Raw genomic sequence first — 144179 nt, forward strand, 5'->3', positions numbered from 1 at the left:
TAATTGCATAGGAAAAGTTTATATGAGCAGGACCAAGTTTGATTCCCAAAAGACTCGAGTTGTGGAGTTCACTAACCTTGGTCTGTAGAATTTATGAAGTTTCTAGAAATTAGTTCCAGAAACTCAGTCTTCAAACGCTATGAGAGAATTATGGCAAGTTATTTATTTGCTTAGGAATTGCTTATGACTTGACATATTGAATTGATATGTATTAAAACTTATAATACAGACATTCGAAGGCTCAAAAATGTTTTTTTTTTAATAAGATTTGTGATCATGGTCATTCTTATTTTAATTTATAACCAGGGGCTTAATAGCCCCCGATTAAATGATTTTTTATGGAATTATCCGGTAAACAAGCAGACGGATCACCTAATGGTAAACAATCGCCGCCATCCATTGACCATCTGCAAACACCAGAGGCGTTACAAGTGCGTTGCCGGCCGGCCGATTGTCTTTCTTTCTTTCTAGGCTTAATAGTCTCCGATTATGCCAAGTTGTCACATATCAGGACAATGGTGTTCTCCTAGTAGTTTATCTTATTTTCAGTTCCTAATTGAATTCGCAATTATAAATACGCGATCAATAACGTAAATCCAATGTTTTACAGTTCACACATCTAATTCTTCTGTCATTTTCATTTCAAATATTCCCGGACATCTCAGATTTACTGGCGTCCGACCCAAAGATCCACGTGGACATGACTAAGGAAAAATAAGTATGACTCATAAATACTTAAAGAACACAAAGTGCATTATCTTGAAATATCATAAAAAATCCATCGAAAGAATTCAGTTTTTCCTTGATCTAAATTGGTATATTTGGTGTTTCTATTTATAATTCGTGATAATATGATAAATTGATATTGAATAATGTGATCAACATTACGAAAATAAACGATGAGTGACGTATTGTTCGACTGCTTTGAAGAAAAGAGATTCTATGTTAGACTGTAGGTAAATACGTTCATTGACTGATTTGGATTCTTGTTATTAAAGATAATTTGTTGGAAGTTTTCAAAATTACATAAAAGAGAAAGTTTAGTTGTCACTGATGCCTTTGAATTTGTATGTTAATTAAGAATGCCACAAAGCATTCCCTACCGCACTCAAAGAAATTTAATGATCACTTAAACTATTTCTTTAGTAACGATTTTGTTCCAAAAAACAATTGTTAAGGGCCGGGTTAGTAACTATTAAAGTACACTGAGCACAGCGGTCAGCATTGTTAAAATGTACAAAAAGTGAATAAAGTAAAAAAAAAATTGTTACACGTGCCATGAGCTGTCAGTATGAATCTAAGACTGAAAAGGAAAATCAATCATAGCCTAGATCCAATATGAATTATTGCTAACAACAAACAGGACTGTTATTATAGGTAGTCCGTGTGTAGGTGTATCGTTACAAATTGTATTTACGAAAATGGCTCTGGCTACCATCCAGGCTTAATAACGACATATTCAAGCCTTCCAAAGCAAAAGATGAATGTATTCTACATATATTTTACACAAGTTTCTAGACTCCAGACTTATATGGTATTAATGTTTTCGTGGGCCAAGAAAATCGTTTTCTAATATTCACTTCTATTCGGAATTTGGATGGAAGTTTAGCGGTTAGTTCGCTAAGTGCCCATTTAGTTGGGTAGTAGTATCATAATTCGTTTATTGTGCTCAGATTCCTCTAATAAATCCAATTGATCTGATGGTGAAGTAATACACACTTTGGAAGTTAGGTTTGATTATTTATTAATACTCGTAAGTGATCATTTTATTGTATTGCGATATTATTTAGCTTCCAAAATACGCAGTACCAGTACTTGTAAGTTTTGACCTTGGAGCTGCAGACAACCTAGCGAGTTTATGAGGTTCCGACTCAAAAGCAGGTGTAGAAATAGGGTTTTAAGTTTAAAAATAGCTATGTGTTATGGGGATTTTATATTTTATAAGTTTCATAATCTACGTATAGAGTTTAGTATTTTATCGGTAACTGGTTGAATTGTAATCGCTATTAAAGCGAGATTAAAATTAATATAACTGGCAAAATGTATATCTCGGTGCTGTAAATAAACCTTTGTTTCTCTTTACGATAAACAACCATGTCGAACAATGATTTCATGTTCCATGGCAACACGAAAAAGATTAATAACAAACAAATTAGTTTCTCTTGTTTAAGTTACCAGAATTCGAGTAAGATACATACGAGTAATATCACATAAGTCTTCGTTGCGGGAACGTCGATGCGAACAAAACACGTCGTGCTGTCAAAGTTTCGCTAACGATCGTATGTAAGTAAACGACACACATTGAGTTCACAAGTACCTACAAGCACCTAACTGTTGTTTAACAAGGTGCTTGCGTTTGTTTTGGAAATATTATTGTGATTTTATACAGGGTGTCCCTGAAGTCGACGTCCAACAGGCACCAGATGATCGGCTAGGTTCCAATTGTTATCAGAAAAATATAAAAAATTCTAAGTCCTACAGTTTTTAAATTACAGTGACTTATGTGTTATCCACGAAAAAGTACACCCTGTGCCAGTCTTTTGACTCTTGTTGCTACAAATCTTTATTTTTTCGTCTGCAGTCTTCCTTACATTATCCTGAATAGTGCTCCAGTAATATGGAATCATAAATTCTTAGCCAACTGCTTTAGATTAGAAAACATTGTTAGTTTTAGAGGAACCAAATACTCTGAATAAAATTTTCACCTTACTTTAAGTGGCTGTACTGAATAAATTATGTATGGCGCTAGTAGTGGCAAATTTCACCAAAGTTGGCGCATTTAATAAGGATTATAAAATGGTATAGCACTTTGCACATTATTTCTTAAATTCGACACAAAAAAAGATTTTTCAACGAAACTCCGTTTCGATGAATTTATTTGAACTTACTAAAAATTCTTCTAGTGAACTCAAATCATACGTTATAACCTCGTATGCACTAGACATCACTTTGCACGCTATTTGTTATCATCGTGTTAAAAATCAGCGAGGATCTCTTGTCAAACAACATTGTCTGTTTACCCGTGATTTCGCTTGCAGCATTCGTCGGCAATATTATCGCTAGACGAAATGGTGTTGTGCATCTCGAACCATCATACCCGGGCTTCGGCATTTTAGTTGAGCACTGGCTTTTTTGCGCCGTGTTGATTATTTATTTTTTAAATTATTTTTTGCTTTACCTGCAATTCCTTGTAACGGTGCAAATAACTCTTTCTCGACAGCATGAACACGTAACTTAATCGGAGGATTCACATATTTCTTTTTTTTTTTTTTGATGGGAATATGACGAGTAATTGTGCGTAAGGGCTCATGTACACCATACCACTACCGCGTCGATATGCTGTGTACATGAATCTGCCGCGTCCGTTCCTTTTGATTTTACTACACATTTGACAATGTGTTAGATGCACTATGAACATCATATTGCAATCATTCAATATTATTTAGTGAAACATGATACACAACATCAGTTCCTCTAGTAAATCTAGTAATATTGCCGACGAAAGCTGCAAGCGAAATCATGAGTAGACAGACAATGTTGTTTGACAAGAGATCCTCGCTGATTGTCAACATGATGATAACAAATCGCGTGCAAAGTGTTGTCTAGTGCATACGAGGTTGTAACGTATGATTTGAGTACACTAGAAGAATTTTTAGTAAGTTCAAATAAATTCATCGAAACGGAGTTTCGTTGAAAAATCTTTTTTTGTGTCGAATTTAAGAAATAATGTGCAAAGTGCTATACCATTTTATAATCCTTATTAAATGCGCCAACTTTGGTGAAATTTGCCACTACTAGCGCCATACATAATTTATTCAGTACAGCCACTTAAAGTAAGGTGAAAATTTTATTCAGAGTATTTGGTTCCTCTAAAACTAACAATGTTTTCCAATCTAAAGCAGTTGGCTAAGAATTTATGATTCCATATTACTGGAGCACTATTCAGGATAATGTAAGAAAGACTGCAGACGAAAAAATAAAGATTTGTAGCAACAAGAGTCAAAAGACTGGCACAGGGTGTACTTTTTCGTGGATAACACATAAGTCACTGTAATTTAAAAACTGTAGGACTTAGAATTTTTTTATATTTTTCTGATAACAGTTGGAACCTTGCTGATCATCTAGTGCCCGTTGGACGTCGATTTCAGGGACATCCTGTATAATTGTGTTTTCGTTGTATAGGAGTAAAATATAATTATAGATAGGTATATTCGTTCTGTTAAGTTCTTCGTCAGCCTTTTTGGTCAGGTCGATTGCTTATAATATGACAAGGATGACAATAACAAGATAAGTGCTAAGTAAAGGGCGCGGCGACGTCACGCAGCCTTTTTTTTTGAGGGGTGAAAATCATCCTATGATTTTCCCGCCTTGGGCGAGGCGGGAGGGAGTGTCAGACTCTTACTGACTAAAGACCCGCAGCCTTCTACCTGTGCGCGTCTGAACACGTTGCTCACGTCAAGATGAAGAGTCCCTCTGTGACTCGAAACTACTGGAGCTTTTCTCTATAAATTCTTATATTTCTGTCTGTAAATACTTAGTAAAAAATCAAAATCTATTATTCACTACCTACCTAACTTTATTTTACTAATTATCTACTTAAGTACCTAATCAGATACTTGGCAAAAGATTCAATTCATTATTAATTTACTTCACAAAGATGAATAGAAAAATACAATATAAGTAATTTTGGACTGAATAAACGAAAATTAGAAAAGTTAGAGATAGGAATTAGGATGAATAACTATAGTTCCTAATCTCATCCACTTACGAAACTTCTGATTTAAGTGGGATGCTCTATAATAACATTATCCCAAGTAATACTGGACGCTGAGTATCCAGCCTTCAATTTTCAAGTAAAGTTACCGTTAGCCTCAAATTTAAATGGTCCGTTGTGTACAAAGTTATTAAGAGAACTGCGATTACTTAGTGAAAATGGATTTCACTAGGGAATGGGTTCACCCTTTATTACGTAAAACTGGTAAAAAGAGAGTACCTAATCATTGGAGTTTTTTTTTTTCGTTCTTATTTCATAAAAAATCTCTAACATTTTGAAATTAATAATAATTTGTATGTGGCCTTTACTTAGTTGGAAATGGGTGTTTCATTTCTATAGCACTTACACATCGCTCATATTTTCATTTGTTTTATATTTCCATATTTCACATTGCACATATCCCGACCAGAACCAGACCCATTTCATATTGCATATGGCATCAAGCCACAGATGGGGCACAGTAGGGCTGATGCCTCCTCCATCTTACTGATGGTCTACCGGGGCTCCGGCTCAAAAAGCACGTGAAAAACGGGGTAATTTTTAGTCAGGAAGAGTCTGTCTGATACTCCTCTCGCCTCGCCTATTGCGAGAGAAATCATTGGATGATTTTCCACCTTAAAAAAAGCACATACCCCGTCCTCCATTAGATTATTGTGTAAGCTATCACTAACCAATTAACAAAAATCTTGCAAGTACCTAAAAAACTTTTCCATGTCAAAAGAAATTTCAAAGCTCACGATGAAATATTCCACATATTGTTACCAAACAATTGAAGTACTCTAGAATTCCTGAGATCTGGCAAACATCCAAACATATAGTATAAACAATGGTATTGTGTTGTTCAGTACAAAGTACGAAGAAACATAAAATGAGGATGACAATTTTCTCTTACATTCGTTCTCCGAGATGAACTATAAAAATAATTTCTGTGACTGATTGCAGTCTCATAAAAAAACTAATTAAGTCAATGCTGAAGACTTAGTTAAGTAAGTCGGATTACTCTTCTGATTGGCTGTTGATAAAATTGAGTACATTGTATTGATAATAGAGCCTGGCTGTTGTGGTGGGGAAGTGTCATCTTGCCATAAAATGTTGGTGATAGAGTGATGACGTGATGTTGCCATTTTTTGAGTGAGACTTCAGGACTACCAGTTTTTATTGTGCCGTGCTATTGGTTACCATCATTCTCGGGAACGATTATTGTAATAAAGCAGTTTCATATGTATAATACGTACCTAAAAGTGACATCACGCGATTTTCAGATCAAATATATCATTGAATGTAGGCATTGGTTTTTCGTTAGAAAGAAAAAAAAATACGAGTCTAATGTTTTAAAACAATCTACAAGATGGACATCAAAATGAAAATTAGTCATCTAAAAAATTCGCAGTTTTATGGCGGACAGCAATTTTAATTTCTTTTATGATTTTGTAATCATTATTTTTGCCAACATCGCACCTTCTTAGTGATTCCCATAATGAAATGGAGATAACGAACCAAAAATGATAATGACCTCGCATATGGAAATTTTATTGCAAATTACATTCATGTATCAGGTATTTTCTAATTAAAGCCTGACCCGAAACTGTTGTTTGAAATCGCGAGTTCAATTTGTCGGACGCTGTTCTCGCTTGTATTATGTCAAACTGAATTGGGTCGTGTACATGGTTTTTGTTATGGAATAAGAGTTTAAAGATTTTGTAATACATCTTAAACTATTATAGTACAGTGATCCACGTGGTAATGTTTCTATTTTAGGGAACAGAGAGTAAAGTTCCCTAAGAAAAGGAGGATCCTCCGACCAGGCGAGGTGATCATGCCTGGCAGGCTTTCTGCCCAACTGTTGTTCGTTGACAACATGTAAACTTCACATGTGCCATGTAGGATTCTAATGACGTCATCCGTTGATTTACTCGTCGATAGTCTGTGCGACTTCTGTCATCTGTCACGTGTCGCCACACTATCAAAACATTTGGTCGATATAATAAAGTATCTCCCCACAGTTTACAATATCATTTGAGTTTGTGAGTGGTGTTCTTTTGGGATGTAGTTATTAAACACTGTTATACCGCCATCTTTTAAAATAAAGTGTGCATAAAATGAGTTTACTCCTCCATGTCGGCAACTCGTTAAAAGTCTGAACACAACTTTTATCCTGTGAGCTCGTGACAGTGAACCAGATTATAGATCACATAGGTAAACTATACCTAAACTATAGCATTACCTTGTTAAAGAAAAATAGGCTATATTGTTTAGTTAATAAAGTTAAGATTTGAGTGAAAGCTGTTAATCTCTAACCACGAAGTCCGAATACTCGTATAAAGGGTGCGTCACGTCACGAGTGTTGATGTGTTCTGTTATTTGAGATGGAAGTGGATTCCATATTACGGTCGTTTCAGGTTTCATCTTTGTTTAAAGATGTGCCTACACTATAGTATGGACCTTTTAGGGTAACTGACCCTATCCATGTTTATTTTCGGTTTAGATATTATTTTATCTGTAAGATGAGAAAAGGCTAAAACTATGGCTTGCGCAGTATGGGTGTATTTACCAACCATGAGCAATATTTTCTATACTTAGATTGTGAATACTTTTAATCCCAGAAGCCAAATAATGTCTAATCCTGATAGCAACCATATTTGATTTGACCATGCACTTTTTATTTGCAATCTCATTAAGAAATGAGGCAGTATGGTAACTTGTCAGTAATCAACTACTTTAAGATCTAGTTTTTATGGACTACGAGGTAAATAAATCACCTGATGGTAAGCGATTAGCGCCGCTCATGGACACCTGTAACACCAGAAAGGCTATAAGTGCGTTGCCGGCCTGTAAAAAAATACTAGTTAGAAAAAGATCATAAGACGAAAGTGGTTATAAGTTTTCTCCACCATTAGCAAGTTACCTACTAAGATAGGTGTATAATGCATTTATCGTCAATTTCATTCTAAGATTTAATTTCCTCACTTACTTCACTTTAACCAAAGGGAAGTTTTCAATAATTTTGTTGTTTCTTGTGCACGTTAAGCAATTTCTACCATTCACTATAGTGTATTGGTTTTTGTGAGGCATTCCTATAACGATACAAAATATGCGGTGTATGTGAAAGCGCAATAAACGACATTCAGTTCGACTAACAAAAAATCTTTTGACGTGTCCTTTCAAATATAGTGATGTAAAGCGACGACGAATAGCTTTGAATATTTGAAAAATTGAAAAATATGTACATATTCATACTATACGGATTTTTTTCTTTTTTATTTTTATTAATATTTCCGAGTGAAATGTAATTGATCTACTATATAATATATTGAAATGACAATGCCAGATCCTGCCCCACTTAATTTCATCAATGTACAAGAAATGTAAATTAATCAAAATTATGCAATGAAAATAAGACCCTTGGTTACTTAATTATTATACCGAAAAATAAAGTTGCGGATAAAAATTAGGAAATAAAAAGAATTTAAAAAACCTAAGGCCTATTTCCTGTTTTTATCGCGACCATCTGCGTTTCTTAGTACGCTTGCACAAGGAACACAAAGAGTCATTCAATAAAAAAAAAGATTGATTAATGTATGGATTTTAATATGAATTTGGTATAAATATATACTGTTAGTTAATTTATTTATTTTTATAATATAGGTATATTATAATGAATGCATATTCTAATTTTATTATTATTTCGTGTTTGAACGTTAGTGATTAGATGTAACGAAACGTCATTGGCGTGCGTGTGTCAGTTATGTCCAAAAAGTCATTATTTGACATTCGCTCTGTCTGTTCTGTTTACATTGTTGTTTCGTTATGACTATGAATTAAAAGTAGGATTACTAAAGGTGATATTGGTGATGACATTCCTTTCTTTCATAGCTAAACACCCTATGATAGCATTGTAATAATATAAAGCTCTAATTTAATTATTTCTACCATTATAACTGCAATTAATCTAAACTGGAACCTAACCTAAATATAATATTTTGTTCTTAGATTTACATAGAAACCGCAACCTCTAAAGGTTTTTAATCATGTTTTTAGTAATCACTAATAGAGCAGCAATAGAATGCTACATTTGGCATGCCTGTACAATATATTTTTTGTGTGGGGCAAAGCTCTATAGAGATTCTGGCATTGTCATTTAGCATATATTTTTTTTGTTATACAAATAAATTAATATTAAAAAATGTGTTCTATGACAAGCATTTAAGGGTTTTCAATGAGATATTTTCTAAAAAAAAAAACATGGCCTAAATGCTAACACTAGAAGTGATACAATAACTTTTTTTTCTGTCTGATTAAGATCGTGGCGGACTCTTTGAGAAATTAGCTCTTGTCCTCCGCCTTCCCTCTACTCTCCTTGTTCACTGTTATTGCGTGGCGCTATTAAAAAATAGTGCTCCGACTATCCTTACGTAATTATCTTGTTGCAATATTCCCTTATTACATAAACAACGGACAATAGGAGACATTATGTTTTCATAATAATTTTCGTGAGACGTCAACGTCAACGTCATCAACGTCACGCCTTTTATCCCCGAAGGGTAGGCAGAGGTGCATCTGCACATTACGACACGTAATGCCACTGTATATTGTACACCCACTTTTCACCATTTGTGTTATAAGTCCCATGTAATAGGGGGTGAGCCTATTGCCATATACTGGGCACAATTCCAGATTCCGTGCGAGTGACTGAGAAATTTTCGAAAAACCGAAAAAAGCCCAGCAATACTTTTGCCCGACCCGGGAATCGAACCCGAAACCCCTTGTCCGGCAGTCACACTCACGACCACTGGACCAACGAGGCATTTTCGTGAGACATACGTTAATATACTGAGAAAAGCTCTACTAGTTTCGATTCACAGAGGGACTTTTGTGAGCAGCCTACTGACAGTTCCGCGTTCGCCAATTTTCAGTTAACCCGATTAGTTTTCCGCAGCTCAAGATCTCAGACCCCATAAATGAAAATGGCAACAAGAGCTGCTTTCAGTCAATAAACCGCTAACAGTATTTAATTCTATAAACTCCGAAGAAACTGTTGAAACAACCAGAAGATTTCCCGTCGATGACAGTGACGCTTTTGTCTTAATTAAATACGATGCTTAATCCCTTCCGGAACAATTTTGTCAAGAACCATTTTACCTTACGCCTGGTATTAAGGATTTTCGCTGTTCCTTTGAAGGTTATAAGATCATGAGATGCGTATATAACCCTCCAATTTTTAATAACATTATCTAAAGCTAATCGTGTTTACGTTCTGACGTATGAGATAATTCATCTACGATATTATATAGGTATCTAATTATTATAACTAGTGGTCGCCTAGTGGTTGAAATTCAACCATATACGATTTAATTTACAATACCACTTAACATACGTTCAAGGATAATTTTTATTTAACTCAAACTCAAACTCAATGTCTATCGATTTTGACGTTTTGTCAAATACGATCAGATACTATGCATGTGTGTGTAATGTTTTATTTATTAATTTAATGTACTTTATAAGCATTATTTTTGAAAAATATTAGCGTTCTGTACTTCTCCTACACATAAACTATAAGTGTACCAAATTTTATGCTCCTACGTCCGCGCAATTTTCGTAAAAAGCGGTCCAAAGTTTTTGCATCACGTATTAATATATAGATATGCAATGGGACAATATATCATTAGAAGTGGCACCCTAGTACCTATATGAGACTGCTCATAAAGCTATCGAAATTATGTTCAATTATTTAAACTACATGGAAATTTCGTTGCATACAAAATTTTAGTAAATAAAGTGTAGGAGAAACTACCAACATTTTGAAACGAAAATACTTTTTACTACGTCATATCAAGACAAACTACGTATTTTTAGCAAATTGTTTTCATTGGTTAATGAAATGCAATCAGTTTTAACGTAAATATTTGACAATAATTGTATACGCATGTGAAAGTTTAGATCGTATGTATTAAAGCTTAGATCAAAACATCGAGCAACATAATAAGCAGCTCTAATAACACATAAAAGATTCTACGTAACTATAAATAAATATGTAACATTATGTTGATGAAGAAGGAAGCAATTTCCTTGATGACATTGTGTTAATCATGCATTATTACAGGCTTTGACCTATCTTTTTTCCTACCTTTGACCCAGAAAATTTATCGCCGTTCTCATATTAGGAGGAAAATAGTTGGCCACTCACTGCAGGAAATGGGCATTTGGGTAAACCTCAACAAAGATTGGGAAGACTGATTGTCGTATCGTAAGTAAGTAGTGTTGCGCAGGTACCCTGTTCCACCTTTTCATTTGTTTCGCGATCCACGATCAAAGCGTGTTGTTGTTAGCCCGGGCTCATTTCAGCTATTTTGTGTAATTTTTCATTCCAACGACTGTGGTGCCTTTTTTGAGAATGACATTACTAATTTGTGCTGTTTCTTAAGGAGAGAGTTTTTTCATTGGTATCAATGTGGAAATGGTGTTTTGTAGATAATAAAAAAAAACGTTATGAAAAGTCCTAAATAGAAGAAGAGAAGAGAGATCTAAAAGTCCCCATTTAGTGTTATAATAAAGAATTTGTGTCAGAAGAGAAAAAAGAAGTCTCAAGTTGTTATAAAAAAAATGTATAGGCAAAAAAACTTACTTATAAATCAAAAGAAATAGAAAAAAATTTTAAAAAATCCCAAATTCTCGGTATTTTTTGTTTTGTAACAAAAATAATGAAATCAATGGAACTTCCTAATAACCCGTATTCATCATCAAATTCTATCAATAGGCTCTAATTCAATCTAATTCATAATTTTACGAAAATTAATAAATGAAATAACGTTCTGAGAAGTAATTCTAAATGAAGACGTAATAAACCGGCCTTAACTGACTAAATCCACAGCGGAATATAACAACTGTGTTATTATGATTTATACCGTTGATAAAACCAATTAGAAAAGCCAGCTTCGTTGAATTTATAGCCGCTATGATTCCTAATAATTCAATATTGCGCACGTTGCCACAAATCTTGATAAGCCCAATCATGCGAAAGCACGACAAAAGGCAATTTAAATCTCATTTGAACAAAATGTCCTATAATCGCCGCAGCGGAAATTAAAGTATGAATCTCAGATATTATTCATAAGAATAATTAGTATTTGGATGAGTTTGGATAAATGAGAAATTTGCATTGTTAATACAGGTAAAAAAAAATGGCGTCCATTCGTTAGCAAATATACCAATGACAGTTTAATTCCAAGTTTTAAAATCCAATTTTATTGGTTCTTTGTTTGGGAGCGTTATCTTGTATTTCCAATTTCATGTTGCAAAACTTCGTAATTCGCATTTATGCGATAAGCTTAGCACAGTATTGTATTCTTACTCAATAAATCTATATATCACACCTACGTATTGTACAACTTTAGTAGTTTCTGTCATTGGTTTCAAGCCACGGATTTTATCAACGTCCTTGAACACAACTAGAATACAACATTATTTAATACCTTCGGTACTCAAGTAAAAAGTCTTCTAGCTGAACTGTAATAAAACCTCTGAAGTATTAATTACATTCTTCTTCTTAATTCAACGGACATCTGACATCTGTTCTATCTGACACACAGAATACTTTTTTACATTGGGGTGACAAAAACGTAAAGCAATAAATTGCGACGATTTCTATTTGATTTTTGTGAATTATTTACCATATCTTCTCGTTATATAATATCTATCTAGTACTATATTAAAAACAATTTGTGATGGACAACAGCTCTCACAATATGAGCTATACGTCTAAAAAACGAACCATGAAAGAAGATTACAATCCCGACTTCCAGCAAAATTTTAAACAGCAGTTCAAGCAAGAGTTTGAGCAGAATTTCAAACAAGATTTTAAGCAAGATTTCAAGCAGGATTTCAAGCAAGACTTCAAGCAAGACTTCGAGCAGGACTTCAAACAAGACTTCAAAAAAGACTTTTGATTTGTAAATTGTCAATGGGTGTATTAAATTATTTTCACTTATAAGTATCTTTTCATTGTATTTACATAGTAACTCGATTAATTTTGAAATCATAGACGAGTAACAAAGATTAATTAGTAAATCCTCTCGAAACTTCCACATTTGTAAATATAAGCAGGATCTCACAAAGTCAATGTATTACAATTATTATACAATAACAAGCAGACTGGTCATTGAACGATAGTATGGCAGGGGGAGGCTGCGGGGAGGGACGCCCCTCACCTCCCTACATTCGACCGGCTGAATGCCAGTCACTCGGGGTAAGTGAGCTACGACTCGCGTGCATTGATAGCAGTGCAATTTTTCAATCTATAAGCTATAAAACCTTTATAATGACGTACATAACATGTTCAGTGCCGACTTGTCCATCATCTTCACTTATGAATAAAGAATTGAAATTCCACCAGTTTCCTTATAGTGAAGAAAGGTAATTATTATGAAAACTTTCATTAACTTTGTATTGGAATATAAACCCTTTCTAGATGTAGGGTTACCTGGACATTAGTCATCGCGCATGCGTGTTTCTAGAACGTACTGACCCACGTGGGCAAGACCAAAATAAATTCTAAATAGGCTAAGCAATTGCAGCTAAGCATATTATAGTGTAGATTAGAAGTATATCGATTGTATTACTGTTCTGTAGTATTTATTTGAACCATGTGCGCTTCAATCTTTTTGACTAGGCTGAAGTTAGGCGCGAGGTAATACACAAATATGATGAATTATCCTTATGATATTTGTTATGTGCATGACTTAAGGATGGTTCGTGGAGTGGGTACTAAGGGTGGATATTGGGATTCCTTTATTTAAAATGTGTTGGAATTTGGTAATTGAATGGTATTTTTAGTGCTTTGTCTGCGCCTGACCTTACTTAAGTCATCTGGTATTGTCGTCCCATCATAAAGAGTGAGTGCTCAGTTATATTAATTATGGTGTCTCGGTTGAAATTAGGTGTCGATACCAGTGTAGGCATTATTACTAGCTACTTACAACGATTAAAAATGCAAGTTAGCAGTTAAGCTAATTTCTGAACGGCTATTAATTTGAACATGTGTTAGTTTGTACATTTCTCAATACAGTAGATATTTTGGAAATGTTTACTTATAACGTATTTTAATTTCTTTTCAGACGGCAAGAATGGATATTGGCTTGTAATGAATTACATACCATTCATGAAGACTGGAACTTTTTCAGAAATAAGTACGTGTGCAGTCTTCACTTCGACAGATATTCGTATAACAAGAAGGGATTCCTTAGCATATTCGCTGTACCAACTTTATATTTGGATAAACCCGTGCCATTCAACCAAATGAACTTAACAAGCGCAGAAACACAAACCGAACCTGTTATTGAATCAACAGCGGATAAGGCAGAACATTGCAAAAGCATAACGCAAAAAGAAAATGTAGGTTTGCAGTCTACCACTGGAACTTTGCAGTGTAATAATGTTTGTCTTAATAGTAACAATATACAGTGTAAAAATTCTGTTTACAACAATAAGATAAAAAAGACAAAAACTGATAAAATCAAAAGGCGAAAAGAAGATGTAGTGTTGCAGTCTAAAGGAAACTTAGAGTCCAATAATTCTGGTGATCTCTTTATACAAGTTAAAAAAATTGGTAATGATGACTTTGTAGTATCATCATCTCCAAATGTTAAAGTAGCTGTGAAAATAGGTGAAGCTGAGAAAAGTATTGTTTGTGGTGATGTTAATGATACCTCTAATAATATTGATCTGAATTTAAATAATGGTCCCAGACATAAGAAAAGAAGGATAGACAATGATATTATAAATATCGAAGAAGATGGTGACAGTATCACTCTGTCGCAATTTTTAAACGCTTGTGATGACTATTTGCCTGAACATTTACGGGATATTGTGAAGACTAATGCCAGGTTATACACGAATCAAGTCTCATTTTAAGACCACCACAAACACAGACGATTCAAGTTCTATTAATTTAAGATAAATAATATTATTGCGTTATGTACCTATTGAAGAATTTCAGACCTTGAAACAAAACTATTTTATTGAAGTAATAGTTACTGTGATTTTGAATCTAGTCCTTTGTTTTTAATGTCTTTTAATTAGATATTGAATGTGAATCAATCAAGTATTTCACGATTAGCGTGAAACAATTCTGTGAATTTATTTGATCAATGGATATTGAATATAATTAAATAGTTATAAGTAAAGATGTTGTTTTATTAAAAGAGTATTAATGTACTATGCTATCCTTTCCATGACACACGAGTGCTAAAAGAATAGTAGGAGTTATGCCAGATGTATTCTGCTCTACTGTCTCTACTCGACTCCGGTAAGTATTAAGAGTTTTTATACCATCATTGTCATAATCAGCTAGAATAAGACTACCGTCCAAAAAGATCTTCCTTTTAGTTCTAATCGCGACGTCCCATTACTTACAACTAATGACTCCCTTTACCCAGAAACTCTAATAATGTCTTGAAGTTCACCTAGTGGGAGGTGAATACACCAAGTTAGACTCAGAAATTAGAAAAAGGTCTTGCTCTTAGTTGATGGATCCTACAGATAATTTTTACTACTAGATATTAGTCTGTCTGCTTCAAAAGAAGTTTCATAGCAGCTGTAACGAAGATTGATGATACGAAGTAAACTGTGTTCGGATTATGGTAGATAACAAAATATTATCTGGAGCTAAACTAGCAGACTGAATCAGGATTTAGTTTTGAGGAACGGTTTTAAAGAGATCAATGAACCGTTACGTATCATACACTTTGCGTAGACTATTGTATTACTTTTATTTTTTTCAAACACTTAGGTACTAACATATTGGAAAGGTTTGAACATATTAGTAAAAATGATTTGTAATCCTTTTAAAATTTATGGTTTCGAATTGTTTTTCATTAATTCCCTTCATCAATCTACGTACTTGGTACAAAAGTTCAGTTTGTAGTTTGAAATATTCCCAACAGATGGCGGGAGATGTATGTTTAATTGAAAATGTTACCTCGTAACTGTCCCTGGGTAATACAAGATCCTTAATGATTATAAATGAAAGTTATATTATTATATTTGTAAATGTAATACAGCAGAAAATTTTAGAGTGGTATAAGGCCATATAAAGACATTAAACTTTGACGAATAAAGAAGAAGTCGTAATCACTGTACACTGTACCCTTAGTACTAGTTTGTTTTACGTTAAACAAAAATGAAACGAGAGCGCGTTTGGCGCTCTGATTGGCCGGCGCGAATGAACCAACCAATCAGAGAGCTGAACGTGCTCTCGTTTCGCAAACTCATACTAAGAATACTGGTAATAATATTGGAAGAACATGCAATACGAAAGTTTAGACTAAAATTGTAGCAGTTTTCTACAGTTTCAGAATACGTATAGCATAGTTATACGTTACGAGTGGAGCAAACGAATAGAGAGGAGGAAGGTAATAGTCTCGAACGAGACGCCGACGTAAAATTGGTATCCATCCATTCAGTTTCTGTTCTTAACATTTTTCGTTTCTCTTCAAGCGTTGTGTTTATGAAAGACTTGGAAATGTGTCATTTTGCTTACGGAGCTTTTCAGCAGTTGTGTTATGAGTTCTATGTAGTAATAACGTTGTTAGCACACAACAAGCAGGATTTTAGTCTTCTTTATATTACTGATTTATCTTCACACCTTTTATCCGAAGGGTAGGCAGCGGTGCACATTATGGCACGTAATGCTGCTATGGAATGTTCGCCCATTTTTCACCGTTTGTGTTATAAATATCATGTAATAGGGGGTGAGCCTATTGCTGTAAAGTGAGAACTGATTGATCTTAATATCGCTTTTACTCTATATCGAATCGTATCTATATATCGGTTTAGAATATCGGATATCGCATCTATATATTTCGATATCTATATATTGGCCGAATCAGTGTGGAACTCTAAAACGAAAGTAGTACCGTACTGTAATTTTAGGTTTCGGTTTTGTTCGATTTATGTACATCATTGTATTTTAATTATAGGACTGTTTACTCGAAATCATTGAATGTATTGTTTGGTTTGGTAGTGTTCCTGTTCCCGAATCAGTTTGTACTGGATATCATAGACCATGCGATTCGCATGCGATACGATAGAGGTCCGCGTTACACTACGGTATAGTGTGTTGTTCTGTGGCACATCGCGCTATATTCGCTAGATACGCGGATACCTGATATATAGATTCCGTGCCGTCCGATATATAAATATTGGATATCGTGCCGATATATAGATATCGTATCTGTATACGATTTATATTGCCCACCACTACTGTAAAGTGAGAACTGATTGATCTTGAACCTCCAGTTTGTTTGTAATTTCTAGACTCAAATTATGGACCGATGGTGATCATTTTACAAAGTGTTAGTTACTCAGCATCTTTAATTTTGGAAAAGATTAATATCATACAAAGTTCTAAAACCATAAAACTATTATGAATGCGATTTGTATGTTTGCTTGTTACGCCTTCTAGTGAAAACAGCTGAAGGCATCGAGATGAAAGGAACATGGGCCACTTTTTATTTCACGACAACGCAGGCGATGCCATTGACAGAAGCTAGTCATCTATAATTGTATTATAACTTTCGTCAGACATGCTAAATTATTATGACTTTCTGCTTACTCACGTAAGTGATTGACGAGGAACTCGACTAGCTTCAAGAAATTCCAGAGTCAGATTACAAGCTCATATTCATGAACAGCATTCCGCAATACACGACGCGGTGACTGTCGCGCTACTACTGGCTACTCGATTTTGCGCGTCCATCTCACCTATCATCTAGTTGGTAATTGGCGAGAAACTGTTTAGAATTGCGAGAAAATGGAGAAGTCTTGTATTGGAGCCTAGTATTCGGTTTGAATCGCTGAGCCAACTGAGTAAGTAAGTGAGAACTAAACCTACTATCTTGTACTTAGCACTTACTACCGTAAAACAACACAATGAGTTGTTGATTAAGAATACTTTTTTTTTATTTGCATTTTCAAAACAGCAAAATCCAGTTTCTTCCAGTTAAATTTTTCTAATAAACAATTAGTTTTTTGCTAAGTCACAATAAACAGTAAAGTTCAGTAGGTTTTCTCTGTTAAGAACGTCATCCGTAGCTTAACGCATGCGCGTTGTGAGCACCCTTTTACTAGAGCCAGTTTATTCTGAAACGTGCCTGAAAACGGACTGTGGCGTACCTAGCCGAGAGATTTTCCGCGCGTAACTTCGAAACGAAATGAATTCTTGTTTTAACAATACGAAATAGTAGTGATGTAAAATTAACTAAAAATAATGTGTTAAATTACTTTAAATTGGATTCTTTTATTCTATTGCAAGTTTTGAAACATTGTTAAAGTGATTTTTGTGTGACTTTGATATTAAAAGTGGCGTAAAGTGTGTCGGTTAAAAGTATTGTGTTTAGCGTTTTATGTGGTGGGCCTAAAAGTTTACTAAACTGGTAAGTGATAGTTTTATATGAGTGTGAGATGTATTTTCAAAGTCTTTTTAGATAGAACTGGAACAGTTTGAAACTTTTTTATGCTTTTGCAAAATACAGTGGCAGAATTTTTCAATGTTCACTTTTTTGACAGTTCGCTAGATGTTTCGAATTTTCTGAACAATAAAACTCTGTATTGTAAATATAGGGAGTAACCTAGTCATTGTATTCTGGTGGTCAATAATACTATAACTTATATGTAATGCGAAGCAATTAGTTTCATTGACACCATATAAAATATCTGTTATAAAAAATATTTCAATTTCTGGATCAATTAAAGTACCTATTATAGATTTCTTTTTGGTGCGTTTATTTGACGATTCGTTTCACATTCTCTGGATAACTATGGCTAATATCATCTACCAGATTTAACATAGAATTGTTTGTACGAAATATTATCAGTTAAAATCAAGTACCTACTTCTCGTATAAACGAGAGTGGTGAAAGTGGGCTTTAGTACTCGAAATATTTTGGTGAAACTAATGGGTTGAATAAGTTTGATGATACTAAAATATTTCGGCTCAGTAATTAGTTTTGAACACAATTGGTTGTAAATTAATTTAGCGTATAAACTAATTTTAATGGATTCAAATTGTTTAAGTACTAGTACTAGGTAATAATATAAATGTTAAGCGTAATAAATAATTATGGTCATCGAGAACCAGCTTTATTTATTCTTGTTATTAGATTCAAAATTGATTATTTATTTACGTGAAAATATTGACTATTTACTTATTTTTATTCCTTAAAGATATTTTTTATTGAACAGGTACTAAGCTTTGATATTTTAATACGTGGAAAATAAGGTGTGTTTTTATTTCAACCTATTGATAACTATTAACTTTTTAGGGGTTTTGATTAATTTGGTAAAGTCTCATCGGTGAAGTCAAGTGATAGCAGGTGGAAAGTACCGGTCAAGGGATCTCGGGCTATCTAAATAATCCTATAAAGCATATAACCCGGAAAAAGTCACATTCGTACTTGCTCGGTTTTGAACCCGAGCCCTCGTGCAAAATTATTCTAATCATAATTTGTGATCATCATAAATTAGATATAATTAATACACCTATTAATTAACTAATTGTTTTCCTGTTTAAGAAATAAGTGTTGAATTTTAGTGTTAATTTTATACCTATCGATATTAAGTTTTCAATTCACTAGATTAGACATTTGGCAGCCTCTTGGCTTGTGGCGCAGGGATGCGCCAATTCTTAAGGCTGCACCATTGATAAATTAAGATTAAAATAAGTCTCACGTTCCAATTTTCATTCCAAAATAGAACAAAAATTTGCTAAAGTCTTCCCCACTCTTAAAAGGTACTAAAATAAAATACGATTAAAAAAGAAGGCTCCTTTGTACCCGCTGTCAATCTATCTAGTGACCATGAACGAAGTTAAGCTCATCCTTTTGTTACGTCTAATCGAGAGGATCGATTAGGTTCCGCATAATCGATCATGTGGCGAGTTGACTCGAGTCGATACTCGATACCTATTTATAGGTTACTGATGTATTCACACTCAATTTTGTACCAGCCTCGTACATTTTTGATGAAAATGTGAAAATTTTGTTCGTGTATTTATTTTGCAAGCGTGAAATAGGTGCTTAGGCGTTCATGTTTAAGAGATTTGTAGTCAGTAATATTTTCTAAATAAATAAAGATGTTGATGTAATTTTTGGTTGCGGTGACAGAAGCAAAATTTGCTACGATGGCATACTTAGAGAATGTAGAAGACCTAGGGTATCAGAAATTAAAGCTGGTATTTGGCAAAGGCAAAGTCAGCTAAAATGATGACATTGTTTTGAATTACCTATGAGAATGGCAGTTGGTTATCAACTCATGACAATATCTAAGGTTTAGTTAATAAATTATGTTATCGGCTCATTCACGTAACTCTTTGACGAGAGTCAGAAAAAGTCAGTAGCAGAGTGACAGTCGCCGCGGAATGCTGCTCATGAATATGAGCCTCTAGCATGGCTTGAAACTAGTCAAGTTCCTCGTCAAATAGTTGCGTAAGAAAGCCGATAACATAATAAGTAATTTGGTATGTCTCACGTTACGTCAAATTATACTGTATAGTATGTAGGTATAGTTGTTGAAAAGTACGTGTATTGTGAATACAATTCTACTTATCCCTCGTTAAAAAATTACGCGAGTTGCTTTATTATACGTTTCGTAAGTTTTTGCTTCAAGGATCTCATTTTTAAAACGTGACAGTTACATTTATATATGTTAGAAAAAGATACGCGATACGAATGAAGAGTCCCTGAACCCGTATTTTGCATAGAAAAACAAAAGAATCTACATACCAGACTTGTATGTAAGGACGAGATATAATTTGGAAAGATAATGTAGTAAGATAAATATATGTAGAATAATTCTAATTCTTGCGTTTCTTTTACAAGAACGAATGAAATGGTTATTTTTGTTTTCTTTTTAATGTTTCTTGTACAGATGAACTTATATTATGTCTTGTACGAGTTACAAAACGTGTATTGTCGCGAGTGAGGTCTATTAAATGTTATTATGCAACACTAGCTTCCGCCAGCGGCTTCGCTCGAAGAAAAAGTGCCTATTTTAACACCCAAGTCAACTCATACCCTGTCTGTATACTGAATTTTATCAAAATCCGTTCAGTAATTTCAACATAATTGACGGACAAAGATTCAAACTTTAAAATAATCAATCTTTCACATTTATTATAATCATATAGTGGGAAAACGACATGATTGATAATCTTTAAACAAAAAATTAGAGGTAAACTTTTTCTTATCCTTAAAGGTTTTTATAGTTATAAAACCCCTGTAAAATAAAGTTATCGTACTATTTCGTTTCAGGCTCCGTGCTAGAAAATTCTGATAAAAGGTGGAGACTTGGGAAATGTACCAACTGTATTAATGGTTCATAATTTAACGTTCTTACTGAAAAATAACATAAAAATGTTTGAACATTAATTTTATTACAAGTAGGTAGGTTACAAAGTAAATGTCATATCTTTACAAATTGTATGACATTTGGAACAAAACCAAACGATGAAAGGAAACGTTGAAATTCTTTTCATTTCCTTTTGCATTAATTTCAAATGTATAACGTAAGTTAACGAATGAATTTGCAAATATAACAAAAATTGTAAGGAAGATTTTAATATCATTACAACTTTTAACTAAGTACTTTATAAATATATTGATCTAAATACTATCTGTACAAGGAGATTTCATGTCAAAATCTCTATTCTAGTTAAAAAATAATAAACAAATATTTAATTTTTCGACGTCAAAATTTACCTCTATTAATTTGCACTTTTGTGATAATAATTATCAGGAGTTGGCAATAACGCAATCAGTCATTAACATAGCGTTTATTCCCAAGGTCTTAAACACATTTTACATTACAAGAATAAATATGTACTGAAATATAAATAAATAATATAAGGTACATATGTACAGTGTAGGATATATTGCTCTGCGTAAAATGCTAACGAAAATAGTAAAAATTCAATGTCGACCTCAATCTAGTTTCTTTTATATTCAAATACGTTAGCACTTTATTGCTAGCACTCTTCTAGCTTTTACCCATGACATTGCTTACATTACTTATTTTCATTTCAAGATTCTAGAATTTCATCAATTTCTGTGTTATTCAAATTCGATTCGAAGGTTAAATTAAAAAATCTTTCATATTTTATTTTCTCACCGAAGATTTTTTACCTCATGTTATCTAAAAATAACACAACATCTCTTCTGTACAAATAATTTAAAAGATCCTTAATGTATCCTCTTCAGCCGGTCAATATTGACTGGACGGCTAGTGCGGTGACTGTTGCCTGCTGCACAACGAGTAACTCTTTGTGTGATCCATAAATTGTTGTTTCGGGAATGGGTATCATATGTACGTGAACGCACAGGAGGAAATCCTGGTGTGGGACGTTTTAAAAACAAAAAGGTCCATGTTGGATGACCCCCAGAGAATCATCGCATTCATTACTCAAGAAGACAATACTATTAGCCTTTCCTTTTCTATAAGTAAGTTCGTAGGCGTTGTTCCTAAAGTCTCTTGCAGACAAACATATAATCTAAAGCCACTCACGTACTTGGAAGACCGCTTATAAATGAAGCTGGCAGTTTCGTAATTATCCTAATAACAGTAGGAACCACAACTCTGGTGACCGACTGGCAGCAGTAACTTCTAATTAAACGCCGTCTTCCTACAAATTTAGGTCAATCTAAATCCTTCGTAAACAATATTTTGATGAAATCTAGTTTGATTTCTCTTTTCGGGCCCATAGCTTGTTGTTATTCTTCTTTTATGACAAGCAAAATCATCTGATGAATGCTAGTTAACTAACATATTGATTTCGGTCAATGTCGGGTTAATGTTTCTTTTACAGTTAAGTGTTAAAATTCTACACTAATACCTATTGACAAAATCTTCTTCCTGTCTCTATCTCAAGTTACTTGCTTGCGGGAATGGCACAACTTGATTTCCCTAATCCTTTGCATCATCGAAACACAAAACAATCGGCGAAACGCCACCGTTTCATGGTAGATATCCCAACTACTCGCATGAAGCGCTTCGTTTCAAGCTTCTTTGTGGGAACTGCTAAGGAATTCTTTGCCGGATTCTCGATGGGTATAACCTGGGTGTCTTCAAAGCCCGAGTGAATAGGTTGCTTATGGGCAGACGTGCTCCATCGTAGGCCGCATCATCACTTACCATCAGGCGAGATAGCGGCCAAACGTCGATCCATCAAATGTATAAAAACAAAATAGGGTTGGCACAATAAGTCTTTACAAATCCAGTTGAACGTTTACCATCAGGTGATCCATGTGCTTATTTGCTATTCAATTCCATAAAAAATACCAGATATCCACGTAATATATGCCTTAAGTAGTCCAAATTAAAGAACTGCTATTCCATAATACGTTTTAAGTAAACGCAATTCGGTTTCAAATTGCTATTCGGTTCAACAATTATTTTGACCATGTTTATTCAGGCTCTGTAGTTGTTGTGGTCGTTTTGAAATTGGAATTATTAATAAATTATAATATTTATTAGTTTCATAAACTATTTATTGAATGTCAACACAATGTTGTGCCAATTTTGTGGGTTGTTTACCGTTAATCAATCATTTGTCAAAACGTTATTTACATATTTTGTTACATTGTTTTGGAGCAAATTGACTGTATTGTATGATTTGGGGTCTATACTAGGAATGGCTAATTTTGTTGTGACACGAAACAATATTATTTGAAACTTATTTATTTATTTGCAAGAATTGTAGTACATTACATGTGGTCAATTAATTATTGTGTTTTCTCTGCGTCTTTGTATGAGATCAATTTTCCATGGGAGAAGAAAATCTATTGCTTTTTGAAATACAAACTCTTCAATCCTGGACAACGAACTAGAGATTTCGACCTTGGTAACAGAAACTACGATCATAAGTTTTTATTAAAGTTTAAAGTTACACTTATTACGTTTACATCACAACGCGCGGTTTCCAAGAAATAACTTTTACAAACATTTTATCATTCCATCGCTGTTTACTCTCAGGTGACATTTATTTTTATGATCCTCTATCTTAACCTTTACCTTCGTATCTAAAGTAGCTTTTAAGACTGTCTTTATAAGTCTCTTAGGCGAGTTAGTAAATAGTTTTAGTGCTTACGTTATTTTTGTAGTAACGTAAAAGAAGGATTAATTTTAATACAAACCTCAAAGTCTTTCTATTTCCTGCTTAATTTTATTCAGCATGTTTCTTTAGTTTCTAGGGCAGGTAAGAAACTATTTGGTTATTCATACAGTACTACAACTTACCTTACCTTGGTACCTCCAAGAAGGTTAATGAAATCTTCTGAAGAACGATTTCATTACGCGAACTAAAACTGTATCTTCGTATTGCGACACACCTAGCTTGTGTGTTTCAGTGCTCCAGTCCTGTGGTAGCTTGGCATCGTACTCTTGGCTTAGTATTTAGACCGAATGTAATTGAACCTTTGGTTTTTTTCGTTCATTTACTTTTGGGTTGCCCCACGTTAAAGATAATGCTATTCCTAATAATATACTTATCACATCGATAATTAGAAATTCTATTATAACTTTAGTCAGACGTGTTATTATTTATTATTTAACGGCGACATTCACCTTGTGTCATATGTCACGCAATGCTGCTCATGTATGAATCCTAAAGTATCTTGAAACTACTCAAGTTACCTCGTCAAACTTGGTAATCATAATTCATATTAGGTATTTAGTTGTCCATACACAGAAAATGTAGTTTTATGAATAGCAAAGTAATTTAAAACTTATAATCCTCCAATATTTTGTCATGGACAATACCTAGGGAAGTTAGAATACTACTTAAAATGCTCAAAGTAGGTGTACATTGTATAGCGGCATTATGTGCCGTAATGTGCACCTCTGTCTACCCCTTCAGGGATAAAAGGCGTGACGTTGTTTCTTCTTTCAAATGCTCTAAAGAAACGTTCCATATGCCGTTTTAGTTTTATTTTTCTTTGTGATGCTACGACAAGAACTTTATTTGTTCTCAATTAAAAATGTATTGCTGCATACATATCTCTAATCCTATGAGACTTGCCCCACATATTGTGGAATAAATATCGTCGTTTCTAGGTCCTTCTGTGTTTTTATTGTTTGTATTGTTTAGCGTGTTTGAGGAGCTTATGTCATACATCATGTTTTATTTTTATTCGTTGAAGCAGTGCTTTTACTGTTGTTGGATAAATTGTTTCTTGAGATTTATTATATTATCTACAATCTTTACGATTTCTTCCTACATTATACCCGTATTATTTCATTAACCTGAAAAGAGTTAAACTGGGGACTTAAAGCTTTATGTCTTTTTTTTTTTAGGGAGGAAAATCATCCAATTTCTTCTCTCGTCTTGGGCGACAAGTGTCAGACTCTTACTGACTAAAAAACCCCGTTCCTATGCTTTTCGAACCCCCGGTAAACCCGTTAGGTAAAGTGTCTTAGTAAGTCGACTAAATCTCAATACAATTTTCAAAAGTAATTCAAAATAATTTTAGTACAAAAATATTGTCTACATCCAGATCTTGTATCAACAACCAAACCAAAGTATATATACGATATCTGGATCTTATGAACTATATCCATCGTAGCTAAAACCACTGTTTTCCGTATCAAGGCTTTGATCCGATCATCTAACAAGAGTTTTCTTACATGTTGGCCGAAGTCCTTGGCTATATTGGCTATCGGCACAATACTAGCCGTGTCAATATTCTAAACTCTACCTAAGATCCTTAGATCAACCATATTACAAAACAAATGAAGACATTTGACCTCTGTTTTCCTTTATAACACTGTTATATTTGAATTTCTTTCTAGTTATTATTTTTTTTATTTCTCTAGCTATATTATTTACTCTAGGTATATGTGTTAAACTAAATTCGTCATAAATATATTGCTGTGGAAAAAAACCTTCCCCAGACTTTAATTTTGCCAGTGCAATTAGTCGTTACCCAATATCTGAGCTTCTGTCTCCAAGAGCAAAGACGGAGTTTAATTTATCACCACTAAATCTTGCTTTATTGGCTACAACTGTTCTGTCACCGCTGATATATTATATTATATCATTATGATATATATTAGCTTTTTCTCTTCCTCAAAGTATTCTCGGTTTACCCGAAAAAACGTGCATTCTGCCAAGATATAAAGTAGCCTACGTCACGTTCCGGCCCATAAATTATTTCGATGCAGAGTCGGTCCGTTTTTCGGTCGCTGCCTGCAAGAGGGACAATCTGAAAACCCCACATTCCCATTATTGGAGTGAGAATGTTAAATGTCACGTAATACAATAAACATAAAGGTCAGTTACATTTTTTTTACCCTTTTTATCTTCTTACTATGTTGAGGTAGGTAGGTGCTGTTTATAATAGATTTATAGGAATATTCAATATGTTGGGGTGCCTTTAACTCTTGATGTTTAATATGTAAAAATCTAGTATCAATATTAACAGTAATGAAGAAGGAAATCTAAAGAATTAATTTAAAACATTAAGCTTGTGCACCATTCACCAGAAGACCGGATAACCAAAGCAAGCATTGCTTAATTAATAAGCGTTTGATTCGCAATACTACGGGGTCTCGTATCGTAAGCATATAAATGGTTTATTACCCCGAATTCATCTCATTCGAGAATATTGTAACTAATATCTCTTCGATTGGATTCATCCTACGCTACAATTGCAAGGAACTGTGCCAATTTAATTATAGGACGTTCATCCGTATCTTCAAAGACGGAGACCTTTTTTCGATTGAATACCTTTTGATATTTTAGCGAAAAGATAACACGTTTTTGTGTGAATCCTTTTTTCTTTTATAAGTGGATCAAGGGAATTCATCATCCGTTTATTATAAGTCATTGTTAGTAACAATTTGGTACTATATAGAGCCTTTGTAGTAAGCCCTTTGTTAAAGAAGTATTAGCGTGACTATTTCGTAATGATGACTGACAGCTGAAGTTTGTGTCGTTGACATTAAAAGGACATGTCATTTATATATCAAAAGGTTAGACTGAGGTTGTTTAGTTAATTAATAATTTGGGAATTAAGTTTCAGACACATCGTTAAAAATACAAAAGGTTGGTTGACAATGTAGATTGTAGATGCATACGTATCTTTTATTTTGAACCTTATATCTGTAATAATAATGATATCTTCTTAAGATAATAAAGTCTTAACGAAACTAATAACTATTTAATTAAATGTTGATGGCGTGGTGGCTGGACAACTGGCTGTCGTGCAACGTATAGCGGGTTCGATTCCCGCACAAACAAATTGTTGTTTCGGGCCTGGGTGTTATGTACATGTGAACTTGTATTTTTGTAAACGCACCCGCGATACATGAGAAAATTCGAGTGAAGGACGTTTTTTAAAAAAAAAACATGTAAAAAAACGAATTAGGTGATAGATACACCTATATCTTTTTGGTAAAGATATAACCATATTATTTTTACATTATAGTACTTAAAACCTGCCTTTGAAAATCAAAGGTAACAATCAAATCCCTTGACTATTTACTAATAAGTGCTACCCTATTGATACTGTAACTTTGGACAGCTATTTCCATTGAACTGACAGGCCCTTTGTTGCCAGTGCTGCCAACTGGCGGGTAGTCATAGAATCACAGTACAAAGTTCCTACATATGCCATTGCATTGAGTATTTAATAATGTGATTTTGCCACGCTAAAATAAACTCTATGACGCGTAGGAAATCCAAATGATTTTGACTTGCAATTCGTATATTCAGGCCGGTGATTATACAGTTTGTTTCTGTTTGTTAGCAGTCATATTGCTAGTATGTTTCAAGTAATGACTTTTTGGCACGAAATGGATTACCAATGTAGATGGAAATCGTTTTGACATTTTTATAATAACCACGGATCAATCAACTACACAGAAAAGAGAAATTCATAACTCCGATCGTATCAGTTATTATCACGCCATGTACTGTAATCGAAAAATTAAGTAGGTATTACAAGTATTTGAAAATAAATCCGATCTCATTCATCAATTCGCTTTGGTGTTTATTTTCACAAGACTATATCGGGCTTCTATAAGAATTTTCTAAGCGTGTATTAGAATAGCCCCGTCATTTGTCAACCGACTGACTTGTTTCTTTCAAGTTTTGACATCTAATTCCATCACATGTCACAATGGCTCGGGTTTGTTTCAATACGAAAGGTTTTTGAGAGAATTTTTTTTTTCTTTAACACTTGTCACCACATATTTCATGTATTGTAAAAATGAAATGGCCCATATAGTTTTATAGCAGCGTCAAGCAAGGGTCAGTTCTGTTTAAATAGATATAATAGGTTCATGACATGCCCAGTGGTCTGTCAAACGATTTCCTGTGGAGAAAATTAATGGGGGAAATTCTGCGCGCTGCTTTGGTGTTGGCAACGCAAAAACTTTCCCTCGTTTACTGTGTTTTTGCTCAGTGTCCCACACAGACGATTATCGTGAGGACTAATGTACATTTCGCTCTCTCCTAAGCAGTATTGCGTAGGATAAATTGTTATGCCTTTATTTTACCGTCAACCCGCTAAGAAAGTACACATTTTGTGTCACGAGTTGTGGCAGTTTTAGTACGTCGTTTAACTTATGTTTGTTTTCTGCGCTAGTTTATAACAATTTGCTAGGAACTGTAAGTACTAGGTATAGGTTTTATGTACTTCATTGAAATCAAAAAGCAGTCTAAGTAAAAGTTGTAACAATGAATTTCAGAAACTGTCACGATTTCGCGAAAACAATTTAAGCCTCAAGTGCATCGTAACATTACAAATAATATCCTTACATAATTTCGTTTATTTCCCCCTCTTCAATCTGCGAACGACCATCTTTGCGATTACTTCCTTCCCATTGATGTTATGACAAAGAAAATTTCGCGTCGCACTGTGGTTGTGCTTGGGAATCGTTTGTGGCCAAATGCCTGGCATCTTGACGATCTAAACAATTGTTACGTAGCCCCCGGGGTGTGTAGCCAAAATTTTCATGAAAAAGATAAGCAGAGAGTTGTAAATGTAAAGTAGTACGGTTGACTACAATCTGGGGACAAATAAATATAATTGGTAAAAGGAACTTTCTTAGACATCGATTTATGTAGACCTTTGCGGACTTTGAGAGTTTTAGTTACAGATCAAGCCGAGATGTGTTTCAATGTGCGTTATTGTATTTCATTTCAATGAAACATATATACCGTATTGACTTTGATATCTACCTATGAATTTTGTTTTTGTTAACAATTTAACCAGTACGTAAAATATTAATAATGCCTACCCGCCTCATTGTAACCAAACATTTCCCATACCTATACTGAGCGATAAACGAGGAAAAGTTACATATCACAAATTGATTCTTATTCCAAGGAACGAAAGACTATAATTAAATGCATATCACTCGTATGAACTGGTGCTGAACGATAATGATATTTTAATACATTTCCAATTTATTGAATAAGAGATAATCGTTTTGTTTGACATTTCATATTAGCAGTGCATTTCATTAAATGGTATATAAACTTACGTGGTATGTTATTTTTTATTTGGTAATCAGAATACTATATCTTATTGATCATTGACTGGTGTAAAGACAGTATAGAGTAGAGAACATTTTGTCACCAACCCTATTCTTTCCCTGGGTGTACTAAGAGGATATACATATCTTCTTGCATAGAAGAGGCTCATAGTGTCAACAGTGGACTGTCAGAAGCTGTTGATGATGTTTCAAGTTATATGTTTATGTTTAATCTCGGTTTAATAGCAGGTGAGTCTATAGCTAATATAGTCAAATGATTCCAAGACCATTTATTCAGTATTCGTGTTTACGATCACTCAATTCATGAACCAGTTAACAGTATCATATTATATTAAGAGTTAATTAAAATCATCTCATTATGATGAGATAATGTTGAAAGCCGTCAGTTTTAATGAGCCTCCAAATATATATTTCCAAGTTTTGACTGGCGTATCCGTTGTAAGGTAACTGGGTTTTTCATTTATTAACATGTTAAGCCTTCTAATTCCTAAAGAATTGCATTCAAGTGTTTGAGAGCCATGCTTCAGCACGAATAGACCGAAGTGATCCACGGTCTCGTAGAAAACCGACGTCAAAGAACGCTTACGTTGTGTTTCGCTGTGTAAGTGAGGTTACGGGAGGTCTAATTACCCCTTCCCTACCCCGAGTCTCCAATAATCCTTAAATTCCAAAAGACAAAAGACTAACCTCCAAAAGACCGGCAACGCACTTGTAACGCTTTTGGTCTTTCAGGTGTCCATGGGCGGCGGCGATTGCTTACTATCGGGAGATCTGTCTGCTCGTTTACCGGCTTAAACGGTTATGGTGTACTTATTCGATGTATCTAATGTAATACGTATTTTCCCCCCAATAAGAAGAAAGCCATATAGCATCTCCTAATACGATCCTTATTTTGCTACTTCTTTAGTTTCCTTCCTAATTGATTACCGTAATTACATCAACTTACATATTTTATTACAAACTACCACTTAAACTAATTACGAATCATAAGTAATTTCTAGTCCAGATTTTGATATCTAAGCAATTATTCTGCAAATGGCATATTAATTACTGAAGCAATTAATATCTACCGCAATTTTGATTTTCAATAAATTAATTATATCTCGGCATTGTGTAATAGTGTTTTTATTATACGTATTCGCTTTTGCTATCGACTGCATCCGTATGGACTAATAACTTTAGGCATTCTTTTATTATTAGACTATACGTGATCTACGTATCAGAAGAAACAAACGCACTTAACGTTTGGGCTTCAACGTGCCTCTAAGCCTTTTATATACATTATGAAGACTAGTAAAATTGCATTGGTAAAGCAGTATGTCAGTATGTTATTGACTAGAAACCCTATAGAAGTACGCACTAAAGTCAAGGAGGCGTACATATAAATAATTTATAGTTTACTTATTTGTGGTTCCAGTTGGCCCTGATCCTGAAACAAATATAGTTTAATCAGTAAGTATGCCAAATTCAATCACAACTAGTCTTAATTAGTAACATTATTAACATATTTAAATTATACGTATAATTACAAAACGGTATCTGCCTGTGTTTACTTAGTGAATGACAGAATGAAAACTGCAGTACATAAATAAAATTCGTTTCGTTTAGTGACTTTTTGACGCATTTATTACATTGTTGACCTATGTGTGTGTTAAATAATGCATTTTCGACGTTTGGCTCCTAAGATGGACTAACGTACCCAGTGGCTGTATTCAGGCATCGTGGGAACTATAGCCTTGTTGCGTTGCCCCGAATTTGAGGCAGCGATCCAAACATTATCGAAATCATTGACATTATCAAAACTTTTACCCTCATTAGCTGTTCTAAACGATTTCTTCAAACACAAGTTGTTTTTTATTGAAATTGTTTAAGTTTCAGAACTCTCCATTAATAAGTCTGTAATCGCTAGGGATCTAAGCTAATGTAGCTATTTGACCGTTTTATTTGGCTGTAAATTACACGGCCGATGGGCAATGACGAAACGGGACGTTTTAAATGGCGCAAAGCAACGGCCTTCACTGGAATTACTGTAGCCTAAACGTAAAACTGTCATTTGTTAGCAATAAAATGGCGTAGTGTATATAAATGAACGTTATATATTTGTATTTCCGAAACTTCCTCCCATTTTGTTTTTGGATAGGATGAGTAGGGTATTATAGACCAGAACCAGACCCGTGCAGCTGTACAGCGTTCAGAGAGCGCGCGCGCTTCAAAGAGTGATTAACCCACCACAGATGAGGCTCAGTAGGGCTAGGACTATCTAGCGGATTAACTGGGGCTGCATCTCAAAGGTCAGGAGTAGGAAAGTGGTTTGAAATGAGTAAGAGTCTGACACACACTTTTCGCTTCGGCTAAGGCGAGAGAAGTAATTGGATGATGTCCCTTCCCCCTAAAAATGGTTTTTATTTATAAATACCTTTTTTTGTTTCTTCAGTCATTGGACCTTATAGGTGTCCGAGGTCATAATTCATCATCAACAGCTAGTGACAATCCACTGGTAGAGTATAAGCTTCTTCGCTTGTCGCTGCTAGCTGCAGCAACAGCTGATTCGAAATAAGGATAAACAGAAAACGAATCACATCCAGTAGCTACTTCCATTTGTAACTAAATAAACAATGCACTATCAAATAGGCGAGTATTTTCACAGCGTCAAATTCAATTTAAGTTTATAGTCAACATTTCCCACAGTGGATGTTTTAATAAACCACAGGCGCTTCTGGTGTTAAAATTATTAACAGTTAAGAGTAACTTCGTCAAGGTAGGAAGGGAAGTTCTGTGCAAATTATTCTCGAAAACAGTTAGTGAGTTATTTATGGGACGTCTTTGTAAGGAGTTGGATATGAATATGTTATAATATAATACTTTCTTCTTCTTCTTTATAAAAGTTTTAAAACGTGGTTTGTCATTATTCATGTCCGGATGTAGATATTTCTTTCATTTTTTATACAAAACCTTCCTGTGCCATGTTTGCGCTTACAAACATACAAGTTCACATACACATGACACCCAGACTCGAAACAACAATTTGTGTATTACACAAAGAGTTGCTCCGTTCGGGAATCGAACCCGCTACACGTTGCACGGCAGGCGATGGCCCGGCCACCGCACCAACCGTCCAGTTGATTTTTGTATATTGCATGTCTTATTCATGTTTTGTACATATATGTGACCCTTTAGAAATGCTTTAAAGAAGCAAGTAATACACGAACGAGATAACATATGGTCCATGTTTGAAACGAGACATGAAGAGATTTAACTTGCAAAGTTAATCCTACTTTTGTACAACAATCAAACTCTTTTACAGCTAGAACCGAGCTCTCTACTGTAGATAGATTCTCTTTGGCATGATTGCCACTTGTCTAGGCGCTCGATAAAGAAACTTCATTTGGAAACAAATAACGGAAGCCAGTTCCATTCTTTAAGGTCTTGCTTGAGATTGTGTGCAACTAGGTATTTTATTTTACTTCATTTGTTTTCGTTGTACGTCCCTATGAAATGTATCTATTTTTGTTAAGGGGGGAAAATCATCCAATGTCTTCTCCCGCCTTGGGCAAGGCGAGAGGGAGTGTGAGACTCTTACTGACTAAAAACCATTCCGTTCCTACTCCTTCTATTTGAGCCGGAGCCCCAGTAACACACTAGGCAGTCCGCAGGACTATTAGACTCTTACTGACTATAAACCACCCTGTTCCTGATTCTGATTTTCGAGCCGGAGTAATACCTACGCTAGGCGCTCTGAAGCTCACAGAATTCCTTGTCTTGCGGTCCAGTTGTTGTCAATCACCAGATGTTACTACCTAGTATAATAATGAACTCTAAATACTATGTGCTCAGCAACAGGATTGACCCTTTTACGATGACCCTTTGAAAACTATAACTGGCCATAAATGTGATTGTACTATGACCCCTTAGGGCAAATTATAATATCTGATAATAACTGGTGACGTCAAGTTATATAGAATGTCCATTGAGAATAGGACTCGTTATTCAACCGACAAACAATTGAGAATTTCGTAATATATCAAATATGTATAATCTGTTATGAGAATTAGTATTATAGCGTATTAGTTTATTTATTCTATTCTCATTTCAGTCCTCAATTGATACTTGTAAGCAACAAAAGTCGAAGGTAAAACTTACAAAGACATCGCTTACAAAAGCAAGTCGTTGAAAGCGGACATAGTAATTTCAACTTTAGCAAAGACAAAAGAAAAGCCATATTCCAACGTAACAAACTAAAACAATAATACTTCGACAAAAGGTATCCTTTGATTACGTTTGTTATAGACGAAATTATTGTTTCACATTACATTCAATGACAAATAACACACATAGTTTCAATAAAACGACTTTGAAGTAACAAATTGGAATTTATTGAATAAGTCTTAAAGTTCAAATTAGTTTTTTGGGGCAGTTTGCCAATCAGTAATCGAAACTAATAAATCTTGGGAACTAAATAGGTAAAGGTCGTCGTTGCTGCCCTAGCCATACATTAAAATTATAGTATAGTAGATTATTAAGTAAGAACTAGAATAGTAATGTAGGTAACTTAATTTTGTTTAGACTATAATGTAGAATTATCCTAGTTGTCTTAAAAAATGGTTTTAGTAAATAATGTTGTGATTATGTATCTGATAATCATAATCGAGGCAATTTTAGAAATTAATAAATACAATATCTAGCGTTTAACACATAAAAATCATATTTCTAACCAATAAATACCATATTCATCAAACGGTATCCTAACACCCAGCACCGAATGTATAGCTGTGTCCTGCAAGATCGATCTCATGTCACCAACAATGCGTCAAAGTTCGTGCCACTGTTTGCTAGTTCAACCCCTTCAGAATGTAACAGAGTGATGAGAAGCGATCAAACGTCGTAAAACTGTCGACACTTATAGAATATTCCCGTAAAATCCCCTGATCGTTTCGAGGGAAACACATTTATCTTGTCGTGTCAGCCCATTCCTTGATCTTCCTGCTTGGATCTCAGAAACGTGACAGACAAATGAAAAGTTTCCTTTTTCGCGGCAAAATTTGGGCACTTTGAATTTATTGTAAGAGTGTGTGTATGTATATTATATTTTTGGATGTAATATTCCATAAGGAAAATTCTCAAAAAACCTGTTAAGGGTAATCCAATTCAGGTTGAGTGTTTGATCCTTTTTGACGTTTGTATCCGATAGGGTTGTGAAGGACGGAATTAATTCGATTAGATTATTCTTATGTAAAAGGTCGGCACATGTTAACTGAACCCTATTATGTCTATTGGAATACAAAAATAGCATTTTTGTGTTCAATTTAATTAACAAAAATAACAACGAAGGAGGCTATACGAAATAACAAAGAAGAAGAATTAATATTCCGGAGCTGTGGACAGCGTAAAAGGTTACCGGGGCTCCGACTTAAAGCAGGAAAAGGAATGGGGTGGTTTTTAGTCAGTAAGAGTCTCACACTCTCTCGCCTTTACCCTAAGCGGGAGAAGTCATTAGATGATTTTCCTACCTCCAAAAAAAAAAAGAAGCACATTTCAATAGGTGCACTTAAAGACAGAATAGAACCAGTATTTTTTTATGTTTTGCAGACGTCATTACAAAACTCAGTCTTATATAAAGGTAATAGCGCTCAAGGTCGCATTACTCAGACAATGATAACATTTCAAAGATAGAAAGATAATTTTGTAAATAGAATAGAAACTGTATTGTAGTCTATTACTATACTGTCAGTTATTACTAACTTTGAAATTTAAATTAGCCGTTACAATAGGCAGGGTTGTTGCTCGAAGCAATTCGTGCTCCCGCAAATAAGATAGGTCATTTTTCTTTTACAAATTGAACTAAAGATTAAAATTTCGTTATAAAAGCTTTTAGTTCAGTTTTTATAAAAGGTACAAACTTGTACACAAAGAAATTGATGTTTTTTTCTGGCATATCCAATTGTCTATATTGCCATTTATAATACAATGAAAAAATCAATTTATATTTGTAAATAGGCTACAAAAGAGCACCTTTATGGGTCAAAATTGTTATTAACTGCCTCGTTAGTCACAAGTACGACTGCCAGGCAAGGGGTTTCGGGTTCGAATCCCCGGTCAGGCAAAGTATTACTGGACTTTTTTTGTAGTAGCACGGTGTCTGGCAATGTGTCTGGTATTTGGCAACAGGCTCACCCCTATTACCTACATGAGGCTTATAACACGAATGGTGGAAAGTGGGTGCATATTGTACAGTGGCTTTATATGCCGTAATGTGCACTTCGCCTAATAAAAGGCGTAATAAAAAATCATATAATATAAAAACATCTAGATAAGGTCGGTGATACGTGATCCTTTTATTTACGTGAAGCAACCAAAGAATACAAAATTTAGTTTAAAATGCTACGTCTACATTTGTAATTTAAAAATGACGATTAAAATACCATTTGTTGAATGATATTGTCTTATTCCATTAATTTCTAGTTAACGGAATAAAAGTCTCTTGTAGACACCAAGCCTTTACATAAAACATACAATGATACTGGCCGTTGTTGCCCGATTTTATTCATCTAAGTGCGTATATCAAGTAACAGATAGGGGTGACCAGGCCTACTAATTCGCAGAGGCACTTAAGGAAATCTATGGCCGACCATAAACATGAATTGTAGGTACCAAGTTGAAACACTACTATTTCCAGAAGCCCAATACTGTTTGTAGCATTTTGAAATCAGTGCCCAAAATGGAAATCCTGCGAAATGAAGACTTAATATGGTAGTTCGAAGAGAACATTCAAATTTAGATTATAAACATACATACATAAGCTCTTGCATGTTTCCCATGGTAGGCAGAGATAATGGAACGCCAATTGCTAGAGTAATATTTAGAGTGAAATCGTCACATAAATATCCATCCATTCTAAACGCATAAACTGTGAATATTAAATTAACGAAAACAAATCTTGTTACTAACACAAACGTAACAGTAATTTTCTATATCACACACTACCTATAGCGAACAAGGCTGTAGCCTTAAACAGATCAAGTCTCACTTTGTTTGATCTTTCCATACATTTAACGGTCATACTGGTTATGTATAGTTTGATGTGTAGTCGTGTCATATTCACAAAATAAGAGTGCAAAGTGCTTGCCCATTTCTTTGGTAACTCTAGCTGTCCCATTGATTTACAAAAGGCAAACTATGGCCAATATTCAACTTGCGTGAAACAAAGTATTCTACAAAAAATACTCAAATATCTACAAAGGTTTCTTTATTGCAGTTTCAACTAGATCAAACGATGCTGAATCAAGTGAAACTCTTGCTCAGTCGAATCGAGTTTACAACGATATTTCCTCTTCATTCCGATGTTATATCACTTTCTGACTGGCACTTCTTTGAATAAATGAGTAATTAAATGCTAAAATAGAAATGTGTTTTGTAATATGAGATAAAGACAAAACGATGATGGTGATATGATATGTTTTGTATACCACGCCATGATAATTAAATAATAGGGTCTTTAATTTAATGTAAGGTGGTTTAAATTGGTTTTATCATTTAATCAATTACCTACTTATAAACCTTTTTTCAACAGATACAGAAGTATAAGTAAACAATAGTTTAGAAGACTTTACTAGTCTTCTATGTTTTAATCTCGAGTTTCCCACGAAACTATAAATTCTTTTCCGCAAGATCGGATACCTAATACAGTTTAATACATAAAATCCATTAAAACCTGATACGTACACATATTACTAAAGGCCCGCAGGAACCCTGTTACGATGGATCGCACCCTAGGGATCGAAAACGGAATATATTCGTATTTCATCACGTTCCGATAGGGCCAATAATTTTGTTAAAAGTTCTAACCGAGCGTGCGTGAGTCAAAAGTGAACTAGCAACTGATATCAAACTATTTTACGTGTTCACTAAACAATTTGCATACTAATGGTCGTTTTGGAATGCATTTTCGGTTGATGGGTGTCTTGTTAGTTAAATTCAGCGTAACTGATGTAGTTCCGAAGGTTATTTAAGTACTATTTTCGAGTAAAGTAGGTTTTTTTATGGATTAGAGTGCTAACGAGCAGGTAGACCATATAATGGTAAGCGATCAGGTTCGCCCATGGAGACCTGCACTACCAGTGTCATAAGTGTCATAAGATATGAATAGGTTTTCAACAAGTGCCTTAATTGAAAGAGATGGCAAAGACTTTTTTAGCAAATGGACCAATTCCTACAACATAGAACATAATCAGCCAACTCGGACCTTGGGATCGAACCAGATTGAGCTGGTAGTGCCAAATTCTACATAATATCTTTATGTCAATCTTAGGAAGATTGACAATAATAGCTTCGTACCGCGTCCATAGGAGCATGAGAGTAGGGCAATTTTCCTGTAAACAATAGATTATATCAGCCGGAAAACGCTCTGTGCACATGCATTATTGAACAGAACATATCTGTCGGTCACGTGTACCGCGTGACGTCACGCCTTACTTACTCCTGTATTACATTATTCGAGGACGTTCGAGCAATCTTAATTTGATCGTACGCACTATATTTCTGTGTATACATAGTTGTAATCTAATGGTTTTTACGTGTTAGAATTGAGTACTATAGTGCAATCGGTCTTAATCCTGCAAAAAGACTTTCAAGGTCAAGACAAAATTAGCAGGGACTTTTATTGACATTGCCTTTTTTTAATAGTTGATTTACGAAATTTAATAGTGAAAGACTGCATAGTACAAACACAAACATTTACTTAATAAAATTATGTACGATAAAAATTAAGAGCTAATTCATTAAGAAAGAAGGAGACATTAGAGATGAATGAACATTCACTTTTAATGAGAAAGTTCATACCGTGACGTAATTGGTTTCCACTATTAGAGCTCTTTAATTTATAACGAACCAGGCAGACACCTTCACAGGCTTCTAAAACGGTTAAAGATTCCATCAACCCACTTAATAGATGTATTCAGAAAGATTCCAAAAACACAATTGCCTCGTTAAGAAAATTTACTAAGACAGTAATTTTCTTAAGAAAGGAACTCATTATCTCAGACTGCAATTAAAATATATGGTTGAAAACTAGTGCAGAGGTCTGGAAGAACATAATAAGTTCGGTGTAGTTTTGTATTAACCTCGTAATGTTCTGGACAAAGTCTTGACTCCATGAATATTCACATTCCAATAACGTAGCAGTTTCTTTGTTCTACAGATTTATTGTTGTATAATTGTTCTTTCGAAGGAGAATATAATTGTTCTTCTTTGTTCTTTAGTTTTAGTTTGGGTGTTCGGGAGATGTTGTCATATTATTTATAACTTACTCGTGTAGTCTACGAAATTGTGACATATATGTGAAATGTTTTATTTGAAAGTGTTTTATTTTTATTTGGTTACTTTTGTAAATATATTTTTTATAAGTTGTCAGTATTTGAACAGTGATAAGTGAAAGATTTTTCTACAGTTGTATTGTTATTATCTAGAAGTCAACGCGCATTTTCTGATAAGATTATGTTTTGAAAAAGTACAAACCTATATTCATTATGGTATATTTTTTGTTCTAATGACCTTTTGACTTACAAAACCAAGCTTAAAATCGTTTTGGTAACAACGTAGGACTCAAAGCAGATTCTCGTTCAACGCCATGGGAATGAAGAAATATAGTCTTTCTAAAAACGTCCTATAAACGTAAATATCCAGTTACGCAGAAGGGTCGCCTCTTTGACTTTAAATTTTAACAAATGATTTCACCTTGTATAAATCCGTAGCGTCCGAAATTACGTTGTAAAGTGTGACCAAAATATTCTCTTGAAACAAATTAGTTGAGAAACCAATTAAATTCTAAATCGTAGACGCAGCTGAACGTGACTATTTAGTATGAAAAACGCATTTAATTAAACACCCGGATTGTATGAATTAAGCAAATAGCGCTTTATTGAGCTTCTCTTTGGCAGGCTTGATATTGCGAGGATCAGTTGCCTTAGGCAGTATTCATATTGCAGAGAATATTGTTTCAAGAGAATTTTCATTATGAGAAAATATTGGAATTAGATTTACTTTTGCTTTATTCACTTTGAAAGTCTCTAGAAAATTGGAAAGTAATTGCAATGTTTGTATAGGAAAGGGTCTATGCCTGTGGCTACACAAACATAACATTTTCAAAAGAAAAAGACTTATACACTGTACTACTTATAGACATTTGATTACTATTGACATTGTGTAGAAAGTACTTTAATTTAACAATTATTCTGTACCCTTAGTACATGTTTGCTTTACGTTAAACGAAAACGAAACGAGACGTTCGGCACTTTAATTGGCCGAAGCGATTGAAACAACAAATCAGAGCGCCGGACGCAATTTTATTAAACGTAAAACAAACTTGTATCGTATCGTACTTGTACCTTTGTTCGTAGTTAGCATAGTTTTACTGAACTGCTGAGTAGCAAAATTTATCTGTAAGGAACAAAACTAAATATTCAAAATATGGAAGGGGACAAAGTTCGATATAAAAGGACATAGTATATACCAACCACAACACTCAATATAAAAACGTTCACTTTAGTTTTACTTACTAACTTGAGACAAAAATGTACGATACTCGTATTTGTCAAACAACGCCACTCAAGTTTTTCCTTGTTGATACTTATGTAAATAAAGTATTATAACCTAAAACCTACGCTCTAGAAATCCTTGTATACAACAAAAGAAGTCATGTGTAGCTAGCCTTACACTCGAATAAAGAGGGTAATGTTTTCCAACGACCTTTGTTTGTTCAGGAATGCGTGTAGGCTTTGTACTCATCTTGTGACATTCTACTGAATTGTGTTCGCAAAGAAAACATCAACATCCTTAACTTAGCTGATGTGCTCGACAGGATTTACTAGGGCTTTTATCCCTAATAGTCCTACGTTATGAAGTTATAGGTTATGAAAAGGACCGTATAAAAAACATTTGGTAATCTGTGGCATAAAACATATTCGGTAAATGTGTAGCGGTTAATACCTCCTTTGACGTTTTTGTAGAGACAAATTATTTTAAAAGCAGCACTGATTTAAAAATGGAAACGATCGTATTATTTTTAAACAGATTCGAAATTATTATTTACTTTTTGTTTGAATTTGGAATTTTATTTAATAAAAAATAGTGCTTATTATTATATTTTAAGAATAAAATAATATTACCAAAATGTTGACACCGACTTACGAGGAATTATTTAAAAATCGCTGTGACCGAATTTCGCCAAATAAAGCAGTTTCCTTGCACTCAAGATTATAAAGTTTATCGGCATTTAAAATCTATGAGATCTTTTATTGCAGTGATTGAAACGTAATGAACACTTTTATAGACAAGTTACCCACTTCAACTAGATCAGTTGATAAGTCATAAAATCGTGAACGATGAAACTGTGAACTAGACATTTCACAGGTCATAACACAACGACAGATGATCAATATCGGTCATAGGTCAAGTGACAAACATAAAAACGAGTCTGATATTGTCATCCTTTTGCAAAAAGAACGGTTATTACCGAATACATGAATTCTGATGTTATAACACTTATGGCGACCGGGCCACAAAGAAAATTTCTGCCCAAGAACTGGTCAATAAATCTTTCTTTTTTATGAGAAACTATAAATTACTGAGCCTTTCACCGGCCATGGTCATTCTTGTCTCACTGATCCCTAGACTTAGTTGAAGAGAAATAGTAGGGGCGAAAGAAATTAAGAACGGTTACTGAAGCAATAAAAAGTAACGGCCACCGAAGTACAATTAAGGGGTATTACACACACGTGATGGCATCGCCGACTTCGATGAAACTCCTCGACGGTAGCGGCACGACATTTACTTTATAACCTTAGTGCGTATTTGCGAAATGAAATGGGATTTTAGTAAGTACATCAGAAATAGAAAGCAATTATAAGATCCAATGTTGTGTGCACTCTGCTTTTAATTAGAATGTGAATAATTGGGTAGTCAATTGAAGGTTATCCAATTTATAATAGTATTATGGTCAGGTTATTATAAGGTTCTAGTTGATTAATCATGCTGAGGTTTTGACTCTATGTATTGTTATATAATACTGAAATCATCATTCCATTCTAAATATTTCCATCAAATATTTGACTGAACAGAAATCAGTCTGTAAGAATAGCGCTGATCACTTACCATCAGATGATCTGTTTATTTGTATGTTGTCTATTCCATATAGACGTGAAACAACGCTAGCCCATTTACTACCCTTCCCAATTCTGGATTCCCCTAAAGGCCGACAACGCACTTGTAACGCCTCTGGAGTTTTGAGTGTCTGTGGGCGGCGGCAATTGCTTACCATCAAGTGATCTGTCTAGTCGCTTACCGGGTTATACCATAAAAAAGCTACGATTTTTAATTTTACACCAATTGCCATACTGCACTAACAACTAAAACATGTTGAAACAGGATGCAACAGCTGTTCATACCGAAGTTGTTCGGCTACTAAGAGAAATGGACTATTGTCACGAGTAAGGCACTTTAACAATTCAATTTAGTAAGTTTTTTGTTTATTTCGACTTTAAACTGCTGGAAAACATCCTTTGTTGCGAATGACTGCAGTTCTTGTACTGTGTAAGACTGAACAATTAATTAATCTTCTTGGAATTGTAAAATTTTCTTACTTTGAAGTGTTTTTTGCCTCGGGAAGGTTCAACCAAATTCAAGCTACGTAAAATTTGTAGCTTTTGGATTAAGAGCAGCAAAAAGGATAAATTGTTAGTGAATATTCTTTTATAATTTAAATAAACAGAGCTAGCTGTTGACAGTTTTAATACGAATATTTTTAATAAATCTTCTCTTAAATATCAGACAATTTTAAAATAACTATGCCAAATGTCAATAACAGAGGCTATGTGGCGTTGCCATTAATTTTATCAATTCACCATTACAGGAAAGGTACTAAAAAGCCCCTGAGGGTCTTCCTATTCTTCATTTTTATAAATATGTATGTACATATACAAGTATCAAGTATATAAAGAAGTTTACAAAACATTTTCCTCAAAACTCACAACAACTCAAGTTCCCGCTGTGTCTACAAAAATTGGCGAACCAGGATGACGTCGCGTGTTCGCCGCAGGATATGGATTATATTCTTTGTATGGTACACAACACGGTGTATAAATAGTATAGACTAAATATAGACTAACCTTCTTCAAATATGTGGAAAAAATACATGTCTTTGTATGTGTTCAATAAAGATTTTGTTCAAAGTTTCATGACAGTAACAATTACGTAACAGAACCGGAATATTGTTTTAATTTATAATTTATCAATTTAATTTTAAGAACAATTCATTATGAATAGTACGAACGCATTTGTAGTGTAAAGTTTTTGAAGTTTGTTTGCAAGAAACAATATTTTCAGCGGATCATTAACTAGAATGATTTGATCAAAAGTTACCCTTTCCCGTCTCTTATACCAATCCTTGATTACTAAAAAAGGCGTTGGTAAATACACGACCCATTCATTTCATTCTTAAGCTTCATTTGTCAGATCAGAGCCCTACCTATTGAAACTCTTGTACCCTCAAGTCTCCACATGAATGGGTAATGTAGGTAGCAAACTCTCTTTCAATCAATTGTAATGTTATTCAGTTCCATCCTTTCGGGACTTGGCCTTGGCAACTTTTTCATTACAGATCATTATTTCACTTGACGGGCAAAAGTAATATTCGTTGCCATCCATCCAGGATTCAGTTACTCGTACATTTCGAAACAGTGTCGGTGCTGACAGAATGGAAAGAAATGTGTCTAGCGTATGTAACTTTTTGAATAAATGGAATCAGCATATGAAATGAAACTTTGGAAGCACGCAGACTATTTTTTTCTTGGCTATTAATAGCTTGAGGATTTCTTTTTTGTACTAATCATAAGCAATGACAAAGCTTATACGCATTTGAATGCTAATTAATTAGACTTGGCTTAAGGAAGTAGATGGTATTGATCCTAATCTTTTAAGGATTAGTTTTTTCTGCAGTTTCACAAGTTTCATGATGAAATAGAATAATTGTGTGGAATCATTATCCAATTTAAATTGTACCTAAAATGATAATTTAGACTATTTCAATTAAATGGTATAGAACTACTGATTATAATAATGAAAGCCTAATAAATAAATTAGCGGAAATTTTGAAATTAATTTTATTGAAATGAATTTCATGATTAAATAGTTTGTTATTATTATTTAAATTCTCCAAATTATGTTGTATTTATGTCTTCTTTTAGAGTTCAATTATGTATTTGAAGAACATAACCATAGTAGACAGTTTAATTCAATATAAAAAGAGCTCTTGTTTGCATAAAAAAACTATATAACCTTTAATGCTGTAAGTAAATCGCATTGAATAAAATTTCTTAATTAATATGCTTAGGTTTCAATAACAAATACAAACCACGTAAGAAAGAAAAAGAAAAACATGAGTGTTGGTACAAAACGAGGTCATGAGGCGTTGACTTATTAAAGTAAGGTTTCCTTGAAAATGTTCTAAATTTAAAAGTAAAAGACGATACACATTTCCTTATATATTCCACTCACGTTACAAGTTACAAGAGAGGAGAAGATAAAGGAACAATGTTACAGTTACATGTTCGTTAGTGAAACCTGACAGGAGGTATCAAGAACATGTTGCGTAACACCAGAATGACAAGCAGATTTCTTTATTCCTAGTAACTAAGTTCGTGATTGAATTGTTTTTGTAGGAATTGAGACTTTATTTATTGAGAGGTAATGATTACATTTGTATGTAGATTTATTGGGTAAAGAATATAAAGTAGATGTTTTTTGTTGAGTGTTTAAGTTTGAATAGACTGCTTGTAGTCGAAAATCCTTAAGTGATTTTATTTACTTTGCGTATCTTAAATATATGATCAATACACATAGTACCAGTTTGTTTTACGTTTTTACGTTAGTAATCAAAACGAGAGCGTTTGGCGCTCTGATTGGTTCGTTTATTCGAGCCGGCCTATCAGACTGCTGAACGCACTCACGTTTCGATTACTTTAAACGTAAATTAAATCACATACTAATGGTACTTATAAAACATTAAGATTGCCCGACTCAGATTTTAAAATCCACATAGGTTTAGAATCGTAGACATATCAAAACAAAAACGTTTATAATCATCTACGTACTAAACTAAAATTAAATTCTGTTTTAATTTAGCCTCAGCTGTTCAGTGGGTGGTAGACGTACAAACGGCTCACATCAAGCTTTACAAAACCAGTATAAACTAGCCGTCGAATGAATGGAAAGATCATACTAAGCGAGGCCACGATAAACTGGTTTTGTATAGGTTGATGTGTGACTTGACTACAATGGGGTAGCAAGTGATAATCTCCCATCCCTCTATCGGCTTTCCTTTGTTTCCTACTTGTTTTATACGGATTATTGAATCAGCACTAACATGGAATCCATTCAAGTACATCGAAGCCTAATTGGCTGACAAAGACAAAGCAGATTTGTAATGATTTTTCCGCCTTTTATTTTGGTAACACAATAAGGTTTGTAATTAATGTTTAAAAAATTCTTTTGTACTGTATTATTTACGGTATGGAGACACACTTTTATAATGTATATTTTTTTTATAAATCTGGAGTTCTTTTATGAATTTCGTTTGTCCATCTTTTTCAATAGGGTTTTAAAAATATATGTATTTGAATATTTTTTTTTGTTGTAACTGGAAAACCTATCTGCTGGTGAGATCTATAAAATGCGTTTTACCTGTATAAAATACTGAAAGCTAAAATTGATGTTAAATAATAAAATGAATTAAAACTACGATTGTGTATCAATGCTACTCCGTTATATAAAACATCATTTAAACCAATACACACAATTTACTAAAAACAACAAAAGAACCCGATATCTATCGATAGAATCTCGTAATAATAGAATTCATTTCTAAAATTCATGAACAGACCTATTTTTCTAAGGTTCTTGAATAAGGTGTTACACAATGAAGATAAATGTCTTAAGGGATTAAGTTACTTATATGTTATACCGTACCTAGACTAAGGGTCTAAACCTATATATATAATTTTATATGCTATATCATATTATACTAAGGCATTATTGGATCCTTGAGTTAGTTGATTATTAGCTTTCTGCAGACTAGAACACTAAGATCGATGTCGTTGTATAAGTAAATATGATTTCGAAGTTTCGTATGTCTCAGTACTGAGGGAGAGAAAGCCAAGATAGTTGCTGGCTTCGTTGATCAATATCACTGTTATTGGAATCTGAAGATTAAATGAACTTTATGTAACACAATACATGGGATTGCGTTATGTATGTAATACTTCTGCCAAAGCATAAATGGGAATTTTCTGATTTTCCTGTTCCCAATTCTAGGAAATCCTCTTTTAGTGCTACACCACACTGCTAAAGGAACATACATGCCTTTCAGCTCTCTATGACCAATTGTTTCAGCTGTGCATTGTCTGTCAGTCAATCACTCAGTAATGAAAGCGTTTTATTAGTATATTACTAGCTTATAACTCGGCAAACTTCGTACCGCCTCAAATATTTCTTATTCACACATTTTAAACCTTCCCTGGATTTCCACAAACAATTTAAGGCAAAATTTTCCAAATCGGTCCAGCCATTCTCGAGTTTTAGGGAGACTAACAAACAGCAATTGATTTTTATATATAAAGATAGAAGATGGCTAAAAATATTTTGTGAATTATTTCAATGATCAATGTCAAGCTCATAAGTACAGATTCTTAAGACTTTTATATAAAGGAATCATCATGATCCGTTTCATCTGGTCGTGTAGCTGTCTCAAGTTATTTTGAGTAACAAGTACCTGCCTTGCACATTTCCTAACTTCTACTACATATTTTAGACTTCATGAGTAACAAGAAGAGCGCGTTAAATTGATTAGAGAGTTTAAATAGTTGTTTAGCATGTAAAGCTCGTTTTATATAATGGAATAAAGAAAGTAAATTATGCTTGCTATTAATTCAGTACTAGGAAATGTCAATGTGAACTTATTTAAAATGTATGTAGTTGTATTAACGTAACGAATTCATAAGTTAAGAGAAAACTTAATGTATGACCTTGAAACAAATATAATATTAAGATTCAGACTACTCAGACTATACAGAAAGTTACACTGCTAAACTGAACAACGCAAGGATTAAACGCATAAAAATGCAATCCTTGTATTCGAGAAGAGAGAGAGAGAGAGAAAGAGATAGAGAGAAATAGTAAACACATCATTAAACACCTCATATTTATACTTACTAATATTATAAAGCAGATGCGTTTGTTAACTTGAATGTTAGCGTTCAACTGAGCTTCGGAATTACCGGTTCGAATTGAATTACACTCTTTGTGTTGAATAGTCCATTTACCAAGGAAGGCTAAAAAACATCGCACCATGATCATTATGGACCAAACAGTGTGGGAAACTACGTGGTAGTTGCTAGTAAAACAATAATTGTAATAATGTTCAACCAATAGATTTCGCAATATTGCCTACAAAATATAATCGGATTACAGTTTCTAATCTATTGCCTATAATTTTATTTATAGAATGATTTCACTGAACCTCTTACGATATTCCAGGATCATGAAATTAATTCCAATTCTTGTTGGCACGTGTAACGCGTGAATTGACTACGAGCTACTACGGCGTAGTCATACTTCGTAGCTGCTCGCGTAGCAGTCTTTTGTTGATGTAATAATATATTTTGAAGACGTACATATATAAATTGAAAATTGAATTAAATATAGGTGTATCATAATAATTGCGACATTCGTATAGGTAAGAATTAAAACGATTCTTATTTTTTAGTTTAGATATCTATCCAAATATGTATTATTCAAAATCATTGAAAATTAAATTATAATCTGTTTCTGACACTGGATTTAGTGCACAATGCTTGTTGATTTCAGTTTATTTGATTCAGTAATTCCCTGACATCATCAAAATGCTAGTACCTAATTAAATCACGCATTAATTTTGAACTCTATTGCATTGGCAGTATGATCATCTGGTGCATCTAATACCTCATAACAGCCACTGCCACATAATATAAGTCACCAGTAATAAGGCCACCAATCCAAAGTGGACTAATCTTTACAATTCTTGGCTTTTTCTTACCTGAGATTTGACTTTCAGTTGCTATAGATGTGGCCTCTTGATGATAGAAATCATGAAGCAAATACAAAAAGGAGATGTCATAACTGGATTCCCCTTTAACATAATGCGTGACACTTTACGGGGAGCGCGAGACGTTACTAACCACGCTCCATTCTATTTTCCTTTTCTTATCTAATCAGCAGCAGGATTAGCCTAAAATGCTTTCCAGTTTTCTTAATCAGAAATAACGTTATCACAAATTTTTTCTTTAATATCGTTCCGCACTATAATAATCAAGGTAGTAATATATAAAAATACCTAATGTTCATTAAACAACTATGTTGCAGCATAAAACATTGCGTGCTTACACAAGTTACTGTTTTATAACAGACCAATTATATTTTTCTGCTTTTCTTATGCATTTCAAATTGTAAATAATGGCGTCATGGAAGCTTATTATAGCTTGACCTGGATGAACTATTTATTGTGTTATTATTAGCTTTGACTGCACGATTGGTACGGGCAACCGCTTGCCGCGTAATGTGTAGCGTATTCGATTCGGAGCAACTCTTTGTGTGATCTACAAACTGTTGTTTCGGGTCTGGGTGTCATGTGTTGTGTATGTGAACTTGTATGTTTGTGAACACACCCACGATACAGGAGAAAATCCTAGTCCTCATCCTAGTGTTACAAAAAAATATAAAATAAATTTTGGTTTTATAATTGTATATTTCCTCTAGTATTAGATGTGATGTAGTTTTTCCGTCGTTTAAATCTAGCACATTTCCAGGAAAACTTAGATTTCATAAAAAACGATTCCATCGTTATTTAAACCGTACTAAAGTTTATTTTCCCTAAAAATTGATATGAAATTTCAATTTCTGTATTTCTGATCGCTTTTAGGTGTAAAAATATACGGGATTCATGAATAGAGGGTGTAATGTTCGACCCGGCTTGCAAATTGACGGCGGCTGCTAGTAATGACGGTTCGTACCACTTCTTTTCGAAGAGCTGTCTTTTTAGGAATCAGGCCAACTGCGCGATTTTGTATTTACATAGTACGTACGCTGATGTTAACATGAGCAGTTAGAAAATTAGAAACGTATAAAAAGTCTTAAGTATTTTTACCTATTTCCGTATTCTTGGGTATAAAGTTTTATGTGTTTAGAAATAAACTAGTCATAAGATGTAAACATGCTGACCTATTATGTTTGAACTTATGATATTGGTATTTTTATAATATTTACTTTAAAAGATTTTAATTGCAATCGACTTTCAACTGACATTAAAAAAACCGGTTGAAGTGATTATACTAATATCAGTAATTAAAAATAGTGAAAATAGAAAACAACAAACAAGAAAACCCTTTCATACCAACTACATACCTATAATATGAGCTAACTAAATCAATAAAAAATACTCAGCCATTCAAATGCACTTAGAATGGAGTAACCGACAGTACACTCTACCCCGACTCAACCAATTGCGTCTGATTGCTATGCGGATCCGTTCCATAATTTACATAACATGGCCACCACAGTAATTATAAACATTGGCTCACAGTATCCAGTCGTATGGGTGACCCATTCAGTAATTGTGTTTGTTGGATACATGCAATATCCTGGATCGTTAACGATCGGAAACGTTACATGTTCAATAGAGGAACTAAGGCTTCCTAGAATTATGTTTTGGTAAAATAGACTATGTTTACATTGAATTCCCTATGTTGTAGAGGTTACTCATACACTTGTATTTGACGAGGTTATACGAGGTTATCACGCATGAATAAGGATCCTGATATAACTTGTAACTAGTTGACTTACCCTGTAGAACAGCTACGAAGGTATCAATGACGTACAAACACTTAGTAATTCACTGATGATAGTTATAATTCCGAAAAAAATATGATCTAATGCTAATCACAATTACCCCATATTTTTTTTTGTTTTTATTAATCTTAGCAATCGTGTAGACTTTTAGTTAAAATTAATATAATGTTAGAAATATTTTGCTTTATATCCATTCGATCATAGAATCGAAATTAAGCATTAAGCTAACGATTTCGTGTTAACATCGAGCTTATAGAAAGAAACTAATCATTAATCGTCGATGTAATTACCGTTCTAATTAGTGACACATTCAGCAAAATCTAGAATGAATCTGAACTAATATAAAAGATTTCTGGAAAAATATCACCTCGTTAGGAATGAAGGAAATAAAATAGGAATAACAAAAATAGATACGAATTTATTCCTAAGAAGTGCGTACAATCGGTTGCCGTAACTTTACGTGAAAACTTATTATTAATAAATGGCACACAAGGCTTTTTTTGTAAGTATAATCTGGTAAGTCCAATACACCAGAGGCATTGCTGTCCTTTGGGGGTTAGGAATTTAAGGATTGTTGAGGAATCGGGGATTGGGAAGATTGAGAAGGGGGTAATTGGGTCTTTGGTAACCTCATTCACATAACGAAACACAACACAAGCGTTATTTCACGTGGGTTTTCTGTGAGGCCGTGGTATCACTCCGGTCGAGTTGGCCCATTTGTGCCGAAACATGGCTTTCCCACACTTGACTTGGCTATACATCGAGCTATGGAAAACCAGTACTAAACTAACCATCGAATGTGCGGAAAGCTGAAGAGTTTGTTTGAACGCCTTAATCTCCAGATATAAAACATCACGCTACGATCACAGGAGTCGAGTTGAGCGGGTGAAAATGCATTGGAGTACCCAATTATTGATAAAAATTAAACCAGTTATTGATAGAAGAACCAGTATAAGCTGACCGTCGAAAATGAAAAAGGATCATTATAAAGCGAGACTTTGTTAACTGGTTAGTTATAGTTCGATGTGTAACCGTGTTTACAAGAGTAAATAGAATAACACTCGAGTTACCAAAGAGAATGTCCATTCAATTTTTCAAAGTTCCTTTTGTTGAAGTTTTACCTCAATATCTTTTGAAGATAGTTGAGCCGGAGTTCAGTACTCATGATACGGAAGACAATTGTTGTTTATAAGGTTCTTTTGGAAATAGAGGACTATTTATTGTTTTAATAAAGAAGTCCTTATTGTTTATTAAGCTGGGACTTGTACAATTCTTGAGAAGTTCATTATTCCAAATTGGTTGGTTAAGTTTTTTATTTCGGCGTTTGCTCGCTTACTAAAAATGGCTTCGCCTACGTTCCCGTGGGTTAAAAAGTGGAATATGTGTTATTCCACACCATTATTTATCCCTTTTCCAAATTTCATCTCGATCCTTGTAGCCATTTTGATGTAAAGGAGTAATAAACAAACATACATACTTACAAACTCTTGCATTTATAATATTAGTAGGATTATCTATAACAAGTTCAAATTGGTTTTCAGTTATAATTAAACATACTAAGTATGATGAGAAGAGTTATTTAACAAATATTAGGAAAATAAATAAAAACGAATTATAGCGTCAAAAATTTGTCGTCATCAGAGTCGTGTCGTGCCCAAAAGACTGGCAGTATTGCCACGTTGAATGAAGTTATAATTAAAATATTTTTCATCAAAGGCCGGCAACGCACCTGTGACTCCTCTGGTGTTGCGGGTGTCCATGGACGGCGCTGATCGCTTACCATCAGGTGACTCGTTTGCTCGTTTGCCTACTATTGCAAAAAAAAAAAAAAAAAAAATCTAACATCCAAAATTAAACTTATGACATGAAAATAATAACCATAAGTAAACCATTTAATTTATCTTCCATTACTTTTAATAATGAAACAGGAACAATAAAATAAAGCAATTGTCCTAATATCCATTAGAAGTCAATAAAACAATTCATCGGAAATTTGCTGATAGCTCGCTAATGGCGTTTCCTCTCCATTAGATTTGACGTCATGACATATCATTAGTAATTATCCGTCCGTACTTATGTGTTAATAATTGATTAGTATATAGTAATATATATTACATTGAGTATACATAAATGAGGTATTGTATTGGACATTTGTCAGGTGTGTCGTTGAAGTAAATAGGTAGCAATATATCTATATATTAAAACGTGATGAAAACTTTGGACCGCTTTTTACGAAAATTGCGCTAATAATATAGGAGCATAAAATTTGGATACACTGTATAGTTTATATGTAGGAGAAGTGGTGAACGCTAATATTTTTCAAAAATAATGCTTTAAAGTCATTAAATGTAAATAAAACATTACACACACATGCATTAGTATCTGATCGTACTTGTCAATATGTGCAAAATCTCGATACGGACATTGCGATTGATATTCTTCACGTCTCATATAAATAGAGTTTAAATAAGAGTTTATGTTAAATAAAAGTTATCCTTGAACGTATGTTAAGTGGTATTGTAAATTAAATCGTATATGGTCGAATTTAGCCCACTAGGCGACCACTATTATATATTATTTGTTGATTAAATTTTATTGTTTTGTTATTGTGATAAAAATAAAACTAATGAGTATACAAATAAAGTTTCTTTGAGGAAGTTGTTTGTAATCATGAGTACAATCACGTGTTTAAATATCGTTCACTAATTACCAGTCATCCTATATAGTTTTAATATTAAATTGTGCATAGCATGATTGGTCTCTTAGGGCACAGAAGTCAAAAGTTCACTGTCGTACATATTTCGATAATGACAGCTTTATTAAGTCGATTCCTGTAAGTTAACTAGAACGTATAAAGAAGAATCTTAAAAGTTAAAGTATTTTTCTTCAATGACCTATAAATGATACTATTATAGCAATACATTTTCTAAATTGGGATGCCATTAATTTTAATTCTTAGGCAGTGAAAATAGATTGCGGTTGAGGTGAAATCGTCTTACAGTCTATAGAGACAGCTGAAATTTTAATGAAACTAGACTTTATTAATTATATTTTAGAGTTATTAATTGCGTTTCTAAAATTTATGTCTTCGAAACTCAGGTTTCTAAAGTTATGTTAATTTGTAAAAGCTAATGAAGAAGCTAGCGGTTGAATTTTAAGAATTTGGGAGCGATTGTGAAATTTTGGAATTAGTTGAAAATACTTAATGGTAATGCTGTTTGTAGAATTGAATTATAATATCGAGTTCTTAATTTAAAATACTTTAATTTGATAGAGTTCTAAGCATTTTTATTTAATTTAATTTACTATGCTATTTTTTTCTTACATGGTATACAGTAAAGTCGCCGATGTAACAAGAGTGAATACAATATTAGCAGTAATACAAAAAAAACTCATATTTGCCGACTTCAATTTAACCCTTAGTCGCAGGACACGCTGGTGCAACACGTCTCTTTTCTTAATTTTTTTTTTTTGAATTCTTCCATAATCATTTGAATTGAACGGGGCGATTCGCGCCAACATGGCCGCTCCCATTCAACCCGTATAATTTGTTCATGACTTTCGTGTATATTAAAAGCTTAAATAAATAAATAAACTGAAAGAATACACTTCTAACTATCATTTGTATGTAAAACTTTAACACTAACGACTTTGTTAATTACTCATCTAATTACTTTTTAAATCTACAATATGTACTAATAATGCCATGTTCGCGTGTTCATAGTATCAAATCATTCGAAAGATTTGTAAAGGATTAGGATTATGGAGTATTTATTGTTTCATAAAATCCATGAATAGTGTAAGTAATTTACTATTAATTACCATTTGTAATCAACAGAAAATTACAGACATTTTAGTAATTACAGATTAATTTACCGGTCCGTTCGAAGTTTATTAATGTCTGTTTTTAATGTATGTGGTGTCCCACATTTTGAACGTTATTATGTGTTTACTATAAGGTATCCCAAACACTAATCGTTTAATGACATCAATGTGGATTTTTTATGATTGTTTTTTTTCATAAAAAAAATATTTGAATACGCATAAACGAGCAGATGGCTCATCGGCGATTAGCGCCGCTTATAAACACACACAACAGCAGAAGAGTCAATATAGTGATAATAAAAATAACTGATGTAACTTGACAATCAGTCTGGGCTTAAAAATAAAGAAAATTAAAATAGAGATATTTGTCGTGTTGAAGAGTCTCTCTGTGAATCGAAACTAGCAGAGATTTTTTTCATTACCGTGATGGTTTACTCACGTACATTAGTAAATTTAGTATGTCTCTGAAGTTGTTACAAAAATAGAGGTATTTGTCCTCTAATTACCCCACTGACTCATTTTATATATAGAAATATTTTCTTAATAGTTAAACTTTGAAATACAAAACTTATTCTCATCTTACGGTTAATTTAAGAGATTAACACGTCTAAACCAACTTAATGACTTTATTAGATAATTTATTTACTTTATTATTTAATGAAGAGATTGGCTGTCTGAGTCTCATTTTGTATAAATGTCTGAGTAATTAGTTTCTCTTAATTACTTTAAGATAATTCTTATTAATACTTTTGAACAATGGTTAGCTATTATTACGAAATAAAATCGAAAATAGGAGTCATTGGTGAATTAAGATCTATTTGAAATCTATATTACACAAATTAGGTATACAGATATTTTTTTCATTTAATCAAAAACTAAGTAATCCAGATGCTGTAGTCATTATAAAGATGCTACAAATTCTTTAAAAACTCATCAATAAAATCAACTGTCTCATCATTTGATGATGCAAGTAAGAGATAAGATGTCAGAATGATAACAATGGTAATACGTTTAAAATATTTGTAACCATATAAAAAATAATATTTTGTTAAGCTAAAACTTAAATGACTCTGAGTACGGCCCTAAGGCCCTAAGCTCTAAATAATAACAGGAGTGTGAACAATTTACACTTTTTTCGTTCACCAACAAAAATGTAATTAGATTTTATTTATTCATAACGTTTTTCAAAGCGATATATTTTTCAGTTCTGACATTATTGCTGTCCAAACAAATGTTTGCTAAAAACTTTACCTTTTTAAAATGTTTTGCTTTTAATTTCCTTAGGCTGAACATAATGTTTATATTAGGATAATAAATTAATGCGTGTTGTTTCAACATCATCTTTATTTTTGTAAATTACATGACACTAACAAATTCCTTGTGTACTTAAACTGATTAAGCCATTGGAGTGGGTCAGACAAATTGTAGGGTAGACGAGGTAATAGCTAGTCCTAAAACTAGTAATTATACCTACTAGAACTATAATAGGATTTTCTTGGCCCCAATAACCATTGAACTATCAAATAACAACATTCTCAAGTTAATGTTTGTTTTGATATACACAGATAAAATGGTATTCTGATTCACTTATTGGAGCTCTGTCTGAAAAAGAGAAATTTAGACAGAGATACCGCAAGTATAAAAATCCACGAGACAAACTAACCTTCGAGTTGCTCCGTAGTCGCTGCCACACTTTAATAAATAACTGTTATAACGCCTATAAATGTAAGATAGAAAATGATATTCCCAAAAACCCCAAAGCTTTCTGGAAGTACATAAAAAATAAACGCCGCGGAGAATCTTGCATACCAGCTGACATGTACATGAACGATAAGGTAGTTAGCAGTGGTCCAGATATCGCCAACCTTTTTGCTGATCAATTCGTCTCTGTTTTCAGTCATAACCCAACCACTACTTATAATAATACTTTTAATCGATTTCCTGGTACCGATTCAGTCATAAGCACTATTAAGTTTACAGAAAATCAAATTCTTAACAAACTTAAACTAATAGATGCATCAAAGGGTGCTGGGCCAGATTCCATACCACCATTATTTGTAAAACGCTGTTGCCGTGAGCTCACCTTACCGTTGCAAATTATCTATAATTCTTCCCTTGCCGAAGGAATCTTCCCTGACGCATGGAAATGCGCAAGAATTGTCCCGGCTTTTAAAAAAGGAGATCCTGCAAATGTAAAGAACTACCGCCCTATTTCTATATTATCATGTTTTTCAAAGATCTTTGAGTCTCTTGTTTGTCCAATCATTACTCGTCACATAGACAAAATTATCTCACCAAGTCAACATGGCTTTAAAGCTGGTCGTAGCGTAGAGACAAACCTTGTCGAGTTTGTCTCTGATGTGACGTTAGCTCTTGACAATCGCTTGGAGGTGGATGCCGTCTACACGGACTTTAGCAGCGCATTCGACAAGGTTGACCATTCGCTATTACTCTCTAAGTTAGAATATAATGGTGTGACTGGTCAACTTTTGGTCTGGTTTGCGTCTTATCTATCGCGTACTGTATCACTGTAAATACCTGCTATTTGCCGACGATCTCAAAATCTACAGAACCATAACTTCGCATAATGACTCTGCCTTAATTCAGGAGGATTTGGATAGAATTGAGCAGTGGTGTAACCTGAATCACATGAAACTCAACGTACAAAAATGTAGCCATATACGATTTACAAGAAAAAAGCAATCCAATAGTGTTTCATATAATATAAGAGGACTTTTATTAGAAACTGTAGATGAGGTTCGTGATCTTGGCGTCATCATGGACACTAAAGTTAACTTCAGAAGCCATATCGATAACATTGTTACAAAGTCGGCACGGCTTCTGGGTTTCCTTAAGAGGAGCACCAGAGGGTTTAGGCTGGTGAGAACAAAGATGGTTTTATATAACGCTTTAGTTCGTAGCCACCTAGAGTTTGCCAGTGTAGTATGGAACCCGCACTACGCAGTACATTCGCAAAGAATAGAAAGCGTCCAAAGAGCCTTCACAAAGCATTTAGCATGGACCTTCGGTGATATATCTCCCCGGTGTCCATATGAACAACGCCTCCAATGTTATAGTATGGATACTCTGCGCAACCGTCGACTGACTCAAGATCTTATGTTCTTTTATAAACTGGTAAATAACAAATTGGACTGTGGCAAACTAATTGAACAGATAGGTCTAAGGGTGCCCCATAAGTTGCCCAGATATCCCATAACACATCTGTTCCATAGTCGAGTATCTAATACGAACTTAGGTGTAAATTCACCTCTCAATAGGCTCGTTCGTGAGATTAACTCCTTGACAAAATCCGCCCCAGATGTAGACGTATATTATGACTCCATGAAAGTTTTTAAAACCCAAGTCCTTGAATCCCGGAGGTCGCAGCTCACAAATTAGTTCACAATAAGTTTTACTGTATTTGTAATTTTACTTAAACTTGTAATGTTAATGTTGGATAATTGATCTCATCTAGTTATATCTCACTTTTCTTTATTGTTAATTGTATTAAGTTTAATTGTTTTTTAATTTTAATTTTGTTATTGTAATTTTTAGTAGTATATTTCAAAAAGTCATTCATATTTCTCTTAGTTTTAAGTTATCACTTAATATTAAATGCTGGTTAACCTATAATTGGCGACTGTATAAGTCCAAAACTAATATGTATTTACTACACTTAATATTTTTTATACAGAAGCTGTTGGTAAACCTTTATTAATAAATAAATAAATAAATAAATAAAAGACTGCGTATTTTCAGACAAAAATACACCTTAAACTTTAGAACATATCATACTAAACTCAATGTTCAAGTTCTAGCAAATCTAAAGCGTGAACAAACAAAACTTTTCTCTCAACAATATCATCAGTGGAATAAAAACAAAGTGTTACCATTGCCAACATTGGAAAACATCCTGTATAATCCACTCCGTTCTGTAAAACCAGACGGGCTTAAGTAATATATCTTCTGTGTTCGGCTTGATTAATTGTTTAATGTTCATGCATCAGGTAGTGTGACGATGTACTTACATGTATGTGTTTTGAAAAACAATTTTGAATAGACTGCCTCGTTGGTCGAGTGGTTGCAAGTGCGACTGTCGGGCAAAGGGTCTCGAGGTCGATTCCCGGGACATGATCTAAAGTTGAAATAATAATGTAATTGACATTGTATTTGCAAAATACAAAATCCCTTAGTTAGGGAAATAATAAGACATAATGAGTTCAATATTAACTAACAACATTTTTATAAAATTTGATAAAAATCAAGTCTGTCAAACTAGTAGTCGCCGCATCTCCGCATGCTGTTTTTGATGAAGAGTCCCTCCGTGACTTGAAACTAATAGAGCTTTCTTTTCAGATATTAACGTGAGTAAACCGTGATTTTTAGTTAATTTAGTATGTCTCACGATAGTTATTGTAAAAATATAACATTTTTACAACAATAAACATTACACACAATTTTATCACACCACATAGATTCACTGGGCGATGTGCACCAACCCTAAGTCGGAACGATTTGTCAAAAACGAAATAAACACGTGCTATTAAGTGCCTTGCGCAACACGGGAACGTGTCCACAATTTCTAAAAGCTTTCCTTTTATTTGCGAACAGTATCATTAGCAACAATATATGAGAGCGAGAGGCAAATATATCGTGAAGAGCGTCTTTATTGCTTCCTGTGATAAATGAAGATAAGCATCAGGGCGAGACTATATTAGACAGCGATTTGCGATTCAATTTAGATGTATTACGTACTTGTATTGCTTTTGCTGCATTTATATTAATTTGTTTTGTGTGCACTTTTCTTTAGACGCTATTGAAATAAAGATTCGTAATGAAACTACTTTTTATACTTCTTTTGCGCAGTCCTGCAGAAAATACATTAAAATAAATTTTAATTCATTTCGTTCCATTTACCAGAAAACTAATACGTCTTTTTGCATTGAGGATAAAAAAGTTTTATATAATGAAAGTGCGACATAGTAATAATATTTTTATTATATAATGTTTCACGTAGGAATAATATCCACTTTAATCACCAAGACATAGTAAATCGCCTTGACTTCGTGTGAGCTAAGCTTGAGACTTGAAAGACATAGAGTCTGACGTAATATATCCTTTCGTGTGGAAGCTTTTACACTGATTTGAGAGTTAATCGACTGTTTCTCACCCCATTGTATTGTATTGTATCAAGCACAAATGTGAGAGGGTACAGTCCTATCTATTGTATAATTTAAAGATAATCACCGAATGTTAAAGTTTCTATTCGACTGGGTTTGTTGGTACATTGATTGACGTGTGTCGATTAACCTACTTCTTTAGTTGTTTGTGTCTATCTTAATCTGCAAATTAGACCTTAGGGGGAAACTTCTCAGTCTAGTAATGCGCAGCCTGCTAAGGTTCATGTGTGTGTGCGAGTGTATTTGTTCTAGTTCCAAAACTTTTAACAAAAATTGGTTTGAACAAGATATCATTATTAGTTATTAAGAAATAATACATTTTCAATAAACGCATATACAACTTTGTCGTTCATACAAACACTATGTAAAACCGTGTTATTTTTTTTAGAAAACATCGATCAAAATTACAACGCACTACACTAACTTTTATATTATGTCATCTACTTGCTGCTACGGAACCCTTCATGGGCGAGTTCAACTCGCACTTGGCCAGTTTTTCTAGTATGCTGCATATTCTTGCTTTAGTTTGCTTTTAAGAAATAAAAGGTCTATTAATATGTTAACCATATCCTCTCCTAACCAGGTTTAAGATACCCATATCCGTGATCCCATAAAACAAAAGAGTAGTCCTAGATCAAACATCTACTTTTCTAAACAAAGACACCGAACAATGGCTCACACAAGCCAATGTTAAGTGGGTGATTTATTTATTTGTTTGTTCACATGCGAACAAAAATGTATATGTAGTTCACGTTCCTAACTTTACATAATACTTCAGACGAGTATACCAACTATAAAAGCTAAACACTGGATTTATGATGGCTATAATGCATACTTCACGACCTTATAACTTTACTGACGTGAGTCGTGAGTAATGAGGTAGACAATGTCAACTTGAAAGTAACTTTTACAAGTAGATTATTTCGAGACTCAAATATCAATTTGATTACTTTTTATTATGACTTTCGTGAGATATACTCGCTCATATTCATGAGCATAGCGTCTCACGTGCACTTTTCGGGCACGCGCTGTTGAATATGAGCCTCTAGCATGACTTGAAACTAGTCGAGTTCCTTGTCAAACAGTTACGTGAGTAAGCCGATAACATAATAATTAAATTGATTACTCATTGTGTTCTTCTTTTCGAGCCATTTATTTTTGTTTCGTTTTGAGATTTAGTAGCTAATAATTATTAAATACATTTTCTTTTTGTTACAGATTAAGCGAACATTTCTTTGAAATCAGATGCAGTATGACACTAAGGTAAGCTTCATAATACATAGTTTTTTTATTTACTAAACCCTTTAACAAACATTGCTGGCACGTTTGTAATAAGCACAAATAACATATGCTTACGTGTTATTTACTTATATTTATAGGTGCTACGAATAATTGAAACTTTACTAAAATTCAATTCATGATTGTAACTGAAAAATGATAATTTTCAGTAAACTACGTAAAAAAATCAACTTCAACGTCCTCATTTGAAGTCGGTAAAACTACATCAAAATCGGTTCAAGACCAATCATGAGATAATCGTGCACAAACAGGTCAAACAGAGAACCTCTTTCTTTTTTGAAGTCGGTCAAAACCCTTTTTCGATTATTATAAACAATACTCATGTTCAACTGTTATATTTTTCAAATATTTCTTTTTTATAAAAAAAATTAGAACACTACGTTAATTAAACAAGCGATGTTCATCCAAATGAAAATAGACAGAGAGCATTCAAATATCATTCGCATTGCAGATTGTTAGGGTAGCGAAAAGACTGGATTGAGTGAACAGGAATTGGCTTGCAATTGTTTTATTTTTATTTACTTTTATACCTTATAGTTTTATCAGGCAATAGCTTTTGCCCGCGACTTCGTTCGCGTGGAATAGTGACTTCCGGCAAATTTTTGGTTTTAACCACATAGTTCCCAATCTCGCGGAATCTCTTCAAAAATGAGACGTAGAAGATGTTCCAGGGAACTCTTCAAAAATCAACATAATGAGCTCTGTGTTTGAATTTAATAGATGTACACTCACTTAGGGCATTGAAAAAATTGTTTAAAAACGGACTTAAACTAAAGAAATATTATAATCTTTCCGAACTTAAGATGAAAACTAACTTAAAACTAAAGAAAGCTACGAATTACGAATTTATAACATTTAAAAAAGAAATTATATTACAACCTATCCTCTATGCTATAATAACCAAGCTTAAACTAAATAATTTAAAAGAAACGACTTAAATCTAATCTATCTAATTAATTAATAAATTAGACTTACAATTTTATTAAAAAACTAACTACAGTAACTACTAATAATCGATATCAAACTAAACCTACGTTAAATAATTTAACCAGAAAACCAGAAAAACCCAACAAATAAACTTATTAATTGACAAATACAACGAAACCAATTTATTTAGAATATACGAAACAGCAGGACCAATACAGACAAATAATCATACGAATGATATACACTTTTTCTACGATAGTACCGAAGCGCTCGGCCGATACCCAACCAAATGAATGTAACGAAACCATAGCGCGATCTATTTCTATTTTTATTTTTTGATTTTTGAAATAAAACTATCCTATGTCCTTTCTAAGGTTCTAAACTATATCTGTACCAAATTTCAACCAAATCCGTTAAATAGTGGCGGAGATTAATGGTATAAGCATAGAATAGTGTTCGACGTGATTCTTTAATTTGACATAACTTTTTTATTTATGAACCGATTGACATGAAACAAACACTAAATGTAAATTGAAGCATACCACAATATATTCGTGAAAACCGCATCCAACTCGGATCAGCCGTTTCTGAGATTAGCGCGCATAGACACACAGACAAACAGACAAACAGACAAACAGACAAACAGATAAACAGATAAACAGACAAACAGACAAAAAAAAAGTTAATTACATTTTTGGGTTCGACATCGACATAACAATAACCCCTGCTATTTTTTTTATTTTTATTTTCAATGTACAGACAGCACTTTTCTACGATTTTATTATATGTATAGATTTGTCTGTTGCAAGAAAAAACAAAATAAAGTAAAACGAGGTAATAAATAAAAATGTTCTTGTCATATTTCAGTTTTTCTACTTACTCGTACATTTCGTGAAATTGTTTAATAAATAATAAAAAAATTGAAGAATCGCAATAAAATGGATGATTTTTCTTTCTTTGTTTACTCTCCTTTTGAATATCGAATTGTACGGTTCAATTATGTGAAAGTAAATTAAATCAGTGTTTTGTTTATTCTGAAACTAGCTTTTCCACGCGGCTTCGCTTTCGCTGTTTGAAGGGGTTGGGGAAAGTTAAGAAAAAACTTCTACTGATATTAGTTTTCGAGTAACGCTCGAAAGTCAGCAATGATGCTAGATTGTTTTAGAGGTCGATCAACCGTTTTCGAGTAACACTTGAAAGTCACCGATGATGCTAGATTGTTTTAGAGGTCGATCGACCGTTTTCGAGTAACGCTCTAAAGTGATCGAGGTATGCCCGAAAGTAATCACGGACGATCGAAAGTTATTGAAGAAACCTGATCGTTTTCGAGGATGCTCGTTCGTTTTCAAGGACGCTTAAATGTTTTATAGTACCAAAAGCTCATTAATGTCGTTAATGATATAATGATGATGGTGAGTCAGTGGTTATACGCCGAATTACTAAATTGTGTAATTAATTAGACAGTTATTACCAAAATACCACTCACATAAATCACATGTTATATCTATGATAGAGCAATAAATACTTAAATGCCAAAATCCAGTGGAATAAAACGCGCAAGGATTGCCCCAACGCGATTCAACCACACAAATCGTGCTGAATGTATGCACGCCAAAAATATTTGTTCACGTCCACACCACACGAAGGATAGTCAATAACGTGGTGTGTAAATGGATCGTTTAATCTATTGAATTATTAGTTTGGTACATGTATATATCAACGCTTTCCATCAATTTTGTTTTAAATACCTGTTGATGTTACGTGGAAATTATTCAGTAAACCTAAAAAGGTTAAGTATACTTTAAGAATATTTTCTCTTTGATTCTTGGATCAAATAATGTCCTTATAAAGACCTCAAACCCCAATAAATCGTTGCTTGTCATTTATATTATACTCCAGTTCTACTATACCAGAAAAAAAAGTAATTTAAAAAACTAAAAAACCCGACTGCGTTCTTTATAATATTAAAATGAAAAAACCCTAAAACAAGAAAGTAATCGTAAAATTTAAGCAGTCGGGACCCATTCTAAATATAAAGACTTAGTGAGGGCACATACGGCTTGCTTTCTAGAATGGGTCCCGACTGCTTAAATTTTACGATTACTTTCTTGTTTTAGGGTTTTTTCATTTTAATATTATAAAGAAACGCAGTCGGGTTTTTTAGTTTTTTAAATTACTTTTTTTTATTTATTTATTTTTAGTTTTATTATTTTTTCATTTTGATATATCTAGTGTCACTCTCACAGTAAATACGAATCAAACGACCCCTATCAAGCGGAAATCCATCGAGTCGTTCAGGCTAGAGAGTGAGCAATATTCGAATTTGGCGCCAAAAATCCGCCATTTTGTTTTTTTATTATTTTTATATATCCAGTGTCACTCTCACAGTAAATACGAATCTAACGACACCTCTCAAGTCAAAATCCATCAAGCCGTTTAGGCTAGAGAGTGAGAAATATTCGAATTTGGCGCCAAAAATCGGCCATTTTGTTTTTTTTTTAATTTTGATATATCCAGTGTCACTCTCACAGTAAATACGAATCTAACGACACCTCTCAAGTCAAAATCCATCAAGCCGTTTAGGCTGCAGAGCGTGCCAAACAATTATACATACATACATACATACATACATACATACATACATACATACATACATACATACATACATACATACATACACTCGAAAAACATAACCCTCCTTCTGGCGCAGTCGGGTAAAAAGGAGTAGGAACGGGGTGGTTATTTTCTCCCTTAAAAAACGTCTTACTATAGCACTATACCTGCATAGTCTGAATTTGTATTCCTATTCATTAACGGTTGAACTTTGTGCCTTCTCTACATTAGAGGGTATGTGATAATTTCCATGCATGGCAGGCGAATGGGAGATAACAGTTTAAATGCTTTGGCTTTAGGTTTCTGTCAAATATCCATATCGCTTGTTCCATATCATACGAGATACGGTATCCTGTGATAGGTAAGTGCTATACATTTCTGACTTACCTTTCTTTATTTTCTGGGAAACTTGATTATTTTTCTGTCTCGTTGATCGAGTGGTCGCAAATGCGACACAGAGCAAGAGTCTCGGATGTAATTCCCGGTTCGGGCAAAGTATTGCTAGTTTTTTTTTCGGATTTTTCGAATATTTTTCAGCTCACCCCTTATTATATTGCACATAAGCATCACCATTTGTTTTATAAACAAATGGTGAAAAGTAGGCGCACAATGTACATTACAATACAGTGGCATTAAGAACCGTAATGTACCCCTGTACCTACTTATCCGGGGATAAAAGATGGGACAATACGATACGATTGATTCTTTTTCCCGGAAAATTTATTATTTACAGCCTAATTTTGTCTACACAGATAAGTTTGTCTTCGAATCAGACTGTTTAAAAATTTATATTTGTAGGTAAAGTTATGAATGGTTATTTGACGCGAAGAAAATGTTGATCATCCAAAAAAGAGATTGGCGATTAGAATATTTAACTTTCACTCGGTGATGCCCTTGGGCTAAACTTCTAATAACAAAATTCATTTCAGGAAATGAGCAAAATCGTGATCCCATTGAACCAAGATCTCGGATGATATTATATTATAATTTATTCAACTTTTTTCATTTAAATTTCTTTTTCATTCGATGGAGATATCGAGAACTGAGTGAAATTGGCTTTCTTTGCGGTGAGATTTTCAGGGGATAAGGGTGCAATACCTAGGGTGGTAATATGGGGTTTTAAACTAAGAGCTTTGGTTATCTTGCAATAATAATATGATTGCTTTCATTGCAATTTTTAGTTCAGACTCATTTTTATCACTGTTGAGGTTTATGAACGCAACATAACATCGAATCGTATGTTTAATCTATGGTTTTTTTCTCCTTCCCCTTCTTTGTTTTTCGTTATAATGGAAGCTACGCATTTGTGTTAATTATTTTCTTATTTTAATATAATTTCAGTAAAATCAATCTTTAGATTTTGATTTCAACTAGGTATCACTATTTTTAAAACTGATACAAAAAGACATCGCAACATTCTCAAAATATTACTTTAAAATTAACACAACGTTGCAAATAAGCTTTCATTTTCCTGCAATATTAATTTGATTGCAATGAAAGGTTTTAGTTCAGACTCCTTTATCACTACTACAGAAACTGATACAAAGACACCACAACGTTTTCAAAATATTACTTTAAAAACAAATTGACACGACGTTGCAAACAAACTTTTTCACTTTCACAAACATTTTTACTATTTTCGTTGGCAACGATTTGAATAAAGAGGGGTACATAGAGGCAAAGCGACTGCGCCGCTTAATTTAACTAATTGAAAACCTACCGTCTGACGGGTTAAAAAGTTTAACTGAAAAAACGTACCGTTTTGGCTGCCCAGCCGTTGTACGCAGTCCTACGCTAATTAAGTGTCACTCCAGATTTTAGATTTTAGAGAAAATTATTAATGTTCCCTGCGACTACCTTGTTAGTTGCTCGTTTCTCGTTAGCATCTCGACTGCAACCGCGATTGAGGAGCATGAAAACTCATTTTCGATATTCGGGTCAAGTAAAGTGATCAATATTGCTAATTAATTATTCTGTACCTAAATTCTCAGGTAGCTTGGTACTTACTGATTTGCAGCCTATAATTAATTTGGAATAGGTGGTACAATAAAATTTATCTTTATAACCTACGTACCTTCTCGAGGAAAAACAATTTAATTTATTTATTTAATGATTTGTCTTCTCTTTGGTATGGCTTATAAACTAGCGTGATGTCGAAGAAAACTATACATAATTGTAATTAAATAATTTGACTGTTTTATCAACTCAAAATAATATTCCAAAATATAAGATGAAATTCATTTCATTCTTCATTCATTATCTCACTGTAAACACGGAACTTCCGTGTTATTATAAAATATATTAGAACACTTTCCTTTTTCTCGAGTAAGAAATGTATAACGGAATTCAACGCTTTTTTTCGGTATGCAAATTAAGACAGGTAGATATTACAATAGATATAATAAGAATAATTGAAATTGTTATTTTTTTATTGTTTCGGCCGTCGAGCAAGGAATATAAAAAAAAATGAATTGTAGACAGAGATGGTGGAGCACTCTTCACGGATATGACTATATTTGATAATGAATTTAAAATGAGTTCGCCATCCCTACATATTTTTGTCAGAAGGCGTTTTGCACTTTCTGTCCTGCAATGTGGGATGAGAACATCAGTATAAATTTAATATCATATGTCGAAAATTACGTGTAAAATTGTTTACTCATTTTATGAAATAAAAGGTAACGAGAGTGTAATAAAAATGTTATAAAACCACTAACTATGTGGTTTCAACGGAAATTTGTTGCACTTATGTGTTGAACTAACACAGTTTTGTGCATATTAATCTGAAGTTTTCAAAGTTCTTTGGTTCAACAACTACACGTGTAGAAGTTAATGAAATTTTGGTATATAATGGTTCATTTTGGCGTATTCACGAAGTTTCATTGCGTGTAAACTAGTAACTACGGGTATGAGTTACGATTTTGTGGTGGTGAAATGGGAATTAAGAGTAAATTATGAAAATAATGTGTATAGGGTGTTTATTTTTTTGAAACTGCGATTACGTGTTTGTAAAGTAAATCAAGGATTTTATTGTAGGTTGCTATATAAAAGGTTACGCAGGGTTTACGGTCTGTGTTCTATAAAAGAGTACTTAAAGAAATAACGAGATTTTTCGTTTTAGTAATAACTAAATTATAGTAAAGTAGGTACTGAAAATTGCAGAAAATAAACATAAAAAATGTATACTTACGTGTGTAAGCTAATTACATAATAATTAATTTAGTATCTCTAGTATCTAGTCTAGTTTTTAATCTCACGAATACGTATTAATAAAATTTAAAATTGTAATACCGTAAAACGCAGTGAATAGACACAAAAAAGTGGTGAATAATAAATGTCAGAACATTTTCCCAACACTGATTCACTCCTCTATTTTTACCCCTCGAATTCTATTCTCCCATTTTACGGTAAGTCATTATCACTGCATTGATATACGATATTATATTATTATCCGTTTTTTACGTCCATTTATCTAAAAAGTTCCCTTACACAGGATGACAGACGTGATAACATTATTCTGTGAACTGACTGCTATTCAATACTTTTCAATAGATTCGTGTAATTAAATTCATTTGGATTTGAATTGTTTGAAATATTATTTTTACATTTAGTTGCAATGGCAAAACTGCTATTGTAAAATTGTTTAATTTAGAATAGTTTTCAGTTTCATATTTTTGTCATCAGCCTGTTAATAAAGAAAGCCACTTTAAAACAAAGTATTAAAAATAATTATTTATTGATCTTGCCAGTTTCGATATCGTAGTCTTGTGTGCTGTCCTGATTTGGTATAATATAGGTATGTTGTGGTGGCCCGAAGGTTCAAGGCGCCCGCTTCTCATGCATGAGGGTTCACACTGACAAATGATGAAGGAAAACATCGTAAGGAAATCTATGAATAATAATGTCCTTATAATTTCTAATAAAATTATAAGTTTGAAATCGCCAACCCGCATTGAGCAAGCGTGGTGATTAATGCTCAAACCTTCTCCGTACGAGAAGCGGTTATCTCTGGTCAGCAATGGTCACTTATAGGCTGTTGATGTGATGTGTGTTAAGTCCTAAAAACACGATACTCAACATAGTATACTTAATTTAGTACTATTCCAATGTATTGAGCATTTCACAAATGTAATTGCATTGTTTCAAAACAATAGTTCACTCGATTTCCTCGGGTTTTATTCAATACAAACTTCAGGCTTGAATTGGCTTCACAAATAGCGGAGACGATTATAGTTGAAGCGTATTTCCCCTAATGCTGTCGGTCTGCGGATTCTACAGCTGGTATTTGTTTAGTGTTGACCGCGATTGGATAAAATATATAACTTTAGTAGATAGAATGAATAATGGGTCCAGTTTTAATTATGATCCGTTTCTATGCAAAAATGTTGCTTTTTAAAGTTACCCTACTCTAGGATTTTCTCCTATGTCTTGAGTGCGGTTACAAACATATAAGTTCACATACACATGACACCTAGACCCGAAACAACAATTTGTGGATCACACAAAGAGTTGCTCCGTGCGGGAATCGCAGTCACTACACGTCGCACAGCCACTGCGCCAACTGTGCAGTCAAAATTTGATTATAATTCTATGTTTAATTTTAGATTTTCTTATTAACAAAATTTTTGGTACAAACAAACTTAGGACAGTAATAACTAGTACACTAGTACCTACTATCAAATTACTGTCCGTAGGACAGATGTTGCAACTAACAGACAGACCAGAAACCTGTCACAGCTTAATGAATTATTCGTAACTAATTTAGACTTGATAATTTATTCGTTAATGCGGTTGCAGAGATGACAGATGTTATAATACAGATAATAGTTTGTAGTAGGTATAAAAAAGTTCGTGATCTATATTGTTACCCTTTTTAAAACCTTTATTTATTATTACAGCAATCCAGTTGATATCCATCAGGAACGATGTAATAATCAATTAAATATTATATTTTTAAGCAATAAAATTTATTTCGGAAAATGTCAGTTAACTGGTCACAGGTTACTTACGTATATTAATGGAAAAAGGTCTATTAGTTTCGAGTCACAAAGGGCTGCTGTGCAATGTGTAGCGGATGCGATTCCCGCCCGGAGCCACTCTTTGTGTGATTCACAAATTGTTGTTTCGGGTCTGGGTATCATGTGCATGTGAATTTGTATGTTTGTAAACGCACCCACGAAATAGGAGAAAACCCTAGTGTGAAGCAATGTTGAAAAAAAAGAAAGATATTTTGCACTGATTAAATTTTCATATTTTTAGTGGCAAAAATATAGTAAGTGACTCACACTACTATATAATACACAAGTTTAATAAACAAATGTATTCAGGTTACTATAATAATACACTTCGTTATCCGTTCCAGCGTTCTGGTTTAGAGAAATAACCGTCCGAACCACTAACTGAAATTTAAAACGCTTTGACTGAACTGTTTAAATCACAGGATTAAACGCAGTCAACTCGTTGGTTTAGGTAAAAGTTTAACTTTCATTTGGACTGTGCATCTAGTGTAATTGCTGACGCTTGCGTTTGGATTCGCGAGTACTATAAGTAAAATATTTATTTTTTGTGCTTCTGATAGGTATGTTTATTTATTTTACTAGTTTGTTTAAAAGATAAGAAACCTCAAAAATTTAAAGCAATCATAAGATTATAAAAAAGGATATGTCGTGACAAAAATTCGTCAAGAATTATTTTCTTGGTTCTAAAATATATAAATAATTTAATTGGTTGTTGAACTAAATATGGACTAGTTAACAATCTAATAAGCGTCGTTATAAAGTTTAATGACTTACTTGTTTAAATTAGACCTAAACATAAAGAAAAAATATAACAACAGAAAACCTTCTAAGAGAATGCAGAATATTTTTCGTTGCGAGATTAGATTGGCCTCACGAGTACCTCGGTAACAAGCGAAAGGATTCAATGCATACGCAACACTGCAAAAGGCACGTAATACGTAGTATGTGTGAATGCAGACCGCATCACGATTGCGTTTTGCAACGCTGCAAGAACACTGCCAATACGAAGCTTGGAAATACACCTACAAATGTAAAAGCCTTTAAATAGCTTTGTGCACAAACCTGTGATAATATTGCTTTTCATCCCTCAATAGACACAGATTCCAAGCGTCTAACAAGTTTGAGATTCAGATTCTTACCTCAGTAATTGATTAAGATCATATCATAATAGAACTCTGACCTCGAATTGCGATTGGCCCCTGCCTTGTAACTTCTAAAACTAAGGCTCGGTTTAATAATGAAACAATTTCATTTGGGTATTAGTAATTTCATTAGTGTATAAGTAGGCCAACATTGACTTCGTTAGCCTAGTAGTTCAACAAGAATGAGAAAGGAATTTTTCTAAGCTCACAGACTACATTTTTCTAGCGCAATTTGGAAAAGTTCATTCAAATCAACCCTTGTTGTTGTTTCGCGTCGGAAAAACATGTCCTCTTATTTTTTTCCGTCCATCCTCGATGCTTTTCAACTCAGATCTCCCAGTTTCTAGGGAAATAAACAAAGTTAAATGACTTGGCTTGTCAAATTTAGAGTTTGCCGTCAATTCCAGATTTAGGTCGGCTTATTTTTTTCGTGTTACCCGTACAAGGGCTTATTGAATTCGACAAAGAAAATGGGGAACTCGATTTGAGCGCCAAAAATTCGATTAGGACAAATGGTATTCCGTTTTATAACGAGTTTCGAGTAATAAAATAACAAGCGATTCTTTTCTGATATGCATAGAAATGGTTTCTGTTCAATTTATTGGTAGTGTCATAATATTTTGTATACTTCTCATGTGTGACTACTTGATGACTTCGCAGTATCATTCTCGGAACATTTTATTTAATTTTCTGAATATAATAAAATTTTATTGTATTCATTCTATTTATATGCACTTAAATGCAATTTTGGTTTCAATTAAAACGTTCTGTTTTTCATATTGAAATATGATCAAAAATAATTAATGAATCTTTTCTGAGAAATAAAATAAAGCCAATGGATAAATTAATGATGGTATTTCCACTTAATTAATAATAAAATATGGAAGATGACATTTTGTGGAGATCAGTTTGTTTGTTTATAAAACTAGTTAAAAAGTCGTTAGAGTCTGGGATAACTATTTACATAATACCTCCTAGCCTTACTAACTAGCGAAGGAGTAATTCAGATAGTGTTTTAAATTAAAGCACATTAAAAAATAACTTATCATTTTAATAAAACTTAGAAAAGAAAACGATATTGTTTCATGTATGGGACAACTTTTTTTCACAATTTTTATTTTAATACTAGCTGATGCAAGCGGCTTCGTCCACGTGGACTATGGGTTTATGACTAATCTAAGTTACTCCTTAGTAAATCAGCTACCTGCCAGTAAAAGTACAGCTAAAATCGGTCCAGCCATTTCACAGATCAGCCGGAACAAATAAACATATAGAAATGATAAAAATCTTATTTTGGTACATGTGTCATATGTATATTCATATACATGAAGTTAAACACGGTTATATCAATATTATAAAGAGACACTCCAATTTAATTTATTTGTCTAGATTGAATAATATGCCTAGTATCTAAATCATTCCAGAATACGCCTACAATTATTCTGTGATTATACTTCAAACTTGTCGCTACCCAAAACAGTTAGAGAAACGCGAAATATACTTAAGAATTGTTTTCTACAAGAACTCATGGAAAATCCTATTACAACTACTTATTGTTGATTTTGTTCGGCGTTCTTAATAACATTTTGTGTTATGAGCACAGCTTTATAGTCGCGTGTCACGCTAACAAAATTGGCCCAATCACGATACAATATATTTATTTTTAATATGGCACCAGTAACCTGATTGGTAATTTTTCCGCTCCTATAATTTATGGTTGTTTAAAATGGATTAACATTTCAATAAACGTACTGCTTTAGGCTCTTTATAGAGATTATTATTCGTTTGGAATAGTGTTTTTAGGTATGTAATAGTTTTTGATAAAATATAACGTTATACCACTACCGTTTGCCCCTAAAATCCAATAATATGATATATTACTCGACAGTAATAAAAATAAGATACATGAATACACGATATTCTTGGGAAGTTATGTCAAACATTCGAGCGTTCCAACTAACTTTTATAGATGTTAATGGTAATAAAAACTTGCCTATGTGACATCTGAAAAAGGTTTATGATGGTAGGAATGGCATTCCTTACCATCAAAGTGTGTAAAGAGCTGATGCTTTTCACCTACTATTCTATTTATCCCACGTGTTGAAAAGTTCCGGAGCTGCGGACTATCTAGCGGGTTACCGGGGCTCCGGCTCGAAGAGCAGGAGTAGGAACGGGATGGTTTTTAGTCAGTAATACTCTGACACTCCCTCTTGCCTCACCCAATGTGGAACAAGTGATTGGATGATTTTACCCAAAAAATAAACAAGAAAAAGTGTTGAAAAGTGGACCTAAATTTAAACGAAGATTTTAATACATTTATGTAAAACTTGAAAGTCCGTAGCCAGTGGAATGGATTGCTTCGATAGTTCTAGGGACAATCGTAAAAGAGAGCTGAAGGAAATGGACTGAAAGCTAGACGATGAAGATATCTTTCAAACATTTAAATTCAGATATAGTCAGTCAGCCCATTCCGTTCAAATATAGCAGTCTATTTGAAAACAAAAGAAGAATTTCAAAGGACAAAGTACAACTTTTTCTTTTTGTGAATGTTTTTCTTATCGTCCTAAGACTTTGGAATGCTTTTGTTTTCTTCATAATAGTAATGTACAAGAATAAAGGTTATTTTATTCACGTTAAAGTTTCATTTCATTTGAAATTGTTCGGCTATCGTTTAGATCTTAACATTAATAAAGTAGTTGTCAAGTTAAAATTTGGTATACATTCACGTATAATTAAAAGCAAATAACTTGAATACTAGCAACAAAATTCACGTTGAATACCGGGTGCCAAATCGCAAGGAATATTCAACAGCGCAGTGAATTGTGACCGTTCTCAAATATATTGTCTCTTCAACGGAATTTTAAGACTTCCAACGTTCATTAAATACGAAGGTTTACAAGATAGTGATAGAATTCTAAGATAGGGACGTCGCGTCGTACTAAAATGCGACAGTTTAGTAGCCCGCCTGTAAACGCCTGGCTTTTGCTTTGAATTTATATAAATTATTCTGGAATTTATTTCATTTGTTTCTTATACTTGTTTTGGTTTAACATTTTGTTTTTATTGTTAACATATAACGTTACAATGGTTTCTACTTGACAATATGTGCACTTGAATGTAATGTGTATATATTTTGTGAGACAGGGAGATCTCGCCTAGGGATGTAAGGTAAGCTAGGGATGTTTGCTTAGGTCAAATTAAGTAGTTGTCTGCCCCTTCCTGACAACAGATCAATCTGTTTTGTACACACTCTTAGTATTATTGATGTCCATTGTCCATACACGTTAAACTGTATTACATGAAAAATATTATTTTAAGTAGTAGGTTCTTGTACAGTAAGAATGATTATAATAGAAGATATAATCCAACCCAACGAAACAACAACGTATTTCAAGATATACAACTACATTTTGGCTCTCCAATTTTCCTGTACTGAAAACCGAATGCAAAATAAACAGGAGAGAGCAATCATTATGACCAAATGCGCTCACTAAACTAATGTTTGCTAGTTTACGTAACTCTTGTTACGTCGGCGTCGTTGCTTTGTTGATGAGCTTGTAGTCCGTTATAAGATAGTTTAAACCGTCTATGTATACTCTTAATGTTTTATGTAATGTAACTGTTTGTTGTAATTTAATTATTTGTTTGTTTTTATTTTTATTTGGTTTCGTGTGCTCTGTTGTTAGGCAGTTTTATTTTGGAGCGAGATTTTTTTTTTTTTTAGTTAGTGAGTCTGTTCAAATCTTTATTAAGCGTTAGCATTACGCTTATTATTTTGTTTTTTATAATGATATGAGATATTTACCGCTGTACTCAGAGTCCTTTAATAGTTACTTTCTCAATCCTGAGTAATTGTTTTCGTCAAAAATTTGTTACAAAGAAGAAAGAAGCAAATAATCATTAAATCATTAAATTAACTTCTTTCTTCGGCCGTTATAGTATTATCTTAAATTTTAATGGTCTGGAATAACACATAGGCTACTTTATATCCCACGAGAACGCGGACAAAACCGCTCGCAAAAGCTAGTATTACTAAAAACTGGTACGGTACCCACTCTCTAACAACCACGAAACCACAGTGACAATTTTAACAGCGATTATTAAATCAGGCTGCTGATTGTTGAGGCTCTACAAATATCGATTTTGACCCATTCCAAGCCTAGCACTCGTAATAATGACCAGTACCACTACTATTAGTTTAAAGCAATACTATTTGTTGATACTCGATAGTGATGTCCTACATTTTTTGCATAGTAAGTAAATATAAGTTCAATAAGTGACCGCTAGAGGCACTATAATTTTTTCATACAAATAATTACATCGTCGCAATCGAGTATTGATAAATATAGTTACTTTAAACATATGTTGCACGAAGTACTGGCAGCCACAACAGTATTAAAGTTCGTGTGAAATAAGTCTATTAACAATGTTGTACTAGGAATAAACTATTATAAAAAGTTGTGGTGCTATACTGTGAACTGTTTATCGGAATGTTGAAGCAAAATATAACGATAACAGAATAGTATTAATGTTCGTGCGAAATAAGTCTATCAACAATGTTGTACTAGGAATAAGCTATTATAAAATGTGGTTTTAATACTTTTTGATAAAGTTATTTTCATTAAAGCGACAAAGGAGAACTAATACGGACGGTTGGCGGTTAAGAAACGAAAGATACATATATTATATGGGCTATAAATTAATTTATGTTAGATTCTTCATAATTAAACATATTTCATTTATCGATTAGGTATACTTACCGATACTAGACTTATTCATCTTCTTAAAAGTATTAAATACTTTTTTATCCATCAAGAAGTTCAGCTGCCATCGAAATAAGAACCTTAAAGCCTAATATTTTATTTAAACCTTCACTTTGTACCTACTTTTTAAGTCATTAAGGTCTTAAATTGAATGTAAAAACAAAATTATAATATTTAACACGCTATTTACCTGTGTTGTAAGGGTCGTAGGCTGTCCTGTTAACTAATTAAATTGTTCCGTACAACTAAACTAGTATGAAACTACATACAAAGTTTTACCCACTTAATTCGATGGGACCCTTAGGACCTGTTTTACAAAACCCTAATTGGTAATTTATACAAGATAAATTTCAAAACTAAGTCTGAACTGGTAAAGTGATGACTTAACTCAATTTGAATGGAACCTAGGTTTTGGTAAATACTAGAAGAGGCACTTAGGTATCCAAATTTCATTTTATTTTATTAGTCGTTCTTTGAAGGTTTATAAACCTCCTTAGACGAAGAATGAAAAATGTTTCTTATATAACAATATAACAATGTTCTTACACAAACTAGTTCATACATTATGATCTATAAGCATACTGATGATATAAAGTAACAAACTAAATAAGTTCCTATTCAAAAGGTCGACAATAAATAAACAGACTAATCAAATAAACCTTCATAATAAACAATGTAACCAGACAATGCTTTTAAAAATTAACCTTAATTCAAAGCCAGTAAGCCACACATTAATCTAACATAAAAACAACGTATCAACAAAAATACGTGAACAAGGCGCAAATCCTGTTTATTTAAAATTTTATTAATTTGTGTTTTCACCGCCATAACATACAAAACGTGGAGATCATGAATTAATTTGCTGTTACCACCGCGTATCGAGCCTCTGGAGTGCTAATATGAACATTTATTTTATTTTTCAACGAGATATTCTCTCCACATTTTTTCCTTTTATATCATGTGGAGTGAATGAGAGCAATGAACATGACTGTAACAACTTACTTCAGCATTTAATTAGCACTTAGTACTTCTAATGTATGGACTCCACACACTTACACTGTCTTTAAATTACAAGTTAACGTAAAATGGCCTCATTACGCATTCATGTCCGGTAATTAACTTTGTATCTCATTGGCAACTTGTTAAGTAGAACAATGAACACTGTGGAAAGAGCTGTCGGCGGTATTTCCGAACCGATACGACCTTCAAACTTTCAAGAAAAGAGCATACTCCTTAAATAGGGAAGCTAACTAAAATCCTCTGGTGTTGCGGGTGTCCATATCGCTAACCATCAGGTGACTCGTTTGGTACCTATTCCATAAAAAAAGAACACTACACAACATTTAATTGTGTTTAACAGTCATAAATATTATGTAACTAAAATACTTGTCTCGTATCCACCCTACTATGGTCACTCCATACGTTGTATAATCTCTTACATCGTCAACCACCATGAATCATTAACGACAAGCTCTAGATGACCGTAGTAAGTTTTTAATCATCCGTCCGCAGAATATTTGGGTTAATTTATTTTTGTTTTCCTCTAAAAGTTAGAGTAACATGTTTAATTAAACCCGACAACCAACTAAACGGTTTAATCCCTGACTTTAAATACTAGTTTGAGTGTAAAACTAGATCTAGGTTGAGCTTAGCTTGCGTTCTGTGTTTGTCTTTATAAGCACGCCGTCATGTTTGTCTTAACTTAAGGGGTTAGTTTTAGGAGTCACTAGAGGGTTTTACGTCGTTTATATTGCAAATAATAGTTCTTGTTTCTATGTAGTTACATGAGGTTGTATATTATTTTTCAGTGCTATATTTATTCATGAAAAGGAAAACATAGAGTGGGAACTCCTAACAGAGAGACAAAAAAATGTTATAAAACAATTGTGGCATGTGAGTGCACCGTGCAACTTTAGAGATTGATAAATCAGAAGTGCTATATTTTTAAGCACATCTCATTCATTTTATTTTTCTCTTTTATTTCCTAACACGAGCAGCAATGTAATAGCAGAATGGTACGCATTTAGCAGCTAGAATAACAAAATTCATAACGCACGGAAAAACAGGCATGTTTTCAAAAAATATGTTTTTATGTTTTGGATTAGTACAGCAAGCCATACAAAACAAGCTGAGCCAAACTTCGCTTTGAATGTATGAATGTTACACAACATACATTTTGAAACTTACCCACAATTTCGAGCTTTAGTTTAACTAGCTCTCTAGTTAACTTTGAATCCACTAACTATTCGAAAGGATTAAAATTCAACAGGAGTAAAAATGATATAAGCTGGTAAGTCATACTAATCCCTGTTATTATAGAAATATATAAATCTAAGGAACCGTTTTTGTAAAGAGCGTTTTGTATTAATTAAAGTATTTAGGTTAGCTCGTGCAGCTGCTGCTATTCAATTATTAGGTTTTGTATTTTTTTATTGTACGTTTTTCTCCACAGTATTTCTAGCATATGGTATGGTCGGATTATACTTCTTCCAATATTAATGAACGAAAACTTCTATTGTATAACAATTATGTATAAAAATGATGAGGGACAAATTTAATAGAAAAAGCTAAAGAAAACTAAACTTTGTTATCTCACAATTTGAGAAAAATAATGATAAAAATATCACAATATTCAATATTCCAGTTACTTTTATAAATTCTATTTTGTATTTTAGTAACTCGATATAATTTCAAAGGATGCTTATATTAGTAAATTCTTTGAAAACATCGGCGAGTATTTTATATTTTTTTAGCACAATACTCTCATAATATTGTTAGACATTAAAGGTATCAAAATAATTTTTTAATGATACCTTTCACTTTAATTACTTTTTTACGCCAAATATGATAATTTAAAATAAAATACCAAGAAATAATTAACTTCATTACTTTTAAAATTAAACCTAAAAACAAATAGCACCCGCATTTTTTCATAGATACCTTACGGCTCTTTGAATGCAACCGCAGAGGTGTTGAGACCACATCATTAAAGCGATTATGCAACAAACTTTTACAAAAAGAATAAAGCGTCAACAAAATTGGTATGCACCTTTACAGAACTAAGCAACTATTTTAGTTTGAGTTAGTAACCATTTTTTCGATTCAACAGATCTTTGTTCAACAACAATCAGTTTGCAGAATCAAACTCTTCGCTAAATATACTTCGTATCTTGGTCACTTACAGTATCTTATCTCTCATCTTAAAAGCTATCACTATGATATCTCTTTGGATTATAGCGAGAACCAACACCCTTTGTTGGATTGTTGCAGCGTCACAATCTGTCTCAAACGTAATTCAATGCAGTGCGCGTGAGCGAAGATTGAATTCTGTCTGAATAAATTTAATATAATAAGATCAAATAAAAGAACATAATAGCTACAGTAAATTAATAAAAGTAGTATATTTTCTTATCAAACTTTGAGCACACAATTGAATTTCTTATAAAAATTCAACAGACATATAGAGAGTTTCATCAAATCAAAACAATAAAAAGAAGTCGAGATAACCTCATACACGGAGATTGCCACTCAAAACTAAACTTATCCCTAAGGATATTCTATTCTGTCCATAACATACGAACAAACTCATATGAACTTATGTAGCTCAATATACGCTCGAAAAAATGGACCGTAACTCAGGGACGTCGCTATGACGTAGCGCGTCGTAGCCACGTTCCGTAGCACAATTTTATCGTAGCAACTGTCTACGAGATCTGCTACGATGTGGTTTATTGTTGAATCGTTGCGCAAATTTTTATACAAAATGTTATGCTTTCCGCGTTTTGAACAATGAGAAGTTTGAGGTTGCATCAGCCCGTTTTTATCTATTACTGAACACAGGCATCTTCAATATTATGTCACTAAGCTCATCATCGGCTCTTTGCATTAAACTATTGCCAGCCATTTTGTCACTCCATTCAGCTAGAGGACGCCATATATTACGTTTGCCAAAGCCCAGTCACCACTCCAGAACACTCTACCCCAATGGTCATCGGTTCTGTGACAAATGTGGTCCGCCCACTGCCTCTTTAGCTTGCAAATCCTTACTTGAATATAAGATACAAATTATGTCTATATTTCTAATAATAATTGGACTGTTTACTGCATTTTGTATGAACTAGTAACTGAATGCCCCTAAAACATAATAAAACGTCGGTGTTGAGTGTAATCCCGCTTGGGGACTGCGGTGAGATTGGCTCGGTCTACCTCATGAAAAAATATTGAAAGTTTATGTCCACAACGTTATTAGAGCTCAGCTCTGTTAAATAATAAAACCTCTGTGAAGCTCACTAATGCTCATAAACAATTCACTTTTCTGCAATCGTTTTTGATCGAAGTTTAACAAAAATATCAGGCATTTATTTTTTGTTATTAAAGCCTGTTTAATTTCATCAAGAGTTATGAAAATATTTCAACAACTCGCCAAGCTGAAAACTTTTTAATTATTATTACTATTTTTCTAATTTTACATATTTTTTTATTTATTTTTCTATGTATTCACTTACATAGTTGTGTTATTGTTTATTGATACGTTTCAATACATTTATTACTTTGTCAATATACATACATATCATAGGTTTTTACCTGGAATCTTAACATTAAACACAAAATCATAACGTAATACAACATTACTTATAAATTTACATCAAAAATTTTATCTAAAATTTGTGAAAGCACAGCGGAAAATGTTGTAAAAGAAAGTTTACCACGTCTTGTCTTGGGTGGCGTCCAAATTGGCCGTAGGTACTTGAAAAAAGAAAATTTGTGAAGAAATAATATTTCTTCTTTGAAAAATTACATGTTTCATCCAATAAGAGGTTGTTGACTCTTAACTTATAATAAGAGTTGACATTACTTGTTTCATGTCAGTTAACTTTCGTGTGTTCATTATGTATTTTTTTTGTAAAAAAAAAGGTTTATTGGATATGAAAATTTTCCTAGAAAAAAAAGTTATTTGACCGTCAGAAACAAAATAATTGAATATTAAATGCATGTGTATTTATTTTGCTATAAATCAAATATAATAAATATGCTTTTTAAATGAACAAACTGTAAATAATACATGTTAAATTTTTATTAAGTTAATGTTTGATATTTAACCTATGGTTTTCGGCGAAATAAAAAATATGTTTTAACAAAAAGGTTCCTGGTAGTAAACGTTAAAATTATTACACATTTAACAATATTAATAGAGAATTTTGCAATTTAATTTTTGAGTGTTTTATTTATAGGTATAGTAGTCATAAAAGTATGACATTACTCGCCCATTATCCACATATAATCGAGTGTAGATACCTCTGTATACAATCCAAGGTAATATGCGAGGAGGAACTATAGGCTTAGCAATGAAAATCACGTTTTGCAAGGAACATAAGCTTTAATTTATTTGATTACACTAGACTGGACGGTTGGTGCGGTGGCAGTGTAGCCGGCTGCCGTGCATCGTGTAGCGGATTCGATTTCCGCTTGGAGCAACTCTTTGTGTGATCCACAAATTGTTGTTTCGGGTCTGGGTGTCATGTGTATATTTGTAAATGCACCTCCTACACAGGAGAACATTCTAGTGAGTATAATTTTTTTTAAATTAAAAACTGATAACTGCCTCACGGGTGAAAATAATCAGAATTGAACCAATTCTGATTTTGTGTAAGAGTTGCTTTCTTTGTTGGTACTGAGAATTCGGTTTATACCTGCTAGTATAAAACAATTTTATTCATTCGAGCCCTTACCGCAACTATATTTAAACTTTTAAACCGTCAACACCATAAATACCGTTACGTTGGTTTAAAAACAAATAAAAACTACAACCACAGTGAAAGCCGTTACAGATTATTTCGAAATTTTATTTAAATTTTAACACCCGCATTCACGGTTCGTGTCTGCCGTCGGTAACCGCCTTTACAATGTATGTTCAAGTAAATGTCGTTCCATTTCAGAACGCTGACATAATGAACGGAAAATTAAAGAAAAACAGAGCAAAATTGTTTTAGTTGCTGCGTTCACCCGCATTAATTTATGAAGTAATTTAAAAAAAGTAATTGCTACTCATAATTGAGGGCCGTTCACTGAACTACTTTCTTAGCGATTGTTATATTTAGCATCAACGTCGATAACTTTGTCTAGGTCAAGATAAAATTATAGACTCGGTAATAGGAACGGGGTGATTTTTAGTCAGTAAGAGTCTGACAATCCCTCTCGCCTCGCCCAAGGCGATAGAATCGTAATTGGATGATTTCCCCCTTTAAAAAAACACAAATAGTTGCAATCGAAACCAATCAAACAACCTATTACAATTCACATAAATCCTCCATAACAACCCAGGTTAGGAGATAAGCACAATTTTATAAAAAAAATACAATATTGATGCGGCCAGGATTATATCCCTACTCAGTTCGTAGTATAAGTTTGACTAACAGTATTACTCCCGACCCCTATTTACTCACGATTAAGTATAGGGAAGTTAAATATATCGAGAACCCGGAAAAACGATTGAACAAAACGATAACGATACCCTTACTTCTCGATTTGCGATAAAACTTCTAATAATAATCGATATTATTAATCGAATGATAAGCGAACAAACATTATCGTTTCTTTGGTATTTTTTGGGTAACGTTTGAACTGTTTGTTGTGTGTGTAATGTAAACAGCACTTATTTGATTACAAGAGTTAGGGTGGTTTTCCACCAGAGATATGCTATGCTACATTGCTGTGGGTCCGTTTGGCTTTCACCAATCATTTTCATTGGTACACATAGCATAGCACTGGTGGAAACGGACTCAGCTAAGCTTTTTTTATATGGAAAGATCGTGATTTAGGTGGGTGATATGGATGCGCACTATGGATGTGTGCTATAGATTGCTTCCCTACTATCGATTCAAGCTGCGCATCTTCTTTGCACAGCTACTTTGCGGCAGCGTACCTTAATAGCACATTTTACTTGCACAGCTAAATAGCTTAGTATCAGTGGTAACGGCCACATATTCATATTCATTTACAGCTAAGCTATTACATCTTCGTGTCAAAGCTACATAGCACATCTCTGGTGGAAAAACAACCTTATTGTTTTACCAGTTTGTCTCATTTTGTAAAGCGCTTGTTTTTTGTTCGAGAAACTTCCATTTGTTTTTACATAGAATTAGAGTCAATGTATTACGTCCTTTGTGATATTGAGAGGGTATTGTTTAACTTATAAAGCGTTTAATCTGGTAAATGTTTCAATTTCAGATAATGATACATTGGATAACCTTATATAGATTCTTTTTGTATATAATTTGCCTTTGTAAAGTAATTGGCTGCACGGTTGGAGCGGTGGCTGGGCAACTGGCTGCCGCGCAACGTGTAGCGGGTTCGATTCCCGCACGGAGCAACTCTTTGTGTGTTTCGCAAATTGTTGTTTCGGGTCTGGGTGTCATGTGTATGTGAACTTGTATGTTTGTAAACGCACCCACGACACAGGAGAAAATCCTAGTGTCCTAAATCCTAGAAAATCCTGTGGGGCAACGTTTTTTTATAAAAAAAAAAAAAAAAAAAAATTGCGGACTGTTTTCGTCCTTTAGTAATGAGTTTACTACCTGCTACATAATATGTTTTTTGTTAGATGCCATAATTTGTTCTAAAAATATAGTATAGTAAATAAATAATACATTTTTCCTAATGGAAAAATAGCTAAATCAAAAGACAGCAAACATAACACAGTTCAGGAGACAGAGTTTAATGTAATTTGGATGTTAGTATAGAAGTAAATAAATAAGTATTATAATTATTACAACTAAGGACTTCTGAAATAAAAAAAAAACATACAAGGAAAAGATCTGAGATAATTAAGATAACCACAGAATATTATAGAGAACTAGCTTCTGTCAGCGGCTTCGCCCGCGTTCCCGTGAAGTATCCTATCACCAAAGTCAGCTCATACCCTGGTCGATACCAAATTTCATTAAAATCCGTTGAATAGTTTCGCCGTGATTGACGGAAAAACATCCAGACCAACGAACTGTCATATTACATGGAATTTATAAATGTTAAAATGTACAAGGAATTAATACATTATATAGCGGATTACCTGACGTAAATTGCACATCTGCCTACACCTTCGGGTGTAAAAGGCGTGACGTCGCGTAGTAGTAGTAGTAGTACAGCAAATAACGGCTAATTTTAATTTAAAATTTAATGTCAAATATCACCCATGTCACTTTTTCGTACAGTGACACGTTATATTAGACTAACGTAACTTGATATTCAAATATTATGACATTGACTGAGGTGGGTACCTGATACACGTCAATTTTTCCACTCGAGGAAACTGTCAGGGTTTTACCGAAATAACGTGGAAATATTATACCATGGAAATGAGTGTATTTTCTCCTGTGGTATAATTACTAATTAACATCGTTCGCAAGCTCGTTTAATTATAGCCTTTTCATGTACTTATCTTCTTATAATCCTCGTTATCCTTTGTACAGAAGTTTTTTTTTTAGTAAATGAGTGCTTCAGTATTTCTAAGTAAGTTTGGGTTTTTTTAGAAATCTTCTATAATTGGGTATCGTATCGTGTGAATAGCTTTTTAACTGAGATTATCTAGTGATTGGTTTAAATCTGTATTGTTCCGTTTGATTGGTTATCTTATTAATTCCTTGAAATTGAGGTTTAAGTACCATTTCTGTAGGGTGTTCTTTTATTAATAGAAAGATTTCAATTAATAGAATTTGAACCTTTTTTTCTACTGTGTCGTGGGTGCGTTTACAAACATACAAGTGTACTTGCACATGACACCCACTACTGAAACAACAATTTGTGGATCTTTAAAGTTAAACTACCATTATGTAATTTTATTTTTTATTTACACAATACATAATATTACGCATAGTACTTACCTTTACTTTTTACCTTTTTTTACGCATCGATTGACCCGGTTTTCAACTGCAATGAAATATATGCACATAAATATCATTCTGTCAGCAGAAAGTACTTCTGTATTGCGTACTAAGTGCCAACTATAAATAAAAATGTCAACAGAAATAAATCACGTGAAAAAATGTACCTATGCGTCATTTTTAGAATAAATCCATCATATGTTATGTAGATTAGCTGATAAATCTCTATGTAAAAGCTTGTACTCCTTGATTTGTGACCTTTGTAAATCGAAATTGATTCATATTATGTTATCAGCGTTCTCACGTAACTGTTTGACAAGGAACTCGACTAGTTTCAAGCTATATGCTAGAGGCTTCATTCATGAGCAGCATTCCGCGACACACGACGCAGCAATTGTCGCGCTGCTACTCATATTTAATTTATTTCATAATTATTAATTAAGTTTGATTCATATTTATCACTTTTCAGCAGCAGATTACGATATATTCATAATGTAATTAACATATACCATTTTCACAAACAAATATTTACCTCAGTGCAAAATAAATAAATGATTAATTTTAATCGCATGTAGAAATAAACAACGACGTGAAACAAATAACAATTTACCGAAATGATCTCAAAGTTTTTTACGACTATCGTGACCTTCCATCAAAACCATTAAACTACTATTCAGAATTTGTAAGTGTATTTTAGGGCAAGTAAAGCACTCATTAATTTTGTAATGGCTGGCTGAACGGTCATGCGATACTTTGCCTAACAGCTGCGCAAGTAATAAAAAAGTAAAAATTAAAAAGTAACATTTGGATCAGAATTTGTGAGCGGTTGGTGCGTTGGCGAGCGGCAGTGTGGTAAATTATTATACATTTAAATTAAGAATATTTCATGTAATTAAGTAATAAGTGGTTTCCGAAAATTTATTAATGGCCAGTCTTAACTAATTTATCTATGATTTTACTTCCTAAAGATGTTGACATGAGATTTAGTAAACAGTACCCTTAGTACGAATTTGCTTTACGTTAAAAGTAATCGAAACGTAACTGCGTTTGGTGGTCTGATTGGTTGGTGTATTCGAGTCGTTCTTAGTACGAGTTTGCGTACGAGTACGTATAATTTAAAGCAAACTCATTAACAGAACAGATCTACAGACAGGTAAGTATAACATAAAGAAAAAATATTTTTACTGAATCACGTTTTAAAAACCATCTCGTTCTAATATTCCACAAAGAATAAAACAAGTTAATTAAATAAAACTCTCCACATAATATCTGTATGTGTAATTGTGTATCTTATAATTAATTTTCTTGGTCGCAAAAGCGCAGTAGTTTATTTAGCTCGTAAAATTAATTACTCTCGTCTTGCGGTTGTTTTTATTACATTTATATTTTATGCGTTGAGTCGTAGCTAAGATTTGCTTGAGTGTGGAACTTGGCTCATGTGCTATGTGGTTTGATTCAACAAGAAGAATAAAATGTACTTTATATTCCAGGCTTTTCCAGCTAACATTGAAGGCGAGTTTATTTGCTCTTTTGAAACATGAAACTGTACCACCAATTTCCTCGGAGCATAAACCCTACATTAAAAAGTTTCTTATCCGTAAGGTAAAGGCTCCTAAAGTATACCGTACAAACATCGAATGCCATGATAATAATAAATGTGCAATTTACAAAGTTTATCAAAGAATTCGCGTTTATGTCGTGTTACAAACAAGTTTTGAGGAAAAAAGTGAATAAGAACCTAAAAAAATGTACCCGTAGTGATTTGATTTACATCTCTCTTTTGGCTACAGGAAATTGTTCAGAATTTTTGTTCGAAGTAAATCTGATTCGTGTAATTCCTTTGGTTGCGTGACAAACCGCGACTGTTCGTGCTATTTGTAGTATTTTTAAGGTTCCGCAGAAAATGGGAATCTTATTACGGAAGCTCTTTTGTCTATCTAACTCTATTTGGAAGTCGGTCGTCCTTCCTTTCAGATAGTCCGGCCATTTGTTCGTTTTCGACTTCATAGTATTCAACTCTGGTTTTCTTTGTTCCTTTATAGATATCCACCGTATATTTTATGTGAGTATTCATATGAAAGGTGCATACGAAAATTTATTCACGGATGAGGTCTTTTTGGGGTTCAAAAGCATTAACTGCCGAAAGAAAACTGTTGAAGGGAAATCCTCCACTAAGCGCCGGTCACCAGTGACCGAATGGAAATGGAAAATATTTTTGGTATTTCAGTAGCTCTATTTTGTTAGGTTTATTTTTGTTTTCTATAGATAAAGAAATACGGAAGTTATTTTTATTATGATTTAAAAAATCTAAGCCTAATTTTTTACCAATTTTTTTTTTGGTTATATTCAATTTCCGTATTAGTACGAAAGCTTCATAACCAATTGCGTGAATTGAGAAAATACCTCAAATAAAAATTGCAATGAATCTTAAAACCGTGGTATAATTGAGCAATGAACCATGTTAGAATTGCATAACTGAATACAATATATGAATTGTACCGTGTATAACATTTGATGCTGAAGGCTGTATCGGTGACTGCAAACTGATCCGAATAAATCTGAATACCAAATGGACGGCCCTCAGGCTTTTACTGTTATTTAAAGTTCAGTCAACTAAAATAGAAAGCAGCTGGACATATTTTCTGTTTAAATTCTTCTGTTATGTGGAAAAAATCGTATATGATTCGTTCCAAAATATGTAATTCACATTAAAAACAATTAAATTTTATTTAAGAGAAGTCGATTAAAAACGGGTTTTTTTTTTCAAAAACGTTGTTCGGCACTAGCTTTTTCTTCTGTACTTTGTATGCGTTTACTAACATACAATTTCATATACACATGACATGCCCAGGCCTGAAACCACTATTTGAAAATAAAATAAAAATAAAATAATAATAAAATAAAATAAAAATAAAAATAAAAATAAAAATAAAAATAAAATAAAAATAAAATAAAAATAAAAATAAAAATAAAATAAAAATAAAAATAAAAATAAAATAAAAATAAAAATGAAAATAAAAATAAAAATAAAAATAAAAATAAAAATAAAAATAAAAATAAAAATAAAATAAAAATAAAATAAAAATAAAATAAAAATAAAAATAAAATTAAAATAAAATTAAAATAAAATAAAAATAAAATTAAAATAAAATTAAAATAAAATAAAAATAAAATTAAAATAAATAAAATAAAAATAAAATAAAAAAAATAAAAATAAAATAAAAATAAAATAAAAATAAAAGAAAATAAAATAAAAATAAAATAAAAATAAAAATAAAAATAAAATAAAAATAAAAATAAAAATAAAAATAAAATAAAAATTAAATTTAAATAAAATAAAAATAAAATAAAAATAAAATAAAAATAAAAATAAAATAAAAATAAAATAAAAATAAAAATAAAATAAAAATAAAATAAAAAAAAAATAAAATAAAAATAAAATAAAAATAAAATAAAAATAAAATAAAAATAAAATAAAAATAAAATAAAAATAAAATAAAAATAAAAATAAAATAAAAATAAAATAAAAATAAAATAAAAATAAAATAAAAAAAATAAAAATAAAAAAAATAAAATAAAAAATAAATTTACGCAAAATGTCACTTCGTGCGGGAATCGAGCCTATTTCGCGGCAGTCGGCTGCCCAGCCATCGTGTCAACCGTGCAGTCTAATTTGTAAGTAATTTTAAACAGTATTCAGTGGATGACAGTTCTTTTTTCTACGTATTAAATCTTGAAATACACTTCCTACTACTAATTATACTGAATCTTTATAAAAAGGGCTACGGAACCCTCAAGTTAAACAATTTTCTTCTAACCTAAATCAAGTAATTCTTACATCGTTAAGTACGTGCAAATTGTACGAAATAACTTGGATAAACTGTGGCAAGTTAATTGAGAACAATTACGTTAGTTTTGACATAATAGCCAGTATAATTGGTGCAGTAGGGTTCTTTTTATACTGCATGTTGAATTGAAAATTAACCCCCAATTGGGGTAATTTTCTTGAATTTCGTGATTTAAATCAAAGTAATTAAGTTCTAGTACAAAATTTGTGTTTATGTTGTTTTAATGTATGTAAATTGAATATAATCGTACTCTGTACATGTTTGAACTAGTAAGCTTTTGTTGTTTGGTGTGTAACGTCCATATAGGTTTTTCTAATGTAATTAATAAGAATGAAACACCGCAATTTTTATTTAGTTTTTATAATTTGAATCGTCTTTGTTTTCGTGTTATTCGTGCAACATCAACCTAAACCAGTAGATAACAAGGTTCAGATGAAACGAGCCAATTCATTGAACCTAATTTTTTACTTCAATCAGTCAGTGAAAAAAAGACAGGCATTAATATTATTGGTAAATGATTAATGATGGATTGATTACACATTTTTCACCATATCAACAGTAATTATTAACTGTTAACCAGTTTCATTCTAAAAATAAAAACGTTTCCTAACATTTGCTTTCAAACGAAATTAAGACCTTTTTATAAATGAACAATGTTGAAATTCGGCCAACACGTAGGTAGGTACACGGAGATGGGTAGCAATTTAATATAAAACACGAAACATGTCGTGTTTCCCAATTTTTCAAACTTGTAACCGCACTCCGGACGTGTGTACACTCTCCGGAAGAGCGGAACAAAATTAGTGGCGAGATCAATTTAAAACTTCGTCTTAAACTGGGATTTAAAATGTGTGAATGGGATTTTTTGTTTTTTTTTGTGGGTTGAAATTATTCAATGTTTTCTCCCGTTTTGGGCGAGGTGAGAGAGATTGTTAGACTCTTCCTGACTCAAACCACACCGTTCCTACTCCTTCGAGCCGGAGCTCCGGTAGCTCGTTAGGTATTCCGCAGCTCTAGGTTTCAGATCTTTAAAGTTGAATTATTATTTCTAACAAAAAAAAAAACAATTAAATTACCAAACAAGGCAGCCTTAAAAGTCTACATTGTGTTTCTTAATAACGGTTTAAATACTACTGAATAATAAAAATACATATTACACAAGAGATTTGAATACCTGATAGTACCGTATGTTGATTTGCTCGTTTTTGTGCTTGACAAAGTCACAAATACTTTTCAAGCAGGAATTTATTATTATGACTTTCTATTCATCATAAAATTAATCAAAAAACATATGTGGTTTCACAATAAACTTTCATAAAAATTGTACACCTACCTTGGGTTCCTTGCGACCGCACTGTAAGCGACATCTTTCACAAAGAAGTTATAGACAAAAGGTTTCTACTAACTTCAAAGAACAAACTATGATAAACTCCAATCTTTTGTTGTACTGCGAACTTATTATTTCTTCTGTACTTAACCGCAAGTTAGTCTAGTTGCTCTCAAACACGATGCTGCGGTTTTATTCTCGTCGAGTAAAGCATTATTGAGGGTTTCGTTTCGAACTTTCTGATAACAGCATGAAGTTCGACACCGGTACCCTTAGTACGAGTTTGCTTTACGTAAAACGAAAACGAAACGAGAGCGGGTTCGGCACTCTGATTGGTTGGATTACTCGCGCCGGCCAATCAGAGCGCCGAACGCGCTGTCGTTTTGCTTTAGTATACCCAAGTAAGACGTAACGTATAAAGTACGAGGCTGCACGTTGCACTAAAAGTTTAAACGTATAAGAGGTACATTTACATACATTTCATCTCATTACACGAAGAAACAATGCTTGACGCAATTTAATTCTATTTAAAAATCATAATAATATTCTTAAATAAAATATCATTATCCAAACTCCATGATAAACTGAATAGAAATTTCGTACTGGTCAAATCAGATTATTGACCGTTACAGAACGTGTTCTAACTTCAAATTGGCGTTCGAACTTTGACAATAGAATGCCTCTGTGAACCGATTGTATCTGTGCCATTGTTTTACCCTGAATTTAAGGTCTTCAATGCAAATTGTGGATGAGAGGATAACTATTGTGTATCTTTGGTCAGGTTAGTTCCAGTTGCAAAACTAACGTCCTCTTATTTTGAGTTATTGTTAAAAGATGATAACCCGAACTATAAATATTCTGAAATATTTTCTTCGTTTTTTTTATGTCGTCTCGCCTTTTATCCCCGAAGGCGTAGGCAGAGTGTACAATGTACACCTACTTTTGGCAATTTATATCGTAAGTCCCATATAACAACCCATTGCCATATACCAAGCACATTTCAGACTCCGTGCAAAACCGAAAAAAGCCCAGCAATACTTCGCCTGAACCGGGAATCGAACCCGAGACCTCTTGACCGGCAATTGCACTTCCAACCACTCGGCGAACGAGGCAGTTTTTTTACAAATGCAATAATTTGTACAAATATTTATAAATATGAAGACTTAGTGAGGGCACATGCGGCTCGCTTTCTAAAATGGGTCCCGACTGCTTCAATTTTACGATGACTTTCTTGTTTTAGGGATTTTTCATTTAAATATTATAAAGAAACGCAGTCGGGTTTTTTAGTTTTTTAAATTACCTTTTTTATTTTATGGTCTTTTAGTTTTATTATTTTTATATTTTGATATATATCTAGTGTCACTCTCACAGTAAATACGAATCAAACGACCCCTATCAAGCGGAAATCCATCGAGTCGTTCAGGCTAGAGAGTGAGAAATATTCGAATTTGGCGCCAAAAATCCGCCATTTTGTTTTTTTATTATTTTGATATATCCAGTGTCACTCTCACAGTAAATGCGAATCTAACGACACCTCTCAAATCAAAATCCATCAAGCCGTTTAGGCTAGAGAGTGAGAAATATTCGAATTTGGCGCCAAAAATCCGCCATTTTGTTTTTTTAATATTTTGATATATCCAGTGTCACTCTCACAGTAAATACGAATCTAACGACACCTCTCAAGCCAAAATCCATCAAGCCGTTTAGGCTGCAGGGCGTGCCAAACAATTATACATACATACATACTCTCGAAAAACATATCCCTCCTTCTGGCGCAGTCGGGTAAAAAGTAATGGATACGTATCTAATTTCTGCATGGTTTTCCATACATAAACACACGAGCACGTACAGCGAGCGACACACTTATCGATGTTTGAAATCTTTCGAAACAGGAGCACGGACTATCACCACATCGTTTGTGTATACTACTCGTACATGGGACATGTCGCTTCCGTTGTTTTCCAGATACATAACGAATGGACTCTGTTATGTAAATATTCTTGTATATTGAGCTATGTTCGAGTATTAGGTATTCGGGAAGAGCTAAATGTCTTATGTTATAAGGTAATGCAATTCTTTAAGTAGAATGATGAAGTTACCTATATAGTTTGTGTTTTAAATGAGTTCATAAAAAGGAGGAGGTTCTCAATTCAGCAGGTATTTTATTGTTTTGACTTGTGTTGTTATTACAATGTTTCTTAGTCTAGATATGGTTAGGATATTAAATGCAAATGACCTTTTTTAATTCAATTTCAGGACATTCTTATTTGCAAACAACTCTTTAACTTTGATGTATATAAGTACAGGTAACTTAAATTTAAATTCATCCAATATAATTTCAGAACAGTCTTATTACAGTAATGAAAACGTAATTCGTAACAGAAATTTGTTCTCTTTAATCATTCAATTATCGTCGCTCGAAGAAATCTTTAACAAAATAATTAAAACAAGCTCATTAACATTTTCTTTCTTCCCTTCTGTGATAAGGACTTGAAGAGAAGAAGCGAAACTGATTAAAACGAAGCCGGAAGGGTTTTAAATAAATCGTTTGATAATATAATTCCTATTGATTGGACCTTCTGTTCGGGCACAAAACAATTTTAAAGTTCGCCGTTCTGCTGACCGCAATCAGAAGAATGGAGTTGGAAAGTTCACGGCTGTCGGTCGCTAGGAACCTCTAAGGAACTTTCCCCTTATCTACGTATTCCCGGTTCCTTAGAGATAAATGAGATTCCCTCTTGTTCTTTAATCACTGTATGTGTGCGCGTATTTTCAAAGAGACCACCAAAATATTAATTTGGCTTGTTTTCTTAGATGTGCTGAGGAAATGAGCTTTGTGGCTGTACTCGACTCGAGAGAAAATAGTAAATTTAGCTTAAGCTAATTATATGTTCCATTTATTTATTTATATCTAAATTAAGAAGATTTAATTTATTGACGGGCAGGAGATTTGTTGTTGTGTTTACTCTGAGTTAGTGGTTACTTTAAGAATAAGAAAAAATAAAATAAAAATGTAAATTCAAATATAAAATGGTTATTTCCTAAACTATTTATTAACTACCTATGATTATACACGATCAATTTCAAAACTAGAAAGCATGTAAAACTATTATTGTAGGATTTTACATGGAATGCAAAATTCCGCGCAATAAACTCAAAAATATTCGCTGCATATGAGAACTTTTGGGAGTAAAATTAAATGTGAAATTCAAATTTTGACTGTTCATAAACGGAGTCACTTTTTGAATTGGAATGTTAACTACTGTATATTTTCTATTATTTTAGTAAAATTGATGAAAGTAAAAAATATGTGCAAGGAATATAGAATAACACCATCATTTCACCATTATTTAATATTTTTCATCATCACTTATTAAGCCAAAACAGGTCAAAAGTCACAATGAAAGTAATTTATTTCAATTAAACCAGAAAGGCACTTTTTGATGTCAAACAAAAAGTTTAAAAATCTCAATCTGTCGGTCAGTTCTCTAATGAGGGTATTTGTCCATTCCAAAAGATAGATTCACATATAAGATTTAGATGTATGAAATACAATATTCAGAAAAGAACAAACTAACTGTAACTTATATTATTATATACTTTAAGTACATAGGTACTTAACTGTACAATTAGAAAACAAACTTAAGAAAGTTTATAGTTCAGATGTGTGCTCTCTTCCTTATTAAGGATAAATTAACATGAAAATACATACACAATAATACTACTGAACTAACAATATACATACATAATAGTATCATTGTAATGTTAGGTATACAAAATGATAACTCGATAATACAGCCAACAGAAATTGATTAATTACCCTCCGACTTATACGTCATTGGAATACTATGTACACTATAATTATTCTGTCACATTAATGATAACACTGAGGTTCATATGCCATTATTATTACGGTGATGATAAATTCATTAACTAGGGTGTCTTTCCACCAGAGATGCGATATATAGCGACTATGTAATAGCTAAGCTGTAAAACTATGTGGCCGTTTCCATTAATACTAAGCTATATAGATGTATCTTTTCTTTTTTTCTTGGAAAAAAAACATTAGGATTTTCTCCTGTGTCGTGGGTGCGTTTACAAACATACAAGTTCACATACACATGACACCCAGACCCGAAACAACAATTTGTGGATCACACAAAGAGTTGCTTTGTGCGGGAATCGAACCCGCTACCCGTTGCGCGGCAGCCAGTTGCCCAGCCACAGCACCAACCGTGCAGTCACAAGTCGCACCGGCTGTGCGAGTAAGATATGCTATGAAGATGCGCCGCCGCAAAGTAGCTGCTGTAGGTACTCTGTTCTGCACATGGCTATATCACTCGCGACCATCTATAGCATGCATCCTTCGATAATATACAAAACATATCTTAGTTGAAGTCGTTTCCACCAATGCTTAGCTATATGTACCAATGAATATGATTGGTGGAAGACAAACGCATCTATAACAACGTAGCATAGCACATTTCTGGTGGAAAAGCACCTTTAATCTCGGATATGGCCTGTCAGGCTTGACAAATGAATAAATCAAACACTCGCTCATTGATCAAAGAATTGATTAATGATCATGATGATGAATGAGAGTAATTTCTGGAAGTATATTCTTGCATGAGTACATAATTTTTTGTTTACAATTTTTACCTCCAGTTTTGGTTAACATTTAATAATAATCAAATTATTTAATAATATGGTACTTGAAATCACGGTAGCATGTCCTTAAAATACTTTACTTTTCATTATCTAAATTCACAAGACAAATGGCAAGAACTTTCTAGAACAAAGTCGAGGGCGAATCACTACTTATAAATAAAAGCAAATAGTTTTCGGGACCCCATTTTTCCGCGCAATTTGCTACATTTTCTCGTGTCAAACGAACATTAATAAAACAGTAATAAATCTGATTACGCGTAGATATATACCTCTAGAAGGAAATTCGATATTGATAAATATTTTTTGTAGACAATAAGACACGACCTAAATATATATGGATGTGAATTGCTTTTATTGTGTACAAAAGAACATAATCCTTAGGTGGTAGTAAACAAGGTTCTATTTCATACGTGAGGTAGGTAGGTATGTATAAATTAAGTAATTATGTAATTGAAAAAAGATATATTTTTGAAAGAAGTCGTGGAGACCCGGTGTGTTAAGACCTAAACCTACCAACGGCAAGAACCAATGTGATTTTTTCCAAGTTATGTACTTTCTAAGATTATTTAGACACCACTGACAAACTGTGAATGAGGAAACCGATCGTGTCGAAGAATCGCGAGGAAACCTGGGCTTACAATTCCTAATTATAAGTTTGAAATCGCCAACCCGCATTGAGCGACCGTGATGATTAATGCTCAAACTTTCTCTGTGTGAGAAGAGGCCTTTGGTCAGCAATGGCCACTTATAGGCTGATGATGTGATATTTTAGACCAAAACATAGATTTTAAAATGAATCTTTCTGGAAGACACATAACGAGCCTAAACTATTAATCGTGAAAAGTAGTTTAGCCTATTTCCTTTAGAATTTAGATTACAAGAGTACTAAACTAAAAGAGGACTTTCCGAAGTTTCTAACAATTCAATTACTTTAAATACCTTTGTAACTCTTTACAGAATAACGATCATCAACCTTAAACTGAAGTTAACCAAAACTTGTTTTTTCTTTGCAGATAGCGCGCGGTGGTTGGGTGATTATGCCAAGCACTGGGTGTAGCAGTACGTAGCGTGAAGTCAAAGTTTCTTCTGTATGCCCGACAAGACTGCAGCACCGATGAGGCTTGTGAACCATGAGTACTTGGTGCTGCATCACGATTATGATGTCCACTATCAGTACAACTGTCCTCACGCCGGCTCCGCAGAAGACTGAGGCTAAGGAAGCTTTTGGTAGGTATCCCTTTCCTAGGATCTCCTAGAAATTGTATTGCTTTATCATAGATCACAGACATGCTTAGTTAGGTAGCTGTTAGTTTTGTATGCCGAAACATAAGTGTCAATTTTAACAAGTCCTTATATAAAATACATAGGCTAGCTGGACCAGGCATCCAATTGTTGCTTTGGGAGATACGATGTGTTGTTTATGTTAGCCCTTCCTAGCACAAATAAATTTGCTATAAATGTACCTACAACAGATCGCCGGTTATAAGGCAACAACCGTATCAATTTTAGTATACTATTGTTTTGATACGGTCTCTGACGAAAATCCAAATTTATATGTAACATAATATACTTGTAGATAGATTTTCCTAGAAATCAAAATGTTTGCTGAAATTGTTTACCGAAACGACCCAAAACAAACAAGTAAACAAAGAACAAACACATCAAAGGATCATTAAACTAACACAAGTCTATTTATGATCCAAATAATAAAATGCCTAGTTAAGTTAAGCACCAAGCAATATAAAAATACTAAAGGAATTTAAATAATGACATCGACGTTCCAGTAACGACTTCCAGTTGTTTTGGTTGTGATTAAATACGCTCATTTATTATTTTGCTCGTAAAAATGAGGTCAGTTCACCAAGTAAATAGGTATTTGATTATAATTGACGCAAAAATATTAAGTGAAATGCCCACTGTGGTTTCAACGGAGCGAACTCTCTAATTACAGTCATAATTCATTTTGGATGAAGATTTTCTGCGCTAAGCTTGCTGAAGTTGGGTTTGGTTACCCTTCGATAGTTACTTTTCGAACTAACTGGATTGGGGATCGAAACTAAAAAGTAACCCAGATTAATTTTTAAACTTATACGTTTTCGTAAATCAACTTTGTAAAAGTAAACATCATGGTTGTTTTTCTCTAAAAAAACTCAAAGCATTAGTTTTTCTACATACATAACCTCATGCTTGTCTCCCAAGGGGGTTAGGCAGTGGCAATGGAATGCCAATTGCCATGAATCTTACATACCTCTTTCGCTTCAACAACAGTCATCAGTCTTTTCATGCATGTTCGTCGGTTAAAGGTCCTGTTAATTTGGCCTTTCTTTTTAATATTTCACCAATCTGATCTTTAAAAATATGCACGTCTATTGCGCTTTCTACCGACGGCCCTATTTACATCCGACTTGCATATTTCTTTCGTAAATCTGCTTTCAAAATTTTTTGTATGATTTTCAAAACCTCGTAATTAACAAAGTACGATAAAGAACAGATTTACCCACTGAAACGTAAATAAAACAGTAGGTAACTATGTAAGTCAGGATAATATTATTAGAGACTTAAAGTCTGCAAGTTGTGAGGCTAATAATCTTGTTACGCACACATTTCTAACAAGACTACTTAGGAAGAAACCATATAAGTTATAACTTCGTTACCCTCGCCACAACTTATGTAATACATACTATATTATACTTACTACAGTATGTTTTGCAATTGTATGAAATTTGTCTTTGTTATTTTGGAACAAACAGCACCATTGTATGTTTAACCTTTATGTAAATATTTGAGCTGTGTGTATTTATTACCTAATGTTTTATTATGGTTGTGCCCACATCTTTGCCCTGGAGATGTTTGGATTGATAGTTTACTGCGTCTCGTATTTCAGATGGTTCATTTCTCAGAAGGATTTGTTGCATAGGTACATCGAACTATGAACATGTGAAATTGCTATAAAGACAAAGAAAAGTTTGTTGATCGAATGATTGCATGTTTAAAAATATTATGTTTATAGGTTGGTTTACAGTTAGACCGATCAATGTTTGGGATCCAAAGCGTTGATTCTGTTTGCTAATAAAGTAATTAGTTCAAGCTTCTCTCTAGTTATGTACAACGCAGCGACCGCGAACACATACATCCTGCTAAGTTTAGCAGCTACAGTAATGGGATAATAATGTACTTGGAATGGATCGTTTCTTGCTATCTACCGACGTTTCCCCTTACTATTCCATGGTAATTTTTTGTGTCGATTTACAAGTTACTACTGTATGTATATAAAGGCGTTACATAGAGAGGCGTATAATGAGGGTAGGAAGGCCTTTGCCCTTCATTAGGACGAGCATGGCTGAAAAAAAAACTATATATACAACTTTATTTGGTCCCTTAAAGGGTAAGATATTTGAAATACTTCTTAGTACTATATTAGCTGGATATCTACCTTAGTTCCTCGTTTTAAAAACTGCGAGCGCCTAACTTAAAAATGTCGCACCACAATTTTAAACAACTTCTTCTACCGGACAGTACTTTTAACATTTTTCTTTACATCTTCGCCGTGTATTTTCAAACTAATTAAGTAAAGTGTTTACTAACTTACTGTTTTCTTTCACAGACCGCCACTATTGGTACACACAGGCGCAGGAAACGTTGCAAAAACGACTGCAGTACGCTGCTGATAAAAATCCTGTTGCAAAGTGAGTATTCATATTTTATTTTATTTATTTTTTAACGTTGCCTCTCATTAAATGTTCTCCTATGTCGTGGGTGCTTTTACAAATATACAATATCATATACACATGACCCCGAACAACAGTTTGTCGATTATACGAAGAGTTACTCCGTGCGGGAATCGGATCCGCTAGACACCCGAATAAAAGCTGATTGCCTAGTCACCACGTCAACCTTGCAGTTATTTTCTTTTAAATTTTAATTACCTTATATATTTGACTGCATGGTTGGTGCGGTGGCTGGGCGACCGGGTTCGATTTCCGCACAGAGCAATCCCTCGTGTGATCCACAAATTGTTGTTTGTAAACGCACCCACGACACAGGAGAAAATCATAGTGTAGGCCAACGTTAAAAATATTTTAGAATGAGAATTGTCTTAAACAGACATTAATAAGTAATTAAAATCAAAGACAAATTAATAAAAGGAATTACACTTCACGGTTCCATTTGTTTGAGTACCTACAAGAGCATACCTCAAGAGATCTGAAACAAATTTGAATAAATAATGACGTACAACTCGATTCGTGTCTACAGTCTTTGAAATCGAGAGTCCTTGAAGATATTACCAATAAACTCTTTATGTTATTATCATGGAATTCTTTGATGAAGTGGCCATAAGTATTATTAAAGTATTATTGACTAAGCAATGAGGTTCAATCTCCGATTTTAGCCAAGAATCTGAATTGCGGAAATTCTGAAAGTACGGATACCTACGGGATTATGTCGTGTATAAAAAACGTATTGTATCATCACGCCTATAGAGATACTAAAGCAAGGGGTGCTAATGACGGCCCCTAAGGCCATTGTACAATGTACAACCACTTTTCACCATTTCTGTTACACGTCTCACGTAATAGAGAGTGAGCCTATAGCCATATACTGAGCACAATTCCAGACTCCGTGCTATTACTAAGAAGTTTTCGAAAATCCGAAAAAAGCTCAGTAATATTTTGCCCGACCCAAATGGAATCCTAGACCTCTTGTTCGCCAGTTGCACTTGCGACCACTCGACTAACGAGGCAGTCAGTGTATAAAAAAAATGGCAAACTCACTCCTTATTACAGGCTCATAACGTAACTGGTGATTTTCCTTCTTCCTAACATTTCAATCTTTAAAGTAATAGCATGTGGTGATGCTTTAGTAACTTGAAGATATATTCGAAACATACTGAAGCGTGTACAATGTACAAGTTCCAATGTGCAGGCGTTTCGTATGTCCATACGGTGGTTGTGTAACATGACCGAGATTTTCACAAAAGCAATACTTACAAACTCGGTCAAGTTCGTATGTAGGCCACATCGGTCTTATAATTTCAAAAGGGCAACTTTTTAACTCGTTTCAATGGACCACCCTGTACCATAATCGCATAATCAGTATTTTGTCTTAATATTTCGACCAGGTTACACTTAGCTTGATAGGAGACATCTTCATACTGCATTGTTATTAGCTAGACGGAATAATTCAATGTTATTGGGATTTTTTTCTTTGAGGGGGGAAAATCATCCAATGTCTTCTCCTGCTTTGGGCGAGGTTAGAGGGAGTGTCAGACTCTTACTGACCAAAAACCACCCCTTCCTACTTCTGCTTTTCGAGCCGGAGCCCCGGTAACCCAACAGGTAGCTCACAACTTCGAGTCGGCATCAGCTCTACTGGGCCCCAACTGTGGTGGTCTGATGGCTCTTTGCCACAAAGAGCCATCATCGTGCGTCATACGCACGGGTTCACTAGGGATAATATTTAATTTTCTAACAACCCAATTTGTTTATGAGTCAAAAGTTTAATGTACCTTTGACTTACTTCAACCATACTCACAAACTTCTGATTACTATTAAAACGAATCCTTATCTAAGAAATACCAACAGACTTTTATCCTCAGATTTTCTGTTCTTCATCTTTACTCTCGTTTGGCTTCATTTCCGCAGACGCGCGGCAAAAGACCAAGTTTTGTAGTTTGTTTATGTCAAACAACATACTCGACTATAGGTCAAAGATAAATGTGGTGTCACACAATAATTGTATGACGAAAAAAACATGTGAATTCCAAATTGGTTTGGTTTATTTTTAAATAAAAATATGTCATATATACAATATATACGACTTATTTTTATTTGAACATTGAAACATTGGACAATATCGTACTCAATGTGTTTTACATGTCCTTTGTTTGTGCAGAAGTTATAATATTGATAGTGAATAAAAAATTAATATAAAAAATGTGAAAGTTCTTTATCCTCAAGTATTACAATTGTCCCTATATGGATTTATACATATGTTTGATCTAATATATGTATGTCCAATTGTATATACCATATATATGTTCTAAACAACTGTCGAACTGGTTTCCGTAACTTAGATAGTCTTAGTGGCTTGCAATCCGGAGTTCAATCTCTGCTTCCAGCAAATTTTCAGCGCAAGTACTGAGTTTGGATCGCCCATCACAAACAAGCTATTATATCCTCGGGCTATACAATACATTTTGAATTAGATAGATTGTATATACGTCTAGATATTAAACTATGTACATACGTAAATTGGTGAAAACGAATGACCGGAATGATTGTTTGATTGTCTTTATGTATCCCATTAAAAGATAGATCAGATCTGATATAAATATTTATAATTTATTAAAAAGGATCTTTCAGTTTCTTCTGCATTCATCATGGTAGATACTTTATTCAACTTTTTATACACGATCAATTTCATCTTGGCATTATTTATTTTGTCACATATCGGTACCCTACAGTAAAAACTACCTACTATTAAATGGAAAAGTATTTTATTTCCCCAAAACTAGGCAAATCTATTTATAGTATCTAGGCCAAGAACGTGAAAACGGATAATTTCTAGTCTAGATCGTCTATTATAGTCATATTCAGGGACCTAAGTGAAAAATATTATTTGCGCCTTTTATGAAATCAAGTGTTAAAATTTTTCGCAGACCATATAAATATAGCAATATAAAGAATTAGATATTGAAGGATTTTCTTTTAATATTTTCCTTCTTTAACGGTTGTTCGAATAATCTTATTATCTTTAACAAAATCGAAGAAAACATAACCCACCCTTTCGAGGCTGGAGAGCTGTGTAAAAAAATACCTCAAATTAATGAGGAAGTTTTACAATAATAACCTTTTATGCTAAATTTATTATTAACCTGAGTAAATAAAGGAACGTGGTATATTTTCGAACAAAATTTTCTTAAGAAAATAATTGGTGTTCTATACTTATCCTGCACGTGTTCCAAACGTGTTGACGGTCGGCTAACGGGGCAGGAAAAGTACCTATATAACCAATAATATGCCCAATCGAGCAATACTGCAGGATACGATCTTGTCATAACAGTTCTATCACTCAAATTGCTATGATGCTGTCAAAACATGTTCGTAAATAGTCTTCGCGATGACAAGAAAATCTCCTCGATTCTTTCCTACCAATTTCTCCACAGAATACAGATGGATCGGTCTGTAATTAATTATTTTGTTTACATACCTGCCACTCTCGAGGGCGAGTAATTGTGTATCTTCACAATGACCTATATATTAGTGAGAATATTAACTGTGATACCTATACGTATATATGTGTGTTTTGTTTGTTTACTATTTGACACAGAAAACATCAGTACTTTGTTATAACATTAATGTATTTGAGTTCCACTATAAACAGTCCGCGATAGAGTACTGTTCAACTCCATATCGTAAGAGGGTTTTCATAATCTCCACATTTGACAAGTGGATAAGAAAATAGATGTATCATAGTTAATAAGGTCCGGGTTTATAAGTCTACTCTGTCAAATGTACATGTAAATTACTTGGCTATGTTTATATAGGTGTGATTACGCTACACTGCTGTTACTCTTATGTTTAAAATCTTGAGGCAATTGTATCGCACGTGTATCGTTAAAGCGAAACTGAGGTTCTTTGTTTACATATTTGTTTACGCTTTCAAGCAAGCCACTAAACCAATTTTGGTTAATTTTGGTACATACGTATGTATAAGATTCAAGTTTCTAGGAATTTGAAGTTATATTTTACATTAATTCGATGCCAAGGGGAAGTAGGGGTTGTCTAATTGATATAATCAATATTAAGTGAAGTGAGGTTGTGGGTAAATGCATTTTTATTACATAAATAGTAGGTATGTCGTCAGTTCGTAAATAAAGAACATCTACAATATAAAGGTTTGAGTATTCGTCACTCGAATCAGGCTTCTAACCATATGTCTAACCAGGTGCGATGACAACAATATGAAAATTTGCTAAATTAATTACATCATCCATTTTCTATCCCGACAACGTGAGAGAAACCACTGGCACAAGTTAATTGTATTTTATCAGTACTTAACGAATGTATTTTAATATTTACCTTCATATTTTTTGTACACCGAATCAAAATATAAGTACGTACTAATTAAAAGTTTTTAATTAGAAAGTTTTCAGTGATGAGTCACTTCTAAAACTTTAGAAACTCACCTTCTTTGTGAGGTAGGTACATATACCTACATCAACCCGCTTAATTATACATTTTGATATTATTATTGCCAATTTCTTTGGTTATCTTTCTTTCACATGGCAACAGAGTTTAAGGGAAGTTGCAGACTAGCTAGCGTTTTTACCGGGGCTTCAGCACGAAAAGCAGGAGTAGGAATGGAGTAGTTTTTAGTCAGTAAGAGTTTTGACACTCCCTATCGCCTCGCCAAAGGTGGGAAAAGTAATAGGATGATTTTACCCTTAAAAAAACGGCAATAGAGCTGATGATATGATTTTTATTTCGGAAACTATAGGGAGGAGTGGTATAGGCTGCATCTATTCCTTTAACCATGCGTATGAAACCGCACAGAACATTTCTGGTAGAAAAGCACCCTGAATAACAAGAAAAGAAGTACAATACAAGTAAAAAACTTGATCTTTTTTTGTTTAAGGTAATTGTAGGAAATGGTTTCTATTTTATCGCTAGCACAATAGTTTTGTTATTTTAATTAATTTATTCATAGCACTCTTTTCTCTGACACAATTACTACAAAGAAGAATACTAAAGTTAGTTTTGCTTTTATTGCTTTTTTTAAAAACGTTTCCCCACACTTAGTTAAACAAGAGCCGTAACAATCACACAATTTTATTTTCAACTGGAAATTTCCTCATTATGGAATGGAATGTTGTAATAACCTTTCTGATTTTATAAAACAAAATTTTATTACTAAATACTAAATCAAATTTACTTTGAGAAAAAAATAAGCATTGGAAGAACTTTGCAACTCCTTTATGCCTTTATTGTGTACAGAAACTCATTTTAAGAATGTTTAGACTTCGAACAAATCCGCACAGCACTTAAAACCACAACACTTTACTTAGCAGTCAATGGCTTAACTGCATCGCCGAGCAAATGGAAGTGAGAACCCTTAATTAGATACAATCACGAGTTCAAAAATGTACCCTGTATAGAGTTTATTTGTGGGGGGTGTCGTGGAAGGAAAAGAAAACCAGACCAGTCACAGTTTCATCATCACCATCATCATCATCAGCCGAGAGACGTCCACTGCTGAACAAAGGCCTCCCCCTTAGTCCTCCACGTGCAACGACAAGCCGCCATCTGCATCCATTGGCCCCCCGCGCCTTTGTCGATGGCCCACCTAGTGTCACAGTTTAATCTTGCTCTTATACGAAATTACTATCGAGCATCACATACTACAAAAAAAAAAAAACATTTCAGACATTACATAACTAAAATAATATATCTATCAAAAATAAATGTATTTAAATGCACACTAATAAGTTTGTCTACCCAACATTATTTACGTATTTCTAGTCAATTACCTATTTTGCAAGACTTTCTCTTAATAAATTGTGCTTAGAAAATACTTAAGTGACTGTTGTTGCTATAGAAGTAAGCTTAATCTATTAACTTTTTTTCACAGAAACGTGATCCTGGTAGTGGGAGACGGTATGAGCCTGACAACTGCAACCGCAGCCAGGATCCTAAGAGGACAGAGAAGAGGACAGTCAGGCGAGGACACTGACCTCGCTTGGGACACTTTTCCTGCCGTTGCTTTAGCAAAGGTAAGTGTATGAACTCCTTTTTTTACACCTAACTCTAGTTCTATTTATTTGTTTAGTTTTTGGAGGACGCATTCGGTAGAAACAAATAAAAATGGAAAAAAAATCGAACAGACGCTATCAGCGAACCAATTCCAATTCCTCGCGTGAGTTATTTAATGGATATGGCAATAATATTTTTGCAAAAAAATATGCAAAATAAACAAAAATAGACACAAAAACTGTATTCAATGTGTATTCAGAATATAGATAACGATTGGACAAGGATGGATTTTTTCTAAAAATGATTTCAAACAATTTTTCATACAGAAATAGAAGCTGCGTACTGAGATAACTCAAAATATACTGATCATATTTTTAATAACCATAAGGTTTAATTTCCTATAGCACAATGTTATTACAATTGAGTTTATTTTGCTTTGTACACAGGACTGCGTAGCTACGTGCCTACACGATCAATGTTAACCATACTGCGTGCATTTAATGCCATGCCCGAGTAACACTGTCTAATGAACTCTATCTATTTGCAAATTATATTATTGGAAAATTGTGATATTATAATTATGTATTTAATGTAATAGTAGGGACGTTTTTCATTGTCTTTTTTTTAAAGAAATGTAATTTAAGAGTTTGCACCAATTTAGTAAATTATGATAGGTACCTATAGGCATAATCGATTAATTCATGATTGGTAAAACAAAATCCGCCTAAACCTCGAAATATAGCAGTAAACCTTGTGTTATGTATAAAAAGAAAAAAGTATTAATACCAACAAAAATTTTAATAAGAAGCGTGCTAGGTAAACTGGCAATCCCATTTGAATTGATCAAATTCATTCAAACTTAATACGAATTGGAGTAATATACAGTCCCTGGCCACATTATTAGACGCACTCTTGTGTTTTGTTCAATTTGTAGTACATTTAATTCGTTTAAACATATGAGTGTTATACCTATATAATAATGAGCAATTGTATTGCATGTTCTTGATTTGTATATATTTTTTTAAATATTGACTTATTGTGTTGCTCCATTCCTATACCTTTTCTATGTACGATAAAATCAAATATCTTGTTTGTTTTAACACACTTATCTCCCGAAGTACTGGTTACAATTGAAAGATTATTGTCGAGGAAGATTATGATATTAAAACATCAAGCTATGCCCAATTGATCCCTCTAAACACCTAAGTAAATAATTACTTACTAAATAAATGTGGGTGCGTCTAATAATACGGCCAGGATCTGTAAGTACATATATTATAAGTATATCATGCATAATACATATCATCAGCAATAACATGGTAACCAGTGAATATAGGACGCCATTTTATTTTATCCTCCCATGTGCCTTTATAACCAAGATTTTGCTAATTTTCCAAGTCAATTTTCGTAGGGACATTTTGTACTCGCTTTCCACATTTAATTTTTCCTTTTGAGAGACACTGTGAACGCTGATGGTAATCAGGTTTGTTTACAAAATGAGTCTTTGAACTCCGATAGCATCGCTGAACAGGCGCCTTTGTTAATTGGTCAGTCTTTTTAGTCAAACAGTTATGGTATGTATGATATGCACTATCTAGTTAGATGGTGTGTGCTGAAAGAAGTGAGATATCTTTTGTTTTTCATGTATTCAGTGCTATGTGTGCATGAAGTTTGCAAAGACTTATCTGTTCTTGATTACATCACACCTATTTTCTTGTACTGCTATATCTTTGACTGCAAGCAACTAATCATTACACATTTTATTATCTAGAACTTAATTTGAAAAACCTGAAGAAGAAACATTGATTAAGTAACTAAATTAGAATTTCTATTTTTAAACCTTTTTTCATAACATGCAAAATATTCCTGGATGAATGAGATACGAGTAGTAAATATAGCTTCTATTTTATTATGTGAAATCTCACTACATCACGAATCAGTAATACGACGCAAAAGATACTCGTGCAAAAGAACCTTGCGGGTTGTTGGTCTATCACAATAAATTGAGCGTAATGGGTTCCCTTTTCGCTCAATTTTCATGAGTATTCGTCATAATAATATGGTGTAAATATTTGCAATGTTTCGCTCAGCTTACTTTATTAAGACGTGTAAGTTTCACAATATACCTACAAAGGTACATATGCCAGTATGTTGGTCCTCTCACACATATGATATTGTACTTTTGTCCAAAAAACATCTTTGAGCAAAATCATCATGATCAAACCCATAAGTGCCCATTTCTGAGTAAAGGCCTCTTCTCAAACGGAGATGGAGCGATCATTAATCATCACGCATGTTCAAAGTAATTTATAAGTCAAAGATTCCTCTTTTACTTCCGTTTTTCCGTCCGTCAGTTACCGTCCAGTACCATTTGCCTTAATTAGAAAGTACAGAAGAATAAAGTTTTTGCATATGCGATTTGGAAATTATGTTTGCATAATTTTCTGCCTTGTAGTTACTCGACAGAAGCACGTTCACTACTTTTCATGTACACCCATAAACTGAACATGACACTACACGCGTAAATAGTAACAGCTTTTCCTCCAACTCTTCAACATAACCTACTTTTGTATTGCTCGGAAATAATCATCTGTGAGAATTCTCTTATATTTCCACGCAAACATTTATGTTACGGCTTCCGGCACGACAGTACGCCATTGTTTTTCATGTGTGTCGTAAGCGATTAAGGGATTATACTCAAACAGCTACCTGTGAACAAATAACATTGTCTTGTGATCAGTGCCTCAGCTGTGTGTTTTGACAATAACAATTTCGGCACTCATCGTTCCAAAGCTTCTCATTGAATGGTAGAAACACTTAGGACGTACTTGAAGACTGTTTAATCCCATCTGTTGATGTTTTCATATTATTCGGAAACTAAACTATTATGTTAATTGTTATTGTGTGATTCAAGGACTTCGTATTATTATTGTCTTTTCATAAGGTTTGATGGAAATCGGTTTATTTGGATTATAATCTGTAGTTGTTACTACGTAGGTTCTGTATATTATAATACCGTTAGTCATGTATTCTATTCATCCACATCCATTCCTTTGTATAGTTTGAGCCTTCTATGTCCTCTCTTATCTTTGCTCAGGATTTCCGGGTTCAATGTACCATAAGAGGTATATTATGTATATTCTGATTAATACGCGTGATTGAAAGCATTGATAGCATTAATAGCAGTCGTGAATATTATAAAAATTTAGTAAAATTATTTATTATGGGGTTCATTAACTGTTTATGAACTTGTACGTGTAAAAGTTAATTCCATATTAAATGTATTTTTTTATTACTTAACAGACGTACAACATAGATGCCCAAACAGGAGAGTCTTCGGCCTGTGCCACCGCTCTTCTGTGTGGCGTGAAGGCACGGTACGAGACCCTAGGGTTAGATGCCGGTGGAAGATTCAACAGTTGTTCTTCTACCATCAACTCCAAAGTCACATCTTTAGTCGACTGGGCACATGAAGCTGGTAAGTAATATTAATGCTTGTTACATACATTTTAAACTCCATTATAGAGTAAAATAGACTGCACGATTGGCGCGATGACTGGGCAACTGTCTACCGTGCAATTTGTAGCTAATGTTTATTCCCGCATAGCAACTCTTTGTGTGATCCACAAATTGTTGTTTCAGGTCTGGGTTTTATGTGCACGTAAAATTGTATGATTGTAAAATTGTAAGAAAATCCCAGGGTGGAACAAAAAAAAAATGTGTTTATTTTCCACAAAAAATATAGTATGGTTGTCTGATTGAATAGTGATATACTGTTTATCATGGAAAAACATGTTATTTCCGAGTAGAAACCTACCTAGAAAAGCGCAACGTCCCGTGTTTTGCATTACACCTCACAGTCAAACCATTACAACGGTTTTGTGGGGCTTAGTATATAATAATGTAATCTGCGTGGAAATGTACCTAATAAATAAATAATAAAAATAATAAATTCCTTCTCTTTCGTTTGATGTACCTACGGGTGGCTCCGAAACTACTACGCCGATTTTGATCATTTTTCATAAACAGAAACCTACATTATCAAGCTGTTACATAGACTTTGCTTATATAATGCCTTCAGGATAGGTAGTCTATAAATAGGCAGTAACAATTAAATTTCATAACCTACGTAGATTCTTGGAATATTGATAAAGTAATGTTTGAACTCTGATACTAAATAACAATAAAGGTTAGTTCTCAGCCTAAAGGCAATATAATTGTGACAATGGAGTGCCTAAACTAACAATGTCAACGGAGCTTAAGTATTAGCCCATTTCTTAAGCTGGGGTCACGTCGTTGATAGCCTTATATTCATAATAAATACAGATTTATTAAGACTACAGACTCTCAATACTATATTGAACTAGACGATTAATGATAAACCAGAAATGTATATTTATATTTATTGCTATTGGAATGATAGTTTCTGTTTATTATCCGACTGCGCCAGAAGTATGGTTATGTTTTTCGAGAGTATGTGTGTATGTATGTTTGTATAATTTGAGAGCCGTTGTTGACGGGGATCCGTCTCGAAGGGCAGAAGTAGGAACAGGGTGGTATTTTTTTCAGTAAGAGTCTGACACTCTCTCTCTCTCGCCTCGCCCAAGGCGGGAGAAGTCATTGGATAATTTTCTCCCTTTGTAAAAAGGCTGAGCTAACACTGTTCCTAATGCAGTAGATGAAAGGGTAATAGGGCAATAGGGGGGGGGTACGGTATCCTCACACAACGTAAGCGTTGTTTTACGTCTGTTTACTGTAAGTTGATTTACTCCATAATCTACCTTATAAGTACAAAGTTCTCTATCCCCTGAGGACCGATAAATAATGTTTTCTTAGCTGAAAATAAAATCAGTGAACAACATCTTAGGTGGTTTGATAGATCCTCTTGCCAGTATTTGATTCCCTTTTCCTCCTCACCAATCTTGTGGCTGTCAGTTTTGAGTGACGTCACAAAACAATGTTTTGTTATACCCTTCTTTAACAGAGTCGTGTCTCGACGTAGCACACGTCATTTTGTACGGAAAGTATTGTTACAATTTAGTGACATGATATAAACGAGTGTCATGGTGTTTTCTGTATCTGTATCTAAGAGAATCTACGCTTCGGAATGTGTGCTTGGTTTATGTAACATAATGTGATATTCTTTGAAGAGATTTTTTGTAAGAAATGAGTTAAGTAAAACGTAATAAGTGTAGGTCATTTAATTTAATTATTATGTACACGACGCGGCTACATGTGTCGCGGAATATTGCTCATGAATATGATCCTCTAGCATGGCTTGAAACTAGTAGAGTTTCTCATCAAATAATTACATGAGTAAGTCGAAAGAGGTGATAATTAATTTAGTATGTCTCACGAAAGTTATAATATAATACAATAAATTTGGTAAATTCGCCATCTTGAGAGTAGTAGTCGCTCTTGAGACTACAAAACCAACAAGACATAATACAAACATTTTTGTTTTATTTTGATTATGATGTAAATAATTTAGTGACCGTCAATTACGGATTCTTCTTGGATTTAGAAGAAAACAATGCTACAATAATATTTACCCAAGAGGGCATAAAGTAGACGAATTGATATCATTTACTTATTTTACCAAGAAGGAACGTAACGTTTTCAATATTATTTGTCGGATCACAAGGGATTGAATCAAATTGTTACTTTATTATTTATTTGATCTGAACAAATGGTTACGACATTAGCAATTTTCGTCAATCATAACTCTTATTTAAGATCCAAAATCGGATCAAATTTGTTAAACACTTTTCGGAGAACTGTTCATCTTTTTAACCCTTAATATTGTTTGATCTTACCCTTTAGATAGAAAATACACTAAAAAAATTGTCGTGAACCAAAAAAGAAACAGATTTTTTAGTAACTAACCGCCCTACTTAATGGCTACTTAACCCAGTTCTTAGTAGTTGTTTTCGATACAAAATTACTTACTAAGGAATACTTTAAGTAATCATTACATATCTCGGAGTGCGGCAGTTAGTATGTTCGGATAGAAAAATGTAATAATTTCTATAGTATAAGCATAACTACAGTATTTAGATATTTAAAGTAAGTACGTTACAAAATGCTCAGAAAATACTTAATAAGGATTAATTTCTATTGAAACATTCATTAATTATTTTTACTTGACCTTAAATTGAATACTGATCTACGAAAAAGCCCAATTAGTTTTGAAAATGTAGCCATTACTTCTAATTAGGTAGCTGGATGAAATAGCCTAAAGCACTTGAAAATTGGTTCGAATTAAATTAATTCTGGTTTTAACTACCCCGTTGTTAGAGTAGATTCCAGCGCAACTATGTACAGACCTACTTATTACCCCACTGTAGGAAGGGTATCGTTTGGATTTTCTTACTTTAAAATTGTTACTACTTTCTTTCATTTGAAAAGGTTCAACAATAATATGTCATAATAATATGTGTATGAGTGGGTTGTGGGTATATAATACTTAGTAAAATACGGTTGTCCTGTACATAATTTTCTACCTATTTACCTTTACCAGACGTGATTTTATATATTTTAACAGTTTTAATGTTCAACCGTGATAATTATGTTCACAGAATTTGTGTTGAGAGCTCGTTCGTGGAAGCGAATGTACCCAACCGTAGGCGACCGTAGCTTCAACGTTAATAGCTATCGTCATATTTTAGTGACGCGACAATTTACTGTTATTTAAAGTACAGCCAATAACAGAACAAAGAGAAATATTCGATTGCTTGTCCTGCATAGATTTGTTAACATTTCTTTTATTTGACATTTCTAATTCCATGAAAAAGCGATCTACAATTCGTTTGCCATAGAGCTCCTAATATTCTGTTATTTTGGTAGCTAACCTTAAAATTTACTACAGAGCTGCAGATGATCAACTTACAATTCTTCTTAGCCCCACACTATAAAATAGAATTAAACATTAAATATTACAGACTAGTACCCGAAAATATTAAAAACTTTGTAGTAAAAACCTCTAATGACTCAATTCTGGGCTGTGGTATGTGTACAATATGGAATATGGTAAACTGTGACGTTGCTAAAATAATAATATATGTATAATATACTCTACAGCAATAGTACAGAGTGCCATTGTCCAGTGCATTCGCCTCGATGAGCGGACACTCAACATGAAGTGTGTGTGTGTACCTACGTACGTATCTCGACTGTTATAATACTGCACAATATAATACGGTGCTATTATTAAGAGTATGATTGATTTCATTACACTTATTGCTATTATATTATCCTTCGAACATGTATGCTTGTCTAAAATAATTGTCTGAATTTCTAGTCACTAGGATAACTGGTAAAAAATAGGCTATAGATACGTAAGAAAACTTTATACGAATTCGAATTCAAAGTCAGAAAAATAATGGCAATTTCGGTTTTATTTTAAAAGAAATGTTTTTGTAATCTAAATTAAGACAGTGGTTTTACTTTCATCAAATAACGAGGCCTAGTTAATATAGAGTACACAATACCCGAATAGAATTAAGCCTAAAAATAAGTAAAGATCTAAGAGCTACGTAATTGAAATAAACTAGAAACCTTTTAACCTTATCACATAAAATGGTTTCGATGTAATTTCCCAAATTGTCCAAACAACAGAACGCGACACGACGCGGCGACGACGTCGAAAAACAAATCGAGTAATTCGGAATATTTTCTTATAATTTTACACAAGAATAGAGAAATAACATGTTCAGCCGCATATAATTATAATAAACCTTTGAAAAACGTACGAAAGAATGAAGGTTAGTAACCGTAAAGCGTAAACCCCGCTTTATTTTCTGGCAAACAATTTAAATTTCGTCACGACATGCCACATTCTTCCCTCAAAACTCTTTTGATCATAACCATAAACCTAGTGCCGGGTGAAAGCAAAGTTTGTATGTCTTAAACAGTTTAGTATCAACGAAATAGGCATTCTAAACTCCAGTGCCCAAGGTTCTTAAAATATTCAGTCCTTTTTCACTTTGCATTTTTGCATTTATTATAAATGCAAAGTTTCACTGGCGAAGCTTGAATGTGCGTGAATATTAAGTTATGGTTCTTTATTTTATATTCTCTTTATTGTCTCTTACAAACGGTGATATTAAATATTGCAAGTAAATAAAAGAACTTAGAGTCTAAATTGGTTTGCATAATATAAAGCTCTTCATCTATTAGCTACATAGAATCATCAAAACTTTTACGTGTGGGAAAGCAATGCTTCGGCACGAATGGGCCGACTCGATCATAGTGATACCACGGCCTCACAGAAAACCGACGCGAAACAACGCTTGTGTTCAGTTTTGTTATGTGAATGAAGTTACCGGAGGCCCAGTCCCCGATTTTCCAACAACCCATAAATTCCTAATCCCCAAAAGACCGGCAACGCACTTGTAACGTCTCTGGTGTCCATGGGCGACGACAATTGCTTACTATCAGATGATCCGTCTGCTAAAAAAGCCTAATCGACTAAAAATTAAGTTGTTTTATACTATACTATACTATCTACTCAGATTTTGTTATCCGTATGAATTTACATCGTAAATTATTTATACAGGAAAATCCAGTGGCATCGTGACAACAGCGCGGATAACCCACGCTACTCCTGCGGCGTTGTACGCGCATGCGCCGTCCAGATACTGGGAGGACGATAGCAGAGTACCCCCCACTGTTAGAAAAGACTGCAAGGACATAGCTTTGCAGCTTGTAGAGAATGAACCGGGAAGGAGTATAAATGTAAGTAAATAAAGAAAAAAAACATTAAGAAACATTAATTAAACTGACACGTTCACTAACACTATTATTAAAACTTGAGACGGGATATTTACCATATTTATTTATGTTGATGAGTTTCCGATATTTCGGCACTGTTGCAAGCATCATGATCATGGCGCATGGCGCGTTAAATAAACATGGTAAATATCCCGTCTCGAGTTCTAATAATAAACATTAATTAATGTAGATTATAAAAATGCGGTAATAAAGAGTTGCTGTTCCATTCTCTCTATTTACGAGACACAGGTGTGGCAATGTATAATTGTATACGTGTTATATGTCTGTGTACAATAACACAAAAATTAGCATTTTTATCAAAGTAGCGCATTTCAGTTCTTTTGTAACTCGGTGTATAATTTGCATACAAAATGCGCCGTAATTTCATAAACTTCATGTCGTCGAAAAAGTAAAAAAAAAACACAACAACGAGAGCTCAATGTTTTATAAAATTAAAGGTTACGCGATGAAACTTACAATTCCTAGAATAAAGAAAGGAAGAGTTTTATCTTGAATTTTTTAAAAGTTCAAAAGTAACAATGTTTTTTTTATTAATAGCTCCCGGGAGATGAAATAGCAAGAATCCTCAAATTGTACAAAATCCCTTTTGTAAATTAGTAAGTGAAGTTAATTAGACACAAGCACTTAGGTTGGAGGAGAGAGGATTATCAGTGGTTTTGATGTGGTTGGGAGCGCGTTTTAATTATTTCTTCAGTAATTCATGCTGACTTAAACGTTTCGTTGATGCATTTCAGCCTTTACAGCAGTATTATGCGCAGTAAAGATTACAGGCTTTAAGGGTATGGGAAAAGAACCTTTATAAACATTGTACACGATGGGTATTATATTAAAAATCCTTCAAGTAGGGATCGCGGTGCCGTTAAACCGACAGCAGGAAAATCTGCGCAATATTGGGTTTAATGATATACGCATTCTGAAGGGTTATTATTATTATTAAAGACATTTTGAGCATTTCGGAGATTGTTGACGCTTCAATGTTACTTCAATGTTTATTAATTTAAGGAAATTCATATTAATAGAAGAAGTATCAGTGTGCTTTTCCACTACAGATGTGCTATGTAGCTATGCTATGAAGATATAATAGCTAAGCTGTGAAACTAAAAATGATGGTTTCCACTGATAATAACCTATGTAGCTGTGCGAAGAAGTTGTGCAGCAAGTTGTATCGATAGTAAGGAAGCCATCCGTAGCACGCATCTTTCCATATAAAAGCAGCTTACCAATGAATAAGATCTGTGGAAGTAAAACGCTTCCACAGCAACATAGCAAAGCACGTCTCTGATGGAAAAGCACTCTCATTAATATAATAATAGTTTTACTTATACCACATTGTTACAAAGTAACCACATTCAAACTAAATCTCAATTTGTCTAAAATGTAAATAAAATACTACTAACACAACAATGTAACAAATCCTAATAAAAATTGCAGTACAATACTACTTGTAAAAGATATATATAAAATGTGACCGCTTTGCGCTCTACGCAGACACCTCCGCAGTTTACGGTGAAGCGAAAAATAAATTCAAGCTTAAACTTTGAACCTCTTTTGTTTTCATTTATGTAAAACTCAAGCAAAGGTTGTAGCATTTTATTTCATTTTAAACTTTCACACACATTTTCTGGTTTGTATTTTTTTATAACGTCCCGCGTTTTATTGGACCACAATGGTACATAAAGACCCCTGTGTAATGTAACTACTCACTTTTCTCTAATTATGACTTCTTTATTTTTGGTGAGAACGTTTGGAAAGAAATCTATATATTAATACGTGATGCAAAAACTTTGGACCCCTTCTTACGAATATTGCGCGGACGTAGGAGCATAAAATATGGTACACTTAGAGTTTATGTGTAGGAGAAGTGCAGAACGCTAATATTTTTCAAAAATAATACTTATAAAGTACATTAAATCAATAAATAAAACATTACACATACTATCATGCATAGTATCTGATCGTATTTGACAAAACGTCAAAATCGACAGACATGCGATGATATTCTCACGTCTCATATGAATAGAGTTTTCCTGTTCATGATGCGCCGGAATATATTAATTTGAATTTTACAAAACTAATAGCAAATCGTTAAATAAAAATTATCCTTGAAACGTATGTTAAGTGGTATTGTAAATTAAATCGTATATGGTCGAATTTCGACCACTAGGCGACCACTAGTCCTCAATAATTACTTGCCTGAAGCTGAAGGTTTATTATTCAGCAGTTGTATTCTCAATCATTCGACCAATGACGAGACAGTTCACGTTTTGTATTTGTATAGTATTATTTTTCTTATTCGTATTTTCTAATATTTTGAAAGGTAATAATGGGTGGTGGAAGAAGACACTTCTTACCTACCATCACACCAGATCCAGAACATCCGAACCGTGAAGGGAGAAGACTAGATGGAAGGAATTTAGCTGAAGATTGGGCCAGAGAAAAGAAAAGACGGCGATTGCGAGCTCAATACATACATTCAAGAGAACAACTTGCTAAGTTAGATCCTAGAACTGTGGATTATTTGTTAGGTAAGTTATATTATATATATTTTAAAGCAATTTCCTACTTTTATCATGTCTTATTGACCATTTTCCTTCAAAAAGCTCATAAGGATGTAATAAAAACGAAATTGTAGTATATTTATCTTACTAAAACCAACCAAATGTTCATCATCACAAACACATGGAAAAATTCCCACAACTGACTAAAAAATAAATCCCAGTAGCAACACCACATGGTAACACATTGGTGAGTTTATAAAAAGAGTACTTTTTAAAAGATATTAAGATTCATTTTATTTTATCATAAAATTTTGTGGCCAGACACTAATACCCTTCTGGACGGATAAAGGAACCCTGGAAAAGCTAAGAGCTATATTCAAACCCATTTTACCCGAAAATTCAATTTTAAGTACTATGCAAACGTGTCCCGTTCCACTATGCATTTCAATAAGTGTGAAAATCGATAGCACTAAATTTCGAATGGTCGCTTAGCCTGTCAACTGTTTTCGAAGATATTACTAGAACGATTTAGCTTCAACAGTAGCAAATTACGCTAAAGTTTGTCCACGAAACATCTGCTCGCAATTCTTCATACGAGTAATTTGTTTACGAAATTCTGAACTATAAGAAAGATGACAAGAAGTTTAATATGATCAAACGAAGGCTACTGATCTACATAATTCATGTGAAGGTCAAATAATATATGAAGGGAAACATACAAGAATAATCGCTTGGGTGGATGATAGCCCAGAAAAAGGCCATCGTGCAGTGTACAAGATGGGTAGGGAAATATAAATCATAGTATTCGATTCAATATACATCGAGGGTGAAATGCAATATCGTGTAAGACCAAAATATGGCCGAAGCAATATCGATATTGAATGTCGCTGTAGATGCAAATATTAGATATATCGTTAACACGCAAAATGATAATATTTCAGCAAAAAAATTACTAGTTAAGTCTGTTAAATAAAGTTAGTCAAGGTTGCTCCGTTACCATAAACATGAGGATGATTAGCTATAGAAAATATCCCCCGTACATTAAACTTTTACTTTCGAGAAAACTACCTAAAAACTCGTTATTATGTCTTTAAATTATGGCTTAAAGCGTCAGTTTGAGAGCCATTACTTTTATGAAACTGCGTTTTTATACAAATTTTGTAAAAGCCCTCATCTACCGGTTGGATTATTTAAGAAACCGGACCCTTTTGTGTGCTCTGTTGGGTTTGTTTAAGGGTTAATGCTTACTCAACAATTTGAGTGCCCACAAAGCCTGTTTTGGGTGACCTCCATTTGAAACCATGCACAATGAAGGAATATAAATTAAAAGGTTCAAATAAACAGTTCCGCCTCACTAGTTGAGTTGATATTTTCCTTTAACTTTAGTTAAACAATTGCTTAACTACGCATTGATATTCCCGACAAATTAAACCAACACACAAAAGCAGACCGAATAAGCCTTACGTTTTGTAACTGGCTTTGTTTTAAAACTAATGATTGGGGACCTCTCGTAGCTACGGGATTAAAACAATAAAGTAGTACACGAATCCGTCTTTAGAAAGATCGATTGACGCTTTACATTTTAATTAAAATTTTACGTGAAGAGAATAAATCAATAGATTCATTAAAATTTTGATATACGAGTGCCTGTGAAATTGGATACTTTGTTATGATTGATTTTCTATACTTATTTCGTACCATTCCTTTTAGATATTTTTTCAGAACTTTTAATATTGCATTACTTTGAATTTACGCCAGTACTTTAAAGATTGGATACAACAGCTAATATCAGATTTACTGCAATACTTTATATGCCAATTTACAAAAGAAATTACCAACTTTTGAGTACTACTTAACTTCTCCGAATACGGAAGATCAGGAAAACGATAAAAGTAATGAATTCCCCTTGGAAAATTAATATAGGAGAGACAACAGAAGTGTAGAGCGGCATTTGGCTTAAGAAAAGTTGGAGCAAAAATGTTTCCGGTCCCTTAGCGGAGTTTATGAAATATTTACGTTCGTCCAGATTACGTTTACCAAGTTTACATTATGATCAGTGCGGCCCCGTTGTGTAATCCCATTTGAATCCTTTTTAATCTCACCCGCCCGACATAAAGTAGCATTTGCATTTCAAATATGGATTATGCTGTTACCAACATCCTTAATTCAAAAATTGTATTGTTAACCACGCTTCTTAGTATTCTATTAATCTGTCACCCCATTTGAGTACACGGTGGTCGTTTATTGAAACGAGAGGGATTTGTCGGTATCGTGTTAAATGTTTCGACATGTGAAACATTAATATGGTAATGTTGTTACTAAGTGGAGTTGCGTTTAAAGTTAATCAGGGGTCATTACCATACCAATTAATCAATTTGAATAAATAGTAAAAGCCTCCTCTTATTTATTTTTTTGTTTTTGCTGACACAGGTTTGTTTGAATACTCCCATATGGAGTTCAACGCAGAGCGAGGAGCGATAGCAGACGCGGAAGAAGGTGGGAGTGCAAGTCCCACTGTAAAAGCTGATGATCCATCCTTGGCCGATATGACTCGAGCCGCCTTGTCCATTTTGACCAAAAACGATAATGGATTTTTTCTCCTCATTGAAGGTAAGACAAAATCGTATTTGCTTTAACTGGTTTAAAAGTAACACATTGACGTTCAAAGGGCATTAAAATGAAACCAGTCTATTATTACTGAATATCGAAATAAAATCCCTAATAATATCGTAACTGTTAAACTTCCTATACTTTACTTACAAAGATAAAATTCAAGGAAAAATAATAAAATGTATTATATACACAGTTTGTTTTATCAGTAACTTCGTTTAACTTTCGTGTTTTCCTGCGTAGGTGGAAGGATAGACCACGCTCATCACTACAACAATCCATATAGAGCTCTCGACGAAACTTTGGAGTTAGAAACCGCACTGTTGGCAGCATTAGAGAGGGTTAATCCTGCTGAAACTTTGATCGTCGTCACCGCCGATCACGGTCATGTAATGACTTTTGGCGGCCAAGCTACACCGAGAGGACACCCCGTTTTAGGTAACAAAACCCGAACAAATTCTATTCTTACACGAATTTCTGTATCCCACTCACATTATGATCTCTATTTTCGAAGCCAAATAGTTTATAGAAGCCATCAACATTTGGCACAGTTTACAAAACTTGTTAATTGAAGTCGCGTGCCAACGTTTTTCGTTTACATGATGTCCTTTAAACCACTTTGATGGATATTGGCTTCGTCGAAATAGCAGCTTAGAGTTTTAGAAATCAATTAAAGCTTATATTAACTTCGATGTTTTTCGATTTAAGAAGTATTTGTATAGAGATTGAGGGGTTTTTTGTAGTACTTAGAAAGTTTAAAGTGTGTTTTGTTTGTTTAGGTGCGGATACTGTGGTGTCGGATATAGATGGTTTGCGGTATACTACTTTACTCTACGGTACGGGTCCTGGGCATTCGGAACCTAGGGCCTTGCCGTTGAATACGACCACGTCTGCTGCTAATGCAGATGCTGTTCACGCTGCCGCAGTTCCTAGGCAATGGGCCACTCATGGCGCTGAAGATGTGCCTATTTATGCTTTAGGTAAGTTGTAGTTTGCAGTTATATTTATTAAAATCCTTATGTATATAATTTAGGTATTATATGTATACATAATATGTTTTTTTTTACATAGGTCCAATGGCAACGACATTGTTTGCTGGTGTGGTGGAGCAAAGCTACATACCACATGCAATCGCGTACGCTGCGTGTATCGCGCATCAGTCGCGGAGATGTCAAGAGAAAGTCAACTTCACGCAACCACCGGTAAGAAAAAGATAACGTTATAAAACGTATTTATTCCTTTTGCACAATTATGTGTTAGTTTTCTGTTTATGTAACCAATTGTATATGTCAAGAAACTTTTGAGAATAAATACCTAAAAGAAAAAGTAATGTTTGTTTAATCCAGGAATTTGTTGTCCCTAAGTAATTGTTATTGTTGTTTAACTACAAAAAACTAAATCCGTACCGTCGAATAAATACTACAACTTTGAACTGATTTACTGTATTGGAAACGAATAAATTATTGTTGTTCTTAGGTCAATGTAAAAAACTTTTGTTATTCATGACAGGAAAAGCCTCCGAACTGCGTTCCGCCTGAAGTGAGCAGCGTATCAACTGCGGATGACACTAGAAGTGACAGCTCAACGCGACGTCGGATCGTCGTCGCGTCAAGTGTCATGGCGGACGAACGCGCGCCCCGATCATCAGCCCCGCTACCCGCTACGCTTATCACCTCACGCTACCTTACATCAAAGCTAATCGAATACATTACTAGAATAAGTTTAACTTGGTTTATCCTGAAAATATAAATATTCATTTAAAATGTACATAATTAAATTAAAATACAGTCCACCCCAAAGTTTTCTTGGCTGTAACTAAAAGAGAGTGTAAATTAATTTATATGATGATTTAAAAAATGTACGTATACGTTAATTGTAAATACACTGATCGAAATGTAAATAAAATAGCTGTTAATTAAATGTAAATATCAAATTAAAATGAAGATTGATATAAATAGTTAAGTGTCATCATTAAATGGATTTTTAAAAGAACAATGATTGTTTTCTTTTAATCATTTGAAACGCTACACCCACAATACACACTGGTATTTTCTTTGTCATAGAAGACCTTTACAAATAGTAAGTACCACGTACCCACGGGGCTCAAAATAAGATAATACGCATAAATTTATGGTTTAAACAAACAAACGTTTGCTTAAAACAACATATATCTTTGTCCATAAGGGAAAGTAAATAATTATTTATCAGGATACATTTGTGACAGTAAAATCCTTTCGGTGTTAAAACCACCGACCCAGCCCTTTATCAGTTGTGTAAAATGTTTCACATTTTCGTATGTTTTGTACAATAAAATTAAATAAACAAATGAAAAGTAAGCCCAGGTCATGTAAATATTAGGTAATCAACACAATTTTCGTATATTTCACTTTTGATTTTCAATTTATTACTTTAGAATTTTAGTACTCTTTGACTTTCAAAAATGATTTTGTTAGACCAGAGGGTTGTTAGTACGAGTTGGTTTTACGTTTAACATGATCGAAACGAGAGCGTATTCGGCATTCTGATTGGTTGGTTCATTCGTGCCAGTCAATAAGAGCGAAGAACAGGCGCTTCGTTTCGTTTTTGTTTAACAAAAGCAGTACTAGGGACCACGGTTCTGACAATTTAAGGTAGGTACCTGTTGGGGTATGATAATCATATCAAAGATTTTGGGTTTCATTTCTTGTAAAATGTCGTGGGCAGAACGAGACAAAATGATCAATCAAGATACTACTAATATTACAGATGCGGAAGTTTGTGTTTTTGTTTCTGTGTTTCTCCTTCACTTTAGAACGGCTGAAGAAATCGAGATGAAATTTGGGAAAGAAATGAAAAATAGTATGTATATTTTATCATAAATCAAAAAGTAAATAATCAAACTTTAACTTTGTGATTCATAACGTAATATTCACCAGTTAATTTGGTCCTCCAAACATAACGAGGGTACTATTCTACATTCGGTATGGGTTGTCATTGAAAGCACAACTGCTATTGGTTGTCACAAAGCGTGATAACGCAATTGTAACCGCCAAAACAGGCGTGACAGCTTTTGTGGCGCTTTCAGCGCTTTGTTACAAGATGAAAGCGCTTACAAGGTATGTTCAGCAGATTTATAACTAGGTAATAACGCGAAACTACGTTGGGCAATCGCATTTATCTTCTGAGGGCCGCAGTTGGTGTAATGAATAATACGTTGCGCATGTACGTGGGAAGTTCTAGAAATTAGATGATTCGAGTAGTGTTCTAGACCTGTTTACTTATTGATCTAATCGGTTCAGCGCTCAAAGATACCGACTTAAGTGTGCATATTTGGTGTTTAGTCAGTAAGAGTCTGACACTCCCTCTCGCCTCGCCCAAGACGGGAGAAGTCATAGGATGATTTTCCCCTCTCAAAAAAAAAGTGTGCATATTTATGCAGGGACAAGTGACTCGTTGGAATTCATCGCTGGATAATGTAGTAGCAATGTGTACGCTCAACTCGTTTCAAAATTACACAGTAAGTAAATACCTTTTGTTCATTGCAGAACTCTCCTCAATGACCTGAGTTATTTGGGTCGGCAAACGACATACAACCTAAATCACAACGCAATTCGTGTCATTTCACAAAAGTTGAAAATGACAAGCGCAGTTTTTGCCACCCGTTGACATTCAGAGTTAAATAAAAAAAGCATTTGTGGTGCCGTCAGAATTCATAATATTTTACACTCTACGTTGAGAGTGCAATAAAAGGGTAACGACCGCTTTATAAGCAGTTTCAGACAAACGTCCCTTTTGCAACGTGATAAAGATTTGTATGTTTGAAGATGAAAATGAAATTTATTGCTGTAGTATCGTATTTTATTTTATTAAGGCATTGTTCTAGCGCTGTTACCCTCCGGTAACAGTTTTTCAAATCTTCGAGAAGTAAAGTTCTTTAAAAAAGTACAATACATAAATTCTTTAACATAATATAATTATTAATTTTAAATATTTTTACACACTCAGCTAACATACATAAATAACAGTTTATTTACCCAAACATTTATTGAATAGTGAAGGCAAAGTAATCCCTTCCTCAGCACGGTTCGGAGTAATCGTAGAGCGAGTAGGTATGTAACAGAATCAACACGAGAAATAAGATAACATTCCGAGATTTAATACATCGTAAGGTAAAAGGAAACTAGCAAATGTATTTTTCACACGTTCTTCCATAGTAATACTCATAACGATACTAAAAGGAATTGCTCAACTCTTTATGTTACCTAACAAAGTATTTGTACGGATTTCTGGTTGAAGATACCTCATGTTCCGTTGAGCTCTCGAATAAATATTTAATGTGTTTCACTACAAGTTCTTAGTTTGCTTGATGGAATTCGTTGAAAGCAAAATACAACTGTTTTATACGAAATGTAGCTTGTATTTTTTTACGAAATTTTTGCGATTAGATTAAAGGATTTTTTAAAATTAGTTTTCTATTGAAGCAAGAAACGAAACCATGGTAAGCATGGTTTCGTTTCGTTTTTCGTGTTTAATTAGTTCTTGTACAGAAATTCATCATAATTAATGACCATGTTGCTAACGAAGATATTTTATGATGCAGTACGCACTAAGTCTGATTTTATGGAGCCTAATAGAAAATTAGGTCTCTAGGTTTGTCAGCCAAATATTTTTCCTTGACTTTTTCTGAGAAAACTCCGAATGAGTGATGCCTTAGAATATTAAGCGCCAGAGACGCTAAATACGTGTCTTTTACAAGACTTACGACAATATGATGGTGACTTATATAAATTGGTGTATCACACTCGATTCTAGTGCGAAAATACGGCGTATATTATCTCATAAGGATAAAAATATTTTTATACGTACACGTGTATAATATAATGAGAAAAGTCTAATAAAAAGGAAAAGTAGTATATTTTATAATACATATATTCAAAATAATTTTCACCACATTATTGGTAATTCTGTGTTGGTACAATTTATTGCCACCGAGCGCGCCTAAATCAAAAAATCAAGTTACTTTCGAGTTTCTATAACTAAAATCATTATGTTTGCTATGATCTGTTTTATCAAGGTTAAAAATATGGTAATAAGATTTCTTTGAGAATTAATGCAAATTAAAAAAATGTCGTGATTTTGTTTTTTTATTAAACACGAGCTTAAACGAGCAGAGGTAAAACGAGCACCTTATGGTTTTATCAATCGCCACCGCCCATGTACACTTGAAACACCAGAGGCGTTACATGTGCGTTGCCGGCTTTTTGGGGGTTAGGAATTTAAGGGTTGGTGTTCGGGAATCGGGGATTGGGAAGGGGGGAATTGGGCTTCTGGTAACCTCAATCACACAACGCAAGCGTTGTTTCACGTCAGTTTTCTGTGAGGCCGCGGTATCACCCCGGTCGAGCCAGCCCATTCGTGCCAAAGCATGGCTCTCCCACAGTTTAAATTGATGTCTATGATAAAATGTCCTCACTCTTCCAGGTTGGTCGAGAACATTTAGTAGCAACCTTTTGGACCAACATTTCATGTTGCTATTCTTATACCAGAAAAAACATTAACTTTTCCACGCGTCTGGTTTACCTTGATATTATTCTTCCACCTGACTGGTCTAAAAAGTTCAGGGACTAAATTAAAACACAAATAATTCTAGAAAGTTATTTCTGTTCGTTAAATATACAAGTCTACTTGTGGTTACTTTGGTAAAATTGTTTAAATATTTATGTTACATATTTAAATATTGTCGTGTATTTTTAGAACAGGTGAGCATAAAGATATATTTAAGCTAGTCTATTCTTAGTTAGTACTGCAAACGAAGGTCATGTTCATTGAACATGTTTTTCCGGGCCGATCACCCTCAATGGGTCGCTTCTTGAGGCAGTTCAGGAATATGTCTACCTAGGACAAATCCTACAGTTTGGTAGAAACAACTTCAAGAACGAGGTTCATAGAAGGATACAGCTGGTCACATTTGTCGAAGAACCGATGACCGGTGGGGTAAACGTATTCTGGAGTGGAGACTAGACAAGCGTATTGTAGTGACGATATCCGCAAGGGGGTTGGTAGTAGTTGAAAATCGAGTTCAGTGGCGTGTCATTGAAGAAGCCTATGTACAACAGTGAACGAGATCAGGCTAATGATTATGGGTCCGTTTTTACTGCTAATCTAGCAGTAATTAAGGGGAAAAAGACGTGACATCTATTATTTCGTCTTACTTATGAATGGTTTACAATTGAGAATTTAAAATATAGGAACAAAATTTTCGTCAACTTTACTACAATCTTATACTTATAATTTATGACCTTAACCTTGACCATAACAAACCCGTTACCTCCAAAACTACACATTTTATACATATTATATTCTACTACCCACCAATATAGGTGTTTTCTTTTATTCATAGATCAAAGAGCTACAACTCACAACCTTCTCTGGAAACGCTTTTGTACCATCGACGTTGAAATAAAAATTCTATTACGTTCATATATATTTCATCGTGTTTACCTTACCGGTCGTAAGTTGGTAGCACCAATAAATAGGTCGGACGTGCACACGTTTTGGGCTTGAACTTGGTTTTATAGAGGTTAAATATGTTTTGAGTATAAATAGGCGTAGAGCGTAGAGCACGTGTTTGTGTACTTGTTATCTAGTTTTAGTTTAAACTGATGGGTATCGTAAATAGTTATGGCAATAATCTGAACTTATAATTATGTTAATCTGTTCATTGCAAAATCTTTTTTGACTTGAATATCCGTAAGGGTCGCCGATCTCATTACCACTGTCTGTAATGCCAATTAACACTGATACATCACGTATTTGAATATACATGCATTTTATGCTGTTTTAAATTAAAGCAGATCACACGTAATAAATAATTGACTTATATATTATTAATTTCCAAATAAGAACCAATTTACTTAGGAGTTACGGATAGACTGGTCTTCTTTCATCTATTCATCCTTTATATTTCTACTTAAAAAATCATAACTTTATTAAATTGACGATATACTAAAGAGTGGGTTTGTAGACACATCATCATCATCAGCCGGAAGACGTCCACTGTTGATCAAAGGCTTGTTGTGTGCATCAACACACAATTACTACATCTCCTGGGAATACATAGCGTTATTTAATGTTATTAATAGGTTGATATTAAAAAACTACAAGATAAAGTACTAAGAAGAAGATTACTTACATTCCCAGATAAACCTTGTCTTTTTACTACTCCAAGGGCTGTACAGACAAGACCCTAATACTACCTTATGTGATATACGTTGTAATCACTCTTCATTGCTTGTTATAAACTTGGTGAATAACACTAAAGATTTTTACTACTTGCGTGTATAGGTTACCCTCAGACAACGATTCAGGGCTACTAAACTAACCAGTTTACTAGCTGTAACTACTAGTTCCACGTACTAAATGTTCAAATTCGGGGATTACTTTGTTCTGTTTTATTAAACCCGGATTACGCGACTATTTGGTGTTTCAATACGGTGAAACCTTTCCGTGTAGCTATTCTGCGAATGGATTTGTTTTATTATTTTAGTATATGTATACTCAAATGTGTTAATGTAGTTATATCTGTTTATAGGTAGTCATAAACAAAACCAGATGTTCAGCAACTCGCTCGCTAAGATCACTGTAAAGCTGCGGACTACCTAGCGGGTTTACCGGGGATCCGGTTCGAAAAGCAGGAGTAGGAACGGGGTGGTTTTTAGTCAGTAAGAGTCTGACACTCCCTCTCGCCTCGCCCAAGGCGAAAGAAGTCATAGGATGATTTTCCCCCATCAGAAAAAAATGGGTTAGTTTGGTAACAAAGAAATTTAACGTCTGAACCGAGATTGTTACCAATTTTCGTATCTGAGATATCACAGATGTAACATTACATGATGACGAATTGAATTCACACATCAAATGTCTCCGAAATAGATGATGCATGAACCGCTGAGCAATAACCCACTGATGCCTATTGGCGTCAGTGGTTTGATGCCTAATAGCAGTAACGTTATCATGTATAGCAGTAACGTGATAACGATAACTTTTATTTTTATTTTATTAAACAAACGTTGCCTCACATTAGGATTTTCTCCTGTATCGTGGGTGCGTTTACAAACATACAAGTTCACATGCACATGGCACCCAGACCCGAAACATCAATTTGTGGATCACACAAAGAGTTGCTCCGTGCGGGAATTGAACCCGCTACCCGTTGTGCGGCAGTCAGTTGCCCAGCCACCGCGCCAATCGTGCAGTCAACTAGCAAGTTACTTAATTGGTACCTATAATTAAAGCATAGAAAACCTAAAATTGGACCGCTTAAATGTAATCGATTACGAGATTTCAGTTCATTCGTTGTGAGCTGAATTTAAGCTACCGTCAAGCGATTGTATTCCGTTCACTTTGAACAGCGATTTGATGATAGGCTAGCGAGGTGAACTGCGAGAATAGGAGACGATAATTCTGATTTGAGCACAAAACCGGCCATTAGGCCTTAATCTCTAAAACCAGAGGTACAAAAATTTGTTCGGACGTTCACTGGTATATTGTGTGTTTTCTAAAGATTGCCACATGAAAAATGCACAAAACTCTTAGATTTACTACACTAGTTCACATAATAGAAATAATATTACACAAAACATCGCGAAAAGATGAAATTTCCATTTGAAAAAATAGGTCGTTCCCATAATAGCATATCGTTCTCATTCAATAATTCCCATAAGTGACACCATATTTCACAAACTAATACGATGGAAAACAAATCCCATGGTGGAAGCTGGAGAAAAACATCATCAAAGTTTATCACTTACGCGAAATTGTTTACTTATACGTCATAAAAACGCGGTCTTAGTCATTGTACGGTGTTTGAGTTCGTGACGTCATCGAAGTGATCCTTTTTTGCCCCGAACCGTCTCGGCTCTGTGTAAGAAAGGTTGTATCTCTTTATAAAGGTGACAGTTTAGTTGACGAAGATTTACGAGAAATAAGATGCGGTGACCAAGGAAATTCTATTAGTGATTAACTTCCAGTTGCTTCGGACCTACTAAATAGTAGAATGGACTATATTACTTTGTAAAAAGTAGATAAAAAGATATTGTGGAATAGAATATAATTGCTTAAGTTAATAGAAAAGTAATGAAATGTCAGAATCTTTTCTGTAGTTTATGTAGCTGTGTTTGTTAATACAATTTTTGCATATTATATAAAATTTTGGGTCAATTGTCATTAATTCTGTGTTCGTTTGCAGTTCTCCGGTATAGTCAGTCTGTCAGCTATACAGATTTTATTCGATTAATTCATACTAGCCGTATTGTTGCCGTTCATTGTCGACGCTGTCATAAAATGCCATTCAAATAATGTTCAATTTTATGATAGTAGCTGAGTTATTTTATCGGCTATCAATTTCTGGTTGGTAGCTAGACTAGTGTGGAATACGCTTGATCTGTATTACCACTAAAACTTAACGGTGGTTTCAGGTTTATATCGACAAGGAAATAAAAAATGCGATGCTCAAAGACACGGAATTTTAACAAGTTTGCAAGAAATAGTTTCGTGAAAAAAGGAATAGGGTGAAAAAACTTAGAAAATTAGCTGCCGTCCGCGTCCTATGTTTAAGTTTTAACAATATACGTTGGATAGAAGGCTAGGAATTTTCCAAATTGGGTTTTTGTTCCCGCAAACTGTGACGAAACTTCCACAACTTTATAGCTTACGTAACTTTGGTTAGGATGTAGTTACAATATAACTAAAATAACGCGAGAAAAAGGACTTCTTATGTTCTTTTAAGTAAGGTAGGTAATCGAAAATATCCTGCAGTTATTAATCATATTACAAATACAATTCCATGTCACGCTTTGCTTAGATTTTGATATTTCATATAGATACTTTCTGCATGAAATTTAGACATTACTTTCGTGTGTCAATATTATGAATACTGTATGTACTACTGTATGTGAATATTGTAATAAAACAATATTATATCAACAATAAAATATAACTTAGTTTTTTATTTTTCAAATATGACAAATTTAGTACGATTTAATATCAATTTAAAACATTTTATTCCATAAATCTTTCACTTAAATGAAATTTACCATCAATTTATTATGTGTTCAATGTAATTTATAGTGCAAAGTTGGTAGTTTTTTGATAGTTTTATAAGTCAATTTCTGTCAATTGGTTTATCCCACGCGAGTTTCGATTTTATAGTATGTGTACAGTTTAGTATAGTGTTTAATTTAAACGATTGAGCGTGATAATACATATGTACATGTATTATAATATTAACACGGAGTTCTTGTGTGACTCGAAACTAGTAGAGCTTTGATCCATTAATTTACGTGAGTAAATCATGATTTTTCGTTGATTTAGCATGTCTCACGATAGTTATTATAAAAATATTTTCTAATGATGTAGTAAACGATTTTCAGTGATGTAGTATAATGAGACGAAATTTTGTTACTTTATTGTTTTACTTTTTTACATTTGGAAGCAATATAGTAAAATAATTGTATTTTTTAAAACTTAATTCTTGAAACTAATGAGATCTTTGTATTTAATTTTTGTTCAAATAACTGTAGTTTAAATTGGAATGTATGAATTATAATAACAAATCTGTTTTACGATTTATGATTACATACATACATACTTATTGAACAACCTGCTTAGTTTTAGACGAAAAATAAAATTACGGTTTATTCAACGACTCAATAGGTGTACGATTACAATACATTTCCAAATAATTATTCATATTGTGCGATTTTGCCAAGAACAACAATAATATTATTTAAATTCTCATAAGCAATACGATTTATTTATTGTTATTGAGAATTGGCGTCCTCTAGAGAATCGTAAGGATCAAATAGAATCGTCTCTGCATTGATTTATAGCTACTCGCGTTCGACGATAGGCTGTCACAATTCCTTAGGGCTCATTTGGCAAGCTGTCGATTTGCCAAATCTGTAATAGAATAATCTTACTTTATACCTATTATGTCGCCATAGTTATAGCAGTACTGTAACTATTTATTCCAAGTAGGTAAAGAATTAAAATTTTAGTCCTTAGGTACTTACAGGTGTGAGAGCCAAGCTTCAGCACGAATAGGTCGGTTCGATCAGAATTATCATTCCGATACCACGGCCTCACAGAAAACTGGCGTGAAACCACTTGCGTTGTGTTTCGTTGTGTAAGTGAATTTACCGGAGGACTAATTACCCGCCTTCCCAATCTTTCCAAACCCCGATCCCTAAACAACCCTTAAAATCCTAACGCCCATAAGGCTGGCAACGTACTTGTACCGCCTCTGGTGTTTCAAGTGTCCGTGGGCGGCAGCGATTATTTTTCATCAGGTGATACGTCTGCTCTATATTTGTTCTATAAAAAAAGTAATTTAGCTTTAAAAAGGAAATCAGAAACAATGCACCCTTTATTGTATGGCAAACATTACTTAAAGAAAATGAAAAAAAAAATTAATAGCATTCCAAATGTATTAGCAGACTTCAAAAAGGGGGATATCAAAGACCTGTCTATACCACTCCCAAGGTCATTTATATCAGCTTTACAATCTCCGAGGTTACCTTTATTTAATAGCCACTTGATTTCAAGCCTATCGGTTATTCATAAAGGAGTTATATCCAACTCAATCCTGACTGAACGTTCCGATGATAAGAAGTAGTCTATGTAATGTACTTAGATGACGGGCATAGATAAGCGGGCGACCGTGACATGACAAATGAAGCCTTGCGTGGAGCCTCAACAGTCAATGATAACACTAGTTTAGATAGCGACTTTATTCTCTAAGCTGCAAGGTTTAATTTTGTTGGAGTATCAGTTGACCCTACATCAATATTAGATTTGGTTGGAGGATTTTGTCTAGGTTCGTTACGCCTTAAGCTACAGTAAGCTTATGAATTGTAATTGAAAATTTGATTTATTTTTTGTATTGCTTTGTTTGGACGAGTTTATTGGAATTACTTTATTGAAACGTTTAGTTTATGTCGCCTGATTGGATTTGCTTTTATTTTCTTACAACTGTTTTCTTGTATTTTGTAGAAATGTGAATAAGTACGTACTTTTAACAGACTTGTATAGTAGATGAAACGACTGTTATAGCAAGTTATTGCATGTAGAGACCGTCGTTTCTAAAGCAAATGAAACTTTACTTAGAAATAAAGGTAACGTAAGTCAAGGCTAGTTGAAAAGTCACACTGGTTCACATCATAAATAACACACTATATCAATGACCCAGTCTGACACGTAAGAAGATCCAAGTACACAAAGACCTTTAGACAAAGACATCACCGACAATGTAGTTTTGGTATCATATCTCAAGGAACACACCAATTTTCACATGCAACGTTGCAAATCGCCACTTAGCCAAACGTTCCAAGGAAGAGACAAGCACAACTTGACGTATGTGACAAAGTTGCGAGTTTTGACGTAGTTTCGGTCGGATGTCATCGTAACTCGCTTCATCGCATCTGCTACTCCCATTCACTTGTAAGGGATATGACATGTTTTCTGACCATAAGTTTTGAAGTTTTCTTGCGATCATCGATTCACTTCTCGTGGAAATATCTAGTCCGTACGTTTAGTTGTAGATCTTAGTTCTAGTGTAGAAGTGTCGCAAAGATATTAGCACAAATTTAATGTTGAAACTTATTTCTCTTTACTCAATTTACTGTAGTCAGAATTAATAGTATTTACTAAGAACTGTAGATTTGACATTTCCACTACGATTACCTACGGTACATACATAATTGGCTTCTAGAAACTAAAAAAATACCAACAAATACTTGCTCCAGTTATTAAAATACTTAGAACGATCTAGTTATACCGCAAATACCATTCTTACAGTGGAAGTAACCTAGATGTTTCTCAAAACGAGGCCAGTTTCTAAGTACAAGAAATACTGCGGCAACCAGAGTCGATGAAAAATGAACAAAAATATAAGGTTTTATGACCGACTGGTACCACAGCAAAGCAATAAGGAAGGTACAGCAAAATATAAGAGAAAATGCAATGACATAGATGTAGGTAGGTATGAGGAAATATCTTAGAATAGGGTGCTGTAATATGACTGTCATATGTGAACGTGTACTTGACATTTTTTTATATCTTTACATGGTGCTAGTATCATATTTATTTACTTCATTAATCGACTGTGAAGTATTTACATTACTGGTACACATAAGTAAAAAAAAATCAATGTGCGGGTCCTACGTATAGTAAGGCAACTTGCAAATTTTTAGGTTTTTTTTGCATCTATAGTCATCATCAAACCTATTTAAGTGCAATTGGTGCAATTATAATGCGAGTTGCAACAGTATACGTAAGATCTGTCATTCTGACAACATTTTATAGAATAATAAAAAAAAACTATTCAGTGGTTTACCCTAGAGTGCCTAACTTTACTTAGTCCCTGAACGTACAACTGAAGAAAAAGAAAACGAATCAACAAAAAATAATGTAATGGTAAACGTAATGAAAACTCAACAGACCGTAACAAACATTTTTATAAAATAGCCTATAAGAGGCCACTGCTGACTAAAGGCTTCATCTCACACGGAAGGTTTGAGCATTAATCGCCACGCTTGTTTAATGCGGGCTGGCAATTTCAAACTTATAATTAGAAATTTCCTTTATAAAAGCCCAAGTTTCCTCACGATATTTTCCTTCACCGTTTGTCAGTGGTATCTATAAATAGGCTTAGAAAGTACATATAACTCGGAAAATGTCACTTTAGTACTTGCAATTGGTAGGTTTTGAACCCGCACTCGATGCAAATCTCAAAAAGTAATATAAATACCGCAATATTCCATGTTAATAGGTGTACTACATAATAAAGATAACATAATACTAGCAAAACGGATTGCAGTGCTCGCTATTCAAAATTGAATTACAGCAAAGATAGTTTTTTTTTTTTTTTTTTTTATGGAATAGGAGGCAAACGAGCAAACGAGTCACCTGATGGTAAGCGATCAGCGCCGCCCATGGACACCCGCAACACCAGAGGAGTCACAGGTGCGTTGCCGGCCTTTGTTTTTTAAAAAGGAGTATGCTCTTTTCTTGAAGGTTTGAAGGTCGTATCGGTTCGGAAATACCGCCGACGACAGCTCATTCCACAGTTTTGCTGTGCGAGGCAGAAAGTTGCGCGAGAAGCGCACAGTTGTGGCCTGCCAACCATCTATATGGTGGGGATGGAAATGCTGTCGTGTGGGTCGATGGCGAAAAGAAGCGGCAGGAATAAGACCAAACAATTCCTCAGAGCACTCCCCGTGGTATAAGCGATAGAAAATGCACAATGAAGCTACATCTCTACGCATTGCCAAAGTGTCAAGTCGGTTTGAAACTTCCTGACACTCAACAATCCGAACCGCACGCCGCTGAACGCGGTCCAGAGGATGAAGCTGGTACTGGGGTGCCCCCGCCCAAAGATGAGAGCAGTATTCCATATGGGGCCGAACTTGCGCCTTATATAGAAGCAGGCGATGGGCTGGAGTGAAATACTGCCTCGATCTGTTGAGCACACCAAGCTTTTTCGAGGCTAATTTAGCCTTATCCTCCAGATGACCACGGAACTGGACGTCGCTCGAAATGTTGATGCCAAGTATTCCAATACCGGCTGAGGCAGTCAGAGGGGTACTTTGAAACTGAGGTGAGACGACCAGCGGTAGTTTCTTAGCGGTAAACACGCAGACCTGTGTCTTAGTAGGGTTAAACTGGACCAGATTAAGTTCACCCCAATCTGAGATTCTCTGCAAAGAAGTCTCGATTTCTGACACAAGTCTGTTTCGGCTTTCGATGACGTTTTCCCGAGAAATGTTAGCGCGGCCGGTATAATAGGCATCACCTGTACTGTCATCCGCATAACAATGAATGCCGCTGATTTGCAACATATCATTGATATGGATGAGGAACAGGGTAGGTGATAGCACGCAGCCTTGAGGGACACCTGCGTTCACAGACAGAGAGTCGGAGCATTCCCCGTCGACAACGACTTTAATGCTTCTGTCTGTAAGGAAGCAGGAGACCCATTCGCACAATTTCTCGGGAAGCCCATAGGAAGGAAGCTTCGAAAGAAGCGCTTTATGCCAAACCCGGTCGAAGGCTTTCGCCACGTCCAAGCTCACTGCCAACGCTTCCCCTTAGACTCGATCGCCTGTGCCCAACGGTGTGTCAGGTAAACCAGAAGATCCCCAGCCGACCGACCTTTACGAAAACCGTATTGTCGGTCATTGAGTAGTTGGTGATCTTCTAGGTACCGCAAGAGCTGGCAGTTAATAATGGACTCCATTATTTTCGAGAAGAGGGAAGTTATGGCTATCGGTCTGTAGTTGGACGGATTTGTTCGATCGCCTTTTTTAGGGATCGGGTGGACCAAGGCCGTCTTCCAGGATTTCGGTACTACGCCTAAAAAGTAAGAGAGCCGAAAAAGACGTGTTAAAACTGGTGCCAACTCCGGAGCGCACATCTTTAACACAAGGGGTGGAATCCCGTCGGGCCCACTCGACTTTTGGACATCAAGGGACAGGAGCGCCAAACGTACCGAACGCTGGTGGAATTGGATATCTGGCATATGCCACCCACACCACGGCACGGCAGGCGGCCCACGCCCCCCGTCATCCAGTGTCGAGTTGGACGCAAAGATTTTACCCAAAAGTTGGGCTTTATCCCTTGCGCCATGAGCCAACGAATCCCCCCATGTGCAGAGGTGGAAATGACGGCCTGCAGAAATTGCCTTCGATAGCTTTGGCGAGCGACCAGAACGCACGAGTTCCCGAAGGAAGGCGTTCAAGCTTCTCGCCAATTCTACCGATGTACTGAGACTTAGCCCCTGCAATAACTCTTTTGAAGGACTTGGAAGCAAAGTTATACTCCTTTTTAAAAGTGCTGGTATTTACATCCCGTGCCACCACCGCATCGGCCCAGGCTCGATAGGCTTCACGCTTCCTGCGTGAGGCCTTTCTGGAAGACGAATCAAACCAGGGCCGATACCTGCCACCGACAGGGACCAGAGAGGATGGGACGAACAGCTCCATCCCCTGTAGCACCACATCGGCGACAGAATCGGCAGCGGCGTTGGGATCATCCTGCAAGAAGCAAACCTGTCTCCAAGGATAGGATGCAAAAAAGGACCGCATCCCATCCCAGTCTGCCGACCTATAGTGCCATACGCGGCGAAGACGTGCATCTTCTAGACACGGCGAGCGCGTCCAAGATACAGAGCTCCGGACGAGACAATGGTCCGATGAGCCTAGGGGAGCAACAACGGACACACTGTAGCCGTCCGGGTGAGAGGTCAGCAGAAGGTCCAACAGTGAAGGCCTCTGGTCTTCCACATCTGGGATGCGCGTAGGCGCGGTAACCAGCTAGTTAAGACCGAATAGGGACTAAGCGAACTAAATCGTTCCAATGCTCTAGAGACAATGTGTTATTGCCTGGCATTAAGTTCTGCTATTACTATAGAATACTTCACCAAAGTGATGTGATGTGTGATGTTGTTAAGATAACAAGATTTATCGAGTATTTTTTCGTGATGGGACAGATTTTTAAGCCTTTTTCTGGCTCTTATTTATTTTGTACTTTATTGTTCACATACATAAAATACGTTTACATAGTAATAATAATTTGAGTACAATGCGCGTCTTATCACACACGACGATTTCTTCCAGACAACCTTTGGATAGAATTTATTTTATCTCTAGACCTAAAAAAACTACAAAAACGAATTCATGACACGAATTCATAACATATTATACTACAAGCGGTCAAAGACTTAATAAAAGAATGTAAGCCATTCAAGAATTTAATAAACGGACAGATATTTATAATCGGCTTTCCTGCAAGCACCTATCTTTTTACAGACTACCAAAAATTTATTGATTCTTAGCCAGAAAACAGAGGCGGTGACCACAACATCGCCCATCCATGGGATTAAATTTACTTTGTGACTATAAAATATTGTGACCACCAAAAAGCTTTTCGGATAGATTACCTTTGTCCCAGTTTTCGACGCCCGAACGGTGACAAAATCCATTAAAATTAACTATATACGTGAATACAACTAAACTGTGTACATGACGACACATTTATTGAATACATTTTGTGGTCTTCATGAGCTGTTTACCGAAATATATGAACATTTAACATTCCAATACGATAATTGTTATGCAGTTGTGGTATTGAAATGCATGAAATTATGGTAATTAATTCACTAATTACTTATCCTAAAGAGTAATTAAATATTATAATTAGTACATTCTTATCCGGTACATTTATTGCTAACAGTTATGAATTGTTATAAAAAATCAATTAGGTGAAAGACATGTAGGTATGTATAGGTCATTACTATATAATATCAATATATTCTACAAAGTATTATAAACATTTAATTTTATTTCCACTTGGTTGGATTACGACATTTCCAGTCAATTGGTCATGAATCGAGCTGGTTTTTACCACACTTATTTTTTATTTCAATTGACACATAATGATATATGTACCTACTGAACACACATATAAGATTCTGTCTTAAAAACAGTTACGTAAAGTATTATCTCACAAATGTAAAAATTAATTTTACGAAAAATGTATTCCTACGAAGAAAGGTCGTTGCCTTGCTTTAGGATATTCATTTCGCAAATGTTTTTTTTAAAGCCCCGAATAAATTTCGCTTACATCCAGCGGTGACTGTTCCATTTTTTTGGAACACAGATAATTTTCGTGTAAGCTCACGTGCTACATTGGACGCTCCTGACTTTCCTCATAATTTCCTTTATTTTATCTAACATCTTTAACGTGATGTAGCCAAGAATTTATGAGCCTTTTACCTCCTCCGAAACGTTTCGGTCCTTGTGGCTTTTCTTGTGGGTCATCCTGGCCCTTCCAGCCTCCACAAGGAAGCCATTCGCACGCTTTTACATTTTTTATGAAACAATCTAAAAGGTTGAGAACGTTACGTGATGACCAGACGGTGAGTAAAATGTTACTCTGTATGTGGATTTGTTACATTTTTGTTCGGATTTGCCTTGTACTCAGTTATCTATACATATAATAAAACTGAAGAAGTGTTAATACATTGAATATATGAAAAAAAAAATATAGATGGTGTTACTAGGTAGATACCGAACCCAAAAATGTGATTTTGTCTGTCTATTTATCAGTCTGTATGTTGTTGTTACCCAAATTCTGCCAAAAGTCATTATTCCATGCGGACGAAGTCGCGGGCAAAGCTAGTTATTATTAATAATACACCAATTAATTTCAATAATACCACAAAGGAAAAAATAAAATGAAGCCGCACAATTTTTCTCAACTTATACCGTCATGGATGAGCATAATTTTGATATATTTACGGCCGGATCAGGTTCCATTCATTGTGGTTCTATTGTTAGTAAGATTGTTCGCGTATCATACCAGCAAATTGGATGTGCCAAGGGCTAAAGTTGGGATATGATGGAGGTGGCATGTGGCGAGAAAGCTTAGTATATTAGAAGTCTCTCGATATTGATTGAAAATCCTTTAAGTGTTCGTAGTTGTGTTATACGAGTAGTGGAGGAAAATTGGACAAATTGAAATTTGATATCACTTGATCTATTGCGTATGTTTTTTGGTTGGAATACGTATATTTTCTGAGAGTATTTTTAGGAGAATATGAATCTAATGGCTATTGAACTTTTTAATGTAAGGTGATCACTGATCAGTATTTGAGGTTAATAATCTTTTAAAACTTAATAATTGTAGGTATTCATGATATAGATTTAGTGGTTCGTGAGAACACTATGGCTAAATAGTTTAGCTCAGATAAAAAGTCTCTTGAGGGGGAAAAAGCAATAAAATCTGTGTAACGCACAAGCAACATAATGCGAGTAATATTCTAATGTCTACTGACCAATAGAATCGAGTTCTAAAGAATTCAAATTCCACAAGAATCTAAAATCGAAATTGTGGTCAAATAATTATAACTATGTATACCGACATAGACGCGACGCGAGGTATTCCCTACCTTATGTCGGTGACAACTTCGCACCAACCTATACTAAACCAGTTTATCGTAGTCCCACTTTGCATAAATCTTTCTACAAATTCAAGGGTCAGTTTATACTGGTCTTTCATCACTCGATGTGTAGCCATATACATGACTACCGACCTAACGAACGAACATGGGGACGTTTATTGGAAAACAGGTGTTTATTTGATGGATGATGCAATATCAAAAATGCCAACATTATAACAAGAACAATTTTAAACCTTTATGGTATCTACTGTTCTTGTTTTTGTATAACAGATATTTTTTTTTATTATAAGTTGCCAAGGTATGAGAGACACTACAACCAAAATTATGGAAAAAAGATGTCTTTTGATTATGAACTTTAATTTAATATAAAATTTATTATTTATGGTTGAAAAGTTTCAAAATTTGCGCTCCAGGAGCACCATTGTGTCGACTTTTTATGATGCCTCATTAAACAAATTGGATGGGTTAACTTTAAAAATTCTTATAAAATGATTGGTAAATAGGATTATAAAGTAAATAAAATCTCATGGTTTGAATTTGGTTATTATAATATTAGATTATTTTTTAATATGAAAGATTAATTAAAAAAAAAATGTTAATAATTTTTTTCTCATTCCAATTAAAACATTTTCAGAATCAGCATATAAAACACTAATTAAGACCAGTTAGGTAAGTACGTTAGCAGCGAAAATCATTCGAATCGAAACATTTTATCGTTAAAACTTACAATCAAACTTCTAATTGGGAATAAGTAGTTTAAAATTTCAATAGAAGTTACAAATCCAGATGAAAATCCCTAATTTAACTTTCTAAAGTTCAAAAAGAAACTCGCATTACTAAAATAAACCTGGAAAGTGCTGGGATAATCTTTCGTAGAAAAATAGACAAATGCTGCTTAAAATACGAGTTCAAACATTTTATTGAATACCTGACTGCTTCGTTGGTTCAATGTTATCGATGATTCTCGGTATGGATACAAAATTTGGAATGATGCCTAGTATATTGTCATAAGCTTGTCATAACAGAATTTTGAGACTTAAATTTAATTAAAAAAAAAATAAGACAAGGGCACGGACCAGAAGTCCGTGGAGGGCTAATATAAATATAATTTTAAAAAGTAATGTGTGCATGCATTTGTGCTTACAATTTTAAAGAATCATAAACTTGTTAAAATCTACCAACATTAGCCTCAAGTGAAATTAGGTAACCTTGTCAATACAAGGACATTACATAATACAATTATTCTATAATGCCCACTTTAACTAAACATAGCTATGCTACTTGAATAACTAATTAACATTGACCGGATTATGTTGTTTGACACATTACAATACTAATGTAATGTACACTTCGAAACTGACCAGAGCATATTTGACCTATTTGCCTTGAAGTTATAATAGCTAGGCAATTCAAATTATTGGTGTTCCATAATGCCACTTAATGCTATTGTACAGTGTAGACCAATTTTTCACCATATTTGTTAAAGGTCCCATGTAAAAAGGTGTGAACCTAATGCCATACTCTGGGCATAATGCCAGGCTTCGTGTTGCCATTGAGAAATTGTCGGAAAACCGAAAATAGTCCAGAAATACTGTGCCTGACCTGGCAATTGAACCCTAGACCTCTTGCCCGGCAGTCGAATTTGCAATCACTCGACCAATGAGGTAGTAATAAATCAAAAGTACATCCACTGGTTTCACATTGAAAAATAGCTCATGAAATTATAACCGTATTTTTTATTTTCCAAGTTTCATCCCTTTCCCAATAGCTTAATCGGCTTATGACTTATAATAATAAAGCAGTTCGCACCTTTACGAAGAGATCAGTATTTATTCTCCGTAAAACGTTAATTTAATTGGTGTATTGATAGGGATTAAAGTGTCAGCAATTTACTGGTACCTGGAACCTGGAAGAATCTTGATTTATTTAACAACTTAAGTGATGCGGAAGAGTACTTCGACACCTAAAGGGGAGAAGTTTTTTTTATTTTAGCTATAATTTAAAGTAAGTTGTACATGTTATTTATGATTATGTAGTGGAAATATGTGGCGACATCTAACCAGTGACAGATTACAGAAGTCGCATATAGACTATCGGCGCGTTCCAATAAACTACCGATCGGTAAATTTGCTTACGAGCCGTAGAATTTTGACATAAGCTCCATACAAAATGTGTCAAAATTCTACGGCTCGTAAGCAAATTTACCGATCGGTAGTTTATTGGAACGCGCCGTAAGAGCAAATCAACGGATGACGTCATAAATATCCTGCATCGCACAAGTAAAGTTTACAAGCAAATTAACACGGATAGAAAATCCCAACGAACAACAGTTGGGTAGAAAGCCCGCCAGGCATGATCACCTCGCATGGTCGGAGGATCGTCCTTTTCTTAGGAAACTTTACTCTCTGTTCCCTAAAAATATTTTAATTTTAATTATGTTGTTATTATATTAATTAATAGTTTTTTGGTAAAACTTAAGAAAATCTAAAGTAATAAAAATCACGAGGTCTTACCAAATCACATTATTTTTAAATATGTGAATATTTTGATATATGATATATTTTGTTGTATCATAGGTGGCAAACGAGCAGACTTACTTTACTACTTTTCATGAATCAGATATTAATACGTATGTACACATTCGTATATGCAAGAATGTAGGTACAGCACAAACCCACTACAAAAGCAACGAGACTTAATCCCGATTCATCTAAGTGACATGAACAAACTGTCTTGGACTCCACAACAAAATTAATCAGAATCACTCTGGGAGTAAAATGGTAACAGTTCTCCCATTTACAAGACACAGAAGAACTTTAAAAAACCATAATAGTAGTAGGAGTTATTCCTATATAACATTATTTTTATCCTTCATTGACCAATCATCAACATGATCATCACCACTATTAACTCAAGTCTCACCAAAACTATTTTCCTATGGCTCGCAAAACCTATAAAATGCATCGTAGATAAATTATGAATTAAAAACAAAGCAAAAAGTTGGAATGTCCCGGTGTATGCTAATGTGCAAGCTGCGACCACAGCGCTTCGTCGTTATTCATTCAAAAACCCGTTGGAAAAACGTATGGATGGCCCAAAATGTTTCTGCGTACTAAGAGACGGTTTGTAAACAGTTGCACACGTTCAATGTGTCGGATTAAATGTGTGAAATTGTGCTGTGAAAGTCAATTGTCAATCGTTTATGTCTTTGAAAAGGTTCAGAAGTTAAAAAAAAAGATTTATTTTAAAGTCCACATTGTGATTCGTTTTTTACGTCAAGTGTGTAGTGAATTATGTCTATTTGTCTTCAGTTAACAGGTTTGAAGTCTTAGTTTAAAAAATAAACTATGCAATGCGTTATTACGTGTAGCAATTGTAATGTTCTTAATCAACATCAATCTCACATTGAATTAAACTAAACATTAATTTAAATACGAAATAAATATAGTATAATTAATATAACCAATGCCAATTGAAGGTCTAGAATAAATAACGCGATAACCTACAACTGTAAATGAGATACAATTAAAGTTACCCACTCTCATTACCCTTGGTATCCATTCCATCTGTCAAATATTAGTCTGACGAAACCGAATTCGGACCTCAGTACGTCATTGGACGAATTTTAGACCTTTTCCAGCGAAAATTTGTAGCCCTTGCCCGGATTACTCGACCCTTGGTAAAGGCAGTTGAGTAGTGAATGCTATACGATAAGGAACAGCAAATGGGCATTACGCAAAGAATAGATAACTGAGTGACTGAAGAGTTCTGTTCATTACTTTTAGAGGTTTATTGATTTATTGACTCAAATAAGTAGCTAATTTTAACAGTAATAGTAAGTCTTAATTTTGTCGTAAAGTCATAGAGAAGTCTCACGAAAGTTATAATACAAAAGTACTACCACCGTTTGAAACATCTTTATTTTATAAGTAATTCTATTGTGGGTTGTATATTTACCAATGATAATATCATAAATCCTAAAATATATAATAAAACGTACTACCATGTGCAAAAAGTACTCAACGAAAAAAAAGCCTTTCTCCAAATCCGATACAAACACGTTTCGGTCAATCCGAAAAATACACATGGTCCTAAACACACACTAGTAAACAATACGAAAAAATCCGTATTTATGACCGCCTTAGCTTTGGGTGGACAGATATCCTATTTTAATGTTGAGCTGTCCAGTAGGTACCTTCACAACGACATACTCGAACAAGTTGTGGGACTTGCTGACGCGACATGAACGTGTTAAAGGACGTACTCGGTCTGCTGAAAAACGTGGTGACTCGAGTTGAGTGGACTTGGGACGTGAAGCGACCATTGTTTTGTGAATAGTGACGCCTGTCTATTCAAAGTTGCGTTGTTTTGTACAGGGACAGGGATAGTACTGAATCAAAGGTGGTTTGTGTATGAAAGACGGAATTTTGCGTGCCTATGAAGTTGGGAAAAGTTTTGACTAGTTACATACCACACGCCTTCTTTGCGGTAAAGTTTGTATTTTACGCACAATATAACATACCAAATATTAATATTATATAATACCTATTTAACAAAAATTGAGTTTTTTTTTAGGGGGGAATATCATCCAATGACTTCTTCCCGCCCTGGGCGAGGGCTGGCTGTGTCAGACTCTAACTGACTAAAAACCACCCCGTTCCTACTCCTGCTTGTCGAGCCGGAGCCCCGGTAAACCCGCTAGGTAATCCGTAGCTCCGGAAACAAAAAGTGTCATTAGTGACTGAAACCAAGATCTCAATAAGGTTGACAGATCTGACCTAGAAATTAAAACCGAGACAACTACATGCTCGGCAGTCGTTTCCGATGTGCTCTATAAGAAATGGACAGAGAAATTCTATATATTGTTAGAAGAAAGTATTGTAAGTAAGGTATAGTTAGAATAGATCTCAAATATAGGCCAAAATCCTAAATATTCCGTGAGTACAAAACCAAATTTTCCATGAGCATGTTTTTCTACTACCACATAAGGCGGCGATCACAGGAAATTGAATCTTGTTGACGCCAAGGTTCATAAACCTAGATTTTTTTTGCAAAATTCGAAATAGACATGTTTTCTTTTAGTTGAGTTATTTTTCTGCAAAAAATATTGTGGTTGCCCTTGCTGTTACTGGGTATACGAGTGATAAAGTTTAAGTTAATTAAGTTTTAGTCTCTTCATGATAATAGTGTGGTAACTCAAGTCGAGAGTCCTCTCTGCGGAACGACCATTGTGCTTCGAATGACGTCTGTCTATTCAACTAAATTTTAGACCACCACGGCGAGACGAAACCGTGCAAACATATTCTTTTTTTAATGCAAATATAGTGTGTGGGAGTGATAGAGTCAAACAGACGATTTACATTTGAATTGCATGGTACTTAGTTGAAAAGTAGATTTTATATGCTGTGGTTTTAAACTTACTTCAATACACTAAAACCTACAATTACTTTTTAAGGTAAGCGTCCACAGGCCCGCATCCGTTTGACGTCATCAGTACGCATCGCATGTAGGCATTGCTGATAATGCGGTGCGAACGATGGACGCAGTTGTATGTGTTTCTATAGAATACAAACTAAAATCCGTTGCGTGCGATGCGTACGATGCGGGTCTGTGGACGCGTACCTTTACGAAGTATTTTGAAATGTTAAACTAGAGATGGTACTGAACTTGACATTTTATAGCAAAAGAGAACGGGTATTTGTTTTAATGTATAATACTAACAATTTTGCACACACCAAACTCAATTAAAATTTTACCAAAAGAGACCATCTTCTCGAGCATCAGCCCTCTAAAGACCGTGACACAACGACCCATTTAACACCATTTAATCAGGAGATTATTTTATCTACACAGTCAGGCAAGTTGACTTCGCATTGTACAACGCTTAATCCATACGCCCGCGCATGCAAGACCACGAACAAAGAACGTTTACCTATTGTATACCGTACTGAATTCTTCCCTTTGATATTATGAAGCCGTGCACGCTTTTTAAGCTTAGCAAAGTTGTTTATTACATTCTTGGAATTAAGAGTGAAAATGGTTGAGGATTGCAGTCTACGGTCATGTCTCGTTTATCTGCGTGAGACGCAGGGGAAATTACGTTTGGTTAAGTTTAAAATGTTGAATCTTGTGTTCTTGTCTTTTATTTAGGTTAGTTTAATAGATTTAGTTTCTTTTTAGTCACTTATTGCGATATGAAACAGATGTTCCTACGATTATATACCTAAAGCTATGCTTTATATGACTTTAATTAAGTTGACAATAGTTTCGGAAATTAGGGGGATTCAGGTAAATGGAAAAGTGTTTGGCCATTAATCAATTATTATGAAAATCGAGTAGGATTTAATCGGGATAAAAGGATTATTAGACCTTTATTTATTAGCACAATTTATCATTAGTAACCGGATGTTTTAGTTGTCTGTTCTACAGTTGCGTGAAACCTGAAGGACTGTTATTGATTTATCCTTGTCAGCAACTGAGTAAACTATTTCAACTTGCAAAACGTCAGATAAACAGCTTAGTGGAGCTGATTTACATCACAACTACATTACTTGTTTACATTTCAGCTGCTGTAGATTTTGCGTAGAGTTTGTATCTACTTCCAAATCTACGTTTTGTTATTGGTTAATGGTCATAAGTAGGTACTATGAATTGTTACGAAAATTATATTAATGTCGAAAAATAAGAACTATCGTGAGACATACTAAATTAACTATAAAATCACGCTTTACACACGTATATTAATAGACTCTACTAGTTTCGAGTCACAGAGGGACTCTTCATCATGAGCAGCATACGCAGACGCGACTCAAGTAGTAGGCTGCGTGACTATTCCCTTTTAAGGCTCGCAACGCACCTGTGACACCTCTGGTGTTGCTGGAATCCATGGGCGGCGTTGATCAGTTACAATTACACATACACATGACACCTAGGCCCGATCCAACTATTTGTGGATCGTACAAAGAGTTGCTTCGTGCAGGAAATGAACCCGCTACACATTGCGCGGTAGCCTCTCGCCCAGCCATCGTACCAACCGTGCAGTCAAAAGATATAACCACAATCTTACAACTATACCTCCAAATCAAACTATAACTAACTAAACCAAGAAACCATTAGCAGTGAATAATCTACTTCAACTGACAAAACTCTGTACATCAAGTGCAAGCACCGTATTCATACGTCGACCAATGAAATCAAATGCAGAAAGGCAAAAGTTTTGAAGCAGTGGTTCACAACCGGTGGGCCGTGTACCGCTTAGGGGTTCATAGAAGGCAAAACGTGGTCCGCAAAATGAAAAACATATTTTGATTTAAGAATTTTTCTGTCCGATAAATAGGGCGGTTAAAACTCGAATCAGATTTAATATTATGTCAAAGGAGGCCACTTCAGAGAAGCAACCGATTAATTAAATCCAAAAGGCACTATTGTTGTGAGAACAAATACCCGAAAAATGTGTGCAAGGTTGGCTCGGTAACTGGGAAACCGGCTTCCGTGCAACGTGTAGCGGGTTCGATTCCCGCACGGAACAATATTTGTGAGACCCACAAATTGTCATCGGTGTCATCTGTATGTGAACTTGTATATTTGTAAACGCAACCACGACACAGGAGAAAATCCTAGTGTGGGGCAAAGATTTTTAAAGGCAAGAAAATATAAGGAAGAAGACTCTGAAGAAAAACAGAAGAAAAACACATGACAAGAGTAATCGTAAATAAAATGATCCCGAACCTAACAAGAATGTCATAAAAATGGATCCTTGACCAAGAAAAGGTTGGGAACCCCTGTATAAAAGTTATGCGGGCCCTAAAACGAGGCTCTCCACTGCATATGGTGCAGTTAACTGAGCGCATGCCGATAACGACTGCCATTATATCACTTACGTTTAATAAAGTCGCGCGGATTTTTGGCTGTACGTTTTAATGTTCCATACAGTTACCTTTGTATGCGGTATTGAGGTTGGGTTTAAAATTCTGGTGTGAAGAAGAATAATAGTGAACAATTAAAATTGTTTCATGAGTTTGGTATGAGTTTATTCCTTTAGTTTGACACTTAAGGTTATGTGTGTTTTCCTTCTTGAGAGTAAGGCACATTTAAAGGACTCCGCAATCCACGTAATAACTATTTGAATCTGATATTTGAAACTTAAACACTCATTACTTCGCTACCATTATTAGGCCTTCTTTAAGATTCGTAGCAATTGGCTTTCTATTGTATAGGAGACAGACATGAGGTTAAGTATGTATGTATAACGTATATAAACCAAAAGTCTTAAGCTTCAACAGCGAAGACTTTTTGCAAAACAGCTACAAAAACCAAAAACTAAAACTAAATAGAATATTGACCAAGCTATAAACCACATATAGGTACCCATTTCAATTGTTTAAACCACCACGTCCACAGGTATCGGGAATCCTGCAGGTGAAAATCGAATTACATTTATGGAAATAGAGTTCAAATTCCCCATGTTTCTATGTCAATATTTTCGTAGACAAACTAAATATTGAAGGCCATGCCATCTATAGACGAAAATTCAATTTCCGATTGCTTTGTGATATTTGTTCGCTCTATCTGCGTAGGTATATTGTAATTGTAAAACCAAGGTGCTCGATTTGTTTGTAAAATATGAATGAAATGTAGGTATTGATTGATTTTCTTTTATACTCCTTAAAAGCGGATATGTATAAGATCGTCGTTAGAGGGCGCTCAAGACGGATATATATCGACCAGATTAGCGATATATTAAAGAAGGGCCAAATTAAAAGTAGTCATAACCGATAAGCATGCGTGTAAGATAATTTTA

The 144179-nt window shown here is 34.1% G+C and overlaps 2 protein-coding genes across 2 annotated transcripts; both read left to right on the forward strand.

Moving 5' to 3' along the window:
• Window positions 1–13019: 13019 nt before the first annotated feature.
• LOC118276324 (uncharacterized) lies at window positions 13020–14955 on the forward strand. Its single transcript, XM_035594586.2, has 2 exons — window positions 13020–13186; window positions 13888–14955. The coding sequence occupies exons 1-2, from the start codon at window positions 13092–13094 to the stop codon at window positions 14681–14683; spliced, it is 891 nt and encodes a 296-aa protein (XP_035450479.2). The 5' UTR covers window positions 13020–13091; the 3' UTR covers window positions 14684–14955.
• Window positions 14956–17917: 2962 nt separating this feature from the next.
• On the forward strand, window positions 17918–118380 carry LOC118276457 (alkaline phosphatase-like). Its single transcript, XM_035594783.2, has 13 exons — window positions 17918–18204; window positions 59470–59514; window positions 93746–93959; window positions 96337–96418; window positions 102363–102504; window positions 105788–105962; window positions 111042–111220; window positions 113595–113802; window positions 116206–116385; window positions 116629–116823; window positions 117165–117365; window positions 117457–117587; window positions 117895–118380. The coding sequence occupies exons 3-13, from the start codon at window positions 93863–93865 to the stop codon at window positions 118132–118134; spliced, it is 1830 nt and encodes a 609-aa protein (XP_035450676.2). The 5' UTR covers window positions 17918–18204; window positions 59470–59514; window positions 93746–93862; the 3' UTR covers window positions 118135–118380.
• Window positions 118381–144179: the final 25799 nt, after the last annotated feature.

This window comes from Spodoptera frugiperda, chromosome 31 (assembly GCF_023101765.2).
Source record: "Spodoptera frugiperda isolate SF20-4 chromosome 31, AGI-APGP_CSIRO_Sfru_2.0, whole genome shotgun sequence".
Classification (NCBI taxonomy): Eukaryota; Metazoa; Arthropoda; class Insecta; order Lepidoptera; family Noctuidae; genus Spodoptera; species Spodoptera frugiperda.

Coding starts and splice junctions, on each gene's coding strand:
- LOC118276324 (XM_035594586.2), top strand. CDS start 13,092: ATGACGTACATAACATGTTCAGTGCCGACTTGTCCATCATCTTCACTT. Junction 13,187..13,887: donor TTTCCTTATAGTGAAGAAAG/GTAATTATTATG, acceptor ATTTCTTTTCAG/ACGGCAAGAATGGATATTGG.
- LOC118276457 (XM_035594783.2), top strand. CDS start 93,863: ATGAGTACTTGGTGCTGCATCACGATTATGATGTCCACTATCAGTACA. Junction 111,221..113,594: donor AACCGGGAAGGAGTATAAAT/GTAAGTAAATAA, acceptor ATATTTTGAAAG/GTAATAATGGGTGGTGGAAG. Junction 113,803..116,205: donor AACTGTGGATTATTTGTTAG/GTAAGTTATATT, acceptor TTGCTGACACAG/GTTTGTTTGAATACTCCCAT.